At 43.9% G+C, this 104,134-nt stretch overlaps 4 protein-coding genes and 1 non-coding gene across 7 annotated transcripts; 3 read left to right on the top strand and 2 right to left on the bottom strand.

Annotated features, from left to right (window-relative positions):
- Positions 1–809: 809 nt before the first annotated feature.
- On the top strand, positions 810–55,724 carry CKAP5 (cytoskeleton associated protein 5). Its single transcript, XM_086613596.1, is given in 73 exon segments — positions 810–865; positions 13,572–13,663; positions 14,207–14,273; positions 14,276–14,306; positions 14,308–14,397; positions 15,505–15,711; positions 18,827–18,942; positions 18,945–18,962; positions 18,965–18,996; positions 20,046–20,081; positions 20,083–20,179; positions 20,476–20,580; positions 20,951–21,004; positions 21,007–21,061; positions 21,133–21,137; positions 21,321–21,424; positions 24,122–24,211; positions 24,319–24,355; positions 24,358–24,482; positions 25,066–25,077; positions 25,079–25,195; positions 26,065–26,247; positions 27,209–27,278; positions 27,281–27,321; positions 28,665–28,748; positions 28,750–28,776; positions 30,004–30,040; positions 30,043–30,095; positions 30,701–30,802; positions 30,804–30,854; positions 30,856–30,899; positions 31,373–31,456; positions 32,604–32,615; positions 32,617–32,662; positions 32,738–32,753; positions 32,756–32,782; positions 32,785–32,823; positions 32,826–32,868; positions 33,210–33,250; positions 33,253–33,294; positions 33,297–33,336; positions 33,495–33,669; positions 34,274–34,387; positions 36,879–36,923; positions 36,925–36,982; positions 36,985–37,007; positions 37,647–37,815; positions 37,818–37,840; positions 38,141–38,276; positions 38,925–39,013; positions 39,812–39,922; positions 40,203–40,328; positions 41,041–41,102; positions 41,104–41,188; positions 41,601–41,643; positions 41,646–41,692; positions 41,694–41,804; positions 43,047–43,182; positions 44,004–44,197; positions 45,947–46,049; positions 46,052–46,118; positions 46,348–46,371; positions 47,283–47,456; positions 47,883–48,003; positions 48,696–48,875; positions 49,336–49,523; positions 49,945–50,020; positions 50,824–51,012; positions 51,115–51,252; positions 51,764–51,847; positions 51,941–52,100; positions 53,659–53,813; positions 55,037–55,724. Coding segments are annotated over 72 exon segments (6,198 nt in total). The 5' UTR covers positions 810–865; positions 13,572–13,606; the 3' UTR covers positions 55,292–55,724.
- LOC147528590 (small nucleolar RNA SNORD67) lies at positions 48,053–48,162 on the top strand. The gene has a single exon (XR_015222242.1). It is a non-coding gene; the product is annotated as a small nucleolar RNA SNORD67 (small nucleolar RNA).
- Positions 55,725–58,952: 3,228 nt separating the features above from the next.
- F2 (coagulation factor II, thrombin) lies at positions 58,953–68,680 on the bottom strand. The gene is made up of 14 exons (XM_009982458.2): positions 68,602–68,680; positions 67,481–67,644; positions 66,427–66,451; positions 66,166–66,216; positions 65,545–65,650; positions 65,336–65,466; positions 63,404–63,700; positions 62,918–63,031; positions 62,505–62,631; positions 61,848–62,015; positions 61,175–61,348; positions 60,832–61,010; positions 59,522–59,592; positions 58,953–59,096 (listed from the first exon to the last, which is right to left on the bottom strand). The coding sequence occupies exons 1-14, from the start codon at positions 68,678–68,680 to the stop codon at positions 58,953–58,955; spliced, it is 1,830 nt and encodes a 609-aa protein (XP_009980760.1).
- A 6,302-nt stretch (positions 68,681–74,982) lies between these two features.
- Positions 74,983–77,987, bottom strand: ZNF408 (zinc finger protein 408). The gene is made up of 3 exons (XM_086613597.1): positions 77,770–77,987; positions 77,402–77,688; positions 74,983–76,923 (listed from the first exon to the last, which is right to left on the bottom strand). Exons 1-3 carry the CDS (start codon positions 77,985–77,987, stop codon positions 75,023–75,025), a joined length of 2,406 nt encoding a protein of 801 aa, XP_086469723.1. The 3' UTR covers positions 74,983–75,022.
- Positions 77,988–78,163: 176 nt separating this feature from the next.
- Positions 78,164–103,778, top strand: ARHGAP1 (Rho GTPase activating protein 1). Of its 3 annotated transcripts, XM_086613490.1 has the most exons (14): positions 78,164–78,206; positions 83,057–83,240; positions 84,007–84,099; positions 89,355–89,384; positions 94,665–94,752; positions 94,994–95,125; positions 95,620–95,706; positions 96,135–96,233; positions 96,953–97,060; positions 98,275–98,351; positions 98,751–98,828; positions 99,383–99,511; positions 99,688–99,791; positions 100,457–103,778. In XM_086613490.1, exons 2-14 carry the CDS (start codon positions 83,102–83,104, stop codon positions 100,634–100,636), a joined length of 1,344 nt encoding a protein of 447 aa, XP_086469616.1. In that variant the 5' UTR covers positions 78,164–78,206; positions 83,057–83,101; the 3' UTR covers positions 100,637–103,778. The 3 variants fall into 3 exon arrangements, with proteins under 3 accessions (XP_086469616.1, XP_086469615.1, XP_086469617.1); XM_086613489.1 differs by lacking the exon at positions 89,355–89,384; XM_086613491.1 differs by lacking the exons at positions 89,355–89,384; positions 96,135–96,233.
- Positions 103,779–104,134: the final 356 nt, after the last annotated feature.

The raw sequence follows: 104,134 nt of genomic DNA on the forward strand, positions 1-104,134 counted from the left end.
TTTCCTGAGGTCATGCAAAAATATAATCACCTCACTTTTTAAAAAAAATGATGATGCTTACGCAGTGTGGGGGGGAAGAGACGGCGGTGTAAGGTTAAATGCGGTTGTCCCTTGTCTTCCATCCTGATTAAGAAATTTTCGTTCGCTTACTCCTGAAGAAATGAAGGAGGGAAAACACTGTGTACTCCCAACAGCGCGCAGTTACTGCTTGCAAACTCGCTGTCCTATTAAAGATCCTGAAGAAGAGAAAGCCCGTTCCAGTATAACAGGACATTCCCGAAAGCTGAGCGCAGCCAGGAACCCGTTTCCCTTTCTTGCTCCTTTGCTGCCCTGTGATGAACTTAAGCGCAGAGCTGCTGCCCGTTGTGAAAGGTGACGGGTCCCGCGGCTCAGCAGGGCTGTCTCAGGGCGCCAACCGGCGCCGGGCGCTGCGGGACCTGCAGCTGTCCCACACCCTCAGCGGCTGCCGAGGGGTCCGCGTCTTCTCTCAGCGCCGCGGGGCGGGCGGGCGCGGCGGGCGCCTTCCCCGGCACGCCTCAGCGGTTATCGAGCGGGGGCGCGCCGGGCCGTGCGGGGGCCGGGCCGGCGCTGCCCCGTCCCGTAGCGCTCTCCCCGCCGCGCGGCCGGGCCCGCAGCGCCGGTAGTGCCCGACAGCGGCAGCGGCGGCCGCCTCGAGGGAAGGCGGAGCACGCGTCACTGCTGCCGGATTCAAACGGACCAATAAAGCGAGGGAGTGCCGGTGTGGGTGGGGCCGGCGCCGGCCAATGGGCGCTGAGGACACTGGGAGGTGCGGGCGGTGTTAGTGATTTCAAACCCGGCCGAGGAGCGCCTGGACGCTCCCTGCGCCTGTCCCGCCGGGGCCCAGGTGAGAGTTGCTGTTGTTGTCCCGTTCCCGGTCGGGGCTCGGTCCCTTCCTCCGCTCTGCCGCGGCTCCCTGGGCTCGCAGGAGGGCGGAGTAGGCCTTTCTCCGCCGCTGGGCCTCTGCCTCCTCCGCCTCACCTGGGCACTGGGCGGAGGCGCAGTCCTGAGCGGCGCTGACATCCCTCCGCGGGAACGCCCCGGGCTCGTGGGCTTCGCCTGGAGTCGCTCGCGGTGGGCCGCGGGCCGTGACCGCTAACGGTGGGAGGCTAACGCTCGCCTGGGCCGCCCGCGGAGTGCGGAGCGTCGGGGCCTGCAGGGAGCTGCGGCTCAGGCTGCTCCGCGGGGGTCGCCTCCTTTGTGCCATCACCGCGGGCCCGTGCGTGGTTGGGAGCTGCTGGGGCCTTGCCTGGGAAGCGGCCGGCAGGGTGGGCCCGGGGCCGGTGAGAGAGAGCCAGGCTCGGCCCCTTCCTAACGCCCCCTCGCCGGCATCTTAACGTGCCCCGAGCGTGCGTTTTCAGGAGGCTGCGTGCAGGATTGTTTTCCCCTCTAGAAAGGGGAAACGTTTTCTGTGAAGGAAACGTTCCCAGAGGTGCTTCCAATTTTAAAGCAAAAGGTTTGAGCTCATCTCCGTTGTTGGGCGCAGGTGTTTTCTTGGATCTCCAGGGTTCCTCATCAAGAGGTGCTTCCTGTTGAATCTTCTCTAGTGTATGTGAAGAGAGTAAGACAGGAATGCGGGTCCCATTCCCCTGCCCCTTTCTGCTTAGTTTGATTCTGTTTCTGAGTCAGAGCTTAAGTTCAGCTTCTTAAGAAAGTAGCTTTCAGGTTGATGTGTAGGGGTTTTTCCTCCTGAATTTGGACGTCTATCAGTGAGAGGCCCAAAGTGTCGTGTAGTAGAGGCAGAGGAATAAAACTCCTGTGCAGCTTAAGCTGACCTGGACTCTGTTCTAAAAATAAATTAAAAAAAAAAAATTAAAAATCACGAACTCATCTGCTACAATTCTTTAACTCAATTGTATTCAGTGTGTATCAGCTATCTAATTATGCTGCAGTTTTCCTTTTTTTTTTGCCGATTTATTATTTTGTGTTTAGTGTCATATCTTGCAGTATTATTGCTAAACTGTAGTGCTGGTGAAACTGTTGTCTGCAGATGAGAAAGGGATTGGTAGTTGTCAGGATGTTGGGCTACCAGCTGTGGGAGACCTTTCTCATTTGTTACTTGTGTATCAGAGAAAGCTTTGCTATAGACTTTCAATAAACACATCTGTTAGTTTGAAACTGCAAAGATGTATATTTCCAAATACTGAAAGTCTCCAGTATTTAAGTATTCTAAAAGGCTACTTATGAAAATTATTATTAAAACTCTTCAATAGGGTCAAGTTAGAAGGAAGAATTAATAGGTGCAAGTTGTCCTTATAGTTTTGAGTCTTTGACATCCAATATCAGATCAGTGGATTATGCAAAAATTAGAACTTGGTTTGACTTTCTTGCCTGAGCTGAGTTTGGCCTTTCTTTAACCTTTGCTGTTTTGGTAGCTTTCTCCCATCTAAACCTTCTCTCTCTGCCCTGCTCTCCTCCCCTAAGAGTTGCAGTAGGCTTAAGCTTTTTAAGCAACGTTGAGAGAGTGAGATATATCAAAGCAGAATCAACAAAAAATGGCCTTCAAATACAACAGACTGGTTCTAAACAATTTGTTGTAGATGTATTGAAGCTATTTCTCAAGAATACATAGTTGGGAACATTAACTAGGGGACGTGCTATGGAAGATATTATTTATGTGATACCTGCATAAAAATAAATGAAACGTGGATTTCAGAAGCATTGGAAATGAGAATTACACTGCTTTACTTTTGTACTGATGCAAATCTTCTTGTTAGATATTCTGAAAAAGTTTAAAAGTGGTGTTTTTTTTTTTATTCTAAAAGTGAACGCACGGTAATGGAACACGATTCCTGATTCTCATACATGTATGACTTGTATTTGGTGGGACTTAACTTCCATGCTGGCTCTTGTCCTTTTGCTGATACGGCCTAGTTATGTAATCTGGGCCTGTGCTGCTGAAAACCTGGTCTGCCACAGTGGAACTGATACTCTCATACCTCTGTCTGTTAGAACAGTAAGGTCTTCTTCCCATTTCATAGTCAGCTCAGAAAACCTGACTTGCAGTGTAATGTTAAGATTTGTTTCTCTTGTGCATCATTCTGTGTGTTAGGTGATAAATTTAGAGCTGAAATTCACTTGGTATGTTGTAAGCTTTTTCAGTCAATCCTTTTTTTTTTTTCCCTTGCTACCCTGATGAATTGTGTCATACTCAAACTGTAACACCTCTGTTCGCCCCTTTTTATAGATCACTTGTGAACATCTTGAACAGTACGTACAATTAGAAACTGCTCTGAATATCTTGTGGAGTAGAGATAACTGTCTCTTAATCTTAAGTATCTAATTTGGAAGGTTTTGTTCTGTAGAACTTAGGACTTGAAGGACCCTTGAGATGTAAATACTTGTAAACCTTCTGATTAGGGTTTTCAAAATCGTGGTCATCTGGTTCCTTTTTTTTTTTCCCTTCCTATCTCCTCTCTGTTCCATGGTACCAGTCAGATGTCCTTTTCTGCTTTTTAAAATAAACATATAAACTTGTATTGCTAATTTGTTTGTAAACTATTAACGTAAATGGTTTGTGGAGTCAGAAGTAGGATGGCATTAAAGCCATTTATATCTGTAATAGAATGGTTGGTTTCAAGACAAAATATTCTAAGACTAATATGGTGTTGCTGCTGTTGCTGATGCTTTGTTGTAGACTGTTGGCAGTGGTTCACCTTATGGGGGTGGAGTTCTAAAGTGTGACATGGGAAAGCCTTGTATCCTTGTGTTTAAGTTAAACATTGCCTTGCAGTGAGCAATGTTGCTGTGGCTTGTTTGAATAAGAATCTCTTGACCTGAGCAGTTGCATGTTGTTTGGGGTTGTCCCTATGACAGCTTGGTTGCTGTGAGTGTTAAGCATTGAAAAGCAGAAGCTGTTGTGCATGTTCGTGCCCCCTTGTTGGGGGGCAAGGGGCTGAGAAGGTAGAAGTAACTTGGACGATTATTTGGTGGGGAGCATGGCTGGTGCTGCAGTACCTAGAAGAGGCTTCTTCAGCTAGCTAAAAAGATGTCTGAAGAAACACTGCCTTGCATCATATGATAGCTTGATGCTCTTCTCAGGAGGAAGCTATTGACACCCAGTTTCCACCATAGCTGCGTCTTCGATTGCTATTGTCGCTGTAGAAAAGGCATCTCAAAATGTCAGGCAATGCGCTAGAGAGAGTGCTGGTGGGTCAGCTCCAGCAGAGTGCCATCGTTACACGTCCTGAAACACGGGGAGGGTACGCTGCCAGGCGATGCGTTCACACCCCCTTTGGAAGGGACTGCGTTTCTGGTTCTTCACGGCAGGCCTTGCTCCTCCTGTCGGGTTTCAAAACTGCTCCCTTCTTCGGTTAGGGATTGCTGGATGATGGTGGCCTGGAATAATGTCTACTCCATGCTCGCAGATGACCGCAGCTACCTGTTACAACTAGAGCCGTTCTGACGGGTATACGGCTGTTGAGGGCATGACAACAGCAGGCTTGGTGGGCCCAGCTGGTCACCGGCCACCGCGGCCCGGTGGCCCCTTCCCAGTCGCAGGGCCTGCACCGCGGCCGCCGGCAGGGCCGGGGAGCGCCCCGCTGCCGTTTGCGCACCGGTGGCGAGGGGGAACGCGTGTCCGGCCCGCGGGGAGGGAAGGGCGGGATGCGAAGTGCCCGGGGCTGCCGCGGGCGCGGCCCGGCAGCCGGCGCTGCCCTGCCCTGCCCGCCTTTGTCTGGCCCGGCGCGCCCCAGCTCCCGCCCAGGTGCGGCCGCGGCGCCCCGAGCTCCGCCCGCCGGCGGGGTGGAGCTTTGCCCGGCGCGGACCAGCCCACCCGGCGGCTCCCCGCCCGCTGTCGACGCGGAGGCGGCCCGGAGCTGTCAGGGTGAGTGTCCGGAGAGGCCAGCGGAGCCATGCGGGCGGGGCGGCGGCGCCGGCGGGGCCCAGCCCGGCCGTCGGGCGGGGGAGGCGGGCAGAAACAATGCCGGGCGGGCGGCCTGCTCCGCCGCTGCCCCGAGCCGCGGCCTGTGCCAGGTAACCCGTTGCCGGTGCCACCGCGAAACGGGAAACCTCTCCGGGCTGCGGCGTGCGGCGGAGGTGGGTCTCGCGGCGGCGGGGGGGAGGGGGACGGGGACGGGGACACGTGGGGCTGAGGCGGGGAACCGGCGGCGGAGCGTGCAGAAGTGGAGGAGTGCTCTTCTGGAAGGTGCTGGGGATGGCGGGGGAGGCGGGGGCTGTGCTGCCGTGTTGGAGGGTGCTTCCCTCGGAGGAGGAGGGAGCTAGTGGTCGGTCGTTGCGGTGTGCTGCCTCTGCCGGAGCTTTCCTTCATCAGCAGTTTCAGGCCGTCCTTTTAAAGAACATCACATAAGCCTTTCCATGCCTGAGCTTTGTAAACACCTTGAGGGATGGGGGGGTTTGCAGCTAATGAGCAGAGCCTCGCTGACATCTTTAATTCCAGCCAGCCACCCTTAGAATTGTGTCAGTGCACGCACACTTGCCTGCAGGTTGCCCTTTTCCCTCTTGCCCCTCTCTGCTCTGTGAGACTGGCTTCTCTCCAGGCTTACCCATGCAGGAAGAAATCGCTTTTGCTCTTAGCTGTAGCAGAAGGTTAGTTTATTTTGCATTGTCTCTCACTTTTAGGTGCGTGGAATAGAATGGTCTCAGTTACTTTCAGAGACTGTGTATTAAAACATGTTTTTCCAGAGAAATTAAGTATCTATGTCCCTTACCAATAACTTGCCATTTGTGCTATTAAGATGTCACTGAGCTGAGTTAGGACATGCGAGTTAGTGCAGGCAAGAGAGAATTTAGTGCTGTTTCCTCTTCGATGCCATTTCATTGCTACTGAAGGAGTAGCTTCTCTCAGCTGCCATCTACTCCACAACCTACAAAACAATTCCTTCTTAGCATGCATCTCTCCTATTTCTTTTTCATTATTCTGAGGTCCTGCTTTCCTTTCATCAAGAGTCTGTGTATCTTGCAACTTCTAAATCATCTTTAATGAAAAATGCCAATCTTTAAAGTCTTAAGAAATTTTTATTGCCTAAGCAGCAAGTAATCTTCTGTGGATTTTTTTTTAACCTCTTGTTCTTTTGTCTGTCATCAAAAGATATGTGGACTGGAGCTGGAAAGCCCGTTTACAATCTGGCTGAAAGTCCTTCTGACTCTTTGCTGCTTTTGCAGGTATCTGTGTCTCAGGATCGTTAGATGGACTTCAATTTTCCTTTTGATTATGTGGAATTTACTAAGGCAATTGCATTATTTCGCAGACTGATTAGACTATAGTTCTTAGATTTGTTTGCTTTTCAAAATACTTAGTGTGTCCAGGTGTTGTTTAAAATAAATATTTGTTATGATTACTTGAATTTTTCAACCTCTTTTCTGAGCTCCTTTATGTTGGATCTAATGAGAAGATTTAAAATACCAAAAACATGCTGGGCTAAACTTCTAAGAAAGTGAAACTTAATCTTTTCAGAGTTAAAGAGAAAATATGACCCCAAACTGCCATTAAACAAACAAAAATTATTTCAGCTAGGAAAACTGGGGGCTGCACTCTCAGAGAACTTTCTGCCGAGAAAGTATAGCTTCATCTGAAATGTGACATACCGCTATGTGCTTTCCAAGTATGTGCCCTACTGTATTGGAACGTTTCAAACATTTTTTCCTTTAAAAAGGCCTATCTTCCTTTCTCAGAACTTACTCTTTTGAGTAAAGCTTTTGAGAAGCTTTCAAAACACTAAAATACTTGCTGCCTTTCCTGTGCAAGAATGATGTTCAATAGATGGAAGAGTGTAGGGAGAAGCGGACAATCTGTATCAATAAATATCTGGTTTTGTTTAGCATAAAATGGCTTCCTAGTTTGCCATTGCACGTTTTCTGTGGAAAACGGTACGGAAGCTGGAACTTCACACTAAAATGTTGCTATAGGTGATAAATGTATGCTTCAAAATAAACCACTTACATTTCAAGATGTTTACGATAAAAGGATTTTCTTTAGCAGTACTCCTTACTCTGAAGCTGTAAGATTGATGCTATTGAGCCCTCAAAAGTTGTAACAGAGAAAGTGTTTATTTAGAAGCTGAGTAGGAGCTGTTCAGAGCAGTGCGTGGTTAATCCAAGCTTTCGTGTAATCTCTTAATGTGTTAATAAATTTGTTTCCTAAACTATGTTCAGTGGGGAGTTCTCACTTTACATTTGAGATTCTTGTATTTGTGCTGCTTTGTAAATATTTTCTGCCCTTGCTGCTGTTGCGTGGTCTCCCTTTGAAAGACGTCCCATTCTTTTCCTTGATGGTCTTAATTTTCCTCACTGCTTCATAATATAAGAACTTGTCCTGCCAAGGACAACTGTCAGGGAGGATTTGTTATTCATCTCTATTCCCGATTCTTCAGCAGACTTGCTTTTGGAAATGTTGCATTAACCCTGTTAATAACAAACCTCTCTCGCAAAAACTTATTTTGGTGGTTCAGTCACTTTGGAGGTCGTCTTGTCTGGATTCTACTGAAATGAATGTTGTTACTGAAGACTTGTATCTGTTTGTTTCTGAGCTGTGGTAACAGAAAGCTATGTAGGTCAAACACTTCATTGCTTCAGATTCACTAGTAATAACATAATTTAACTGCATTATTGTATATGAGGCTACTTGCTATTGTATGTTGAGAAGTAATGACTGGAGGTTTACATGTCTTTGCAAAGAAGATTTTGTCAAATGTGGGATGTTCTATGAACATACAGAACCCAGTGACTTACTTGAAGGGAGAAACAACAGTCTTTATTCTGGTAAATGCAGGATGTAGACAGTACAAGATCTTGGCATTATAACAGACGTGAGCAGTGATGAAGCTAGAAAGAAGGGATATTTAAGAAGGCGCTCTCCCTGTGTGACTGTGGAATACTTTCTGATAACTGTTCTAAAGGGATTTGTAAGTTTTGGGGAGGGGAAGTATAATTTTATCACTATTTTTAGATGGCAGATTGAGCACAAAAGGCAACTTAACCCATATTGTAATTGAAGTAACCATTGTAGATGTGACAGCTAAAAATATTAGGGGAAGTGACTTGACCGAAAAGGAAAAAATGGGTTAGAAAATACACACTGTTTCATGGTTGTTTATATCCCTGCTCTGTGTCTGTCCCATCACATGTGTTCCCCCCAACCCAGGTTAAGTACATTGTGGTGTTGGGAAGGGAAGCCCTATATCCTTTTCGTGTAAATTGTATAACATATACTAGGGTGTACAAGCAAGAGGTCACACTTTGTAACAATGAAGTGTTGGGTATGTGTTGAGGATAAAAATACTTGTGAATCAGTATCAGCCTTGCAACGGACAAGCCTTTTTAATAGAGTTGCTCCTGATTTTAGAGTTTGAACTGGTCTTAGGATTGTTAGTAAGGTAGTCACTGTCCTACAGTAAGATTTTCTTGGCAAACAGATTTTTGTAGAGAAATAAATGTTTCTTTTATTATTGAAGTAGGAAGTTCATGCTGCTGACAGTTTTCTAAGCAACTGGCTGTCGATAGGGGTTTGTCCTAGTATAGGTGCCAAAACTCTTTATTCTGGTGTTTCTGCTGCTGGCAGGTGTGTTAGTGCTTTATTTCTTTTTCTGTTTTCTTTGCGAATGACTATTGTCCTTCTATTGTTCCTTATGTTTTCATCAACAAAATGATATAAACAGATAATCATAGAATGATAATGGCTTTGAATTACTTCCAAGTTTCCAAACAAGATCCAGAACTACCTAATTTCCTATTAAGTTCACTCTGCTTATTCTTGGCAAAGGCATGTGAGTTTGGGGAAGAAAAAAAAAAAAAAAAGCCTTATCTAATTGTCGTCTGCATCCATGCTGAGGAAGTACCCCGTTATTTCTACACTAGTGTGTTGAGATGAAGATATTCCTAATGCAAACACAACTTACACTGGCAAAACTGCATCTTTCCTGATGATGCTTGGCTGCAGAACTAATTTGAGTGACTGAAGGAAGTCTACTGCTGTAACTGTGTTCACATTAGGACGTTAGGCACTGGGACAGGTTGCCCAGGGAAGCTGTGCATGGGATGCCCCATCCTTAGAGGTGATCAAGGCCAGGTTGGATGGGGCTTTGAGCAACCTGATCTAGAGGAAGGTGTCCCTGCTCATGGCAGGGGGATTGGAACTAGATGAACTTTAAGGTCCCTTGCACCCAAACCATTCTGTGATTCCTGAATCCTTCAGTAGGTGAATTATTTGAAAAGTCTTTAATGTGAATGTGGTCTTATTTTGCTTTTGGAGAGAAATCATCACAGTTGTAGAGCTAGGTATAGTTTTACCCCCACCTCCATGTTTGACTTGAGTGTCCTGCCTTTGGATGGTGCTTTTGGGGGGGGGGGGCGGGGGGTGAGGTGCAGTTGCTTTGAGATAACAAATTGATAACAAATGAGAGCTTTGGGCAGAGAAAAAGAAAGCAGTTGAGTTTCAGAAGAGTTTAAACAGGTGAAAGCGGACTTGGTTGCAAAAAGCTTGTGGGACTTGGATGCAAAAAGATGTAGTAACTCATTGCCCCTGTAGACCCCTTATGATTACTTGGTTTTGGTGTGGTATTTCAAAGCTTGAGTTTTATTTTCATTGTAACTTTTAAGTTAGAGTACCTTTTTCTTGTCAATTCCTGACATGGAGGAATGGTGTGACCAGTATTTAACCAAGAGCTTTTTTTTTTAGTAAGTTGTACATTTAAAAAGATAATGTACCAGAGTTAACAGTTCAGTAGAACAGGCTTTAGGTAGCCTCACAGAATCACAGAATGTTAGGGATTGGAAGGGACCTCAAAGGGTCATCTAGTCCAATCCCCCTGCTGGAGCAGGACCACCTAGATTAGATCACACAGAATGCACCCAGGCGGGTTTTGAACATCTCCAGACAAGGAGACTCCACAACCTCTCTGGGCAGCCTGTTCCAGTGTTCTGTTAACCTTACTGGGAAGAAGTTCTTCCTCGTGTTTAAGCGGAACCTCCTATGTTCCAGCTTATATCCATTTCCTCTTGTCCTATCGTTGGATGCCACTGAGAAGAGGCCTGGCTCCATCCTCATGACAGTCACCCTTTACATATTTATAAACATTAATGAGGTCCCCCCTCAGTCTCCTCTTCTCCAAGCTGGAGACCCAGCTCCCTCAGCCTTTCCTCATAAGGGAGATGCCTCGCTCCCTTAATCATCTTTGTGGCCCTGCGCTGGACTCTCTCAAGCAGTTCCTTGTCCTTCTTGAACTGAGGGGCCCAGAACTGGACGCAATATTCCAGATATAGCCTCACCAGGGCAGAGTAGAGGGGGAGGAGAACCTCTCTCGACCTACTAACCATACCCCTTCTAATACACCCCAGGATGCCATTGGCCTTCTTGGCCACAAGGGCACATTGCTGGCTCATGGTCATCCTGCTGTCCACCAGGACGCCCAGATCCCTTTCCTCTGTGCTGCTCCCCAACAGTTCAGTCCCCAACTTGTACTGGTACATGGGGTTGTTCTTACCCAAATGCAAGACTCTACACTTGCCCTTGTTGTATTTCATTAAATTTCTCCCCGCCCAACTCTCCAGCCTGTCCAGGTCTCTCTGAATGGCAGCACAGCCTTCAGGTGTGTCAGCCACTCCTCCCAGTTTAGTGTCATCAGCAAACTTGCTGACCATGCACTCTATCCCCTCATCCAAGTCATCGATGAATATGTTAAACAATACAGGTCCCAGTACTGACCCTTGAGGGACTCCACTGATACAGGCCTCCAACTGGACTCTGTCCCATTGACCACTACTCTCTGGCTTCTATCCTTCAGCCAGTTCACATCCACCTCACTATCCAATCATCCGACCACACTTCCTCAGTTTAGCTGTGAGGATGCTGTGGGAGACTGTGTCGAATGCTTTACTGAAGTCAAGATAGACCACATCCACTGCTCTACCATCATCCACCCACTGGGTGATGCCCTCAATAAAAGGCTATCAGGTTTGTCAAGCACAACTTCCTCTTAGTGAAGCCATGTTGACTGCCCCTAATGACCCTCTTATCCTTGATATGCTAGAGACAGCACCAAGGATAAGTTGTTCCATTATCTTTCCAGGGATGGAGGTGAGGCTGACCGGTCTATAGTTACCTGGGTCTTCCTTCTTGCCCTTTTTTGAAGACCAGAGTGACATTTGCTTTCCTCCAGTCCTCAGGCACCTCTCCCGTTCCCCACGGTTTTAGCAAAGATGATGACGAGTGGCCTGGCAATGACATCCGCCAGCTCCCTCAGCACCCGTGGGTGCATCCCATCAGGACCCATGGACTTATGGATGGCCAGGTTGCTTAACTGGTCCCTAACCATGTCCTCATCAAACAGGGTAGACTCCTCCTCTATCCTGACTTCCTCAGGAGCCTCAGGGTTCCGGGGCTCATCAGGATAGCCTCCAGCAGTATAGACTGAGGCAAGAAGGCATCAGTAACTCTGCCTTCTTCTTATCCTCTGTCACCAGGGCACCCTCCTCATTCACCAGTGGGCCTACTTGCCTCTAGTGTTAGTTTTATCTGCAATGTATTTAAAGAATCCCTTTCTGTTGTCCTTGACCTTTCTTGCAAGGTTTAATTCCAAGGAGGTCTTAGCTTTCCTAGTGCCTCCCTACATCCTCTGACAGCAGACCTGTATTCCTCCCAAGTGGCCTGCCCCTCCTTCCATGATCTGTACACTCTCTTTTTCCCACTTGAGTTTGCCCAACAGTTCCCCATTTAACCATGCAGGTCTCTTGGTGCCCTTTCTTGACTTCCTACCTGTTGGGATGCACCGGTCTTGAGCTCGGAAGAAGAGGTCCTTGAAGGCTAACCAACTATCTTGGGTCCCTTTACTTTCCAGTACTCTGTCCCATCACTTCTGTGTACTTAATTTCTTAAATAATAGACAGAGTAATCACTTCTTTCTCAATGAGTTGTAGTTCTAGGGATTAAAGAAGTCCTTTGGCCCTCTTAATGCTTTATTTTTTTTAAGCTTTTTTTTTTTTGACGAGTCAAACTTTTCAGTACCACTGTGAAACTGTGCTGATGTCAAGAAAAAGCATCCACATCAATGTTAGTGAGATGAAAAAGACAAACTATAACAACTCTCCAATACGTTGGTTTATATGTGTAGTCACTTCTGTCCTGACATTGACTTCATTATCTTGCCATTGGGCAAATCAGTAGTTTTCTGCAATTGTAGGGAGACCAGTATAAGCATCCATAGGAATTATAAATACTTAAGGTAAGTTTAGTGTAATTGTGTGTGTGTATGTTGGCAGCTGGTGATGTTTGGGTTTGTTTGTTTTTAATTATTGGGGGTTTGGGTTGTTCCTTTTTTGAAGTATATTCTAAGTAATCCAGGAAGGAACAAACTGTTCTATGTTACTAGACTGTTACTAGCCTAATTTTGCTGTTGAGTTAGCTGTATTTTAGTGTTCTGTGGCTGACAGAAGGCTTTGGAGAATTTGCTTATATTAACTTACACCAGTGAAATTACACTCCTAATTCTAGAGGTTAATTTTCTGCAGAGAACCTCTGTGCATTAGGAGAAATACTTTGTAGGTTAAAGCTCTACTGGCACAGGCTGGATTTGCATTAGAAATATTTTGCTAGTATGATATATTTATATGCCCGTAGCGATAAATTGTTGTATATGCTGGCTAGTTTTTAATCATCTTTGTCTATGCATTTGAACTGGTATGCTGGAATGTGTTACTCCTCTAGTTTGATTTTTGTTTCTTTGTATAAATAATGTTGGGAGCCCTCTTGTTACTGCTGCTGCTATTTTCATTTGCTAATCTTCCTGCATCAGACATATTCCCGTGTTATTCTCTGAACAGTCAGATTAGTTGTACAGTATGTCTGAGATGGGTGTCAAGCCCGAGGTCTCATCTCTCATACCCTAATGGTCAGTATTCCTATTCTAATAAGAAGGATAGGGGAAGGGAAGAAAAAAAACACTTAGGAACTTGAATGAGTAAGGATTTGAGCCCTGCATGTAGTAAGTAATCGATCTCTTGTTGATAGATGCTGACATATATTAGAATTAGGGCATTAAGTGCCCAGCTTGCTAAAATGGGTTTTGTTCCTCTCGTAGTACTATTCATTTCCATTGTGCTGTTTTAAGTTGTTAAAATGACTGTCCTTACACTAGCACCTGATTATTTTTGACACCGATTCATGGCACCTGGTGCTGAAAGCGTGTGTGTCAGTAAAAGTCAGTTTTCTAGTGTTGATGAGTACTTGTTTCATTTTAGCACCTGATTCATAGTACATTCTTCCTCAAGCTTAGATGAGATTATATTCTGCATTCCTTCTCTGCTTACTAAAACTTCACAGATTGAGACTTCTGGTGTCTGAAATACTACAAATTGCGCTGCTCTCTAATCTTTGATGGCTTCTGGTAGCCTTCCAGGGCTAACTAGAGTAGTGGTCTATTCCTAGTAGTGCATTATCTGAATATAATTACAAGCTTGGGAGAGCAGGTTGCATGTTAGCAGTAGAGTCGCTACAGAACTGTCTTTGTTTTGTGGTGGTTTTTTTTTTTAGTAGAAATATGTTGCAGGTAGCACCTCATGAATATTTTTTCCTATGTTCTAACTTGTCTCTGTCTCCACAGGAATTACTGTAATTATAGAGAGAACCTGAATTACAATGGGGGACGACAGCGAGTGGATGAAACTGCCCATTGACCAGAAATGTGAACACAAGGTAGGAAATGTTGTCTTTGGATTTGATTTGCTGTACGTCTCTGCTGTGGTGATTCTGTGGTACTCCTCTGTCCAAGTATACCACAGTTAGGTCATCTTGACAGCTGCACAGCATGTGTATAACAGGTCTGAAACTGCATCAATTCTATTTGACCTAGAGGCTGAATAACACTTATTAAGCAGAATTTAGTTGCATGATAATCCGTGTGGTGTAAACTCACGTGCTGAAAGATCAGTGCACTCACTCATGGAGAAATTACTCATCTGTAGCTGAAACTGTTGTTGGGCTCCCACCTACTCATCAGTGATTGTTACAGCTTACGAAGAGCAATGGGGAAGACTGGCATCTCTCTATCCAGATAATTCTTGGTGGGAGAAGAATGAGTATTTCATCTTGTTTTACATTATTCATACAGTCATTGGAGAGAAATCTTGCAGATGCCAGCTTACTGAGCCCACTTTCAACTGTTATTGAAGAATTTTGCAAATTGGTGAGTTAAGATTGTACTAGCACCGCATTTACATGTCTGATTTCTGCTTCCAGCTGTGGAAAGCAAGATTAAATGGTTATGAAGAAGCCCTTAAGCTCTTCCAGAAGATAGATGATGAAAGAGTCCTGAATGGTCCAAGTATCTTGGATTGATAAAAAATTGTGACAGACTCCAATGCTGTGGCTCAATTGAAAGGACTGGAAGCAGCACTTGCTTATGTTGAAAATGCTCATGTAGCTGGGAAGTAAGTATCTTTTCTTGCTTTTAGTAGGCTGCTACAACAGTTTGTGCCTCTCTGAGAAAGGCTGCAGATAAATTGTACAGTAGCCACTAATAATTCTGATCTTTACTATTGAGAGCAGAACTTGCTTTCTGATGTAGAAAATTTGCCAACGGTGGGCTTTCCTGGTAGATGGCCTTCATGTCCGTATTAACTTGTCAGAAATTGCTTACAATGTTTGAAGAAACTATTAGAAGCAGTAACAAAGATTTCAGAAATGGTAGAGAAAGTGAATCAGTAATTTGGTGATATAGATACTGTGATCAGGAATCCCTGTTTTTGTTTGACTGAAGCAGTCTGTACATAGAGGGAGCCTTTTTTCCAGGGAGATAGTAGTGTAATTCATTCATGAAATAAAAGTTATGTTTATGCAATGTTGCATCCAACTTAACCAATGTGAATCTTCATACCTGCCAGTTTCTACACAGGGTGTTTGTTAGTATCTGTTGCCTAGCCCATGAAATAACTTGTACTTCTGAGGGTGAATAAAAACACCTAAATGGGCCAGATCAGTGCTTTGGTCCAGTGACTTTGTGAGCTGATTAAATGAATAAAAGTCTTATTTAAAAATATATATATATATATAAAGAAGCCTTAAAAAAACTAACAACTTTCCAAACTCCTTGATTTAGAAGTGGTGTAAATGTAGTTGATTGGAAGCCTTGAAATAGGTATGAAATTGTGTGCTGAGATTGTCAATGCTATGTTAGTTACTGTAACATATGGAATTCCAGGAAATGGCATTTATTTGTGGACCTTAACTAATCTATATTAATGAATATGCTTTTGAGAAAACGTCTACTATTTGCTGTCTGGTGTAGTCCAGCATTAGGAGCAAGTTAACTAGCACTCAGTCTGCAGGAGTTCTTTTGCTTGGACTAGAGGCTGAAGTCAGTTCTTGTAAAAGGTTACCACCTTCAAAGTTAACTTAGAATTTAGTCCCTGTTATATGAGAACTTGCTGAGTTTTAATCCATGTTTTGGGTGTTGTGTGTGCTTTTGTCTGTGGATAATGGTGTAGAACACCGAATTCACTTAAACGTTCAGAAAGTAACACTCTCTCATCTTTCAGGACAACAGGAGAAGTAGCGTCTGGAGTTGTAAATAAAGTGTTCAATCAGCCAAAAGCTAGAGCAAAGGAGCTGGGTCTAGATATATGTCTAATGTATATAGAAATTGAGAAAGGAGAGGCAGTACAAGAAGAATTACTAAAGGGTCTGGACAATAAAAACCCCAAAATCATAGTAGCATGTACAGAGACACTGAGGAAAGCACTAAGGTAAGCTTTTAGTTTTTAGTTTGTGGGGGGGGTTTTTTTATGTTGGGTGTTTGTGTTGTGTGTTTTTTTTTCCTCCCCTCCTCCCCCTTGCAGTATGTAGAATCTAAGTTGTTGCTTAAGTCTTTTTAGCAGGCCCTTGTTGTTGAATAGGATGCATCTTTACTGAACTGTTATTTTTTGACAACAACAGTTGAGAGCATCATGGGATTTGTTAGATGTGAGGGATGTCTTTGTTGTACAAGCCTCATCTGGATCACTTTCGTTCATGGCTACTGTTTACTAGACTTCCATTTTCACAATGGACCTCTGAAAGAGGGGCAGGATTAGTGTGTCTTGTTCCAGACTGTGGAGCCTCTCTTTTGAATAGCTGAAATAAACTCACTGATGGGAAAACTAAAATGTAGTCTTTTTTAAAAAAAAAACACTGTTCTTCTCACTGATGTGAGCATCTTTAATTGGGTACACTGTGTGTGTTTTTGGAAGAAAGGAAAAAAGAGAAAAGCTCGTTGAATAGTAAGTTTCCATTGTCCATATAATAATTTCTTTATTAAAAGAAAAGTTGATAATGCTCCCTAAAATCAAATCCAGTTTAATTAAGATGGGGTAGTTGGTTTCAAGATTAGATTTGGAACATCTTTTTGTTCCCCTTCAAGTATGTTTGCTACCTTTGAGTAAAAAACACTGGGGTTTTATGAAATTCTTATACTCGGTGTGTATATAATTCAGTATCTGTTAGATATTTTTTAAAAATGAAACAGATAATTTTGGTATTAGTGGACAGAATACTTTTTTATGAAAAAGTAGTTTTTATGGTAACTGTATAATACAGATGGAGAGTGTCTTACGCTAGTTGTTTTTTTTTTAGAGAACTTGCTGAAGCATAAGTGTAGATAGTCCTTGTTAAACTAATTGTTTCAGGCTTCTGTAAAAGAAAGTCAAATAAAGCCTTGGGCTTAGCACGTTACCTGTGCTTCTACAAAGTGAAACTACTGTCCTACATTTAAGAATATATTTTAGCTATTTTAAATTGCCTTATCTAATCAAATGTCCTTTAAAAGTACAGTGTAATTAGAAACCTGCATAACCTTCCTCTGTATCTTTCAACTAACAATATCTATAAAATGTGCCACACCTGCCTTTTTTTTATATGCATTATTTTATTATCTTTGAACTGGCAAGATCAAATTCCTTCATGGAGCCCTACTGACTTAACCTTCTGTCCTAGTTTTAGCTGGGACAGAGTTAGCTCTTCTTTTTAACAGCTAGAAGAGCTCCGTGTTTTGGTTTTACCTCAGAGGCTCACTCTGAGAAGAATGCTGATAGCAAGTTGATGTTTGAGACTCCAAGGACTTTTCAGTGTGCCGAAGTGCAAAAACACGGCGGGATAAGGGGGGAGCATAGCTGGGACAAGGGGGACACGATTCCCCTTGTGATTGTGGTGGAACTTAAGATTGAGGGCCAGACTGGCCAATTAGTATTCCATATCATGCAGCGTCATGCCCAGTATAAAAGTGAGGGTCAGCCAGAAAGAAGGGCTTTTGCGCTTTGGCTCTTTCGCCGCTTTTGCTCTTTTGCGCTTGCTGCGCTCTTGCTCTATTGCTCCCCGCCCCCCCCCCCTTCTTCCAGTACTCCCACTCTCGGAGTACTATCTCTCTCTCTCTCTCTGCCCCTCTCTATTTCGGGGCCTCGCGTTCGTCCGGGATTGCAGCTTCGGGACGAGACGGGCTTCGCATACGAGGAGGTGGTGAGCATCCACACTGCGTATTAAATCATCTGTATTAAATTGTTCTTAACCCACGGGTTTCCCGTTTTCTCCTTTAATTCTCTCCCTCATCCTGGGGGTGGGGGAGGGGGAGTGACCGGCTGCTTCATCTTCTGCTTCTGAGCTGTGTTGCTACCTCAGCTTGGCTTGTGCTTTGACAGGAGTTCTGCATAGATAATAAAAATTTGTCTGTGTTGTACCTAGATGGGTAGCTTGAGTGCATAACTAATTTAGCTTCTGATATTTTTTATCTTGTGGTAAGGTTTCTGTTATTCTGTCTTGTTGTATGAATTAGATAATATTATATGAATTGGATAAGAATAACAATTTGCATAGGCACTTTTGCTAATACGCTCTTTTTTCGAGTCATGGTAAAAAAATAAAAATCTCGGGTAACTCATTGTTCGTATTCTTCATTTGAGTTGCCTTGTTTCTAAGGCTGGAGCCTTTTTTGCAGGTTTTAATACTTAGTATTTCTCAAATGGGCTTGGTGAGAAAATGTTTAGCACTAGAATTTTTAGAAGGTGAGGCGTGTAAGTTTTAGTTCCTGAGCAGCCATTTTTACTGGCTTTTTCATGTGGCCCTTGATTGGAGGGAAGCAGAAGAAAAAGTGTGATTGGAAAGGCTAATTCAGAATTCTCAAGGAAAAGGAATGCTTCTGAATCAAAAAAACTTGTGGCATCTGAGGTGATTTAGGTGTGATGCTTTAAGAACTGTAGCAGTGATTGAAAAAGGAAGTTCAGTGTGTTACGTTCAATGAGATGTGGAATCTGCTACAGGGAAGAGTGATGTCTGGGGAAACTCGTTTTATGTGTCCTTTCAGCAGCGTGTATTTCAACATGTGTATTTCTGTGAAGATGACCTAGGCTCGCTATAATTATCTGGTTCAACAACTGGAAAAGTGACTAATGCTTTTACTGCAGTTTGCCTCCAAGGATAGACAAAGGAGAGTCTATTCTGATTTAAAAAAAAAAAAAAAAAAAAAGTAGGTCATACAAATTTTGGTTGAAGGACACTTTTTTTTCTTTCTCTTTTTTCTTTTCCGTCCCCCCTGGCAAGGGGACAAATTTAAGCAGCAGATTGGATTAAGTGCTTTGAAGTAATTTCAGAGGCCTGATTTTGTAATTCCAAGATGGGCGTGGAGGATAATTATGTTAAGGCAAATATTCTTTAAATTTTACGATAGCTGTTATTTTGTGAGCTACTAGGCTATAAACATGATTTGAGTAAATGACACAATCTGTAAATATGCAATGCTTCCAGTTTAAGAAAAAATAAATTCAATTCTTATTTGTGGATCACTCTCTGGTTCCCACCTGGACTCTGATGCTATCCTATTTTTTTAACTTTCAGTGAATTTGGTTCAAAAATCATCTCACTGAAGCCAATCATAAAAGTATTGCCAAAACTTTTCGAGTCTCGGGAAAAGGCAGTTCGAGATGAAGCCAAACTCCTTGCTGTGGAGATTTACCGTGGATAAGGGATGCTCTGAACCTCCATTGCAGAACATAAATTCTGTTCAGGTAGGCAAAAAGTAGCTCTGTATCCAAACATTTGAGAACACTTCCATACTCGTCCTCCTTGATCCTGTGGTGTTGTACATTCTTAAAGTCAAAGCTGGATTTTTTTTTTTCAGTACAACAATGTTATTTTTAGCTTCCTACCAAAACATTAGTTCCTCTTTGTTATTGTAAAAAAAAAAAAAAAAAAAAAAAAAAAAAAAATTATAATAAAAAAAATTATGGTGACAATGTTTTGTTGCTCTGAATGTGTGTGAAGTTGCAGGGGGAAGCATCGTACCAAAACTGGGGAGGGAATGAGAAGCAGAATGATATTTCTTGGAGACCTAACCCCAGGGCAAACAATTACCTTATAAAGATCCCTGCACTGAAAGTCTTCCAGTCAACCATTTCCATCTCAGTTTTCTTTTTTCCTGAAGTTTTTTGTTCTACATAGCCCTTTGGTCTTGTTCTGGTGGTGCTCAGGATGTGACTGTTCCACTTCAGGAAGTGGCGTTACATTATGATCGATAACTATGCTATTGCAGATGAAACATTCCATTATTTTAAAACTTTATAAATTATTTATGCATCCTTCCCTCCTATCCACTTGAGTTAATTGTGTACAGGTTGAAAGCGGTAACTTGCTGGAAAAAGGCATGGTTTAAAAAAAACCCAACAAACTGCCTCATCAAATGTAGCTCAAATGTTTGTTTATCTTCGTTTTAGTGTGTAACAACAGAATGGCTGTAAGAAAAGGATCTTCCTTCATGCTCAGCCATTTTTATTTTAAAACTTCTACAGAGGGGACCCACCATTCTGACTGTTCTACAGTTTGCTCTTATGTGAATGCTTGGCCTTGATGTTTTGTTGATGATATTCTGTTTTGTGGATGTTTCTGGTTAAAAGCTTCTGAACAGGGAATGTGAAGGGCAAGTCACTTTTTTCGGTGCAGAAAAAAACACTTGAAAGTAGTGCTGTCTTTGCTTTGAAATGGAAAAACTCCATTGCTTTCCATGAAGGGTTGCTTGTTGTGGGATATGTGATACAATGATTCTTTTCCCTTTTGGCAGCTAAAAGAACTGGAGGAAGAGTGGGTCAAAGTGTCCATCAACTGCTCCTAAGCAGACCAGGTTCCTGCGTTCCCAACAGGAGCTGAAAGCAAAATTTGAGCAGCAGCAGGCAGTTGGAGGAGATGCAGATGGAGGTAAACTATTAATCTCTGGATTCTACTGGAAAGTATACTCACTGCTACATACTTGTGAAAGAATCAATTAAATTGTAAAGGTGCTTTTACTCAAACTAGTGCAAAACACATGGGGTGCAGCACAGAACAAGAAAATGTGGCTGAGGCAAAAACTTTATATGAAGGAGTATCTGTCCTTTGGAATAGCAAGATCACAACTGTTTGATAGTGGTTTTTTTTAAACAATGAGCATTACATGATGCTGTAGTCAATTTTGTTTATCAGTCTGCTTATATTTTTCTCTCTTCTGGTTGCAGGTGATGATGAGGAAGAGGCGGTACCACAAGTAGATGCATATGAGTTGCTTGAAGCTGTAGAAATTCTTTCCAAGCTTCCCAAAGATTTCTATGAGAAAATAGTAAGCATAAACTTAAAATGCTACCAGTTAATTCTATGACATGTGGAGCTAATGAGTCTTAAGATTTACTGGCATTCTGCAACGTATGCTTACTGCTATGTGGGTAATACAGACTAGTGTAAGTAAAATATAGACTATCATAAAGAAGTCGCAAAATTTGATTTACCAGCAAGAAGGCTGTAATTTTAAGGACCTGAGATATATCCTGGGAAAGGACTATGTTTTCATAATTCATTGTAATTATTGATGTTAAACTGTAGAGACACTTTGGCTTTCTCAGGATAGAATTACGTTTTAAACCTATTATTTGTGACAAATATGCTTCTCTAGAACCGTTTTCACTTATAAATGAATGTAAATTATTTGCTCTGCAGGAAGCAAAAAGTGGCAAGAAAGGAAAGAAGCTCTAGAAGCTGTTGAACTGCTGGTGAAAATCCCAAATTAGAATCAGGAGACTATGCAGACTTGGTGAAGTTCTCAAAAAGGTGATAAATAAAACCCAGAGTGCATGTATGGTTTCATTTTTTTAAAATTTATTTGTATTATACTTTAAAAGTTACAGTTGAGAGAGAATACTCATGAGTAGAAAATTATTAGTTGGAACAGTGGTGGAAGTAACCCAACCTGTAGCCCACTGAGTAGTCTAAGAAATTCTTCCGAGCCTCTGAAACTTGGATTTTCAGTTTTTAACATTGGGGTTTGTGGGTTTTTTTTGATTGATTGTTGGGTTTTTTTTCTCTTCAGGTTGTTGGAAAGGATACAATGTTATGTTAGTTGCTTTGGCTGCCAAATGCCTTGCTGGACTAGCTGCTGGCCCTGCGAAAGAAATTGGACAGTATGCAGGGCATGTAAGTAAGAATATGTACCTTTTTCTGTTTTATTGATGCTGGACAACAGAAAATGCCTTGCCTTTTTTTTTTTTTTGCCCTGTCAACCTTGTTGTTTATGAAAGGTATTCTTCGTACAATTACAAATGCTTACCTACTCCTTTATGGAGTAAGCAGTGAAATTGCTGAGATCTTTCTGAGGTTTAAAAGGACCTTGTTTATTCACATTTAGCAACATGAAGCTTGCTATTGCAATAAATCTTGTGTACTAAGACAACTCTGAATTACTCTGCCATGAAATTAACTTTATTACAATACTTTGTCCTGGAGATAAACCCACAGAAATGCATTGTAGGCCACAGTGGGAAAAAATAGCTTCTAAATCTGAATTCTGCTTAGCAGCTCCATGATGTCTGTTTTAGGCTGATTGGTTTTTCTGAATGGTGGGGTTTTTGGTTTTGTTGTCTGGGTCTTGTGGGAGTTTTGTTTTGTATGCTTTAAATAGCCAAGCTACTGAGACTTTTGGTACCAAAATGTTCTGGTGGTCTAGCTTAATGCTCTTCTCTGTTCTCCTTTGCCACTGTTTTCATATCAACAGCTGGTATCAAGGAATATGGGGAAGCTTAACCAGTCTCTGGAAAGAAAGGGAACTTTTAATTAGTTGCAGTTATCTCATTTGTTTCTCAAGTCTCTATTGCTGTGTTTTTCAAGCTGCTCAATCAAATTTTTTTTCTTCTGCTAAGCAAGAGGGATGCAGGTAGAACTTAAAGACAGAGAATTGATGTGTCTGGCTGCTGGTAGTGTTAGTTTTTGTGATTATTGGAAAGTTACTGAATCTCACTGCTTCAGAAACATGCAGGTCTCCTGAACTTTAAACAAAAGTTTGGTCAAAGTCTGTTTTGTTCTGAAAGCTGTCTGCAGTCGTAAGAAGCATTCTCGCATCTGTTGACACTTGATTTGTGTTGTAAAGGTTTAACTCTCATAGCTACAGAGTTAGTATTGAAAAAGCCAAGCTTCAGAAATAAGGGCGTAGCTCCATGTTGGCCAAGCAAATGGCATTGAGAAGACAACTTTTTCAGTACTGTAATGGCAACTATGAATTGCATAATCTCAGCACTTATTTTACCAGTTCAGTTGATTTGTGTCCCTGCCATGGCAGGGGGGTTGGAACTAGATGATCTTTGAGGTCCCTTCCAACCCTAACCATTCTATGATTCTATGATTTGTTTGCTGGGTTTATTTACTAGTGAGGAAGATGTAGGCTTCTCCTGAGAGCAGACATTCGAAGTGTTATAAATAGAATTGTTGCTAGAATTGTGGGATTATTACACACTCTACTAATTAAATATAGAACTGTAATGTTACAGTCTACAGGCTTTGTTAAACAAGAGAGATTAAATCAAGCATAGAACCATACTACTCACTGTAATAGAGTGCATGTGGCCCATCTTCACCTCTGTTGGCTGCCTTTGGAGCCCTAGACTAACTTTTCTTCATTTCCTTCCTCTCTCACATAAGATACGGCTTCTAACTTCTAGTTAAAAAATATTAATTCTAGTTGTCAGCATTTTCTAAAACAGACTTAGTGATTTAAATATCTCCTTCCTATGACTTCGTTCTCCGTAGGGTTTAGGGGATGTCTAGCACCTGCAGTAGCATGTATGAGGGTCTTTATGGTGCCATTCTGTATTAATAGAAGGGTTTTTTTAGTGCTAAAGTGTTTGTGAACAGAGAATTTGCAAGTCGCAGCCCAGCAAAGGATACCAGCTTGAGTCTAGGTCGCGTGTCGCAAGGGGTTTGAGAACTCATAGCTTCTGAGTAGAAAGTATTATAGTGAAAAAGATATTTTGTATTATGCAAGAGCTTACAATTTCTGTAAGGCATCGACTGCTTCCAAACTATCACTACGTTATATTTATAAAATCTTGAAAATATCATACCTTCCACGGTTAAAGCTCAGCATGTTTCTGGCTCACTGACAAAAGCTCTTACTGTTACAGAGACCATACTTAAACAGAGCTGCTCTTTTTACTGACACATGAGAGTGTCTCCCCCCCACCTCCGTCTTTAATTTTTATTTATTATTTTATTTTCAGCAGTGACTGACTGATCAGATAGATTAGGTATAAATTGTGTGTAATTCCAGTATGGCCAGTTTAGTGTCAGCTGTGCTTTTTTCAAGGTGATAGATACAAAAATACTCCTTCAGGAAGGATTCAGGTTACTTTAGAGGCAGAGTCTTGTCAACTGTGGGTCAAATGAGGGCTTCTTAATGAGCCATACTGAATGTTGTCAAGAAGCTGGGAAAGAGAGGACAGGTTGTATACCTTATGGGATTCCTGTAGTGCAAGAGCACAGCACTCTGTGCTGTGAAATTGCTTAATTCCATTCTCTTGCTCTGTGTTCCAGACCAGTAGAGCCAGAGTATTCGTCTGTAATTATGTGAACTTGTATATCTGCCTTTTGTTCAGCTTTACTATGAAATTGCTCAAAAATCTGTATTTGTTAACAGATTGACTGGAATGAATTTAATATGGAGATCAACTAGAATAAACTAGTTCGTAGGCTGTTGTGTATCCTGGAGGGGTCAGCAGTGATGTTTGCATTATTTGCTTCTTGCAAGTAAAGAAATACCAGGGAGCACAGACTATCAGGCTTTCCAATTATATTAGTGAAGAGTGGACTGACTTTTTTTGTTTATTTTTCCCTTTTCCATAGGTTGTTCCAACAATCTTGGAGAAATTTAAAGAGAAGAAGCCTCAGGTAGTGCAGGCACTGCAGGAGGCCATTGATGCAATCTTTCTTACAGTAAGTGAGAGTGACAATTTTCCCGTTGTCTGAGAATTGGACTCTAATTTTGATTTGCCTTTCTCTTACTTTACTGAAGCTAATGACTTCTTTATCCAACACTGTAGACCACATTACAGAACATAAGTGAAGATGTGTTAGCAGTGAGGACAACAAAAACCCAACAATCAAGCAACAAACATCCTTTTCATTGGCAAGAAGCTTCCGTCACTGCACACCTTCTCCTCTGCCAAAAAGCCTGTTAAAACCTTTCTGTGCTGCGCTTCTCAAGGTAAAGCAGGAGGAGTTGGTACTTCTCTGACATAGATTTGAGCACTGTTGTTTTGAAGCATTGGATTGTTTTGGGGAGAAAGACCCTTCTGGTAGTGCAAGCACTAAAGAGTTCTTGTGTGCTGTGTAGCCATCAGAGTCAGTTCTGACTGATGTCAAACTGGAAGATGACTGTCAGTCATGGGAACAATTCAGTCTCCTTTTCTTTAGCTTCTCGGAAACTGAAGACTCACTGAGCTTACAATAAATAGATTAAGACAGTGATTTGCCAACTGTTAAACTTCTGGGGCACTGTTGCCACTTGCTTCTTGCAGATATCTCTACCAAGTTTTTGTTGGAATGCTACATTCCTTTACCATGAATAAAAGAACCATCATTGATAAAAAGAAACAGTAGACTTGATCAGTGCATAGGAAAACAGAAGTGAAAAACAAGCTTTTTCGATCTGCAGTGGAATATTAAGGGTTATTCTATAGTAGAGGAAGACTTTTAAAAAGGGGAGGGGAGTTTATACAGAAGATGATTTAAGAATCTGTTTAGATATGAGCTGCAACGTAATATGATACAAGTGTCTTTCTCTGCAGCATATCAACGATTTCTGCTCCTGAAGTAAGAGATGCAGGATTTGAAGCATTAGGCACTGCCTTGAAAGTAGCTGGAGAGAAAGCTGTTAATCCTTTTCTAGCAGATGTAGACAAACTAAAGCTTGATCGGGTGAGTTTGTTATCATAAATGTTGTGTCTAAAAATTAAAAATGCTCCATTTATCTATTTAAGATGCATCTTTGGCTAGAGAAAACTAAGAGCATGCTTTAGCTAATGACCTTCAGTGTAGATTTTTGAAAACTTGAAAAAAAAGTTTTTAATTAAAAGTTACTGATGTTGCAGGGCATCTGAAAATCTCTATTTCTTGCTAGATTATCAAACATCTTTTCTTTGGCTTCCACTACCTAAAATGCATTTGTATGTTAACATTGCACCTTTTCGTTCTTATGTAAAGTATCTGTTTGGCTTCAAGGCTGTATTATCTGTGAGGTGGATTTGTGGGGTTTAGTTTGGTGCTTTTGTGTTGGTCGTGGTTGTATGTGGGGTTTTGTTTGTTTTTTGAACACTTTGTTGTCTGAAACAAAGTTTAGGGCTTCAGGTCACAACCACATAGTCTAATTCTATATTACTAGACAGGATTTGATATTAAAGACTTAACTTTCCAACACAAAGTTTTCATACTTTTGCATAAGCTGACAGGTTTGTTGGTTGAATTATGATTTCATAATTTAAGGTGCTAAAAATTAGTCTTTAGAGCATCTATGAATATCAAGGGTAGTGTCAATGCTTTCTACGTGTATAAGTGCACTTCATTTTGAACTAGGAAAATTATTCTAGCAGTACAGTGATGGCTGATGCTATTGACTGGCTAACAGGAACACAAGATAACAAAATTTTGTGAACAACTTAAACTCTTCACGTTTTTTCCAGAGTAGTGAAGTTTGAGCCACTGCCGTTGAAGGGACACTGTACATCTAATTATGGTAGCTAAATAGCTGTTTTATTTTTTCCCTTTTTTTTTTTCCAACTGCTTGTCAGATTAAAGAGTGTGCTGAGAAGGTAGAACTGGTTTATGGTAAAAAGACAGGAGGAGGTGCTGAGAAAAAAGAAGGCAAGGCTGTTACTGGAAAGACCCCTGCTCTTTCAGGGACTGGTGGAGATAAAGAAACAAAAGATGCAGCAACCAAACCAGGACCACTGAAAAAAGCACCTGCTGTGAAGGTAAGAGATTGGCAAGAGACTGGCAATTACAGTTGTCTGTGATTGCATCGAATAGTTACTTACTGAAGATCAAAGGTGGCCTATTGAATGTCACCCACTGAGGAATTGCTGTCCTTCTGCAGGAGTGGGTGAGCCAAACAACAAAAAGAATCTGGGACTTTCTGAGAGTGTACTTGATAAAAATCTCAGTTTTTAATCATACAAACTGTCTTGTCACTTACTTATTAATACCAGATTTTGATATTGAAGTAATGATAGACCACTGAAGACGTTCAGAGGAGCCTCAGATGTTGCAACATTAATGTGCTCTGTGGTGATATAGTAATATTTGGATGTAGTCAATGTCTCCTCTTAGAACTAGCAAGGTTACTACTTAAGTGTTGAGTATTCTCTTCAGTGTTGTTTTTTACTTTGTTACCATAAATATTTTGAATCATTAGCCTGTATAACTTTAAAATTATTATTTGGATTTTAAAAATTGACTTAAGTAGCACTATAGGAGGTCTTTGTAATACCCTACTTGTTTCTCCAGGTGGGAAACCTGGAAGTGAATAGTAGAATGAATCATATTTTTAAAATCTTTTGATATTCTGGTAGCCTGGAAAAGACACACCAATAACAAGTTTAATAACTGATCAGTATCCATAGGAAAAATACATGGATTAATTCCTTATTCCCTGAACCTTCACAAATACATACGTTCTTTCCCTTTTCATCTTTTATTGTCTTGTGTGTCCTCTGTTACCGTACACGCTTTATAAAAACCGGTAGTCTGAAAGCAACATATGAATTAAATAAGCTCTAGTAGAAGACTATTCTTTGCCTGTAACTGTTACAGTACTAGAGACACATATTTTTTTTGACATTAGAATGTACAAGTATGGGAGAAACAGCAGTTCTTTAATATCTGATGAGCTAGACACCTATGTGGTCTTGGCTAACTTGTCAATTTCCTTTCTAGACTGGGGGCCCACCCAAGAAAGGCAAACCAGCTGCAGCTGCAGGTATGGGAGGTGCTGGGGCAAAAGGCAAGAAGGTCCTGAGACCAAAGAAGTATTTGAATCGGAGCTCTCAGTGAGTATTCTGCTGTTCTCTGAAATATGAATTTCCTCTATATAAGTAGCTTTGATTGATCAGTTCTTTGGCTACTGCAGAATTTTTGACTGAAGTTGGGATTTTTTTGTTAGGACCAGGGAAAGCAATACATTTAAATAAATGGAATTCATAACTGGTAAAACAGATGTTTGATGTATTCGGGTAAATACGCACCCGTTCTTCAGGCTTTTGTTGGTACGAGGCCACATAAGACTGTAAACAATAAATCATGCTAATATAATAGGATATATCATGTTGTCTCTGAACTAGGAACAGAAGGAAAAAGTAACGATATCTAAAGTAGCTTATATCTGATTTAGGATGCATGGTTTGCTGAAGTGTCGGTATTAAAAGCCTGATAATATAGTGTTCTGGAGTTTACATGAAATCTGAAGTAGGATACAGTAATAATTAACCAATGCAAGCTTATTCTGTGCTGTTCATATTAAGTTACACTTCAGGAAGATGATAGAATTCTGCATGTTAATTGAGCATCTGCTTATCATATTGATAGGGAACTAGGTAAACTAAACTATCCATAGGTCAAACAGTAACAAAAGCTGTTAAGCTTTGCCAGATGTATCTGCAAGGTTTTTTGGACTGTCAGTTGATCTTTAGTGTGTCACTTAGAATGGACGCTTTCTATTACGTATCCAATTTATGTTGCTAGGTTATACACTGGAAAGTGAGTATACACTTTCCCGAAGGTGATACAGACACCAGTGAAATGAGGGAAGTTTTTATTGGTTTTCATATACTAAATACTTTAATTCTTCATTTTGCTAAAATGGATGCAGAAGTGTCTCATCCCCTCCACCTTATCAATATCATTGCTGTGAATGTTTATTTAGACTTCATGCAAAATTTTATTGCAAATTTTAGGTTACCTGTGCTTGATTCTGTAAGTAGTGGCTACTCAGGATTATTTATGACTGTTTGCACAATTTATACTTTCAAGGATTACTGTTCTGTTGCAGTACAACTTAGCGGCTTCCAAAATTCATAAGGCCCCTAAACTGTAATCCATACAAATCTTTCACCTACAGGAGAAACTTTTTATATTTTGTAAACACACCACAGTACAAGGGTCGGTCCAGTATACTATCTGTCCTTAAGACTGCTGTCCCTTTCCAAAGGGATACAGTGGGGTGTTAACTTTATCATTGCCCAGAGGAGTTGTGGACGCTCCATTCCTGGAAGTTTTCAAGGCCAGATTGGATTAGGCTTTGAGCAACCTGGTGTAGGGGAGGTGGCCCTGCCTGTGGCAAGGGGTGTGGAACTAGATGATCTTTAACCATTCCATGATTCTAATCTGTCTGCAGATAGAAGTATGTGAAGAGGAAGCTGCCGCTGTCCTTCCAGCTTCTTGTATCCAGCAGTTGGACAGTAGTAACTGCAAAGAGAGGCTTGGCCAGCATGGAGGAATTTAAGAAGGTAAGTTTGTAGCAGCTGACAAGAAGAGAGGCAGGCAGGGAAAGACAAATAAAGCAATAATTTCTTCAGTTCTTTAGGCCTGGTAACTCTTGAGAAGACATACCAGTAGTAATGATATGTCAGCACTTCAGATGAATTAAACAATACTTGGAAAAAATAAGTGACTTACATGGTTTAAGCTCTTATTCCCATAATGGTAGTGGAGTAAGTCTTTTAGTTTGAATAGATAGTCACGCTTTTGTCAAAAATATTGTATGTGGATTGAGGATGCATAGAGGTCTTTTTAAGACACTGAGTACTTCTAAAGCTTAGTCTCAAAATAGCTACGTTTAAACAAAAAATCTTGCAATCATGAGCAAAACCAGTAGGAAGTAAGTCCCTGCTGATTGCATGTTAGGCAGAAATTGATAATATACTAAAATTCAGCTGGCGAATAGTTGATGTTTGAAGCTTACACAATACCGGCACTTTTCACAGCTGGTGGTGAGTGCTTCATGTATCCGTCATAAGACCTTTGAGAGTTCACATTTAAAAAGGCATCAACTGTAGGTGTACAAATAGTTCATACTGCTACACCGCTACAGTTGTGACTGAGTTTTAATATTTTAGTGGGAAAGGAGACTAACTCAAATTACGAAATGGTGACTGGCTGTTCTGAAAGGCTGCTGCAGAAGCCAGCTTTACTCAAAGGTAAGATTTTACATTTTCAGTGGAATGGATAAACCTAAACAACTAAACCCGGTAATTTAGATGACGTCAGGCTTAATCTCTGCTGTATAGTCAGCATTCCCAATCTGAAAATGCATAGTATGGTTCATCTTAAAAAAACACACAAACAACACCCCACAAAAACAACAAAACATAAAACCCCAACAAACCACCCAAACTTGAGAGTTGTGGGTTTTATTTGTTGTTTCTAGTGAAGCGTTTAAATTCCCAGGGCTGGAGTGTCCAACAGTGCTTGTGAGGACACTTGGTTTAAAGACATACAAAGTATAGCAATGTGAATGCTGTAGCTTAGATGTTGGCTCAGTACCTGTAAAATGGACTCCTTGTAAAAGTCGGTCCTTATAGTAAGGCTCTTCAGGTGAGTTCTTATGCTGAGAATCTCTGCGATTTAGTTCAGTATTAAGAAAAATACAGATAGGACAGTTGAGGTAACTTCTGTTTGTTTTGGGTTTGTATCACTTGTAACTCACTGGCTAACTTCCGTGGTTTATCCTTTAGGCTGTTGAACTTATGGAAAGAAGTGAAATGCCTTGCCAGCTCTAGTAAGAATACTGGCCAAGAAACCTGGTTGAGAGGAAACAAATTTTCAGGTATATGCTATCCTTCAGTAACTCACAGTCCATTTTTTCTTACTTATTGTAAGCTGTGTTTCCAACTGAAAGGCTGTAGCACCGTGACCACAGTTGTATCTATAGTCAATGAGAATAAAAACTCTGAAATTAAATTTTATTTCTGCTGATGATTGAGACTTAGGCAACATTTGAAGATATCTAGATGTATATGTATGTGTGTACATGTGTGAAGATATGTGTATGTATGTATATATCAGGTAGAATGGCTGCCCAGTATTATTGATTGTGGCATATATACCTATAGATATAAAAAATATGTATTTGTGTATATACACATAATTTGTGTGTATAATCACACAAATTCATATATATAGGAAGGTGTATTAAACATGCATTTGTGTACACAAATGTTTTGTGTGAACATGTTTTATATATTAAAATGTATGTATCCATTTTGTGTGTGTATAATAAAATATGTATTTATGTGTATGCATTTGTGTTTACCCAAAAATACTATATATTTTTTAATATATCTATGAGTATATAAAAATACATAGAATAAAAACCTTGGTCTAAAATACTTAAAGACTTGAGTTACTTCCTTGCTGTTATGGACATTTCAGGTGATGCAGATGAAACTGCATATAGTTGCCTTGATTGCACAGAAGGGAAACTTCTCCAAAACTTCAGCACAGGTTGTGCTGAATGGTCTTGTAGACAAGGTTTGGTGATGTGAAATGTGGAAGTAATGCACAAGAAGCCATGACAGCAATAGCCAGAGGCATGTCAGTTGCCATGGACTGCTGAGCAGGTGAGTGAACAGCAAAGATATTCTTCCAGTAAAAAAAAGAGAAGTATTATGTGGGGTGTTATTTCAGTCTGAGGAGTAAATCCTGTATCTTTGATTTTTCTCAATTCCCTGAAAGTGATTTATTTGCTCTGAAGATACCTCCTAAGGCAGAAGTTAAATACAAGTTCCTCCAAAAGAGAAAATAACAAGTAGTAAATTAGTACTTTGCTGAAATATTGCCAAAGCAGGTACACATTCATAATAAAGGTATTTCTGACTGCCTTTAAGTACTTCAGGAACTTCTGGTTGACTTCAGTTGCAATCGTATCCTCCTACAGTGACCACGACAAATTTTTCCTTCTATGTTACCCCAGTTGTTTCTGTTTACTTGCAATGCCCTGGGGTTTTTTTTGCATGTGTCCTTGCTCCTTTATTACAGTGCTTTGTCATCTGGTTTGCCAGTGAAAATTTACACTTAACTCTCTTCTATTCCAGGTTGTGCTAGGCTTTTCTCTCAAAAGAATCCTAAAAACCAGTCAGAAACTTTGAACTGGCTTTCAAATGCAATTAAAGAGTTTGGCTTTTCTGGGTATGTCTTTTAAGTAAATTGCGAAGAGAAACCTAAGTGGGAGTGTTCTAATCTAGGACTAAGACTCTGTTCTTCGCTGTTAAATTGGACTGATGAGGTTGACTGCAAGTGCATCTGAACTTCAGTTCCTTAAACTCCGATGCTAGCTCTGTCAGGTGCTCTTCTAGCTCTAAACATGTAATGAAGTATCTGACATACTAGTAGTATAAGATACTATTAAACAACTAAGTGGTTTCTTCACTTGGCCTTTTCTGAAGAGCATTCTACTTAAAGTTTTTATACTGAAGGAGTGAGCTGGACCAGGAGCTGTGGTATCACATGTCTGTTATTCCTGTTCTATTCGGATACACCTGCACTCAAGTGAGACTATATTTTATAGTTTAAAGAAAAAAAAAAACCAACCTGGCAGTCTACAGAAGAGTGTACATACCGGCATATTATTGTCCTCCTTGGGAGAGATTTGGAGGCTGATAACAGGATGAACATTGATCGAGCCTGGAAAATAAACTCTCTTCTTCAGTAATTCTCCAAAAAGTATGCATTTCCAGCAGGATAATCTCTGCGTAGATATGATACTAGAACAGCAGTGTTTGAGGTTGCACAAGGAAGCTTCTGTGATTGCCTGTTTTCCTCTTCTGCGGAATTCAGGGCTAGTATAGAAGATTCAATAATCTAAACCTTCCTTTCTTTCGCTGGTAAATTTTTTTTGCTGGAAGATCCTGAGACATACTGGGGGGGAAAAACCCAACATACACACACTTCACCCTTATGTAGCCGTGTGTCAGATGCTTAAAATGATTCTAGACTCATCCCTCAGGATTTCAGTCCTAACAATCACGTGGATGATGTAGTTTAGGATTTCAGCTGCAATAACAGCAGTCTTTATGATACAAGTGATCTTATGTTTACTGTATTGATTGTCATAGTAGGCTATTCCCCAAGCTGATCTCTTTCAGTAGTTATTTAAACAGCTTACATCTACACTGTACCTGTGATATTTTATAAGTGCCAGTATCTTCTGCTTGTAAGTTAGTTGTATGAACCTGTCTCAGTGTGGTTTTTTCTTTAGCATATTGTGATGATTTTTTTTTCTTGTTGGTGTTTCCTGTGTTGCATTTTCCTTATGGGAGATGTCTTTTTCCCACAGACTGAATGTCAAGCTTCATCCGTAATGTGAAGACAGCTCTTGCTGCAACTAACCAGTGAGTGAATTTAGAATTTAATCCTGAATTATATCGACCCTTAATTTGAAGACTGAGTGGTCTTGTGCTCTTCTGGCAGGCTGTAAGGACTTCTGCCATACCTTACTGGGAGTCATGTATCTTTATGGGGACCTCCTTTGCGAATGTTTTTTTGAAGTGAGAAGCCAGCCTTCTCTCCCAGATAGATGCAGAAATGAAAAGTTATGAAGCGTAGCTCTCTTACTACCAAGTGTCACTAAAACTACTTGAAAACTTCGGTAGCTGAAATCTCTAGTAGTATGGTGGTCTAGCCTGTGTTTTTGTAAAGTGGACTGGGTTTTTGAAGACAGCTCACCAAAGCAGCTGCAAACTCATTATGCCTAGCTATGTCAATAGTCACTTTTTCATTACAAACTTCAAATGTCATTGATTTTGTTTGAGTAGCATAATGTTTTAGAAGTCTTCTGTCCTGAGACAGTGCATGCGTATCATGCAAGTGTGTTTTATTTTTCATGTAAAATGAAAAACTCTAAAACAGCTGTTTCTGATTTTGTGTTGCTTGCAGATGCAAGGGCAGACAGCACAGCCCCAACTCGTGGCATTTCCAGGCACAGTGGGCAGGTGGGGATGATGGTGAGGAAGAGGAACAGGAGGATGTTGGAATGATGTTGTGGATCTCTTGCCAAGAACAGATATTGGGTAGGTTTGGATTCTGCAACCTGAAGATATACTTCACTGCAATTCAAAACCTGGTGTATATAAACACTTTCTAAGCAGAAATCTGTGGTGTTAAAGCACTCTAATACTGAAAGACATAACTAAGAAAATAGGCTTTTTACTTTTTTTTTCTCTTACAGTGATAAGATCACAGCTGAACTAGTGTCTAAGATTGGGGACAAAAACTGGAAGATCAGAAAGGAAGGTCTAGATGAAGTGACAAGCATAATAATTGACGCTAAGTTCATACAGCCAAACATAGGAGAACTTCCAGCTGCTTTGAAGAGTCGTCTCAATGACTCCAATAAAATCTTGGTACGTTATTCAAAATCCCGTTTCAGCTGTTTCCAGCTTAGAACTGAAGACAAACTATTCATGATTTCTGAACCTTGCTTATTACTCATCTGTTAATGAGTCATGAAAGCAACCAGTTGAAAAAGTGAACTGCATATTTCTAGATCATATGTTTGCCTATTTTATAAATACTTGCCTTTGTCTTTGCATTTAAAAAAAAAAGCCTTCAAAAAAAAAGGAAAATCTACCTCTACTGTGAATGTAATGTAAGCAAATCTTAAAACAACAAACAAACAACAAAAAAACCTCAACAACAAGAACAAAAACCACAACAAGCCAACCAACCAAAAACCCCCTGAATTAAGTTTGAATAATTGTTTGGCTTGTGACAAAAGTGAAGTATGCCTTGTTTGAAGGTATTTTTAGTTGAACTGTAATTTACTCAAAATATAGAAGTAGTTTTTATCTGTGTGGTAAATTTGAAGTCTGGAATAGATATCATTGAGCAGGCATTCTAAAGTAAAAGCCTAGGGGTACAGCAGTGTTGCTTCCCCCCGTATGACTTGGAGTGCTGCGTATATGGTTGTAATAGTATTTTATTCAAAGCCTTTTTGTTTATGTGCAGGTGCAACAAACACTGAGCATTCTTCAGCAGCTAGCAACAGCAATGGGCCCCAGTATCAAACAGCATGTGAAAAATTTGGGCATTCCTGTCATTACAGTCCTAGGGGACAGTAAGGTAGGAGACTCATCAAGATCTCTTTCGTTTTTGCTGCTCATTATCTGAACTATGCCTAAAATAACTATTGCTGTTGGACTTGCTTTTGAGAGGTGGATGGTAGTTAAAACTTTGGAAGCTTACAAGTTTTTTTTAAAGATTATTGCCTAAAAGACAACTTGTTATCCAAATACTCGGCACTGGTGAGGCCGCACCTGGAATATTGTGTCCAGTTTTGGGGCCCCTCGCTTTAAGAGAGATATTGAGCTCCTGGAGCGAGTCAAAGAAGGGCGACCTAAACTGGTCAAGGGGCTGGAAAATAAAATTATGAGGAGCGGCTGAGGGAGTTGGGGCTGTTAGCCTGGAGAAGAGGAGGCTGAGGGGAGACCTGATTATAGCCTACAATACTTGAGAAAGGATGGTAGGTAGGGAGGTAGGGGAAGGGCTCGTTACATTAGTGTTGGGTGGATAGAACAAGAAGGAAAGGGGTATAAGCTTAGTCAGCGGCAGATTCAGGTGGATGTTAGGGAAGTATTCTTCTCTTGAAAGGGTGTCAGCCACTGGAATAGGCTGCTCAGGGACGGTGGTTGAGTCCCCATCCCTGGATGTGTTTAAGAATAGGGTGGATGACTACTTAGCGATATGGTTTAATGGGAATTAGGGACGGTTGGACTGGGATGATCTCTAAGGTCTTTTCCAACCTAGAAATCTCTGAAATCTATGATGTGTGCCTGAATAAATGTTCTGCTTGAGATGTATTCTCCTGCTTGTAAATAATCCAGTCAGTGTCATAGTTCAGCTTTTAAATGAATATGGTGACTGTATGCATACTTCTAATCCTGAAAATACGCTATGTTAGATGCTAATCAGGTTGGCTTGGTAAAGTTGCTTGTAGAACTTTTGTTCTTGTAGCACATGAATGTGGATTCCATGCATGTTGTGTCACTGTGTAGGAGACATTTGAACTGTAGGTAGAAACAGGACACTCATAACTGACACTGAAACTTGTATAATGTCAATGTCAAACTTGTCAAGATGCTACGTCAAAATCAAAGCTAGGACCATAGGAAAGAGATATTTGAAGCAATGGAGGAAAGGAGGCTTGGGAAGATGCAGTGTCTTGTGCCAGAAGTCATAGGTAGTTTATCAGAGAAAGTGGATCTACCTGTCTTAAGCAATGGAAGGACCAGAACTGGTCTAGGGCTAGATAAAAACTCTTGGTTCAAATTGCTTTCTCAAGAGTCTTAAAGTAACTGAGATTTTGCGTGATTAAATTGGATTCTTCTTTTATTCACAAATTATCTTGGGGAAACAGCAAGCTCCCTTCAGTTCCAAGTACATGGTTTAAGGATAAGACCAACTGTGATCAACTTGTACTGTTACTAAAATGCATAATACTAGTATTACTTATAAGCACTGTAATGCTGACAGAGGATTGTGTACACATTCAAACATTGTTACAGTAGTAACTTTTTTGATGTGCTGCAAGATTTGCCCATTTTAGTCAATTGCTAGAGTTTTTGAAAGTGAGGAGGATCCTTTTGGCCCCCACTTTGAAATGTTGATAGTGGACCTGCTGAAGAGTTGAGTAAAATCAACACCTTGTAGCATGAGTGAAAACAAATGAAGTTTGAGGAATAGGAACCAAGGCCTTGTCAGAGAGGCTGATCAGCAGCCTCTCTGCAGCACATGATTTATTTATTTTCCTTGATGAGGTTAAGATGGGACGAGTTATTTGCAAGGATACTCGCTTCTTTTTTAGATACGTACCTGGATGTTACCTTTGCATTTAAATTTTATTCAAACTAGAGCTAAATGACTCAATATGTATTATCAGTTTGCCTCAGAAATTCAGCCTACAGGAGAGAGCCATATCTATGTAGTCATGTCTATACTGATAACGTTTTGAAGAACCACGACTGTTAAGTATTCCATGACTTCTTGTAACTTCACATAGCTGCTTCATAAAAAGGGTGCTGTTCTAAATATTGCTTGGAAAAAAAACACTAAAGATGGAAATTGGTAGGAGCTAGAGGACTCCCCTGTTGCTGACTTGACTTTTGCTCATGTGTATCCTAAAAAGTAGTGCCCTAATAACAGGCTCCATAACCCACTTGCCTTGATTTATGCGTGTGCTAAATCTATTTTAAGTATTATATAGATCATTAACCTTATTTAGCTTGTTTGAGAGTTAGGAGACTCCCAAAATTCTCATCAATGAATGATGGCAGGTACAAAGTGCTTTTAAAGATACCCTTGTTCTTCTTTAAACTTATTTTTTTAAAATGATGGTAGATAAGGATAGTGTCCGATTTGGTTGATTTCTGCAGCTGATACCATCAGTAAAACTAAAGCCCACTGAATCTTAGACTTTTCAAGCAATGAATAAACATAGGGATTTCAAGCCTGTGAAATAGCTTTTTCCTTTCATGGGAAGGATGAATCTATTACCTCTTTATTGTAATCTTCTGACCTCTCTTTAGGATTTTCTTAAGTCTTGTTCTTGCTACAGAATAACGTTCGTGCTGCTGCACTAGCAACCGTGAATGCCTGGGCCTGAACAAACTGGCATGAAAGAGTGGTTGGAAGGAGAAGACCTGTCTGAGGAGCTCAAAAAAGAAATCCTTTTCTAAGGCAAGAGGTAAACTTCTGTTAAGTAAACTTCTCGTGTGTGTGTCTAATCAAAATAACCTTACTGCTATCGGACTAGGTTTGTCTATGCAGACTGAATGACTCGATGCTACTGTTACCTGAGTAAACAAGTAGCTGTGTCTTCATAAGGATGTAAAATTGTTAAACCTCAAAAGGCTCATAACGAGCTTTCTTCTTGCATGATAGCTGTCATTCAGATTTCAGTACCTCCAGAAAGAAACTTTTGTCTGTCTTGATCAGCATTTTAAGAGCTAGTGTGTTTTCCCCTCGATTAACCACTCGGTGATGAAGACCAGAACTGATGTGGAAGCATTAGTATGTTTGAGGTTTGATAAAGTGCAGCCGATACTCTGATGTACTTTCAAAATGAAAAAAACAGCCGTGCCAGTCTTAAGATCCCAGGCTTCAAGTTTTAAGATAGCTGTGTATTAACATGCTGTAGTTAATTTTTTACAAAATTTTGAATTGACGTGAAAGTTGATGTTGGTAAGACTATTTGTCTGAACCAAGGTTGGGGTGGGTTTTTTCTACTACATAGACGTTTGCGAAGAACTAATATTCAGGCCTTTTGTGACTGACAGAGCACTGTGAACACTTCCTCAAAAGCTTTTATTTTACCAACTTTCAGCTTCTTGGGTGGTTGGCTGAGAAGTTGCCTACCCTCCGTTCTGTTCCTTCTGACTACTCTTGTGCTGTGCCTCACCTGTACTCCTGCCTTGAAGATCGAAATGGGGATGTGCGTAAAAAGGCACAGGATGCCCTGCCATTCTTTATGATGCATCTTGGCTTTGAGAAGATGGCAAAGCCACCGGCAAGCTGAAGGTATTTCCGACACTAAAATTAGATAATGTGACCTCAAATGAGTGGATATTAACAAGTCACACTCATAATCTCTTGATAAGCTGTTTTGAGTCATGTAAGCTTGTCTGCATTGAATATTTTTAGGGGACCTGAAAATAGTATTACGAGGTTGTGAGTTAGAGCTTTCTCTCTTTCAGAAAGACTAAAACCACTACAGGTTTATCACTAAAGGAGCTCAACGTTTATTCACTCTGCTTTTTCTTGTTTGCTTGTTGCACTTTTTTCTTTTTTTTTTTTTTTTTTTTCTTTTCTGTTCTCTAGCCAACTTCCAAAGACCAAGTACTGGCCATGCTTGAGAAAGCCAAAGCCAACATGCCAGCCAAACCAGCTCCTCCTGCTAAAGGATCTTCCGGAGTGGTAGGGGGAGCAGCTCCAGCCAAATTCCAGCCTGCATCAGGTAACCTCTCTTACGTTCTGGGAAACGACTAAGGAAAGGATGCTATTTGAAGCTTTTTGACATGCCAGAGGAAGACACATACTTAGGAGGAAAGGAATTCAGTGTAGTTAAAGTTAGAAATAGCTGTGTGATCTAGTGAGTTCTGTCTGCGGTTCTGGTCTTACTTGCAGTTGCGTCAAGTTTCAGTGTAGGAGGATTTTTCCTTTCCACATGACCATTTTTCAGCTGCTCTTTGAAAATATCTACTTGGTATTGAAGCTGAAATCCATGGACTAGAGGGTGGGGTTTTTGGTAATACTAATCTGATTTTAACATAACACTTTTAAAAATATTTTCACATCTATTTTTGTTTGGACTATTTCCTCGATATAGTTCACTTTGGGGCTTCCAGAACGCTTGTGTTGACGCAAAAGAGAGGGTAACAGGATTAGGGGACAAGCGATTTGAAGACATATTGTGATCCTAATTATGAAAACTTGTATGCCAGCATGGAATTAAGGAACTCTTTATGCATCTAAAATCCTCAGATCTCTGTGTGATAAGCGTATTGTATCCATGAGCATTTTTTCTTCTGCCATAAGAATGGAAAACTGTACTGACTTAAAATAGGCTTGTTGCTAGTTTGAAATGTTTCTATTGTTTCTCCAGCACTTGCTGAAGATTCAGGATCCAATACCATGGAATCCAAGCCTGATCCCAAAAAAGCAAAAGCAGGAGGAGCTTCCTCTAAAGCTAAGGTATGTGGATTTCATTTTGTGTAAAATCAGTTCTATGACGTTACTAGCTGTTTGTTAATATATTTTAGGTAGAAGAGTGTAGCCGTTGCTAGGGATTGCTTTTACTGAGAATCTTTGTTTGTCTGGGTTCTGAAATGACAAGTGTTCCCATATCACTTACTTAATTTGTCATTGCGTGTTTAATTCTTAGTCTGTGTTGTCAAAAATGCAGTCTTGTGAGCAGCTCAGTCTATGTTATAAATCTGCTTGGCTTCCTTGATCTCATTCTGTTGAGAATTCATTCTTTCGATTGCAGTTCCAATGTTACGCTTTGAACAGTAATTTTGAACCCATGTATCAGAATAAATTCATCTCTCCTTTACAGCATGAAGGGTAAAATGTTCTCAGTCACAAATGCAAAAAAGGAAGGAAGATGCTTAAATGCATAATAATCTCAATGATTACATTTGAATTTGTGGTTAGGTTTTTCTATTGTTTTGTGTTACAGTAATTTTTTTGCTATTAACTTTGGAGTTTGTCCTGTGTGTGTAACTGAAAAAAATACCAAATTGTTCTACAGTCCCGTTACCTCCATTGCCTAAAGTAGTGCTGTAATGAGAACATTTGATGTAGGTCCAGATTCGTAGCAGGAATGAACAGAAGAAACCTTGAAGGGTGTTGTAGATTTGCCTAAGTTCATGTGTTCTTCCGTCAAAACTCTGATGCTAGAGTCAATGCCCTTCCTGTGAACGCCGTTAAAAGGTTTGAGATGGTAAATAGCTGTCTAACGACAAAACCTTTTCTGTGGCTTATTTACAGCAGTCAGATGTTAATAGCAGTATGTCCAAGGGCAATACCAGCCTGACCAAAGCTAATACAAACCTCAGCAAGGGCAGTACCAGTCTGACAAAAAGCAAATCTATCAAACAGGTACCACATTGGGTTTTAGGGATGCGTGTGGATGACTAGCGCACTGATTGAGAGTGACGTGTTGTGTTTCACAGGGTACTACTGCACACACTGCCATGGGTGTTGCTTCCACATCAGCAGAGCACATACTTTTAAAATTCTAGCCAGCGTTGTTCTTCCAGCTTTTCCTCTGGCTCTTGTATACATGGGCAGCATGAGGTTGGCTGATATCTAGTGCTTACAGTTGCTGGGACTGAGGCATATATGTCTTGTGTTGCCTGTTAATACCTTGCTTTTTCAGGGTGTACAGGGGAAGAAAGTGCTAAGCAAGCCCAATTTGAAGGAAGATGATGATAAATCAGGTCCTATTTTTATCATAGTCCCAAATGGGAAAGAACAGAGGATGAAAGATGAGAAGGGTCTGAAGGTGAGAAAAATCTGAATATATTCACAAGTTTTGAAGGAGTGTAATTTTAACGCATTCTTTCTGGGTTTTGATTTAGAAGCAAACATGCTATGGCATGAGAGTGCTAATCTCTGTCCATTGCTTGGATTGATTATCTGGTTCTTCAGTTGACTTTCACAGGCCAATATCTGGTTTACTGTGGTGTTTCTCTTCTGATTTTCCAGATATTGTGCATTCATACACTCTCATGAAAGCCCTTTGTAAGGCCCATAAAAGGCCTTTCTACAGCTTTCAAGAGATGGTCTTCAGTTGTGAAGTATCATCAAGTTTTTACCTGAAAACAGTCAACTAATTTCAGAGTTGTAGGATACATTGGGAATGCTTTAATACACTTAACATTGAACAGCCTCTCTATCAAGCTTACCTTTTGTAGGGAAATTCTGTTACTTAAAACGTTCATGTTATTTGTAACTTGCTATTAAACAGGCCTATCTATAGCTTAAAAGCAACCGCTTAAAGTGATAATAATTAAGGTAATGGCCTAAAGATAACTACTCCACATAGAGAAAATTTTTCACATAAGCCAACACCATGAATCTTTCCCATTACTTCTGATACTGAGAAGACTTGGAAAACAGATTCTAAAGTAGAATTAAAGGGGCTGCAATTTGTAAATTCTTTCAGGAAGAAAAGGTATTGCTTGCTTTGAGTTACAAATGCTGCCCTTTTACAGGTGTTAAAGTGGAATTTCACTACTCCCCGTGATGAATATATTGAACAGCTAAAACTCAGATGTCAGTTGTGTGGCCAAATGGCTACAGGATGAGATGTTTCATGCAGACTTTCAGCACCACAACAAAGCACTGGCTGTTATGATTGAGGTGAGTTGGATCTGTGGTAGTAGATGACGTTGTATAGAGTTATTCTTTGCTAAGAAAGATTCTGCTTGAATTAAAATCAAATAGGAATTCTCTGAGGAGCCAGGGGTCATTGTTCTGTGAAGTTGAAACTTTAACATATGTAGAAGTAATTTTCAGAGGAATGATGAAGTTGATATTAATACTGTTTCTTGGGAGAAGGGAACTTTTCCTCACTGTAGACTTCTCTTAGAAAGCTGTATCATTTAAAAGTGAGTACTTACAATTCTAGGAATCAACCAGTAAATGTAGACCATCTTATCAGGCATAGGTTTTCCTATTCTCTGTTCTATTCTTGATCAGTGTGTTTCATTTTACACAACTTCCACTTTTTTTCTTTTTTTTTTTTTTTTTTTTTTTTTTTTTTGTCTTTAAGCACTTGGAGAGTGAAAAAGATGGAGTGATCAGCTGCCTGGATCTGATTTAAAATGGCTTACCTTGAGATTCTTTGATACCAACACAAGTGTTTTTGATGAAAGCACTTGAGTACCTTAAATTGCTTTTCAATCTGCTGAGTCAAGAAGAGTATCACCTTACTGAAAATGAAGCATCCTCTTTCATCCCGTATCTTATTCTAAAGGTATAGTTCATTGTGCAGAAACTAACCTTATTTTTCATGAGGAATGCAGCAGGATACCATCAAGCAGTGTAGTATGTTCCTTCCAAATATATTGTGAATGGTGTTGAATCCAGTTAGTGGCCAGTCACAGGTGGTGTTCCCCAGGGCTCAGTATTGGGACTGGTTCTGTTTAGTGTTTTTGTCGGTGATCTGGATGAGAGAATCCAGTGCACCCTCGGTAAATGTGCAGACAACGCCAAATTGGGCGGGAGTGACCTGGTTAAGGGTAGGAGCACTCTGCAAAGGGATCTGGACAGGGTGGGTTGATGGGCCGAGGCCAATTATATGAGGTTCAACAAGGCTAAGTGCTGGGTCTCACATGTGGCTTGTGACAACCCCATGCAATGCTATAGGCTTGGGAAACAGTGGCTGGAAAGCTGCTTGACGGAAAGGACTTGGGGGTATTGGTCAGCAGCCAGCTGAATGATCCAGCAGTGTGGTCAAGAAGGCCAGTAGCATCCTGGCGTATATCAGCAACAGTATGGCCAGCAGGACTAGGGAAGTGATTGTCCCCCTGTACTCAGGTGAGATCACACTTCAAATACTGTGCTCACTTTTGGGCCCCTCACTACAAGACAGACACTGAGGAGCTGGATCCTGCCCAAAGAAAGGCAACAAAACTAGCGCAGCGTCTAGAGTACAAGTCTTATGAGGAGCAGCTGAGGGAACTGGGGTTATTTAGCTTGGAGAAAAGGAGGCTCAGGGGAGACTTCATCACTCTCTACAGCTACCTGAAAGGACGTTGTAGCAAGGTGAGTGTCTGCCTCTTCTCCCAAGTAACAAGTGATAGGACGAGAGGAAACGGCCTCAAGTTGCGCCAAGGGAGATTTGGGTTGGATATTAGGAAAAATTTCTTCACTGAAAATGTTGTTGAGCGTTAGAACAGGCTGCCCAGGAAAGTGGTTGAGTCACCATCCCTGGAGGTCTTTAAGATGTGTAGGCGTGGCACTTAGGGACATGGTTTAGTGGTGGATGTGGTAGCGTTAGGTTGATGGTTGGACTTAATGATCTTAAAGGTCTTTTCCAACCTAAATGATTCTATGATTCTACATTGCATATTTGCCTTTAAAAGCCATTTACCAGAAAGGACTTTTGCGTTGAGCATAATTCTGACTTTCCTAGCATTATTTAGGCTAATCAACAGTATCATGAGACTGTTTAAAATACTCTGTATTTCTTCTCTTTTTTTGACTTTTCCACTAGGTAGGAGAACCAAAAGATGTCATCCGCAAGGATGTGCGTGCCATTCTGAACAGAATGTGTCTCATCTATCCAGCCAGCAAGATGTTCACCTTCATCATGGAGGGGACAAAATCTAAAAACTCAAAACAGCGTGCAGGTGGGAAATGGCATGATGAACCAGGCAATTGCAAAGTACTTGAAATTGCTTTGTTTTGCATCTTGAAAAACCCAGCCTAAAAATTTTTGGTGGAATGTGATATTTGCCTATGTGTAGCATTTTTTGAAAGGCTTCTAAGTGTTCAAGGGATCTTATTTTAAAGTAGTATCATCTTGAGTTTTATTTTTGGTGTCTTTGTACCTTCTTAAGATGAGCAATCTGTTAAATTGCTGTCAGTGTTAAGATTGAACCTCCCTTGAACAGGCTTGTTGTCTTAGTGGAACAGTACTGGGGAGAACAGTGGCAGTACTGTTGTCCAAGTGACTAAGCAAATCAGTTAATGTGATCAAGACTTTGGAAAGAAGTGTCTCTACACTGTACATCTATGTCAACTTTGTTATAGAAATTATTTGTGGTGTGGTGTTTATAGTTCAAACAGCTCTATAGTCATCTTGAGCATACCTCATCCTGATACAACCAGAAAGTTAAATTATATACATAATATAGCATTGCAAGCTTACAGCTGTATAAAACTATCTAGATGTGAAGTTAACCATAACACTGCTCATATATGGTAATGAAAAATGTTTGAAGGGTGTAGGGATGACTGCTGGCTTTTAGATGCTATCTGTGTGAACTAGTCTGAACCTTTAGTTTGCTATTCATCCCATAAATCACCTGGAGTGTATCTATCATCTGCACTGTGATTGACACTTCTCTATAGTGAATGTTCAATTTGTGAAAGCAACACAGAAACTGGGAGTGCTCTCTTCCCAGCAGCTTTTAAACTTGAATGTACACTTGTGGTTTTCTTCCTTTAGAATGCCTGGAAGAGCTCGGATGTCTGGTTGAATCATATGGCATGAATGTATGCCAGCCAACTCCAGGGAAAGCCTTAAAAGAAATGGCAACTCATATTGGTGACAGGGACAACACTGTGCGCAATGCTGCACTGAACACCATTGTGACTGTCTATAATGTTCATGGCGATCAAGTGTTCAAGCTGATTGGAAATGTGAGTGTAACTGGAAATAAGAGTGGTTTGGTTTGGTTTTGGGTTTGTTTTTTTTTTTTCAAATCCTTACACTTTTGTAGGTGATTAGCACTGTTTTGTTTGTGATTGGTCATGGTACATCTTGCTGTTGGTGTCGAGCATTTTGTAATGTTGGAAATAACTTGCTACACCATAGATCATCTTAAAAGTTTATTGGTTAATTCCAGGTTGTGGGATATACAACCTGAGTGTTCATGAATGAAAACTAAGTTGGAAGAAATGAGCAAAACACTTACTTCCATGGGAATTAAATTGTTTATAAAGAGTAACTGGCTTTGTAGTCAACTGTACAGGTAACACTTGTGATTTATGATGATATTTGGATAATATACTTGGCCAAAAAAGACTAGTTGTTGGGGCTCACATCAAGTACTCTCAGCTTTTTTTTTTTTAATGCCTATCTCCAACTGCTTTGCAGTTGAATTCTGGTAGGTTTGGTTTGTTTGCTTTATCTTATTGCACTCCAGTGCTTAAGGTCTGTGTTAGTCCTGTGTTGCTTTGTATTGCTGCTGTTTTGTTCTCTGGAAATCATACTTAGCCATGTCATCTAAAATGCAGTAAAAGTTAAAGGTGGCAAAAATCAGTTTCCAGTCTCCAGCACTGGAGATATCTCAACGCCTGTACTAATTTTTTGTGTTGTGCTACATGTCATAGTACATAACAAGCTATTGGAGGAATATTTTTATGGAGTACAATGAGCAAGGAAGCAAGGCTGGTTGGTTTGTTTGTTTTCTTTCCAACCTCCTGCAATGTTGACATTTAATTCTCATGGAAGTGATCACCAGAGAAAGTGTCACATTAATGTTGCATTTTCTTTAGCATTTTAGATTCCAATCTTACTTTTAACTATTGTTCAGAGTGCAGTCGTCCTCCTCCTCAGTGTTGCATAGTCCACTTTCTTTTAGATTTTTTTGAGGTTAAGAAAAGAACTGTAGCACCTGAACCATTCAGCCCCTTCTAACCATGGCTTTCTGAGCTTCAGTATGGTCCATCTAGTCCAAAAATGTATGGCTTTTCAGGAAGGTTTCCAAATCATAGAGATGCTGGAGAGTACTTTGCACAAAATTGTCACGGCTACTTTTGTTCAAATGTAGTTATTGGTAACTTTTGGTCCTGTAGGTAGCAGATAAATATGATACTTTTCACTGCATGAGTTGGAGTGTTCAGTTGGACTTGCCTTGTGTTCAGGTTGAATTATGGGTACATTGAACAAGTCAACTGTTAGAAGGACCTTGGCTTCTGTGGCAGGGTCCATAGTGTTAAAGCATTGCCTGGGCTCCTAAAAGAGGGTGTAGGAAGGTGAGTGGGGATTTCTTTTTGTTGCTTGTTTTTGGTTTTGTGGTGTTTTGTTTTGTGTGTGTGTTGTGGGTTTTTGTGGTGGTTTTTTTTTTTCAGCAACACAAGCAACAATTATGAAAATATGATAGTATGTTAGTTTGAATTTGAGATGACTTGTTTCTCGGAAGTTATGTGGGCTAGAAATAGCTGTATTGAGCATTACAGCTTGTCAATACATAATTAGCTCCTGAAGTAGCATCTGGCAGTCCAGAGTGACCCCTGTTAGATTGCTGTTAGATGGTAGTGTTGACAGTTCCTACCCTTGGTATTACAGAACTTCAGTCTGCAGTAATATAGTGGTACACCTTCTGTAGGTGACCAAGATTCCTAAAACCCCTACAACTCAAATTGAGTGAAAATTTTGTGTTATAGCTTTCTGAGAAAGACATGAGCATGCTGGAGGAAAGAATAAAATGGTCAGCCAAGAGACCGTCAGCTGCTCCAGTGAGACAGGCAGAGGAGAAACCTCAGCGTACTCAAACATCAGCACTAATGCTAGTATGCTGCGGAAGGGACCAGCTGAGGACATGTCCTCCAAACTCAAGTACGTAATGATGGATTATGGTCTGTAGCCTGCATAGTGTGTGTGCTAATATCATGTCTGGCGATGTTATTTTAGTTCTTGTATCATCATCTTTGCATGTTGTGAAAATTGGCCAAATAATATAAAACAAAATGTCTGAAAGTTGTTTGTTTTTTTTTTTTTTGTCTTGTCTGTCTTGAAATCTTTCTAAATGGTCTTGTGCCTTTTTTCACTGCTTCTCCATGGACAGAATTATGTATCGCACTTATAGGATGTAAGTACTGCCCACTAACTCCTTGGTAGCAAGGCTCTTGTCTCTTTCAGTCTCTGTCATAGTCATTCCTTCTGAGGGTGACAGGTTTACCATGGCCAGTTCTAGGTATTTACAGGTCTCTGACTTAAGAAAAGAAAGAAACCAAAATATGGATTTCTGCCAAGATGACTATAGGTCAAACTGCAGGCAAACCTGACACTTATACATTAGGCAGCTGTTAGAAGTATTGAAAGAACTTCTGATGTGTTACATTGAACTTGGTGTTGATTGGACCCTGTGCTTAACTTGTTAGGGCAGACATACAGCATGGAACTGGATGAGCATGTGTAAATTGTAGAGCCTGGGGCAACAGTACCAGAAAAAAAAAGCTCAGAAACAGTATTGCTTGCGACCTGCTCATTACCTTGGAATAAAAGGCCCTGCTGAGAGCTATGTATTAGAACATTTCCTTGAAAACCTAATACGCAGCACAAGTTATGTGAGACTCTGGGAGCCCTAGGCTCAGATGAGCTTGTTGCTATGTACCTATGCATCCTATCCATCTTTTTTTTTTTTTAAATAAAGCCGCTCATGAACTTTAATGCTATATTCCATTAATGCCACTTTTAAACTGTGCAAGTATGTCTCAAAAAGAACCAGTGTGTACCTACCACAGATGCAGGGAGGGTCATGGTAGGTTATAAGGGGAACTAGGAAGGCAAGTAACTAACAGCCGCTCTTATGGCCTACAAAAGCTTGGTTTACTCATGGCTAGGGGAAAGACAAAGGGGGTTATTACAGGGGGTTTGAATAAAATCAGAACTTCAAAAATCTGTGCTATTCTATTTTGAGAGCTTTGGGGCTACCAGTGGATGCTAGTGCTCTTGCCTCTTGTGTATATATAATAAACACCTCTCTCTTGATTTCTATAGCCAAAATCGCAACATGGGCAGTCACTCTGAGACAGCGCATACAGTTCCACGGGAATTTCAGCTGGATCTAGATGAAATTGAAAATGACAACGGTACTGTCAGATGTGAGATGCCAGCACTTGTACAGCACAAACTAGATGACATCTTTGAGCCGGTCTTGATTCCTGAGCCCAAGTGAGTCTAGTTTTAACTCTAAAGTGAAACCAATAGGGCTACTTAAAAACTATTTCAAGAAGCTGAATTAACCGTGCTAGTTTGTACATTCAGACTTGTTTACATAAGAAGGTAGTGTCAGCTAATTTGGAGACATGTCAAAGTGACTGTTGTACTGTTGTACTGTTCTGGAATCTGGAAAGCAATTATTTGTAATGAAAAACCTGACTTCTACTTACGTGTCTTTATAGGAAAAGGATCTTGAGTTTGAAAATACAGAAATGCACCATCAGTGTTTTGACAAGTAGTGCAATAGATATGTTAAAAGAAGTAATTCCTTCCTTGAGTTTCCCTTGTCTCTAAAACGTCATTGAAATATAGCAGCTCAGTGTAAATTAGAGCTATCTCTCCAAAGAGTACTGAGTCCTGTTTTCTTTGACTGTTTAGAATGCGTGCTGCGTCCCCACACTTCGATGACATGCACAGTAACACAGCTTCTATTATCAACTTTGTCGTATCCCAAGTAGCCAGTGGTGATATAAATACAAGCATCCAGGCTCTGACGCAGGTAAGAGAATTAAGGTAGCAACTAATCACAATGTACTAAACTATTTGTCTGCGAGGGTGATGAGTTGCACTGTGGTGGAGCAATCATGTCGGTGACATGGACTCTGCTCAGAATCTCCCTGATGACAAAACTAAGTGCACAGGGGCCATCTGACTCGCTTTAGCAATAGAATTCCACTTGGATGATGTAAAATAGACTCTTAAACATAGAAGCACTAAGGAAAAAAAACATATCTCAGTTTTTTTTCAGTTATCTGTGCTACAAGTTTGAAAAAGTCAGTTAAGCCAGTGAGACATAACTTTTAAATGTAAACTTGTTTACAGATCCTCAGCAAGAGTTGTCTTGCCTCATAGCTTTTGCATGTTTCTACAGTGGCTTTAACTACTTAGAAGTATTTTAGCCAGAAGACTTCATAAAACAATTAATTCCAGGATCCCATAATGTAACACTTCATGTTTTCATTTGTGTACAGGATAGGATTGCAGCTCTTTAAAAGATAATAATTGGTTGTATTTAGATTATCAATAGATGTTTGCGGCTACTAATTTCAGGTCAAAGCTTAGAATACAGTGCCTTGGCAAATGGATTGGTCAGGGCAAGACCTTTCTTGTAGAAAAGCTTTTAAATTATAGTTATTTTGCACTGTTTGCATTATGTTGACTTACCTTGGGTGTTTTGTTTTTAAATCTTAGATTGATGGAGTTCTCAGACAGGAAGACAAAGCAGAAGCTATGTCTGGCCACATTGACCAATTCCTAATAGCTACCTTTATGCAGCTTCGGCTCATCTACAATACGCACATGGCAGATGAGAAGCTAGACAAAGATGAGATAGTCAAACTTTACAGCTGTATTATTGGGAGCATGATCTCGGTAAGGCTTTGACTTGAAAGTTGAGGTGAAGAGCAAATAATTTCTGTGCAGAAGTCTCAGGAGAATGGAATGTCTGTCTAGAGCTGACTTGCACCTAGGTTATCTTACTATTGAGTCTTATTTATGAAGGTTTGTTGCTACTTATGTGCTCATCAATGTACCTTTTAAGAGGTGGGGAATGAGAAATCAGGGAAGGAGAAAAGGTCTATTTGATGTTTCTACAAAATACAGCCACTCTGACACTTTTATGGAGCTCTGTTTTAATATTCCTTACCTTTTGAGTGCTTAGTTGATGGCCTAAGTATTTCAGAAGTCACTTGGTAGAAATAACTTTTAGTTGCATTTTTATTGTTGAATGTTGAGGGGAAATGTCAAATGATTTGACCGTGTAGTCTAGAGAAATCCCTATATTAAAGCATTGCGCGCAGGGGAAATTTCTAATATTGTCTACATTTTGTAGCTATTTCAGATAGAGAGTCTGGCTCGAGAGGCCTCTACTGGTGTGCTGAAGGACCTAATACACGGTCTTATTACATTAATGCTGGATCCTCGGGTTGAAGACCTTGAGGATGGTGAGCAGGTCATCCGATCAGTCAACATCTTGATACTGAAAGTTCTCGAAAAGTCTGACCAGACCAACATCTTGAGGTACGTAATGAAAATTGCACAATTACTGTTTCTCTTCACCCATTCTTGTGTGTTCATTGAATGGCCGAGTTTGTTCATTAGTCATTCTCTAAGCAAAGAACGCTGTCTGTAAAATCATTCAGCTGGCTAATGAGGAATTGTCACTGATTGTCAGTGGTGATCAGAATTTGACTGTACAATCTGCACAGCTGGAGGCAGGCTAAATGAACCAGCTTAGTATGATTCTATATGCTTGGTAGTTCCGCAGACTGCCTCTTAAACTCTTGTAGTGTACTAGAAAGAAAGAAAGAGCTGTTACGCCATGTGACATAAACTGCTGGACTAACCCCAGTCTCTGGTGTGGTATTTTGTGGAGAGTTAGCATCTTTTTTGTGTTTAGCACTTTTCCTGTGTGTAACCATTATAAATATATTCCTTCTAGTGCTCTGCTTGTTTCGCTCCAAGACAGTCTGCTAGCAACAACCAACTCTCTTAAGTTTTCAGAACTTGTCATGAAGGTGAGCCTATAGTAGAGGTTTTGAACTTACTTGGTTTATCTGAATCAACTTACCTGAAAGAACAGATACATTTAAAAAAAAATGGTGATTCTAACTGGAAATATTTCTTACAACTCTTATAATTTTAATCTTATAATTAGATGTTACATATCGTGACTTCATGTATACCAGGAGGAAGCTTAACACCTGCTAATAGTTTACAGAAGCTTGTTGGTACTGCTGCAGACTCTGTACAGAGCTGTGCAGTCACCTGCTGAGCTTATTTGCTTAGGCGCAGCACTGTACTATGGATTCAAACAGTCCTAGGCTGCAGCTGGCTTGTATCTTGCCACCTCTGAGGACAGGGAGACTGAATATGCAAACATCTGCATTTAAAGCATGGCTTGATCTTTTTTTATAATGCAACACCCTTCTGTAACTGGCATGATTTAGAAACAACTTAAGCATTTTTAATGAGGTTAAACCTAAAGAACTCGTCTTGTGTGGGGGTGTACATAGCATATATGCTTTTTCTGCTGAAACTTCTTCACACAATGGATTCAGTCTCCTGTTATTGGTAGGGAAGTCAGCACTACTTTTATGCATCAGCCCTAAAGAAGGATCTGGATACAGTACAGCTAGTTACAAAGAGAAGCTATGTGCGAGTGCAGATACAACTTGAGCAGACAGACATGGTGTATGTCTGTCTGTGGTAGCAGAGTGAAATGACTCAATGATAGTTTTGTGTAATCTCTCCTTACATAATTAAGTAAGGAGAGATTCTTCCTTGAGTTGTCTTGCTTTAAGTCAGCCTCTTGTTCTAGTGTCTGTGGAGAATGATGCGTCTTCTTCCGGAAACCATTAATAGCATCAATTTGGATCGGCTTCTACTGGATATCCACATTTTCATGAAGGTCTTTCCCAAAGAGAAGCTGAAGCAATGTGAGAGTGAGTTTCCTATAAAAACACTGAAGACTCTGCTTCACACCCTGTGCAAGCTGAAAGGGCCCAAGGTCAGAGCAGTCACTGGTCATGTACTTTTAAATTGGATGTTCGTGTAGTCTCTAAAGCTTTTCCCTCATTTGTTTGGTGTTTTTTTTTTTTCCTCCTTTTAGATCTTGGATCATTTAACAATGATAGAGAACAAAAATGAGTCTGAACTGGAGGCTTACCTATGTAGAGTAATGAAACACTCTATGGACCAGACCGGAAGCAAAGCTGATAAGGATACAGAAAAAGGGGCTTCTTGCATAGTAAGTAATGTAAATGTGTTGATGGGGCAGGGAACGTAAAACAATTTATTTAAGAAACAAGCCTTATTTTGTGATTGTGGAACATGAAGTAGTAATAGTAGCAATTGCCTTTCCGACATGCAGCTAGTGTTGGAAATACTCTTCTAGTTTCACTTTTATGGCTGTTTTGGGACTTTACAGTGTGTTTGTGTTATTACCTGAATATTCTGTGGATATCCCAGGATGAAGTGCTGTCCAGGACGTTCGAGTGTGCGGGATAGGTTTTATGCTGCCTGCTACTGCATTTAATCTACTAAAAGTTAACCATACCCACAACAGGTTTTAAACACTGGCTTCTCAGGAGGAGTCCTACAGCTTATGTCCTTGCTCTCACACTGTGTAAACAGTGACTGTGTAAAACTCTAATTGCTTCAAGGTTTTCTTCATCTTGGAAGCTCTATCCAGCTAGCAGGTCTGAGGGCATTTTTTTATTCATTTTGTTTTAGAAGTCTGCTTTTATTTATTTATTTAGGAGGAAAAGGCTTCGAAGGCCAAAGTTAATGATATTTTGGCAGACATATTTAAGAAGATTGGTTCCAAGGAGAAAACTAAGGAGGTAAGGGTTTCCTTCCTGCAAGGAAAAGGGCATGATACATTAGAATGGTGTATGCAGCAGTTGTAGTAATGCACAGAAACTCTTCCCTCCCAGGGTCTAGCAGAGCTGTATGAATACAAAAAGAAATATTCTGATGCAGACATTGAGCCTTTCCTGAAGAACTCCTCTCAGCTCTTCCAGAGCTATGTGGCAAGAGGTCTCCGACTGATAGAAACAGAACGGGAAGGGAAAGGACGCATTGCTACTTCTACAGGTACATGTTATAGCAAAACCAACTGATTTATGAGAAGCAGAGAGACAAAGAGAGCAGTTACATATCCTCTGGTAGAAACTAGTATTTGCAGACGTTGATGGATTTCCAAAGCAAGTCACGTGTTTTCTTGGCGCTTGTGTTGCTTCATGAAGCACAATTTGCAGGGGCTATGCAAGTTGGTAAACAAGTTCTAACTCATATCTTGTAGTGTGAACATTAGCCTATGCTACATGTCTCTGGTATCAAGAATTGTTTCTGTGAAGTATACAGCTGGTTTATAACAACAGCAGCAGCTGTCAGGCTTTCGTTTTACCTTTTGGTTACTAAAATGGTACAGGAGGTTTTTTGATAGATTATTGTTTACTGTGGAATCGAAATGTTTATTTTAAATAACTTGATCTGTTTCTGTAGTCGTCTTTGTGACGAGTCCTTTCCAACAAATTGGCTTTTTAATTGGATAGATTACTGTAAAACATTTAGTTTGTTAGTGAGTCTTTTCATTTGCAGATAAGCACAAACGAGTATTTAATGCAATATTAGAGATGAAATGTGACAAATAGTTAGCTGACAGTAAAAACTGATATACAGTCTGGCAAAGTACCTTTTAACTTTGATTTATTTCACAGTGTCCTTTGAGACTTTAGCCTTTTCTACTGTTGTTCCTTCTCCTAACCCTGTATTGTAAATTACTTTGGTAAGATGATGTCAGTTTCTTTCAGAACCTCCTATGTGTATCTGACTAGACAGGACAGAAAGTTCTGCCTTTCATCCTAGAAATCTGTACAACCAAGAAATGTTAGTTCAACAGTTAGAGATTTCAAAACAGAATTTACATGCCCCAATTTTGTCCTTTTTTTCTTTTCCACTCTCTAACTATAATAGTGTAGTAAATTATATTGTCCCATCTTGCAACTGTGCTTTATTTGGACCAAAGTATAAATGCTTAATTCTCCTTTTATCTATTTTAAATACCCTTGCAGCAACTTGCATTCATTTCAAAATAGGAAGTTTTTTTCATAAAGTAAAATCCTTTCCTAGTCATTTGGTAGGGGAGCTTTAAAATCTTTGCTACATGCCTTCCAGAAATCACTATTTCAAGTTGAATTGGAAGAAGCAGAAGCTTGAAGTTACTTGAAGAGGTAAAGAGGGGTTAGATCAGTGATGAGGCTTGCTGAGGAGTTCTGCTGAACTTAGAAAAGAACAGAGGACTCCAAATATTTCCCATCCTGCCAATTTCTCTCTGTTGGACATCAGCAACTTCCTCTCCCTTCACAGTTGTCTTCAGCTGTCAGCTTCAGTGCTATGTCTGGAGCTGCTCTGCTGCTGCTTCTTAAATGTCTCAATTTCTTCTCTAGGTTTCCAGTTGTCACTCTTGCAAGGAAATTAAGGGGCAGATATGCCTATACTAGCAAATGCAAATAGCTTGGTAGTTTATAGGTTGGTTGATGTTTCATCCATTGCATCTTATTTCAAGGAACTGACTAAGACACACCTTTTTGATGTTTTTAATCTTTTTCACTCTTTTTTTTTTTCCTCCCTTCTTCTTCTCATCCTCCAGGAATTTCTCCTCAAATGGAAGGAACATGTGTTTCTGCACCTACCCACACTGTATCTTCATCTATAGGAAACACAGATGAAGAGGAAGTGGAGCCTTCAGTTTACTTGGAAAGATTAAAAATCCTCAGGCAGCGTTGTGGCCTTGACAAAGCAAAGGTATTATACTTGACAACATTTGTAAATCCCCAGGGGAGGCGATTAATTTGCACTTTAAGAATTCAAAGACAGGTTCTCCAAAGGCAAATTCCAATCAGAACTGATGATCTTTCATTATACTGCATGTCCTAGTTGTTCACTGTGTGTCACCATGCCTCGTATAAATGGCTTTAAACTCATTATTTGGTCAATTAGGCTTGTGTTTCAGTCCGCTTTGTTTGCAGCGCTGGTGTACATGCAGGTTGTTTCTACGGCACTGTAGTTGGGTACCTTCCCTTGCCACATAGATGAGTCTCAGAAAGGTTCAAATAACTTAACTCCTGTTCTCTAAAGGTTAACGTATATTGGCCTCTGTTAGAATTGAATGATATGAAATTCTAGATCTTTCTGCTTTGAAACAACTGTTAGAGCTGAATGAAAGACTTTGAATGACGTTTTATGTATTTTTGGGTGTATGGATACTGAGGCACAGAAATGCTGAATGAGCTTAGTACTGGAAACCTGCGGGCCAAAATTTCTAACAGTCCAATATCTGTGTGTTAGGAATCTAATGCCGATTACCAAAGTTTGCACTCAGCCACATGAGAAGTGATGTTTGCTCTAGGAATAGTTATCCAGGCACACCACTGTTTTAACCTTTAACACATAACTTGCATATCAGCTCACAGTTCTGAGGAGGGGAAATGTTTCTGAGATGATAGTAACAAGGTATTTAACACAGATCAAAGTATCGTATTGGTAAAAGAACAGTGAATTGACACTGTAAGGGTCACTTGACAGTGTGGATCTTGCCAATCAATCCAAGTTTCCTCTTCTCATTCCTCCAGAAAACTCATTGGCTGTTGATGCTGCACATAGGCATGGACTTTCCTCTTGTGGTGTTAGATTTCAGGCTGTTCAAGACTACAGCAGGCCATCTCAGTAAAACACTGGTCTGCCGTGGATTTTTGATCTTTAAGTACTGCAGTTCCTTTGTGTCCCTACTGACATCAAGCTAAACATGAACTACTTAAATGATAGGAATTTAGCATTGTAGTTAGCTTTGCATAGTTCTGACTTTGATGGCAACTGACTTTATCACTCCAGATCTCCTGTGTTGTATTGCTCCTTCCCTTTCCTCTTTTTAATGTTTCTTGTGAAGATGAAAAGCTGTTGATTATGGTTTGTACTCCTTATGTCTTTTGCCACTACCTGGCTTAACACTCCACTTTCCTTCCCCATAGAAGGAAGACAGACCACCTCTGACGTCTCTGCTCTCTAAACCAACAGTCCCTACAGTTGCATCCTCTACAGATATGCTTCACAGTAAGCTCTCCCAGCTCCGTGAGTCACGGGAGCAGTACCAACATCTGGATCTGGACTCCAATCAGACTCATTCTTCTGGCATTGGAACTACCCTGGCTTCACCCTCTTCTGCAGCAGCTAATATTGATGACTTGAAAAAAAGATTGGAGAGAATAAAAAGCAGTCGCAAATAAAGATGCGAGAGAAACAGCATCACTGTTGCTTGGGCTGTCTTCAGCTTTAGTTTACTAAACTAGAAGTCTTCATAGTTAAATGGCCTCATTTAGGCCTAATGTATACAAACTGGTTTATGTATAATACAGTGGATTTTGGGGGGGTTGAGTCATTGTGGCACAAGTATTTGTACATACTCTGCTTCTCAGTGAGCATCTCTTTGACAATAGAAGGCTGTCTGTGTATTAGTTTTAGTGTACAGACCTGTAAACAACCATCCTCTTGCTCAGACTAGTTTCTCATAACTTGTTTTTTTTATTTGTAAAATTGTCTTTAAGATCTTTTCCTAGTTCTTAACTCTTAGAAGATCTCTAGTGATTTCACTTTTAATTTTGTGAATTCTTCTCCATGTAATCCTTGAACTGTTGATTCTGTATGGACACATGGCATGAAGTAACTAATTTAAGTGTCTTTTGTAAATAAAGTTTGCATTAACTATACCAGCCTCTGTAGGAACAGCAGTGACTGCTGGTTACAGAAGTCACTTTATGTTTCCAAACGTTAGTGACTGGGCATCTAGAAACTGAACTTAGCTATTCTTGACATGAACCTTGGGGTTTGGCTATATTATAAGAAAGATGAGTGAATATATGCTATCTGTTGGTGCAATCCTAAGACTTTGCACTCTTCCTTCTATGAGCAGTAGTGCATTTCTCATATAGTTGCCTTTCATTTTAGCATATGTTTCCGTAACTTCAGAGTAGGTTGAGAATGTTTAGTTTGCTGAAGTGCTTATTTTAAATTATCTAGTCTTTGTGATGCCTCTACTCAGGTTTAGCATAGTCCCATCTGTACCAGTGCTTTCTTTGAGGGAGTCTGCTGCTGTTGATACGGAATAGATTAGCATCATTTGATTAAGCAGTTTTCCTCGTGCAGGTAGACCCCACCACCACATTCTTTTTGCTCTTAAGCATCTGACGTCAGCAAACTCTGCTGTTTTGTGTAACTAAGACACCTGGTAGTGGTAGTCCGTGAAAGCTGTAGCCACTGCTTTTTTTATGTAAGACTGTCTTCTGATTAGCCTTTTTCAGAAGCTACAAGTATGAAGATTAAGACATACACTATGTAGCCTTTCTAACTCTTTCATATCTTTAGAGAGGTGATGTGTTTTCACCTTACTACTGCACTTCCATGTGAGAGCTGGTTGTGAAGCAAAAATTGCACGTCTGTTCCATAGCTAGAACTGTTATTGGAGAGAGTTGGACAAGCAGGCTTAAAATAGCACATTTGGGCTCTGGTTTTTAATCTCTTCCACGTAACTGCTGCTTTTGTTGTTTGCTTTGTGGACCAGCAGCCTCTGCATTAAGGCTGTTACTGAAACTATCTTGCCTGATTACAGTAAAAATGTGGCTTTAAATTAGTACCTGTACAACAGATCTATGCCAGAGCTTCTGCAAATGACTGAAATCTTCCTTTTACAGGACCCCGAGGCTGGGGTTGCAGTTGACGTAATACTGCTTGGTGCTTATGATGAGTTTGTACACTGTGACAGCAGATGACTTGTGAGCGTTCTCCATCCTGTGTTAATTGACATGATGCCACTCACTGCTCCACCACCTCAATTTCCTGGTTGCAGTCTCCTCTCTTAACCTGAAGTGGGTGTGCACTTTCTTGTAGAACAGGTCTATATGACAAGTGACGGTTTGACCCTTATTTGGTAAGTGCTGAGTTTTTGTGCATTTAAACTGAGGCTGTTTGTGAATGGTTTGTGTTGGCTGGCACTAGAGTTACTGCCACTACCTCTCAATTACCAGCTGCTTTCTGAAACTTACTGACTTTTAAATTAATCCATATGTTTCTTTACCATACCCAGCATATGTTCGGAAGGGCTATTTGTTAATTAGCTCAGGATGTTAAAACAGCAATGTCTGCAAACCTGCATACAACTATTTTAAATTTGAAGCTGAATTGGAGGTGAAGTACAGGAATAATTGAGTAGCAGAAGATAAGTTGCTTACTATGAATGAGATTTTGCCCTATGTCTCTGTAGTGTTTGGTTGGACTTGATATCCTGGGAGTTCTGAGCTACAACTTGTGTGCATAAATTAATAAAGCCTAATCTTTAGCCCAGACAATATCTAAATAACATTAAACTGAATTTTAAAAATGATTCCTCTGTATTGTTTGTACCAAGTCAGCATTAACAGTGACTTACTCCAGAAACTCTGTGCTCCTGGTGCCCCTCTTAGATAGGCAGTTTCTCACAGATATTAGGTAGCAGTGAAAGGGTAAGGCTAAAAATTTAAACATCAGAAGGGCTAAACGTTCTTGATGTTCGATGACTGTGGTTATCAATGACTTTAAACAGTTGTGGAACTTGAGCTCTTGAGGTTTTTCCCTTCAGATTTCTTTTAGAGGTTGTTCTTAATGTTTTGGGCAATCAGATGGGGCTGTCTTCAAGTTGATTCCCAGATGAGCCATCTTCAAGGAGATGGCCAAAGAGTAATTGATCAATAACTTTGTTTATATCAACTAATTTCAGATAGTTATCTCTCCTGTCACTATTTCAACGCAGTCACTCTGCTTCTTAATATTCTGTATGAAGCACAACAAGACTTTACTGTTGCCTGTTTCCGTGGCTTGATAGCACTGTGAATGAGGAGTTTGGGAATATGGTGTCATAGGGAGCAAGGACAGTTTCTAAATCCCATGATTACTTTAAGAGAAAACTGAGCTGAACAAATTGGCTAGTCAAGAATACGTGTTTACTCCTGTACTGCTGGGTCCTCAGTGGTGCACAAATTGCTGCTGAAGTTCATGAAAGAACTGAAGCTTCTTTTGGAGGTGATCCCTAAACAGACTTTAATAAAACAACCAAACAGATATAGTGCAGCACGCTTCCATTGGAGGCTCTTTTGACAATGAGTGTGCACAAACTGCTTCCTTCTGAATCTCGCTATGGAGGTAGAAAATACACTTTGAGGACCGAGCACCATCTGCCCGGTAGAAAGTTACCGCCATACAGTAATGGAAGCGCTACTAAATGCGTTCAAGCCCTTCTTCCTCTGAGGACGAATTGCATACAGCTGGCATCTGTAACTTCTGAAGATGCTAACCTTGCGAACAGTGATGCTGATATTTGCTGTCTGCTGTTGTGGCTGAGAACAATGACTGTCTTATCAAAATGGGTTATAGTGACTTTACTTTTGACACTGGTGTTGGTGTTTTGTATCGTGCGCAGTTACTGTAGGGTGGTTGTCTCCAGCCAGATTATCTTGGCTCAATTTCTTGAACAAAATGAGTTATCTTGAAGGGAGGTAATGGACAGTGCCTGAGGGCACATTGTGCTTACTGTGACTAACTTACTGTGACTAAAGCCATCATCTGTGGTCTAAAATCTAGCTGATAGAAGGGAGGAAAATTTGTCTGAAGCACAACAGGTAATTAGCAGTACAACTAGTACCATTCTGTTGGTACTCCTAGCTACAGCGATGGCTTAAAGTGCAACTAAACGTGAACAAAAGGAAGAAGATGGGTTTGAGAAGTTTTATTTTCAAGGGAGAACACTTTCCTTTGTCGAGTTGTAAGGATATAACTGTTTTACTTCAGGATCTTTTATGCTTGTGGTTTTTTAGTGGAGCATTGTAGCAAAACTGAGAGCAAGCAAGGAAAACGCTTTCTCTACCGCCCATGTTTCTCAATGACTTTTCGCATCCACTTTTTCAGGCGGAATACATGGGTATAAAATCCATATTTGCCGTCTCGGTCACAGCCTTCTCCCCATGAAACTATTCCTACTTGATACCAACGGTTGTCATCTGGGTTCTAAAGCAAAGAAAAACAGGATAAGCGCAAGGAGCAAAAGACTTTAAGATCTAAGCCTTGTATGTGGCCCAGCCTGTTTAGTGGTGGATTCTGCTTTGGAATTTATACTGGCATCTACTAGATAACATAGCTTGTTGGACTAATTTTGTCTCTACTCTTAAACCTCTAAGTGAGAATTGGCTATCACTCATGCATTCTGCAGCTGACATCTGTATTTGATAAGAGCTCAGTACAGAAATGCAGCTGGATAACTGCAGGATTCATCTCAGTTGCTTACCTCAGGCACAAGATGAGTTTTTTTCAGCCACTCCACAGTCTCCATTTCTGCTGCTGGTTGTTTTGGGTTTTTTTTAATTCCATTGCAAAGGTCGAGCATAACACAGACCTATCCATATGTTTTATGAGGCTTAACTGGTTGAACATACCTTCATTACAAAAGGTCCCCCACTGTCCCCTTCACAGGCATCTCCTCTCTTTGAGCTTTCAGGACTGTAACCTACAGGCAAGAAGAAAGTCAGACGTTTGACTGTAGGGGGAGTAGCTGGTGTTGGCCATCTTTTCCTTAAAGTATTGCTGCATAAATCTCCTGACAGCCATGAGATTGCTCACTGCTTTTGCCGACTATTGGACTTAAAAACAAAGCAGACTTCTGAATTTGATATTATATATGAAACAGCTAACTCTGCTTCTGTCTTTGTAACATTACTGATTCCACCATACTCTGCTACCCTCTGTGCTCTCTTCCTGTTTTCTTTCATCAGAATTGCTGTTAGTGTCAGCTGCCACTGTGTTCACAGCTGTAGCTTGAGCTACTGCACCTTTCTCTTACGAACTTCTGTCCTAACTCAAAACAATTGTTTGTGCTTATTAGATGCAAACAGCACAAACTCAGCCAAAAATTGTTGGATACTTGCTTGCAGAAACCGATGAAGGCTGCAGGAATGAAGAAAACAGCAGAAAGTATTATACCAGTACATTACATTAACTCCATAGTGTTTTGTATCTTCACTTCTGTTCACTCTCAGGGTATAGTGCTAAAAGAGATTTTGGAAGGTACAACAAGGATTATGAGAAGTACAGAATGCCTTCTATATTAGGACAGATTTAAATGCCCAGCTGGGAAGAGAAATGAGCTGTAACAGGTCGGTAAAATAGCATGTGATATAGCGAAAAAAAATATTTTCTTAAGTTGTGAGTATAGATGCATACCTCTTCAAATGTATCAGGAAACTTAACAAAACAGGAGGAATTAAATTTTTCACGCGTGCTGTATCTAATTTGTGGAGCCTGTTGCCACAGAAGTTGTGGGTGTAAGTATGCATAGGCTTCAAAAGGTTGAAACAAGCTAGTGGAGAAGGGGTTGTTTGGCTACTGAGTAGGATAACTGGTTTGCAGCCTTTGATTTAGGAAGTTGCTGAACTATTCCATATACTGGTGAAAAGATAATTTTATATGTGCTCAGTTTTCACACAGCTCTTGCTGATACCTAGCAGAGTGGTGCCATTAGGCTAGTAAGCCTGACATGGCATGGTGTTACAAACTTTACTCATAGCTTTATGTTCTGCAGCCTTCACGTTTTCTGAGAGCTAAAAAAGTTCTTATCATGGGAAAGTTAATCTTTATGGATGGCATTTGCAAATTTATCAGAAAGTGACCTTGCTGCGTGAGCCCCACCAGGAGCTCAGAGCCCTCATCTTATGTGGCAAGTTGGCCTTGTGTCTCCAGTGCTACTTACCTGCACAAAACATGTTGTCGGTGACTTTAACTTTGGTGGATGCCTTGCAGATATCTTGGTCTACAATTGGCACATTGAGCTGTTGCAGAACTGTGGGTAGGTTGCTTGGGCTAGTGGCCCATGTTTCTTTCAAGTTTCCCCAACCAGTTACCCGTCCTTTGTAACCTGCCAGCATCAGCCTGTGGAAGGAAGCATGAGTATCATCAAATGTATTGTAACAGCTTTCTCCTACCGGACTCTTCCTGCAAATTGCCTAAATAAGGCACCTCTTTCTGACTTTTTTGGAGGCCCAAAGGAGGTTTTTGTAAACTGTATTTTTAGGACTGTGTGACAGTCTACTCACCTCTGCACGACCTCTTTGGTAGGCAAACAGACAGGATGGATGTAATCACTGAAGATGACAGGTCTCTTTAAGTGCATGAGTGCAATGTCTCGGTCCATGTTCTCTTTCCAGTTGTACTTGGGATGGATGATGATTTTATCCAACAGAGCAATTTTCTCTTTATTCTTTTCATATCTGAAATAGTCATGAAGGAAAGAACTTAATGTACAGTAGCAATTGAGTCTTATTGGATTCATGATACTCTCAGGTACCTTGTACCCTCTGAGACAATACTCTCCTTCTCTTTACAATGGAGTGCCCCTTTAGACTTTCCGTGGTTTACTCTCCCTTTCACTTTAACCTTTAGGATCAGCAAGAACAGCAAATGACAGCTCCATGTTGCCCAGAGAAGTTGTAGATGCTCCATCTCTGGAAATGTTCAAGGCCAGGTTGGATGAGGCGTTAAGCAACCTGGTGTAGTGGAGGGTGTCCCTGCCCATGGCAGGGGGTTGAAACTAGATGATCTTTGAGGTCCCTTCCAACCCAAACCATTCTATGATTAGATGTCATTATTGAGAGACATGTGACACTGGTTATATATGATCCCTTGGGTACTGAATGACAGCCCAACCTCATTGTATCTTATTGCTCCAAGAGGAAGGCTGCTTCACTCTCACTTCATCCAGGCTCTTACTTTGCCCTTATGTGCTTGCCAATTCGCACCAAGATGTCATTTGTAGTTAAGTTCTTGTCCCAGGGTGGATAATAAAGACAATGAGCAGCAGTCAAGACCCAGCTGTCACTGATGAGGCTGGCACCGCACAGCAGCTCTTGAGGACTCTTTTTGTAGAGCATCACCTGCCTGAGAGACAAAGAGGGAGGAGGGCTTAGCAGGACTAAAGACAGAGCTGACTGAATGTGTCTTGGCGTCGTACAGAAAGAGCAGAATTTGCAGGGAGCAGGGAGAAGTGGTGTGCTATACTGACAAAGACAACTGCATAGGTGGCTCTCTAGCAAAAGTCTTTCCTGGGCGTGTATGTTCTATGTAGTAGGCCATTTACCCTATTTCCTTCACCTGGAGAGGTTTCTCATATTCTCTGCTCCAAAGCTGGGAAGAGGAAGAGAAATAGACGAAATGCATCAGCACTCTTGCTTTCCCAAATGGTTGTGGGTTTGGCTCAAGAGAAGAGTTTCTTTTAGTACGGCCCTGTCAACCATTTGGAGGAGCTTGATTAGAAGCCATAATGCTTGCATGCTGCCTGAGATAGGAGGGCCCTTTTACTTCCCCCTGCTTGAACTGAAGAGAATGGAGACAATTCACCATGAAGCACTATGCAAAGATAACACTTACCAAGGGGAACTGCCAACTTCTGCGTCATTCCCATGCACAACTCTGCCTCCTATGTAGGACTCCAGCAGCTCCTTCTCACTGTTGTCTGTTACTTTTTTCTTCTCAAACAAAGGACGAGTGCCACAGTCTGAAAAAATAGGCAATCTGGCTTTGTTACTCTTCTAGATTCACAGTGGAGAAATGTTGTTTGCCGTCAGCATGCTAAGCTGGAAGAGCCTAGGAAGGAAGTGCTTACTAGCTCTATGATCGTAACTAGAGATTGACTTCTCAGGGTCCTTCAAGGACTTTAAGAATCTCCCTGTGCCTTTGACATCATTTGGCAAGCTGGTGTTTCCGAGGAACAGTGAGTCCAGTGGGAAGAAGCTGCAGCCTTTCTACCAACTGTGGTGCTGTATCTAGAGGTTTTTGCTCACCTGCTTCACCTGAACCAAAAGTTTTGTCATCAAAGAAGGTTTTGAACTCTTGAGGAAGAGTAGTACGTCCTGATATCCCCTCCGACTGTTCATTCCCATCCTCTAGCAAGCTGTCTGAGAGAGACAGAAAGACAAACATGGTAAAAGGCCTAGCTGCAGTTTCTGTAATTGTTGGCAACGTAGATGTTCCTATCCGCACACAGTGGGTCTGATGCAGGAATGATGTTTTAAAACCACTGCTCTTTTTAATGCTCCTTGTCCACCATTGTGAGTTTTCAGGGAGAACACCTGAGAGATGTAACAGCTCTATATGTGTGTGGCAGGTTAGTACACGTGATACTTGGACGAACAGGACTTCCAAATACATGGTGCACATGCTTCCTTGCCTATGCCTCCCAGGGCAAGCACTTCACCCTAGTTGCACATGCTGGTTTTATTTGCCACTGCCTCACAAGTGTGCGTACCAAACCTATGCAGGTTTCTCACCGCAGTAGTGCAGATCACAGTATTCAAAGTTGGGTGGTTCATCTGTGACACACCAAACACCCTCATCATCTCCATCGGGATTCCGACAGTAATTCTCCAGCAGCTGCACGTCTGGGTTGATGTGTTTTCCATGGAGCACCTCTTTGGCTTTCTCAGAGTTCCATGGCAGGCACTTAGCTCCAGACGCAGTGACCGAGAGGGTCCCGGTGTAAAGCATGCCTTTCTCTTGTTCACAGGGGCCCACTGGAGCTGGTGGTGTGACCCGTGGAGTAAATTCAACTGTTGTCTTTTCTTCACCTGGAAAGACAGAAAGCTGTGATTTAAGCCATAGCTTTGCACTCAGAAGTACTGTTAGGAAATAGCACTGGAGCCCCTTTACTAAAGCCCGGAGTTCAACAGGGCATCCCATTATGTTTTAGAGCTCCCACTGTGCTCTCATGCATGTAGTGGCCCTCTACAGTCTTACGCTGTCAGAGCTGGTTCTCTCAACAGGAGGTAAGGTGAGGCTGGCACTATTGATCACACTTCTCTTTGCCACGAAGATGTGAGGGGTGGTATCGTGTTCCTTTCTGGGGTATCGTTGACAACCAACTCAAGGGATGGGTAGATGCCTCAGGCATCATACTGCTGCTGTGTTAGAGCCTCTAATGCCTTTTTCTCAAACACGTAACTAGACCGTATTTGGAGGAGCCTTTTACCATGATATGCTACTAAAATAGCAAATTTAACTTTTGCGGATGTTTCTCTATCTAACAACAAGAGAAAAAATTTTCTGCCAGACTTTCCACACTTTTTCTTGCAAGTGTCCTAATGGCTGAAAGCTTTAAGCAGCATTTCCTGAGTAAGCAGGCACCAGATAATCTGTTCTGCAGCAGTTTCTTGGCCTCAAGCTGCCTTGTCCTTGTGCGCTGGGGGAATCCCTGTGTGAAGATAGACCCTCTGTGTGACTGCTCACCCTGGGGCACAACAGCTGCTGAGCAAGTAGCATTCACCTTAATCAGTGAGGCTGCTTCTGTGTGAGATTGACTCACGTCCACAGGATTGCAAAGGAACTGTGCACAAAACTAAGGCTTTTCTAGACTTGCCATATCCATGCATGGGTAAGTGTAACAGTAAGCTACTGCAGATAGCAGTGAACAGAGATAGTACAGTTGCCTGATCACCCCAAAGCAGAACGGTATCTCTTTCCAGTTTGCCATGTTGCACACTTGGGCAATGGTAATGATTTTTAAAACTTCAGAACACCCCTTGGTCAAATTGGTTGCTGACCTCTCTAGTCTCTGGTTTTGGAAGAGAAACTTCTGCTGTGAGAAGGTTCTCTGCTTTCTACCAGTTTCGAGACAGAAGCCAAGCCACAGGGGAGACAGCTATGTATTGTGGAGAAAAAGTGGGAAGGTTAAGTGTAGGGGGATGGTTCGCCATCCTATCAAGTGCAATCTTGAGATGGGTGTCTTCTCTTTTCTTGAGATTGTGGGTATTAAACTGCACCCCTCTGTATAAGTGAACATTAAGGCAGGCAGTCAAGCACAAGCTGTAGTGGTTTTGTCCTAAAGGTGGGGAAATCAGACAAAAAAAACCATTATGACTCATTGCTGTCACAAATTAGAGGCAGCAGAGCCAAGATTTTGGGGTGCTCCTGACTGGCAAAACTGTAGTAGTTTTCTGGGGACTGCTGACGCCAGATTTGATTTAGATTTAGATCTAGATTAGTGTAGTTTAGAGGAATTTAGCCAAGGTAGATGTATGAGCAACTCGATGACTTTTCCTACTCAGCTCCTTTACCCTTTAAGACACAGCTCCTCTACTGCAACTGATGGCTGTTCACGTAAGATCCCTCCCTCCTAACCCTCTCCCCTTCCTCGACACATTTAGCATCAGTCCCAGTGCAGTGTTCCCTGCCAGTGAAGGGCTTGCAGGAGTGCTGAGGCATACCACACACGGGGATGGGACACTCCTCTCGTTCCACCGTTGGGTCTCGGGTGTAGCACCATGGGCCTTCTGAGTTGTTGTCTGGGTTCCTGCAGTAGTTCTCAATAAGGTTTGAATGAACGGTGGTGTTAAATCTGTGAGAAGAAGCTGGTTAGACCAGGAAGGAAGGACACCCTGGAGAACCCTTTAGGGTGTGCAGGAGATGAACTTACTTAGGTATATGTGGATATTTGCTTGTCCACACTTGACATTCAATCCCTGATTTGGTGTAGCTAATTGTCCCCTGATAGTTCTGGCCCAGATCAAGAGAGCAGTTACCTGTCAAAATCCCAACACGGTGTAAGCCCGGGTCAGTGGAAATAGACGTTTCGTTTTTTCAAGGTCAGAGGTACCATCCCACAAATCCCTTCAACTTTTGCTGCATGTATGAGCCTGCGCAAACACAGGCTTTCTCTTCATGGGGTGGGAAGAGCATGCAGCTTAAACTCTCTTTGCCTCATCAGAGGGAGCTCGCCCTGAGGCTCTGGGCTTTGCTTGGGCTGTAGGTGCAGGTCAGAACCTTTCTGAGAGGCTGGGTGTGGGGACACCTGAACTTGTCTCAGTTGAAGGATATCTACCTTATGCTGTTTCAATGGGGGAGTTAGGCTGTTTGTGAAATGGTTAGTGGAGAAAGAGAGGAGAAAGGAATTTCCATTTCCCCTCCTGCTGTTTTTCTTTCTAATCAGATGGCTTTGCCAACTTTAGGTTATTTTTTTTTCCTTACAAACTCTGCAGGAAGCAAGTTCTTGGTACTGACTGTATCTGGGAGATTGAGGTCAGCATGAGTTTCTTACCTTCTAGACAAGCATCCAGAACTGCCCTGGACTTTCTCAGGCCCTGACATACTAGCAAAATAAGAGGAAAGAAAAACACATTATATGAAAGGAATCCAAATAAGCATTATAGTTTGAACCAGTTTATCATCTAGGGGCAAAACACCAAGTGCTTTGTCCTGGAAAGTGAGCTCTTTTAAGAGGGTAGGGAGCCATCTCTCCATGATGAGACAGTGCATCCTAAGGGATAGCAGAGTACCTGCAGGACTTGAAGCAACTTACCTTGGTATTTTGACCAAAATGCCTCCTGTAAAAAATAAATAAATAAATACACAAATTACAAATGTAAGAGTAGAGATACAGAACATCAGACCCTGCTTAGCTTCTGCAAGTCAAACCAGCAGGAGAATGCCCATCATGACAAATGGGACAAACTAACCTAGCTCTGTTGATGTCAATTACCGTGGAGTCCAACAAAGCAAAAAATCTGATATAACGCCACATTCCCACTCATCAGACTTGGGAATCGAGAGTACTGTCGTTTCTAAAAAGACCACAGATGCTTACAACCTTCCTCAACCTGCAGAGGAAGCAGAGCCTGCACTACAGTGCAGAAGGCCAAGGAGTTGTACTTGGAACTTGTAAGGCCACAGATCACGTGTAGGTATTGCTCAGCAATTTGGATGTACATCTCTGCTGTACGGCCCGAGAGTGGTGCCTTTAGAAATACTCCGCAGAAGTTGTATCTTGCTGGCTTAGACTCCTAACTGTTCATTGGTTCACTGTTGTATTTTTTGGGTGTGGAATTCAGGATGGATACTGGCCTTGGGCCTAGGAGCAAATCCCAGGGGGATACAGAACAAATTTAGCAGAGTGAGTGAGTCTGGGAGCCAGAAAAAGGTACCGACCGTGCCAAAGCTTTGCTTCATAGGAGCTTGAGGCACCTGCACTGAGTGTTTGGTTGCTAGGCCAGCTCTTCTGCGTGTGTCTGGGATTGTGGCAGTTCAAATGTGTGTGGCACCATGCTGAACTAGAAGAAGATGCAATTCAAGACTAATGATCGCGAGAAGACTCCCTCCTTTTTGCTTCATGCTTAAAATAGAGAAGGAAAAGAACCTGGGCTTTGAGCTGCGTTCCCTGGATTGGCTCCAGGAGAGAAACTCCCTAAGGGAGCCTGAGTTCTCCCTGGGGCGCGCAGGCATCAGCCCCATCTTTCTATCACAGAATTGAGTCTTGCGACCCCAGCTTCTGACTGCGGGTGCGACCTGCCGGTCTCTCACTACAGGGGTCAGCCGAGGGGGTGTTTCTTGGGACCACCCGTGTCCCCCGTACATACCGTCTGAACAGTGGATTCAAGGGCTTCAAAAGCCTCCTCGTAACTGCATGTCTCCTCCAGGCATTCTCGCTCCAGGTTTCCCTTAAGGACCTCTTCCAGAAATCCCTTATTGGCACGTCGTGGGCGTTTGAGCAGTGAGAGTGCCTGCCCCTTTTCCAGGAAAACTACCAGATCGGAACAGTGCCAGTCAAAGGGGTGCTCACACCAGGAGGGCCCCTTTGTGTCCCCTTGCAGTTTCCAAAAAATCCCACACAGCTGATGCAATGATCCCACAGCCCAGCCTCCCCCAGGGCACCGCACAGAGAGGAGAAGCCCTGTCAGGTCCACACCTGATGATCAGAGCAGGCTCTCTGTAATTCATCCATCGGGGCTGGCATCACTTAGGCAACAGAAGTGACAGGAACCCTCTGCTATCCTCAGCAAAGCTGCTCTGCTCTTTTGCAGTTAGGTAGAGGCTTGTTTGTTTGGAGCCTGCTACTGCTCCCTGCCAGCCACTCTATTTCTGTCTTGCCAACCTCAGACCACTGCGATAGGCACAGCTTGGTCCCATCTTCATGTTCAGAAACCCTGATTTGAGACCTGTGGACAGGTCTTCCTCCACACAGCAGTGGGTCAGAGAGGACCTAACCTTGTATCAAGAGAAGACAGATGAATTAGAGGCTCTAATAAGAGAAAAGGAGCAGTGAGCAGGAAAGCTGCACACTGCGTATGACCTAAAGTTTAGGTAAGTAACAGCTGGGGAGGCAATGGAGCATTGCAGCCACCCTGGCCAACTGAGGAACTCCAGCCCAAAAAAGGCCCACAATTGTGCTACACAAGGTCCTGGACTGAGCCACTTTCCTCTTCCCCACCATCTCCTGGGTGACCCACAAAATCCACTGAGCTGTTGTCACCAGCTTTCCCTGCCAGCTGCTGGATCCTGCTGCATCCTCCTATGCAGGAGAGCTCCATTCTGACTCTGCTTCCAACACCCTTTTGCTCCCAGCTTCAAACTTTCAGAAGCTTCTCCTGCCTGACCAAGAAAACCTGCCACTGGCTTTACCCTCAGAAGAAATAACTCCATCTTTCTTCCTTCTGTCACCCACTGATAGGGCCCATCTCCCTGTGCCGTTGAGTCTTACCTCCAGCATGGCTCAGTGCGAGATGCAGAAGGCTGGCAAAGAGCAGACCCCTCAGTACACCGGTGGTGGTGTGCGCCATGCTGCACAGCCCTGGCTGCAGGGGAGATAAATGCAAAGGGAGCAGAATAAGCGGAGTCACAGGCCTGCTGGGTTAATATTGAACCAGAATGAAGAAACAGGACTCCAGAGGTCGTGGTGTGTCAGGGACAGTGGGACTGAGGCTCCTTTTATCCCTCCTCTCTTGGCATCTCTCCCTCCCTTCAGGGCATCTTTGTTTCCTTACTTAATTCGTGGAAGCCAAGCAAAATGTTTCTGGATCCCCACAGGACTAAAATTAGCATCCCAGGACACAGGGAGAACCAGAGCTGACACGAAGATGTGTCTGCCAGCTGACGGCCACCCCAGCCAGACCAGCTCATCCCTTTTCCCTTGGTGCCACTCTGCTGCCCTACAGCTCTTGGTGTCACCACAGCCTCCCCACCGTGCTGGTCCAGGTCCCTGCTGCTGACTCTTCTCGGAGGCTGTACTCTAGCAGCCTTGCACGCAGTGAGACTCCGAGAGCTCCTCAGCCATACTCGGTCCTTCTCTTTTTAGCTGCAAGCCCCACCCCACCCTGCTCTTTTCCCCTAGAGTCCACTTGTCTTTTCTCTCTGTGGTTATCAGCAAGCTCAGCCCCAGCTATTTTGGCACCAGAACATACAGTTTAGGTCTCCCCCTTCTCCCTCACCCACGCCAAGGAGCAGAAGGGGTGCCTGCGACAGCCCATGTGGAATTTAAATTTTCCTCCCAGTTAGGTCAGCAGTGCCATTGGCAGTACGTGCTTCCCACTGCATTACAATTCCCAGTGGAGCGGAGAAGGGTGAAGTGGCATGAAGTTTGGGCTCCCCTTTTTATTCCCACACCAGTGGAAGATCCAAAAGAAAACAGACAAGCAAGGAGCTAGCACACTTAAAACCAGCCAGGAAAACAAGAGCTTCCAGGAATAGGGCGGCAGGACTAATCTGGCTGCCATGACATCCGCTCATAAGTAAAGAACGGGGCTATCAGAGTTGGGAAAGCTGTAATGATTCCTATAGCAAGAGATAACTGACAGAGTGAGAAAGCAGTGGAAAGCAGGGCAGGGTAGGGGTAGCCTCAGGAACTGCCACATGGCACAAAAATGCTTTCTGTTGGCATGGAGCATGTTTTGTGCTGTGCCTCTGTGCGGCAGATACATCGGTTATGTTTATCTCCATAGAAGGAGTGCAAATATTAGCATTAGGGTGGCTGAGGAATGACTCTGTGGTCACTGGTACAAAGAGCAGTTGCAGAGGCTCCCTCGCTCGTCTAAGAGTATCCCCTGTTCTCACCCACACACACCTCCCCTGGAGTTTGGAGAGACACCTTTAGGAATGGTGGGGGTGACCTGGGTGGAGGAGCGCGTGTGCCTAGGATTAGGCACAACCCTAGAAACACCCTGTGTTACTTGGCAGGGGGAAACAGCATTTGGGAGGAGCGTGCAGGCAGGGACAGGAAGGAGGAATCAGGGCACCAACAGGTTTTGGAAGAGGGGTGAAATCAGCGCTGCTGCTGTCCCACGCAGCAGCCACCACCACCGCTCCTCGAAGCATGAGGGGGTGCAAACTGCCCCACGTTTGCAGAAGCCTGGCTGGCAAGCAGAGGGCCTTGCTCAGCTGACAGAGGAGAAGACGATAGCAGCAAGGACAGTTTCTTTACTCTCTCTGTGATAATTTGGGTTTGGTTTCACATTGCAGGTGGGACAAGTGAACTCAGGGTGGCTTTCCCCAGCCATAATTGAGCAAGCCCATATGGATGTGAGTGCAGGGAAGAAATACCACCGCAGGAAGACTGCCGCCCGCCCCCCCGGTTGTAGTGATGAGGGATAGATGCCTCTGTGTTTTATGGAGGTGTGATGCACCTGCACAAGTGTTCGCTACAGATCCCAATAAGATGAAAGGCACCCAGACTCTGTAAAGTATTGATTAAAATACTGTTTGTTGGGAATAACATGAGAAGGCAAAGTAGGATTGCATAGATAATCTTACAGCCTTCAGATGCTGGGAACACCAAGTAGTACAGCATCAGCCCATGCTACGTTGCACAGACAGTGTCTGTGCTGATGTTCACCAGTGTCATGGTCTTCAGGGTTTTTATAGGATTTTCTTGGAAGTAAACAACTCTATTTGTCACTTCTGTTGTCAATCAAAATGATGTTCGCATAAGAATATGCTGCTTCACTCTAAGACAAAGACAAGGACATGGTGGTGGCATCATCACCAGGTGCCAAGTGGAAGCAACCTGTAGGATTCCCCAGTAAGGTTTAGCCAGCTAAGTTTATCTGGCGGCCAAGTGGTATGTGCAGCATTTCTCATGTGACTTATGTGGAGCACCAGAGTATTTCACTTTGTAAAAGCTTTCAATATTCTCAGTCACATTTTTTTTTCATTCCTGCATCTCTGTGCGTCTCTTCTTTATAATAATCAGGCAACTTTTACACTGCAGCTTAAGTCCATATTGTTATATTTATGCTTATATTTTTACCATCTTCTTGTCTTTCCTTTAAAGGAAAGGAGTTAGCATCTTCCATGATAACTGTGCATTATACAGAGTTAAGTTTAAGCAACACTAGAATACAGTGGTTAAGCTTGGTTATTAAGCAGGTACGAATATCCTCTGATACTGACCTGTGCCATCTTCCTTTAACTTCTGGTTTGGTTTCTATATTCATTCTGTTGCTTAAGCACTTGCTTAAAAAAACCACCTTACTGAAACTAGCCATTTGTCACTATGTGTGGCTGCTTCTTTTCCAGTGCCATTCCTCACTCCCTCTGGGAAACAGGACAAACCCATCTACCAGGGCCATCAGGTTGTTAACTGTAACTGCTGAAACCTTTTATCTGAAGAGTACTCAAGGTTACATTCATTGCTTAAACTCAACTATTTCTTTACATTGGTTTTGCTTTATAATTGGAGATTTTCACTACATCTTGGGACATTTTCCAGCTGGTATCTTGCAAGGTTCGTAATTAAAGATGCTGGCTTTTCACATTATAGCCTTTTCTTGTTCTGTAATGTGCTTTTAGGGCTCCTCTCTGTTTCTCCCGTTGTGGTTAGCCTCTGCAGCAGGACAGCCTGCACCAGTTATCACCTCTCCCGGGGCTTTGACTTCCACCCCTCAAACATTTAATTCTTCCATCCGTTCACTGTTCTTGCAAGCAACTTTTTACCATTTCATTTTCTTTCTACACTCACCCACCCCATGAGTGATGGATGCTATTTTCTTTGTCAGGGCAAGAGAGTTACTAAGATTCACACCTTTTCCCTCCCAGCATTATGGCTTTCAACACAGCCGGGAGTTTTGATCCCTTTCCCGCTATGAGTTGACTTTTCTTTTTAAGTGAAGAAAGCCTTTGGCAGTTGCTTATTTCCTATGTAACTATTTTTCCTACTTCCAGGGAGTACAGTAGAGAGGGTTTGGCTTTGGCCCATTTTCTTGGGCCTTTGCCCTACGACAGATACAGTTTGCTGGTTCAATAGTTGGGGCATTTCTGAATATTTTCCTCAAATGAGTTATACATTTTGATCCCCATTTGATCCCTGAGAACAGGGGAGCTGCCGAGCAAGGAGGACTTCAGGACCCGGAGAATCGTCCCCTTCCCTCGCAGCCTGCTGCCACCTTTTCATTCAAACACCTTGGTCAGGTTTAAGCCAGTTTACAAGTTGGCCAAGTGTTGAACCCTGGTCATGGTGTGAGGTTTACGTGTAACAATTAAGTTACATGCAGCCTGATTCCTGGTGAGGCCCTGCCAGCATGAAGGACCCCAACCATCTGACAGACCTGTGCACTTGTTGCCCCAGAGCGTTGCAGCATATGCAATGATGGTTGGCATTATAATGCAGCATACTGTGCGACTGTTCCCCGTGCTATGGACCAAGCAGGTACCCCTCATTTTCCTCACTACCCTTCTTCCACGAAAGCGTCTCTCACCAGGATCCTACCAGCTACACGAAATGTAGTGCACTGGTGCAAGTGTTTGTTATGGATCCTAGTAAGAAAGACACTCAGAGCCCATGATGCATTAATTAAAATACCATTTATCGAATGTAACACGAGAAAGGGTATAGCATTAGATAATCCTACACCCCTTCAGATGCTGCAAACACCTAATTGTACAGCATCGGACAGATATCTAGTCAGGCCATGGCATGCTGCACAGATCCCATCCATGCTGAGGTTCACCAGCATTGTGGTCTTCAGGGCTCTCATAGGATTTTTCTTAGCAGTAAACAACGTTATTCATAATTTTGCTGCGAAGCAAAAGGTTATTCACATAAGAACATGCTGCTTCTAAGACAAAGACAAAGACACAGTGGTGGCATCATTATCAGGTGCCCAGCGGGAGCCACCTATCAGCTCCTCAGTCAGGATTAGCCAGCGAAGTTTATCCTGCAGCCAAGTGATACGTGCAGCACGGCACAGACCTGCCCCTACATACTCAGATCAACTGTTTGGTGAGTACTGTTTCTGTGAGGACCTCCTAATTCATAATTGCTCCTACTTTTTCCTCTCCTATTATCTCAGACTGAAGAAGGTAGATACAGGTCAGTAGATTGAGCATTAGAGGCCTGCATTCTCCCCTTCCCCTCCCCAGTTGCTCCCCTTCTCTCCCAGTTGTGCTGTGACAGAGGGCACACGCTTCAAACACAGCGCACGAGCTCAGCTCCAGGGAGAACACTTTGCAGCTGTGTCAATATTTGAAAACTCTGAGTTAGGATAGGCACCGAAGGGAGAGCAGTAGGAAGCACTGTGGCTTCAAATACAAGCCCCTGCTCATATGCCTCTGCTCCCACTGGTCTGTCTCCAAGCACTCAGGGCAAAGACAGGGCTCATCTGCCCTCTGAGTTCAAAGAAAATAGCTGAAAATAAGGACACCCATAGATTTATCAGCTGAATTCACTTTCCATCCTCACTTCACATGTGCCTCCAGCACCTTGTCTGCAAACCGGTCATGAAAGTTCATGGAAAAAGTTGTACATAGAAACCGCAGAGAACGGCTTTTCAGATTCTCACATTACTGCGTTCAGAGCACCCCAAAAGGGAACTGTGCTACTAGGGATTCCCCAGGAACACTACACTCTCCTCTTGTGCAGGGGGGATAAAAAGCCCAGAGAATTTAGGCCCCTGAACAAAACTTTTTGGGGAAATGCAGATGTTAGAGGGGCGGAAGAGCAAGGATAGCTAAAACTGAGGATGCAGCAAATAAAAGCAGTGTTTGTGTAACAAAGGCAGTGCAGAGCGGGCAAGTCTGAAAGACCTCCGTTAGGTCTGGTATTGTCGGTCTCTTCCTATGAGGTCAAGTTCACATGGCATCGGGAACTGTGCGCTTCCTTCCTGAAACGGGACCAATTTCCTTCAGTGTGCCTCAGTTGGCAGATAAGCATTGAAGAAGATGGAGGAGTAGGAATATTGGGGTGTAGCTGTGGTGGTACTTTTAGCTTTTTGGTGCAGGAGCAGGAAAGAAGTGGGAGAGGAAGCAAGAATGTGAGAAAAAGGAAAACTAATTAATTAACCCAACTTAAACATGGAGGGGAAAGGCAAAATCTGAGCATACTGAGATGAACTGTTGAACCCTTACGTGGTGAGGTGAGGAGCCTCTCATCTGGGGACAGTGAAAATTGCACTGTAAAATGCTATTCGCACAGTGAGACACGATGCCATCCTTTCATGTCCGCACATGGACCATCCAGTCACCATAAGGCCAGGAAGCCAACAGCAAGCAAAACAGGCAACAGTGGAGAAAGAACACTCAGCCCTAGCGCCGAGGCCGGACTCTGCTTCTGCTAATTGTGAAAAACGCTCTTCAAAAAACCCACAACAGAGACACCTTGTAAACGCTTGGGAAGCTGCTTCCTTCCCAGCAACATCTGGCATCAGCATCACCTTCAAACGATCAGAAGTGCTGCTGAGTTCCAAGAGTAAAAGCCCAGGAAAGTGCTTGATTAGAAACAATTAATTAAAGAAAAACCTGAAAGGAAGGCATTGTTCAAAGCTGCTGCTTTGAGACTTTTCCTGCCTTCCCCACGGTGCACTGTCACCTCTGACAGTGTAACAGAGGCAGAGCAGAAGCACTGCTCATTAACGCTGTAGGTGTCTTCTCTAAGAAATTATTCCCATCCACAGCCAAAGCCTTCCCTGCACCAGGCACAGCAAGTGGCATTGCGTAGGCTCAGAGCTCCAAGGGGCAGCTACCAAAAAGTCCCAGGTCTACACCGGCAGTTACCTCCGAGACTGCTAATTCTGCCTGGGGCTGAGCCCAGAGCCTTGTTGCCACAGAGAGACACGAGAGCTAGGGTTTTTTGTTGTTATTTTACCCTATTTTAATAAATACAGAAGAAGATCAGCCAGGGCAGGCTGGGTTAGTCAGGTCCCCATCTCGACCTCCACCACTTCTGCCACTGCTCCAAAACCCACCCCCTCCTGGATGATGACCACGTCACTCGGTGAGTCCTCATCCTGCACTATAATGCATTTGTCCTCATGCTCAGAGATGGTGATTTCAATGACGTCCTTTGCCGACGGCAAACGCCCAGCGGGCCTCCTGCATGCTCCAGTATCTGAGGGGCTGCCTCGAGACTGGTAAGTAGCAATGCAGTGACCGCTGGCTGTGATCAGCAGCTCAGCCTCGTTTGCTGGCCCCGGCACCTCCACCATGAGCAAGGTGGGCTCTGCTGCAACCTCCTCCTGGTGGCCCTTCCTCTGAGGCTTTTTCCTTCCTGCCTGGAGTGAGGCCGCTGCGGGGGTGAGCTCCTCAGGGTCCTTTTCTGCCTTGTGGGTGAGCACGTGGCGCGCAAGGCTCTGGGGAAGGGTGTAGCCCATGCCACAGAGCTCGCATTTGTGGGGCTTGTCAGCTAGGTGGGATTTCTGATGGCGCCGCAGCTTCGTAGCCAAGGTGTAGGACTTGCCGCACCGCTCGCAGTGGAAGGGGCGCTCGCCTGTGTGCAAGCGTTCGTGGGCACGCAGCGTGTGGGGGTCCCGCAGCGCCTTGCCGCACACAGTGCAGAGGTGGGCCTCGCCTGTGTGGGAGATGAGATGGCGCCGCAGCTCCGGCAGCTTGGGGAAGGCGTCGCCACAGAAGCGGCACTTGTAGGGCTTCTCGCCCGTGTGCAGCCGGAGGTGCTCGCGCAGGTTACTCTGCTGCCGGAAGTCCTTGCCGCAGTAGGGACAGGCATATGGGCGCTCCCCTGTGTGCAGGCGCATGTGGTTGCGCAAGGAGCCGGGGTTGGCCAGGTGGCGTCCGCATACAGCACACTGGCATCCCCTGGGACCAGCTGGGCCAGTCTCAGCAGCCAGGTGGATCTTCCTGTGAATGCGGAGAGAGGGCCGGCGTGCAAAGGCCTTGCCACACTGCTCGCAGGAGAAAGGGCGCTGGCCAGTGTGCAGGACCTGGTGCTCCTGCAAGTCTCGCTTGGTGCAGTAAGCCTTGTCGCACTGGGTGCACTGGAAAGGCCGCACACCTCGGTGGGCCAACACGTGGGCCTTGAAGCTCTCCTCTGAACTATAGCTCTTGCCACACTCTGTGCAAAGAAAAGGCTTGTGCCCAACATGGACGAAGCAGTGCTTCTTGAGGTGGCAGAGCTGCAGGAAGGCTTTGCCACACTCCCTGCAGCGGTACCTGCGCTTGACCGTCTCCTTCTGAGAAAGAGCTTTTTGTGGGCGCCCTGGGCTGCCAGAAAGACCCTCCACCAGCTCTGCATACTCCTCCTGCCTCACAGGCCCCTCCTGTGGGCCCTTTCCCCCATGCTCTGAGCATGCCAGTTTAGAGTCTTTGGAAGCTTTGCTCTCTTTCTCGCAAGACTCTACGCTCTCTCCTTGAGAAGGACTGAGCTGCTGGGATTCCTGCCCAGTTGTCCTGCCGCCACCGTCCTGCAGGCACTTCTGGAGCTGGCTGGACTGAGTGTGCACCTTGCATGACTTCCCAACGAAGTGAGCACCAAGTCGAACTCTGCTTGAGGGTGACAACAGATCCAGGTCTCCTGGACATGCTTCTTTATGCCCCATCTCCACGTTTTTTGCCGCAGATTTGGGAGCCACATCCTCATCCAATTCTTCCTTGCACCTGCTACCGGCCTTAATGGTTGAGATGGTCTCAAGGTGCTGATTCTCAGTCCTCAGCACCTTGGCTTGCCAAGGCTCATGTGTGGAAGTTGTGCTTTCCTGTTCTTGCAGCCTATGGAAATGTTTGGTGGCCGGCCTGCTAACCTCAGCAGGGACATCAAGGACTGTGGTTTCATCAGCTACCACCTTGGAGACATCGGGATCCCCTGCACAAACACAAAAACATGGCAAGTGAATTAATGCTGGCTGTTTTTATACGACACGATTGCTGCCGGATCAGAGGAACATGAACCTCAGAGAGAGATATTCTGCTATCCCAGTAATCCTGGGGCTCTGGCACGAAAACCATTACTTTATGACCTTTTTCTCTTTTAAGCTAGGGAAGATGGTTCTTTCACCACGGACAGTATCCGTGCAGCATTTCTAGTATTTCACAGGCAGTATTTCTAGGAGATGTCATCACGACTAGCGCAAACCAGAGCTGCACGCTCCTTTCTCACCCGGTAACTCTTAAAAGCGATGCAGGGTCCGCACAGCACTCTCCGAGGGGCTGCGGGGCGAACACGCCGGCGCACGGATGCCAGGCACAGCCGAAGGCGCGAGGTCACCAGCACCCGAGACCCGGGAAGGCCTGGCCGCTCGTTTCACCCTGGCTGGGACGCGCGTCCCCGGCGCGGTACCCACCTGCGAGGGGCTCCGCCGCCGTCCCGCCAGGAGAGGCCGAGGCCCCGGCCCCCCGCGCCGCCGCCTCGGCCGCCGGCCGCCCCCTCGGCCCGGCCTCCCGCGGCGCCGCTATCCCCTCGCCTCCGTCCGGCCGCCGCTCCTCCGCCGCGGCCCCCCGGGCCTCCTCGGGCCAGTAGAGCAGCTCCGCGCCCGCCGCGATGGGCCGTCGCGCCCGCAGCTGCAGCCGGCCTGCCGCCCAGCCCAGCGCCACGTTGGCCTCCGCCTCCTTCGGGCTCCGCTGCACCAGGCTGCAAAGCACGGCCACAGCGTCGGCCGCGGGCACCGCAGCCCCCTCCACCCTGCCCAGCCCTGCCGCCCCCGGTACTCACCTCCTCCAGCTCGGCCCCGCCGCCTCCTCGCGGGCCCCGCCGGGCGGCCCCAGGAGCGCCCCGGCCGGCAGGGCCCGGCCCACACACCACACGCCCGTGCCCCGCGCCCGGGACAGCGACGGCCCCAGCGCCAGCCCGGGCGGCAGGCTCCGCAGCGCCGGGCAGACAGCGCCGGGCGGCTCCTCGGGACCCGGCCCGCCGGCGCTGGGACACTCCATGCCGGCGGAACGGTGCGAGGGGGCGGCGGGCGCGGCGGGGCGATGTTCCCTCGGCGACGGGCCGCGCTTCCGGTGGGCGGCGGATGCCGGCGGGGGGTTGGAAGGCGGGCGGGCCGGGCGGCGGCGGCAGCTACGGCAGGTACAGCCGGTGGGCGCGACGTGGTGTCCGGGGAGCCCAGCCGGGCCCTTCGTGCAGGAGAGCCGGCAGTGGAGCCCGGGGTAGGCCGCGGGGGAACGGCGGGGAGGGGAGGGAAGGGGAAGGGGCCCGGCGGCGGGGCTGAGGCTGAGCGGGCGGGCCGGGGCTGGGCCCGGAGCCCTGACCCCGCTGCCCGGGTGCTGCGGAGCCTGAGGAGCGCCGGGCTTGCCCCGTGCGAGGAGGCGGTTGTTTCTGCGGGAAACAGCCCGGGTGCTCGCTGGCCGCCCCGCCGGAGGCTGCGGGGCGCGGCGGGAAGAGCCGCGGGCACTGGCAGGCGCGGCGGTCCCGGCGTCCGGGCGGGGAGAACAGAACAGGGGCTCGGGGCCGCTGAGTGTTGGTCAGTTCTTTGGTGCTGGCGGTGGGGAACGGGGCTGCAGGAGCTGCTGGAACGGGGCCGGGCCGGATCGGGCTCTGCAGCCCTTGTTGCCGACTTGCCCCGTCCCCAGCGGCGGGCGCTGGCCGGTGGCTGCAGAAGACGGTGTGAGAGAGCTGCGGTGGGGAGGGGGGTTGCTTGCTGTCCCTTTTGGTGTCTAACAGCAGGGGCTGTCAGATGTCCCTCTGGTTGTGCAGCTGGCACGTACTGTGGGAACTTGGGGTTTTCTTTCCACAGTGCGAATGGCGACTCTTTGATCCTCTTATTTGGATCTTGAAGTTGGCTCTGAGTTGTTACAAGAGCTGAGTCTGAGGGAATGGGAGCGATCAGACATACGGCGGAGAGGAGGAGGAGAGGTGCAGCGCCTGTAGGGCTGTGCGTGCCCCCGTTTCCTCCCGTGCTCGGCATGTGACCGGTGGATCCTGCGCGGCGCTGAGAGCGGCCGCTGTGCCTTGTGCGAGGACTCCGAGAGAGGAAGCTGAGCTCCACGCTTTTGCTGTCAGACCCTGCAGAGAACCACTAACAGGAGGCTGATATCTAGTGGGCATGGAGGTGGCCTTCAGCAAAGGTTTTGAGGTGACTGGGGAAGGAAGGCTGCTTATTTAAAAAGCTGTTACAATAATGAAGGGCCAAAGAGTTTCCCCAGGCAATAGCACGTCTATCCTGAGCCAGTTGTTCACGGTGCACCAAACAAAGCCAGTGTGGCTCTTGACCCTTTGGTTCTTTCAGGGCAGTACTGAGGTAGTGATGCTCTCGGTAGACTATAGCAAAAAGCAAGGACTTGATTGGTGTGTACAGAAAACCAGACATTTGTGCAAATGAAATGAGACTGGGAGGAGGTGCAGATGGCAGCAGAGTCGGAAAAATAATACATCTGCCCCAGAACTGGGATTCCTTTGGGTCTGAGCATCGCTTGTTAATCAGGCAGGGAGGAAGAGGCCGCTTGGCTTCTGTAATTCTTTATTGTGTGTAAATACAGGTTCAGGGTGTGGTAATACATGCATGGACATATTTTGATGTGTTGATTTACGTTTGAATTAATAGTACATCTGGAAGAAAGAACAGGAAAAGGAAACTGCCGAGTAGGTGCAGCTTAGAAATAAGTGATGGAAAAGTAGTGAAACTGGAATTGCGGAAAAAACCAGTCTGGATAAAAAGCGTCTACCAAGACTTCAGAGGTACAAGTGAACTGTCTTCCCTGGGTAAATTCTGCTGAGATCTTGTATAAAGAATCTCCAGCTCAGAATTTGTGTGAAAATTGTATTTTAAAGGGCCGAGGTTTCTTTCCTTCAGCAGAATGTGCTGTTCTCCAGCACATCTCTCTCTGTTATCAAGAAAGGCAGTTTTTATTAGACAGCAAGTGTTCAGGTCAACCATTGTAGGTGCAGGAAACAAATGCTTGGAAAAATGGAAGCAGTTGGCTCTTTAGAGCCTGGCAGTGAGTAAATGCTTCTGATGTCAATTGTGATCCTTTTGTTTTTAAATGTTTGACTAGGCTTTTTACTTTTTAAATCTAGGTATGTCATTTTTCTTACCTTATGATTGGCGGTACAGGGTGTATCACTTGCATCTTGTCATGACATTTATCTAAAATAAGTGGGGTTCTTACATTGTATTATTGTGAGGCACTGTATTTTGACAACCATTTAAACCTTATACTGATAGAGGATGGACTTTCTGTTCAAAGACAGGTCCTGCTTATGGGTCGTTTTTGAGTATACAGGGAAAAATCTCATGCAGCTGCACTGTCAGGAAGTGATCTTATCCTAAGATCCCCAAGTAGTTTCTTACATCCTAAGTCCAGGTCCCTTTTTCTCAGTGCTTGATAGTTCCCAGGCATTTAGAGAATTATATTTCTCAGCTGTTCTAGGGTTGCCTGATGTGAGACCGCATGCTTTTGTCTTTTGCACTGTTGGGAATTGGCTGGGGAAGATTCTGCAAAAGCCTTCTAGAACTCAGTGGGAGCTACAGTCTGGTTCACGAGAAGGACCTGAAATTGAAGAGATCTTCTGCTTAGGATCCTCCTTCCAGTAACATTTCTGCCATGGAGCACTAACCTAGAGCCAAGAAACAGAGCTGCCTGCTGGACTGTGAAAAGCACATGGAGGTATCTGAGGACTCTGGTCTGCCTCGTCAAGGAGTAAGGGAGGCTATGGCAAGAGCACTGTCCACTGGGCTCTTTTTCCAGTATGGAACCGTAAGGAACCTACTAACGACTTCCTTCTTCCACACGGTGCCACACTAGGATTAATTTTATGCCTAAGGGGAAATCCCCCAGTGTTGTCTAAGAACCAGTACTTCTGCCTCTGATCAAGTGCCACAAGTTGACTGTGAAGCCAAGTTGTGAGCCACATAGGGAGAAGTGAGGATGCTTGGTGTCTTGCTGCCCCTACGGCAGTTCCATCACTACTCTGTGGGAAGACTTGGATTTGGTCCTTAAGTGCTTCAGGACCTCACTTTGGGGACACTGTTGCTACTGGGCATCCTGAAGAACCTGACATGAAAGGCGTCTCAATGGATGGCAGCATTTGGACATAGGTCCACTGTCCCCACCAAGGCCAAGAAGTCCCTGGGAGCTGGGAATGCTTAGGGGCTGCTGAGCTGCAGTGGGGAATGCTTTAAGCACACTGAGTCATGGGAGTTGATGCCTGATGTTACCATAGAAATCGGATCAGCTGCTACGGGTGGGGAGTCCTTGTCCTTTGGCTCTGCTGCTGCGTGGTTCCAGCATGAGCTCACGGTGCAAGGGAACCTGACTTCATGCTGCTTGTCCCTCGGAGATCAGAGGAAGTCAGACAGCTCTCACAGTCCTCACTGCAGGGCAGGGAATAATTTTGCTTGGGTCTCTGCTTGGCTGCATTGGTCAGACCCTGTGTGTTTGCCCTGCTTTCTTGGCAATATGCTGCCCATAAACATCTTGCTCTCATATTTTGGGAATCTAATTTCATTTGCTTAGCGACAGCTCCCAGCCCTTTGGGAGCCCCAGAGAGGTGAAAACTGGTTGTAAACTGGTAACAGATGTGAAGTAGTAAGCATGGAGTGATCCAGAGGGAGAGGACAAACACTGAATATCCAGTTTCCTGTACTCTCAAAAATGCATCCCCAAGCTTGGTCACGAGTATTGCCCTGAGCATGGACATGATGCCTTCCCATGCTCCATCTCTTACAGTTTCTGTTCTTTGCGTTCACGTTTGAGTAACGTTTTCCTCATCTTCTCTAGATAAATATACATGTTGCAGCTTTACAGATGAAAGATGCAAAACATTGTTACTCCCCTCCATTCTGTTAAAAGAAATAGCTTTACTGGGAATATAGTCTTTCCACACAAAGGTGTTGTGCCTCCTCAGATCATCTTTGAACCCTTTGCTCTCCTCGTAATGCAAAACAAGCACAAGCCTGTCTGAGAAACAGCATTACAGAGAGTCTTGCTGATGCAAGGTGTCATTTTGTTTTGCTACAGTTCCTCTTGGCCTGCCGCCTGTTGGCCGCTGAATTACTGTCCGTGTGGTCTATGTGAGCAATCCAGATCTATGTAGCTGTCCTTTCCAGTGATTCCTTGCTTACTTCCAGGACACTGACTTTAGAGGATAACAGCTGTTTCCTAGGGGGTCATCTCTAAGAATTGGTACCCTTAGGAGATGCTGTAGCTCAATCCTGGGTTTGACATATCTCCTGCTCCAGGTGAGAGTGAGACATATTTACAAGCAGCAGCAAACACACTGAGCTGTCTGTTTCTCAGACCCTCTTAATTCCTTGGTCTCCTCAGTGTTATGGCATGCTTGGTGAAAAATACTCACTCTAGCAATATGGCTTTAAATTAGAGAGATGATTCCTTGCTGCTTGCTCTCGCGTAGGAGAAAGGATTTGCTGGGTGATGCCGAAAGGAGATGAGGGTTGTATGTATATTGTTCTCCCTGTCTTACTAGCTCAGCCCACGAAATCCTGTTTTAAGAAGCTGTTCACTTCTGTGTTCGGATCCCAGCACACTGAAGCACCCACTTCAGTGTTGTTGAGAGCTCTGGCCCTCCCTTATGAGGAGAAGGGGGGGGTGATTCCTGGGAAAGCTTCCAGCACTGGGCTAACTGTGGAAACAGCTGGGCTTTGTGCCAGCCCTTCGGAAGGAGGGGAGCTCAAAGCTGGTACAGTGAGTGTATCAGGCAGGGACTGGTGTAGCTTGTCACCTTCCTCAGCGTCTTGCAGCTGCTTCTGTTTCAGGAGAGAAACTACTCTGGACAGAGCTGTGGTCAAGCGGAGACTTGCTGAGAGGGCTGGAACAGGCTCCTGAGGGCCTTTTGATAGCAGTTGGCACGAAAGAATCTGACATATGTCGGTGCTTCTGGCTGGGAGGAGGAGGAGTTCCTGTTTGTGTTAAGGGGGAGGGGAAGTATCTCTGGATAAGTAAATATAAGGGAGGATTTGGGGAAGATCAGTGAGAAGAGGAAGAGCCTCTATGGGGAGGTAAACTTGTGATCTCTGTGTCTCACCTAGCGATCTCTGCAGTCCTCGTTCTAGACGCTGCAGAACATACTGCGATATTTGGGGACCATGGCTACAGACCCACTCACGGAGCTTCAGGACGATCTGAACTTGGATGATACCAACCAGTCCCTCAGCCAGCTGAAACTGGCCTCCATAGATGATAGGAGCTGGCCAGCAGATGAAGCCCCTGCTTTTCCCAAATCAGGTAAGTATCCTGCTTGTTTGGGGTCTGGGTTTTGCCCTGCAGTGTTGTGGTCATATCTACACGTACAGAGAGCCCCAGCTCCATTTGAAAGCTTTATAGACACATTAATCTTGCACCACACCCAAGTGAATTAACCGTGCTATTAAACAACAGTAAAAAGCTCAGAGCCAGCTGATGTAAATATATTCTTATCAGTCCTGTAGCTGGTTGCACTTTGGTACTGACAGTACAGACATGCTGTAAGTCTGTGTTCTCTGCTATGGTCTCTTGCAGGATAGTTTGGCCTTCCTGAGCAGAAGGATCTTGAACTTCCATGTGGGAGGTGGGGCTGGAGATCTGAGTTGTTGCTCTGAAATCCTATGCTATGGACTGCTGCCCAAAGAGGTCAAGGAATTTAGCTCAAGGGCATATAGGATGGCCATCCGTCAAGGGATGATGTTAAGATCCTCCTGCTCTAAAAAGCCACGATGGTGCTGTTGGCACTTGGGTTTTGGTCTTTGTAAATATTTGTGACATACCTGAACAGTCGTTTTTGAGAGGGTGTACAGTCTGAGGGACATGTATGGACCTTATAGGATTGACAGGTCTCTTCTGACTGCACTTGCCCAGTCCGAATTTCAAATGTGGGTTTCTGAGGTGGACACGTGCATACATTAGTCCCTCCCATGTTGAAGAGCCATTTTTTCTCATTCTTCTATCTCTGTTGTACCCCTCGCCAAGGTGCTCCAGATCCCTTCTAATTGCTTATTCCTTGTGTTTTGTGCAGAGGACTCCAAAGGCTCCCCTGAGCCCGTCACTCACCTGCAGTGGGATGATCCCTACTATGATATCGCCAGGCACCACATTGTGGAAGTAGCAGGTAGTGGTCTTTCTGTTTTCTCCTTTGATGTCTTTGCAGCTGGGCTGAGGAAAGGTCTTTCTAATGGGGTTGTGGAGACATCTGCTATGTGCCAGATCCAAATGGCAATGACAGCTGGCATCATAAAGAGAAGGAGCACCAAACTTCTTGAATGTCTGCAAAATGTGTAATTTTTCATTGACCTTAGTTAAACTTGCATTCCTTTTTGGCTCTTAGTGTCTAGATCGTATCATTAGTGGGACTTGGTTGCTTTTCCTGAATTGTTTTAGATGTGGCCTTAGACTATATCCTGAGCACAAGATTAGGTTTTTGCAGGATAATGCCACAGAAATTACCTAGTCATGCACTAAGGTCTTCAGCTGACTGAGTAATCCACGGTAGGTCTGGCAGCTTTCTTGTATCTGAATGACCAGAGCTTGCCATCCTGTCCAGAAACAGCGTTTACAGGAACCTGAAACAGGGGGAATTGGCCCATATCCCACTGCAAGGAAAGACCTGATCATTAAGGGTCACAAGCATTTGGGTTTTCTCTGTGTGGTTGTCTTATCCATATTATTTTGATTACACTAACCCTTGGCGATTTAATGCTGGGGCCTCCATAAGAGTTTTGGGGCTAGTTTTTAGGTTGCTGTGGTAAGTCTGAGGGAAAGGTAATCCCAGTTTGTCTTGCATTCCTTATTAAAAAAAAAAAAAAAGCGCCTCTTTAACCTGTCGTGACTTGATTCACACTTCCTCGTTGATTATCTATAGCCCCCTCTTGCCCCTCCTATTGCCATTTCTCTCTACCTTGTCCCTGCCCCACGTGTGAATTTGCTGCGAAGCAGAGGCACAAGCTGGAGTCCTACTGTTTCAGGGTTGTTCTGCAGCCGGGTTTGACCACAGAGGGAAGATTCTCAGGCACTTACCTTGGTAAGACTTGTCCTGATATTCTTTTCTGGGCTGTCTTTTAGAATGAGCTTTCTTTCTCCTGACCTCTCATGTTACTTCTTCTGGGGAACAAAAGGATAATGGCAAACTCTAAACTTGTCCTTTATCTCCTGCGTGCCTCTGACTGCTCAGGTTACAGGCCAGGTGTTTAGCATTTGGGCCATTGCCTCTTGTCGATTTGCCACAAGGGCTTTCATTTGCAAATGTATTACTAACCTTCCTTTCCTTGGGGCTGGAGTTTCCGGGCTGTGGTTTTCGAAGGTCTGCACTGGCCTCCCTACTATTGAAACTGGGAAGGGACAGATGTGTGGACTCCACCATTTCAGTGATAATAACTAGAATATTTGTAATGCAAATGGTCGAGGTAACTGGTGTTTCTGGACTCTGGGAGCTGGTGAGTTAAACGATACTGGTGTTTGCTTCAGACAAAGCTTCAGACAAAGTGCTTAGCAGCGAGTTTAGATCAGAGACATTGATAAGACTGGAATGTCAGCCCAAACCGAGGATATGCTTGGTGTGCTGCCTCCTGATGTAAGCACCAGTCTTTCTGCGGGATTTTCAAGGTAATGTGTGTTTTTTCATAAGCTGAATGGAGTATCACTCCAGTGGAGGTGTGTCTTCGTGGCTGTTGGAATGCAGCCATTTGACATATTGTCTAGGATGGCAAATGAAGAATTATCTAACTTCCTGAAAGGATTTTAGGGTGGTATGATGGCTGACTGGGAGGTATGCCTGCATTATGAAAGTGATCTCTTCCCTGTCGTGGTTTAAATTTTTGTTTCCAGTGAGCTCTTGGTCCCTGTCGTGTCTCTGTATAGTACAGAAGCAGCTCAGAGAAACTTCTGTTGTTGGCTGCTCCTGGCTAATTCTCACCAGTAGCTGGTTTATCTCAAAGCCTATGATGGTCCCACACACAGAACATGGTGCAATGCCTTTCTTGGCATTGGAAGAGCTCGTAGCACAGCTCCAGATATTGGATTTGCTGCCACATAGTTTTGAGGCTTGCTGATGTCTCATCTTCTGGAAGCAGGATTTATGAAGTTGATCAAGGGGGCCTGAGTTGTAATCTGGGCTCTGAGGTGACGCTGTTTGTTCAGTTTTCTTGGTCAATAATTGATAATGCTAACTGTTTGGAGAATCAAACAGGGTAATGTTCTCTGGGCTGTTGTTGGAGGCAAACAATCTGTGAAAGTCTGGACAAAGCCTATTAGAAGTAACCTGGAGAATCAAACTCTCACTAGAGGTTTAATATGAAACTGTTTGGATCTGGCTCTACTGACAAACTGCTTGTCAGCACCTTCAGGTGCAATGAATGCTCACCATACTGAGCCTGAAACAAAATAGCTCCACCCTGTTTCTCTTGTAAATGCTAGCAAATGGCAGCAGATCAAGGGTGGTTTTATCCATTCTGCTGATTTATGAGCTTTCTCTTCCCTGTCCCTCCCTTTTCTGCACTTCAGAGCAGAAAGCATATGGCTAACTCTGTTGCTGCCTTCCCTGAAATATATTCTGGGATGATGATGCTATTTTGAGACAAAAGCAGAAGGCTGGTTCCTATCCTCGGGCTGAACTCCATGATCCAAGGGTTATCCTGTGTGGTCAGGAACGTAACTGCTTCTTGTGGGATGGGTGCATGGTGTTAATAACTTATTACAAGCCCAGTTTTGAGGACAAAAGGTTAGCATGCTCATTTTCTAGCTGACCTTAATTTCTGATTCAGTTCAAGGCTTGCTGGATTTGAATATCCTGGCTATCTGGCCTAAAGAGGAAAAATAATATTGGAAAACATTTTGCAGAATTTGCTAGAAAAATAAGAAGTTTGGTTTTCACTTAAAAATAGTGCATCAGTTCAATGGAGGCTCTCTTTTGTGCCCTATGCTCTGTCTCTTCTGGGGACTGGGATCTTCCTGGAAGAGGCTGTCCATGGGGAAGTAGCAGGCATGTCATTGCTGTCCCATGTGGTGGTGTGTCACAGGAAGATGGCAGCAAAAGGCATCTAGGCCACAGTTCTGAGGGAGTACGATGGCGTTATTAATCAGGACATTTTAGTTTTGGGAAACCTTCTTTTGGTTCTGGGATAATGCTTTTCTGAAGGAAAGAGATGATACTCTGCCTACCCTTTCAGACCTGCCTCAAGGTGTATTTCTGGAGTGTCTTGCGCAGGCTCCGGAGAAGTTTCTGCATGGTTGTGCTCTTCTTGACTCTGAGTTCCTCTTTTTATGAGCGTTGTAGCAGAGAAATTTGTCTTTATGTGTGGCTAGAAGTTGGAGCAGAGGCATCTTGATTTCACCATGTAAACCACTTCTGCAAAGTTTAGGTTTTATTCTTGCTCACATCACATAGCGTTTGGAGGAAACACAGGCTTCTGGTTGAAGGCTGTTGAGGAACTATCCCAAATTTCTATTATGTTTAAGAGTTTCTGTCTCCTCTTGCTAATTCTTATATGAAAAAGGTGCTGATTACATCTCCTTGTGGGCTGAGGCAGGCTAGCGTGACATAATCTTGGCCTTGAATTTCAGCAGAAGCTGAATTGCAAGAATATGGTAGATAGTTAATAACAGTGTGAAGGAAGTCTTTGGACATGGCAGTGCCTACTGGAAACATGGGGCTATGTGAGAAAAGCAGGGCTCTTCACAACTCTGGCAATGTGTTCCTTCTTTGTTCTTCTGCCCATTCCGAAATATTGGTCTCACCTTTGTGATAAATATGCAAACCTATAGCTATGAGGTGCATCAGCATTTCCATTTTGCACAATAACCATCTTTCTTCCTTTTGAAATAAGAAAACTGGGGCTTAACATATGATTGGTGTATGAATTTTCCTCTGCCGTGAAGGCTAAAAGTTGGTGTAGCAGCTGTCAGGAGAGTGGACATCACTGTTTACACTTCAGCTGTATAATCCTTGCCCAGTGACTTCAGAGCTTTGCTGAAGCTCAGAGCATGTTTCTGCTATTTTTTGTGGGAAATCCACTGCCTCACACGATTAATTGACAGTCTGTAGGGCTACCCTTGCAGAGAAGGCGTAATGCTAGCGTGTGTAAGACTTGCTATTGAAGTGGGAATGCACGGTGGAGAGCTGGAGGTGTACCTTCTTGCATGTTATTAGATTGCACTGCAGTTTCAACAGTGCATCTTTTTTTAATGGTCCATCTGGTACTGAAAATACCTAAAAAGCATTGTGGCTGGCTGTTGACTGCCGGAGCCAAAGTTGTCACTAGTGCCGATGATTTCCTGTTGGTGACTGACATGGGGAGATAAAAATCAATCTTGGAGCACCAGTAGCTGCCGTTTCACTAAACAGGCAAAAGCAGAAGTTGCAGACAAAACTTGTGTTGGAAGTATGTTGCAGTGGGTCTTTGGTGGCTAATGGGCTCAGCAAAGACATCTGATAACAAGGATCCTTTGGCTCCATTAATACAGGGTGCCTGCATTTCTGCTGCTTTTGGGTGTAGTTTTTGGCTTTGACCTTTTTTTTAAAAAAAAGTATTTGTATGATACAGAATGATGTGTTGCTTCTGTAGAGCTGGGCCCATCCAAAGCAAGCCCAGCTTGTTTCACCATGTTGTGACATGCAAGATCAAGGGAATGGAGAGTTTCTAAGGGAGATCAAGGGAACAGAGAATTTCTTTCTAGAATCTTGCTCTGCTCAGCCTCCTGTCTTGATAGGCCCATGTGGGTCTGTTGAGTTACCTACCTGTGGGAGTGATGGAAAGTGACTGGGCAATAAATGGCTTCGTAGACTCCTTCCTGCCCATAGAAACCTCTTCTCTTTTTCTAATTGGCAGTTTATTTTTTTAATTCAGAATCTACTAAAAAGATATTTTTTGAAAAAGCTATGGGTTCGTTGAAGTTCTAAATTGTCTCCGTCTTCAGCTTATTAGTGAAATTTGGCTTCTTGCAGAACAGATTATTGGATATGTTATTCATGAAGTATGATGCTATCCTCTGTACACTTCTGAGGTTGTTCAAAGGACCTTATCACTCAGAATTAGTTGCATTTAACCCTTCTAAAAATGGCAGTAGCCATTTTGGTGGTAGGGGAAGCGTAACAGTAAGGGCCGGAGAATTGACTATGATTATACAGAATTAGTTGCAAATTCAAGAAAGAGATTTGGGAATCATGGGTTGCTGTTACTGCCTCTAATTGTTAGATAGGGTTGCTTTGGAGAGGAGCATGGGGAAAAGATGAAGGAGCTTGACAGCTGCAAGACAGCAACTAAATGCATCACAGTGGCTGTCTGGCTAGACTCTGAGACTTTATACTCAAGATTACTTTCTGGGAAAGGGTGCAAAGCTTGGCTTGCTATAACTTTGTTTCTGTTCCTCCAGACCAGGGTGCACATGATGGGGCCCAACCAGGTAGGTAGATTTTTTGTGGCACTAACGTTTGGTACTGTAGATCATGGTATTCCTTTAGCATGACTGTGGCCTGTAGCTGGACTGTCTCAGGGGAGCCCAAACTTTGCTCAGCCTCAGGCTGCACTGACAATTTTCAGGAGTCCAAAGGCTGCACAAAATTGTCATCTGAGGGCTGCACCTCTGCTTCAGGCACAGCAGAATCATCTGAGCCAAATTTGGCATGTGGACTTTCCTTTGGGCACATTGGGGCTCTTGGGTCTCAGTGTGAACCCCGTTCCTCTTCTGTCATGGTGGTGGCCTGCTTGGACCAGATCAGTTTGAACTCACATTCACCTTGTTGTGATGTCTGCTTTGGAAGTTCATCCTAGGATCGCTTCCTATTCCTTCATATAATCTGCTGCTGCTCTCACATGCCAAGCAGCTGGCACTTAAACTGGATTCTCCAGCTGAAAGCAACTATTATCTATTTCTTCTCCATTTGGCACCAGAGATGTTGTGTTTTGGTAACTTGTTCCACATTCTAGCCTGAAGCTGTGCTAGACTGCTCTATGCTTGCTGAGCATTTGTTAATCCTCTCTGGACTTCAGTCCCAAGCCTTAAGAATTTGGCTGCCAGTACTTTCATACTTCTCAGTGTAGATGAAACCCTCTTCTGGTGTGAAATTCTTTCTGCTATTTCTGAACAGCAGGCCAAGACCTTTGCGTAGTCCATGGAAATTCTGATCCTCGCTACATCATTATGTGGGCTGTTCTCCCTCATTTGCCATACTCTCAGGCATCCTCCCATTTGCATTCTTTAATCTGACCCTCTAATATTTTTTTTAATATCAGTTAGAGCTGTAGTCACTTGGTAAGGCTTTATGATTCTGACAGTGTTTGAATATTGGGAATATCTAGGTAGAAGATGTCATATATTAAAATACTTCTACTTTGAACTCCTTACTTTCTTTTTCTGAGGAACTAAATTCACTTTGGAATTCAACAGACAACTAAAATCTACCAGCTATACTTAAACACTGCCCAGCTGTGCCATAAGCTTGACAGGAACCTGAAATAAAATTAAAGAAGTTTTTAACTGAGAGTGGCTCTGATAAATGTCTTAAGCTTTGCAAAACTTGTGTAGTAATGTTCCAGAATTATGTAGTGGTGTCCTCTCCTTGTCCCTGAACTCTTAACTTTGCTGTTTTATCAATAACACTAGCATTTGGTGGCGAGTTTTATCCATCTGCGTTCTCTTAGTATCAAAGTACCCAGATATTCTCGTTTGAATCTTTCATCGAGGTGGAACCTCAGCCAAGGGTACCTGATGAAGGTAGGAATAAGCAAGGTCCCTGGACTGCAGTTTTGCTGCCAGCTGAGTAATAGGATAGCCTCCAATCATGGCATAAAGGCTAAGTGATGTATTTCAGAAATACATAGTGGCATTTGCAAGTCGAGCATGTATTATCCGTGTTGGCTTTATAGATTCATTTAATGTAGAGTCCTGCCTCAGGAAGTACTGCTACCTTGATATGAATTTCTGCTCTGATACATTTGCATTGCTTCAGATTGCCATCTGAAACATTAGCCTCAATGTTTACTCTTCAGCCCTTTAGAAGTATGGTCCTGCATTGAGGGCTTGGAACCACAGCAATGGTGTTCCTTGCCTTTCATCTCACAAGTGCCTTGAAACGCTGCTCTTGGAATGAGAGGAAAAACTGACTTTGGGCCTTAAAAGCAGCATAACAATGTTCAGGAGAATTAGCATGTCCCTCAGTGTTACAAGTCAATATCTCTTTAGATGAGCGACTGTCTTGACTGGATAGGCTTTGCATATTGGCTGCTGTCTTGTTCTTTGTTATTAAAAAAAACAAAATATCTGAATTATTTCCTATAGGGAGATAGTTTAATTTCAGTGTGGACTGAAAATATTTTCAATGTATGAACTTACTCACAAAGGTACGCACGTTATCAGAATGCTCTGTAAGTACTGGCAGTACGTAATTGCTTCTTTGTTGGTTTGTTGATAACTGTCGAGCCTTCCTCATTCAGGAGAGGCAGGAGACAGCCTGAGAAGCTGAGTGTCTATAGTTGTGTTCAGCGCAAACTTTAGCAATTTGCAATTGCAAACAAGGGGGGAAAACCTAGATACATAAGATTAATATTGCAAACAGGAGAGCAAACAGTACAAGGGATGGAGCATCTGCGAAAGATCAAACACAATAAGAATCTGTTCGGACTGAGGCAGAGAGGCCACCTGGAGGCAGTTTCCTCTGACACTCAAGAATGCTTGGAATGGGCTTTATGTTCTTGTTTATAATTGGAACAACTCATTGTTCAGCTTTGATGTTCAGGAGCTGAATTTTGTCATGTCTGGAGGAACCAGACTGATCTGACATATGTCAGGTGGAAACAGGATTGGCAGTTGATTGTTTCGAAAGTGTCTGTGTCCACGGGCTGAGCTCAGTGTGATGAAACTGGAGTGAAACCTGGAACTCATGGGCATGCTGGTTCCTGTGTAGGTCTCATCCATAAATTCATTCTGATTTGGAAGGCAAAATGGGCCACTCCTTTTTCAGTCATCCAAGGGACTATAGATTATTTTTCGTACTTGGCCCTGGAAATTATCCAGGGGAAACATGCCATGTCCCTTTTGGCGGAATCATGGATTGTCCGTTTTTTCTTTACCAGTGATCCCAGACCTTTTCACCAAGGCTATTGGTGAATTGAGGTTCTAGACTTTGCATAGACTCTGCTGTAGGCTTTCGTGTCATTCCAGAGGAAGATGTTTAAGTGATATGGTTCCTGAGTTGTGACTTGTCAGGTCTGGAAATCAGTGCCCAGGAGCCTGAGCCGAGTGTGTGGCCACCTGCAACATTGCATGAACATGGTTACTGTACTGCAGTTCTTCACAACCAAGGCCTGCCTTGATCAAGCTTGCAGTCTTCTTCTGGCCCTCAGATCATCCACTCTGGTGTGAAATGCAGCCTCTCAGTTAACTGAAGATAGTACCTACCTATGCTGATTTTAATGCAAAGCTGTGATCTGCAAAGATCTGTAGTCTTTTTAACCATTCTCTTTCATCACTACAAAACTCAACAGATTCTCAGATGCTGCCATCTCCTTGCAGCTCTCTGCAGGCAGGACCCTTTGTCTTCCAGAGGGAGACATATGAATGGCTCAAGACCACTGGGAAGAGTCACAATATGCCATATTCCCTGCCCAGGACTTTGTAGCCTGCACCTTTGTTTTATAGACAGCTTATGTGCATTAGACTCAGCCCTAAAGCTCATAGCAAGCGATCAAGAAACTCTGGGCTAGGCAGAGAGTGGGCTACCATGGGATATGCAATGTGATGTTGGTCTTGTGGCCTGGCTGTGACTGTATCTGGTTGTTCCAGATAAGCCTTGCATCACTCTCTCCTATTCCTGCATTCTGGGTCATGCGTCCTCCCTGATTGCCCCTTGCCTCCGCATGTGTATGTCAATGTGATGGCCTATGCCACCCATTTCCTGGTCTGTACCTGGTACTGCCTCAGTGTCCCGAACTTTTGTAGAGGATCTGGCTTGTATGCGTCAATAAGTTCTGTCTCTTCTGTTGTCTGGTGAGTGACTTGAAAATGGGACTCGCGAGGGAAAAATGTAAGTGAACAAGTAGAGAGAATCTGTTCTTCTGGCCAGGATGGGGTTAAAAGAGGGTTAAAGTGGCCTCTTAATGTCATGGGTGGTTCTCTGGCTGTTGTTTGCAGCTACAGGTGGTTATCTGTTACTAACAGTCAGTGTTCCCAGAAGCCTCAGATTTGCTGTTCTGGGTTCAGTTTGAGATCTCATTTGCTGCACCACAAGTGTAACCAAGCGATAGTTGAGGGCCAGAGCCCATACAAAGGTGAGAAAATGGCCGAATACTGTAAATCAGTGTGGGGAAAAGGATATCTTTCAAGAGGAATGATGTATTGCAGGGCTGTCCTGCGTAAGTAGCGATCCTTGCTGCTCTTCGGTGCTGTGGTCTATGTGGGATAGTTGTGCCGTAAGGGAGGAGGGAGGGTGTTGTTGAGTATAACCTCAGTAGCCCCTTCCACTGCTCCATGCACCTTCTGCTTGACAGGAAAACATAGCTCTCAGCAGGGTGAGTAGCAAGAAAGATGGGAAGATTTTAACCCTTCACACTAAAGGAACCATCTTCACTGGTGCTAAAAAGCAAGTCATCCTTATGAAAATGGATTAGGTGTTGTGTCTGAGAGAGAACCAGACTTTTCCTCAAAATCCATATGTCCAAAAGATTTGTGACCTGGTTCTTACTTATCTAAATCTCTCAATTCCTCTAGCACGTCTGCTAAGCTTGTCCATGCCCATCTACTTGGGTTTTGTTCATGGGGCTGAGATCTCTGCTGGAAGAAGTCTGCTTGCTTTGGAGAAAACTTGGCTTCTTGTCTCTGAAGCCTCTAGTGGTGTCTGGGAGTGTCCTTCTCGAGATGAGGGTGCTTTATGGGTTATTTGGCTCCAGTGTGATGGGGACTGTTTGCTGCTGCATTTGTACATAGGATGCTTTGTTGTGCTGCACTTTGCAGCTGCTTCCAGCTCAGGCTGGAAAAATATCTCAGTGGATGGAAAAATCTAGGAAACAGTGAAGAGCTTGTTCTTCAATCCCCCTGGAGAATCCAGCAGCCCTGCTTGGTCCATCTGTAGAAGCAGCTTGTGATGCTGCTCACTTATTGTCTCTGGGATGTGGCTGAGACTGCCCTGTTTCTAGGAATTTCTTGGTTTCCAGAGTATGAAATGGCTTTGTTCTGTGTGCAGGACTAAGCTTCAGGTGAAGCAAGAAACAAATGCACCAGACCACAGGCAGTTAATCTGGGACTGTGTGCAGGATGGAAGGAGTGGTTATTGTGCCTGTAAGGGGCAGTTTTCCCTGTGCCTCCCTGGGCACACATGCATCAGGAGCAGTGCTCAGGGGCAGTGTTGCAGGATTGATGCTCTGAGCACTCTGCTCTGTACTTGAGGCCCTCCATCCCTATGTGCCCCGAGGCATCCTGGCTTCCCATCTTTCCTTCTCTTTCAGGGCTGAAGCATGGACTCTCTTCTCCATTCGCATTGTTGACTTGCCAAGCCCTTGGTGTTCAGGTTTCTGCTTCTGTACTAGGCCCATGGTAACTGTGCCGAAAATCAGGTTCATCTTTGCCAGTAGCTGTGACAACCCAGACTTCTGCTTGTTATGGTGGTTTCCATTTCTCTCTTTACCCCTTGCTGCCCAGACTACAGTGTAGACCTTAAACTCACTGCAATCTCTGGCATTTCATCTGCAGGTGATGACAAATATGGAAGGAAAGTAATTTTGTTCAGTGCCTGCCGGATGCCCCCAAGTCATCAACTTGATCATGTGAAACTGCTGGGGTGAGTAGTGTCTTAGGAGGCTGCTGTTAGCTTCTTAAGCCTGACATAATTCCCAGGTGCTGGATTCCTGAGGTCAAATCTATCTGCAGTAGCTTTTTTAGCTGGACATGTCCTCCCAAAGTGCTTACCTCCATTACTGGGGATGCAAATCCTGTTACGGCACACAAAAATGAGGCCCAAAGGGAGGAAGAGCCTCTCTGTGGCAGAGCATGAAGTGAGTTCAGCAGTTGTCTCTTCTCAGGTACCTGAAATTCACATTGGACCAGTATGTGGAGAGTGATTACACACTGGTGTACCTGCACCATGGTCTGACCAGTGAGAACAAGCCATCCCTGAGCTGGCTTCGAGATGCCTACAGGGAATTTGATCGCAAGTGAGTAAGGCTGCAGCAAGCAAGGGTATAACATGCTGTTCTGTAGCCTAACATGGATCTTCTCCAGGCCCCCCATGTAGCTTGGTATCATAATTTACTATCACTTATTTCTGCCTCTTGTATGGAGGTGGGTTGTTTAATGCAGGCTGAATCCTGGGATAAACAGCTCCTTCTGTAGTTATGTCCTTTAGGCCAACAGGCAAGCAGCAAAACCAGGACCCCGTGCAAGTGTGTCAGCCTCATGGTATAATTGTTGCTTCCTGGTGAGGCTGCTTGCTACTTCTTGGTGAATCTTGGAATACGGTAGAGCATGCCCTTAGGCTGCTGAGCAGCCAGACACAGCTACATAGCATGGGAGAGCAGAGGCCGTGGATGCTGGGGAGTGGTGAGGCTCAGTGCAAAAGGAACGGAGCACCTGAGGTGCCTTAGTCTTGTGTAAAGGTTGGTTCTTCTGCTTAAAGTGCAGCTCGTTCTTACTTAGCTTCTCTTGGCAGGTACAAGAAGAACATCAAAGCCTTGTATATTGTGCACCCAACCATGTTCATCAAGACCCTGCTGATTCTCTTCAAGCCTTTGATAAGGTAGGAAGCGCTATAGGAGGCTCACTCACATCCTCACACTGCAGGAGAATAATGTGACATTCTCAGTGGAGCACAAGATGAGCCCAGGCTGCCGAGCCTACCTTGAAATCTCTCACCCTCTGCTATCTCTTCCTGTTTCTGAGCTCAGAAATACTCAGACACAAGAAGTACTGCTTTGGGAACCTCCAGAGTTTGCAGCTCTGTGCTGCTCCCTTTCTATCCATCCAAGTTAGAAATAAAGTGTTGCAGGCTGGTAAAAGAGATGGAGTTGGAGAGCTATGTGGGCGATATCTCAGCTGCTCAGCCACACCTGCCCCTTTGCCCTATTGATATCTCTTGCAGACCTGTGTTCTTCTTGCCTGTAAGAAGTCTGTTCTGATACTGGATTTCCAGATTCCTCACATACCTACTTTTCTCATGTTTTTCAGCTTTAAGTTTGGACGAAAGATTTTTTATGTGAACTTCCTTAGTGAGCTGGAAGAGTATGTGAAGCTGGAACAGTTGGGGATCCCAAGCCAAGTGCTGAAGTGAGAGCGCTGCCTGTCTCCCATTTGCTTAGGGCTCTGTGAGAGAGGACTTTTCTGGAGGAATGGCAAGGGGAGGAAGAAATTGTTCCATTCAGGCGGTGGTTTTGGAGGGAGTGGTGGCAAATTGCCTTAAAGACTGTTGTTTCTCTTCCTACTTCTGTGTGTCCTTGGCCTCAGTGCCCAGTTCTGTCGTTCAATTAAAAGGCTCCTTCAGTGGAGCACCAGTCCTGCCTCTCCCATTCACCCCTCAGGGGCTTTCTGCAAGCTGCTGACCTTAACACTGACCTGGAGGTCGTGGTGTGGATTTGCTGTGTCTGGGCACCTGCATTGCTCACTCTGCGCAGTTCAGCTTGTCTTTGGGGCTTCCCAAAGTTACCATGATCTTGGTCCTACCAGGCTGATTCCCTGTCCCTCACACACACATGCAACTGTTTCATCACAAGCAGTGCTGTCCTGGCCTCCTGCCTACACTGTCTGTCATCCTCAGCTACTCCGGTTCCTGATTCCAGATAGACATTCCTTTCTCCCTGCTTTTTTCTGGCAACCAGATGTTTGTTCTTGTTGCCTTTGTGCTTCAGAGCTGCCTTCTGCATAGGTGGAATCAACTATGCTAGGCTGGAGCTGTTACCAGTGGGTGTGCAGTGAGTAATGTGCAGTGCTGCGTTCGTGCTTTTTCTGAGAGGTGGAGCTGCTTTTTACTAGCCTGTGTTTTGCCACAGATATGATGAATACCTGAGATCCCTTCAGAAGCCTTCACAAGTGCCCCAGAAGCCAACACCCCCACGCCCACCGCTGCCAAACCAGCAGTTTGGAGTCTCGCTTCAGCAGTGAGTATCTCTGGATTGTGTTGATTTTGCCCTGACTTGCTGGACATGAGATGACTGTATTTATAACTGAACAGCAGCAAAAAGTGGCTGTAAAATTTCTTGCAGTTCAGACTTCCTACAGAGCTTTAATCATTCTTCTGAGGAACTCTGTGCTCATGTCCAGACCCTGGCTGACTCAGTTCAGTTCCACCCTCTTGATTCCCTGCTAGATTATATCTAAATTAGGATGAGATTGTTTCTGCAGCTAAGGATCGCTAAGGGAGGAAGAAAATAAGGGCCATAGGGATGGCTTTAAGCCACTAGAAACTTCCTTTAAGCAAAGGAAGTCTGTAGGAGGCTGATCGAGGTGTCTGTAGGGCTGTTTTGATTGAGCAGTGCTGCAGATCTGTTTCTTAGTTTTTTCCATATCATAAATTCTATTTTAAAAGCACTTTGTTCACCCTCGTACTGATACCCACCCCCAGTTCCTGCACGGTGACAGGCAAACACAGACATCGGCAATGGCCAGTGATACTGGCTAAGTGTTGAAGGTATTTTTAACTTCGAGTGTGCGTCTGCCTCCCTGGGGAATGAGGAGGAGCCAGTACTGTGTGGCCAGACAGATCCTCTGATGGAATCTGGGGAACACATTCCCCAGCTTCAACAAAGTATTTCCAAATGTAACCCCCGTGGTGGTGTGTGCCTGAGCTTGTTAGTAGCCTGAGATGGGTGAACAGCTCCGTGCTATCAGATGGTATACAGAATCGAATATGAGAGTGGCAGCAAACACCTCGGCATCACTAGGTATTCCCTAACAGCCGTTAGGTTGATATATCTTCCGTTACAGGAGTGGAGTGGTGAACTTACCCCATATATATTTCTCTCATGTGTCAAGTTCTTTCTGCCCTTGCTCCTGTGGGAAAGGAAAAAGGAAGCTTAACCCTTTTCGCCTGGCTCATAACTAGCAGCCTTGCCTTCTGGGAATGTCTTTGCCCTGGCATCTACAGGCTATGTTTTTTACAGAAGATAGAGAAATATTCCTGTGGTGTAGTAATGGGCTCATACTTGCTCTAGTGAATGATGTAGCATGATGGGTGAAGAGAAGGCTGGCTGAACAAGGGACTAGGATAGCAAGATCCTATGTGGTAGAGCTTCTGTGGGCAACTTCAAGACTCAGCGGCTGCATGGAGGGCAGGGAGGACTAGTCATTTGTAACCTTTTGTCTCTTCCCACAGTCTCAGGGAGAAGAGCCCTGATCAGTCTCCTGTTCCTCTGGTGGTCAGAGACACCATTGCTCATTTGCAGGAGCATGGTAAGTGTTCAGGGGAAGCTGCAGCCCCTCTTAATTCTGTGTCAGTGGCCTTTCCTCCAGCCAAGTTCCCATCCAGAGTGTGGTAAGATACAGAAGAACAGCAGTCTAGAGTAAGGTGTAAAGGCCTGAACTAGGTGAGTTAGCTTCAATAGAGGTTGTGCAAGGCTTGGGAGACCTTTTTCTTCCAGTTGTCCATACTCCCACTTGTATAAAAGTAACAAAATACTCCTTATGTCCCTTGCCTGGAAGTGGAAGCAGAAAGACTTGCCGTACTCTAAAAAAGGGACTTGCTGACATCTATCTGAACACCCCACAGCATGGATTTATGATTGTTAAGACCAGCATTTTAGAGACTCTCAGATGGCTGATCTTTCTTCTCCATCTGCTCTCACTTCACAGCTCTTGCTACAGAGGGAGTTTTCCGGAGATCAGCAAATACACAGGTGGTCAGGGAGGTCCAGCAAAAATACAACATGGGTAAGTGCCCAAACTCAGCAGAGCCCTTCTCATTCCCTAACTACTCCTATCCAACTGAAACTGTGTTGGAACTAGTCCGTCATAGCTTCACTCCTTCTCTGATGGGCCTCTAAGTGAGGCCCCATCAGAGTATGACCTGAGTTGCGTGGGAGAAGCATCTGATACTTTTGCTCTGTGGAAAGCATTTTCCTTCCCACTCACGTTCGTCTTGCTGCCCTTTTCTGTCCTGAAAATGTCTCTGTTTCTCAGGGTGGGATATACCATCTTAGTCGGGTTATACTGGAGAGCCTGAAGATGACCAGGAAGAAACTTGGTCATCTGTTTCATTTGATGACTTCTAAAGTAGTAGTGCTGGATTCAGCAGTGGTTTGCATATGCTTTTGGGGCATATTTTTCCACTCTGCTAGAAGATGTGGTGCTGCAGTACCCTTTCTGTGTTGTTCTTTAAAATACTGCTTCCCTAGTTCTGGGTTCTCACCACGATGTCCTGTTCTTTGTCTGGAGGAGGTCCTGCTTTGGCCAGTAAGCACTGAGTCTCTGCTTTACTTTCTCAGGTGTGCCTGTAGATTTCCAGCAGTATGAAGATGTCCACCTCCCTGCTGTGATTCTCAAGACCTTCTTGAGGGAACTACCTGAGCCCCTTCTCACTTTTGGCCTCTACAGCCATGTTGTGAACTTCCAGAGTGAGTTGTAAAAAGAGAATGCTTCTCTCTGAACGTTGCATTGGCCAAGGGCAAATATATCTTCAGGAGAGGGCAGTCCTGCGTGGGATACCCTGTAACTGCAAAGAGGACTTTTATCAGAGTGAGTGCTGAGGATTCCTCACAGACCTGCTTGTCCTGTCTCTCTTGATTTTTAGGTGTGGAGGAGGTGAATCGTGTGGATGTTGTTCGCAAAACACTCCAGACTCTGCCAGAAGAAAACTACCAAGTGCTCCGTGTACTGACAGCCTTTCTGGTGCAGGTGAGCTGCTCCAAAGGTGGGCAGTCGTATTCTAGTTCAGTTGCCAGTGCCTTGGATCAGCTTTTTGACTGCCTGCTTCCTCTTTGCCTTTGAGAGCACATGGGTCTTAAGCTAGGAAATTGCCTTTCTTAACTTTATGTTCTTGTTATCCAAAGATCAACAATAATCATGATGAACTAGCCTAAGCGAGTTGCTTCTCATAGCTCTGAGAGGTGCAGGCCGGCATTAAGGCTATGTGGTGTGTACCAGGGAGGCTCAAAGCTCCCCAGGGTGGAGATACAACTGCAAAATATCTGAGTAGAAGATTAGACTAGAAGAGGTGTCTTGAACCTGCCCTACAGAACTTTCTGCTGTAAAGCTATTCTAGCAAGAGGGAAGATGATTTTGTTTTGAGTGGTGATCTGGACTGTAAAGATATTGGCTGACAGTGCTCTTGGTCCTATTATGATATGGCCTGGTGGTTAAGCCATAGTGGCAAATAGCAAGATACTGCTCCTCACCTCCTGAATGCTGGATCTTGTGTGTTTCACCCAGCTGTCTTCTGGCATTGGGCCTTCAGCTTCCTCCCGTTTGCCCTTGGGAGTCTGTCAGCTCTGGCTTTGGGGAGGGTAGAGGGCAGCTGCTGGTTCTGTAAGATTCACAGTGGTCTCTTTCCTTCCACATAGGTCTCTGCTCACAGTGACAGAAACAAGATGACAAACACCAACCTGGCAGTTGTGTTTGGCCCAAATCTGCTGTGGGCCAAAGATGTAGCCATCACCCTAAAAGCCATCAACCCCATCAATACCTTTACCAAGTTCCTGCTGGACCACCAGAAGGAGCTCTTTGAGGATGTGGAGGCCTGAGTCCAGGCCAGCCCACACCAGCACACTGTGCCCACCTTCCCTACTTTCCCACCTTGTCTTGGAGCTGCGACCAAGCTGTCTCCAGTGCAAAGGGACCATTGATCCTCTGGGTGATGAGCAGGGCGAGGGCTGTGGAGATGGTGGAGAAAGTGTGTAAGTAAGTGAGCAGGAGACCTGCTGCTCCAGATGGGAAGAGGAGCTGGTCTCCCGGCTGCTGAGTGGAGTCCTAACCCACCTGCCAGTCTGTGCAGCTCCTCCAGGGCTCATCACCAGTCTGCTACCCTATCAGATGACCTGCCTTCCTTTTTTCCTTCCCTCACATGCAGTTTTTATGCCCTTCTGGTCTCTTCCTCAGCAAAGATTTTTTTTGTTTAAGCTCCCAGTAGCCCCAGCTCACCCCCCTTGCCTCAGCTGGGCTGTCTGGGCTAGGGCAGGCTTTCTGGGTTTTGTGGCAGAGATGTCCTTGCTGCAAGTGCCATCTCTCACCACTGAATGTGCATGTTGCCTTTCCCCAGAGGCACCTGAAGCAGGAAGGGAGCCAGGCAGCCCTTGTGCTTCAGGTAGCAGCATGTCCTGCACTTGCAAACACCACTCCAGGCCCCGTGCTTTTGGCAGACAAGTGAAGGACAGGCTCACGGCACATAAGCTGTATTATCTGTCAGACTCCAACACATGGAAGCTGAATTTAGCCCAAACCCCTCTGGGGTCACCCACTCAGGTACTATTCAGTGTTTGCTGGGGTGTAGTGGGTGAGGTGCCTCCCGTAATTACCCAGCTGAGGCATGTTTGTCCCTCCAGCAGCGTTTCCAGCCTGGCTGGGAAGGTTGATGCCGGACGCTGGAGCCCTTGGAGAGCTGGTGAGCCTGAATAGCAAAATAGAACTGCTGAACACTATGAAGATCACTGCCTTTCCCTGTGGCAGCAGCACAAGGCCTCTTCTCCTCTGTCAGTGCATCTGTGTACCTGTGCTGACTGGCACAGACCGCCTTAGCTAGTCGTCTTTTTGAGCAGAACTTTCTCCAGCACAGTGTAACAGAGCGTGGCCTTGAGGGAAGGTCTAGGGCCTGGGGCTAACCCTCACCCTGGAGTGCACCAGGCCTGGATCACAAATTTCCGCCCAGGTGCTGAACGCTTGTGTGCCAAAGCTGTGAGGGAACAGCTACTCCGTGCCAAGAGCCTTTGCCTTATCTCCTCCTCGGTTTGTACCTTCCTTCCGTCCTACCATGGAAGCCTGGTAGGATGCATCCTGTATGCCCTAGGCACAGCTGGAGCGATCAGGTTGTTCACAAGGCAGGCTCAGAGCGGGGTGGGTCTGGCACCTTCCCAAAGCAGCTGCAGTACTGTCAGGGCATTGCTGTTGGTTTTGAGTTGCAGCGTTCCCGTTACCTGAGCTAAAAGACATCCCTTTCCTTAGTCTGGGCCTGGCAGGGTGTTAGCAGGGAGTTTCTAGCCTTACTTCACTGGCACGTTGTATCTTTATACCTTATGCCCTGCGTGCCTGGGCTAGTCCCTGCTGCATCTGGCCACACGGACAAATCTTTTGGACCAAGTAGAACTGAGTTTTGAAAAGCTACTGGATGCTAAATAGAATTTGCTTTTTCATAATATTTTAGGCTGCCTTTAAAGAGTGACCAAAGGTTGGTGCCCTAGTTGTAATCAAAATAAGTGACATCTGCTGCAGGAAATACGGAAATTGCTCTTTCTGCTACGTTCTGGAACGGGGATGGGTGCGAACATAGGCAGCTCTGCGGGGCAGCGCAGGTCCAGCCGAATGGCTCGGAGGAGGCACACCAGCGTGTGGATGGGAACAGCGAACGGGAAACTGAGCATTAGGAAGGTTGGAGCAAGAGATGTTCTAGGATAGGGCTGGGTCTCGTCCCTTCTAGATACTGGGGGACTTTGCCCTGTGGAGGCTACAAGGCTGCTAGGTCTCCCTCTTCCAAGAGTAGGAGTTTTTCCTGTTTGGTCAGAATATGAATTGTTTCAGCCTGAACAATTCACAGCAGTAACCAAATAAATGGTTTGGAGGTAGAGATGCTCAGCTCCTAATTCACCTGTGATCTCTGCTAGAATAAGGTAGCAGGGCTGATGCACTGTGGAGGAGTAACCTCCTGGGATGGACAGTGTGGGGAAAGGTGTGCTTGCCCCAGTGTTTCAGAGGCAAGGCTTTCTGGATAGTCTGGGAGGAGCGTGGAGGCTGAGGGAGCCCAGTGCAGCCCCTCTTTCCCTGCAGGCACCCCACTCTGTGTAGGCTTCAGCATGATGGGAGATGTGGTGCTCTGACTGTATCCGCAGCTGACACTGGCCTTGCTTATATCCCCCTAGAGGAAAGGCAAACCCAGCTGACTTCCTCTGGGACAAACAGGCCCAAGGTTGGCAACTTGGAAGGGGAAGTGCCTGCGTGCCGGGGCATGAGGCTTTGGCCCTACGCGCAGCCCCAGCTCCCTGGGGAGGGTGGCACGTTCCAGCCCCACAGAACAGCAAGGACCGTTGTCTGCCCAGTAGTGAGAGGAGAAGTGCTGGGGTAGCTTATCTCTTCTCCGTGAGGAGAGCAGGGATCCCTGCAAGTGTCCATGTTGGAGTTTGTTTGATGGGTGCTCTTTTTGTGTTTTTTTGGTTTTTTTTTTTTTAACTGAATTCTTGAAATAGTGTTTCCTTTTTTAGCAAAACGGAGCCTGGTGCATCCCCTGCAGGCAGGGATAAAAGCCTGCTCCAGTTCAGTGCCTGCAGGGAGCCGATTTGGAGGGTGTTCAGGAAGCTGCTACTGCTCATAGTGGGGAAAGTGCTTGCAAATCCTGGAAGGGACCCAGTGTAAATATCCACTTTCCTCTGCTGCTCCTCATGCTGGAGCTGCCGGGGGCCCTGGAGCAGGCACAGCAACCAGGGCTGCTTTTGCTTCTGCAATCTGCTCTCCTGAATGCCTTGTATTGAAATATCCCTCCTGTGACTTGAGCAAGGAACTGGCCTGGGCCTCCCTGCAGCCTCCACTGGGTAGGTGGCCACCAGAGCCTGCATCTGCCAAGCCCAGGGGGTTAAATCCCCTCCTCACTGGGTCAGCTGCCTCACGAAGGTAATGTGCTGCCTGGGCTAGGTCTCTCTTCCCAGGTGGGGGACAGTATCTGATTAGGGTGCTGGTCTTTGTCAGTTTGTCAGTTTTCTCCTTGCTGTAGAGCTGCCCAAGGGTCTCTTCCCTGGCTCTGTCAGGTTAGCTATTAGCCATTTCTCCCTGCGGGGCTACTTGTTCCACTCGGACTCTGCTTTTTAGCATTTAGACCATTCCCCTCCGCTAAGCCTCCTGCTGTCTTAGTGGCCCCTGATCACTCCCTGCTCCCTGGCCCAAGCTGTGTACTGACACCAGAGTATTTGGGTGGTGCAGGGGGGCTGGGGTCATCCAGATGCCTTGTGGCAGTGTTTGCTAATTTGAGAGAGAGCTGAGGGCCAGTTTGGCCCGTTTCCTCTTTTTTGCACGGGGGCTCCTGTGCAAAATTTTTAGCTTTG

The sequence above is a fragment of the Tauraco erythrolophus genome, chromosome 6 (assembly GCF_009769465.1).
Source record: "Tauraco erythrolophus isolate bTauEry1 chromosome 6, bTauEry1.pri, whole genome shotgun sequence".
NCBI classification, from domain to species: Eukaryota; Metazoa; Chordata; class Aves; order Musophagiformes; family Musophagidae; genus Tauraco; species Tauraco erythrolophus.

Bases quoted from the DNA above. Each gene is read 5' to 3' on its own strand.
- ARHGAP1 (XM_086613490.1), top strand. From the start codon at position 83,102: ATGGCTACAGACCCACTCACGGAGCTTCAGGACGATCTGAACTTGGAT. The intron at 84,100-89,354 runs GTAGTGGTCTTT...CTGTTCCTCCAG, and splicing joins CCACATTGTGGAAGTAGCAG to ACCAGGGTGCACATGATGGG. The intron at 98,829-99,382 runs GTAAGTGCCCAA...TTACTTTCTCAG, and splicing joins CCAGCAAAAATACAACATGG to GTGTGCCTGTAGATTTCCAG.
- ZNF408 (XM_086613597.1), bottom strand. From the start codon at position 77,987: ATGGAGTGTCCCAGCGCCGGCGGGCCGGGTCCCGAGGAGCCGCCCGGC. The intron at 77,689-77,769 runs GTGAGTACCGGG...CGTGCTTTGCAG, and splicing joins GCGGGGCCGAGCTGGAGGAG to CCTGGTGCAGCGGAGCCCGA. The intron at 76,924-77,401 runs GTGGGTACCGCG...GTGTTTGTGCAG, and splicing joins GGCGGCGGAGCCCCTCGCAG to GGGATCCCGATGTCTCCAAG.
- F2 (XM_009982458.2), bottom strand. From the start codon at position 68,680: ATGGCGCACACCACCACCGGTGTACTGAGGGGTCTGCTCTTTGCCAGC. The intron at 63,701-65,335 runs GTATGCCTCAGC...CTGTCTTTCCAG, and splicing joins GTGTCCCATCCCCGTGTGTG to GTGAAGAAAAGACAACAGTT. The intron at 59,593-60,831 runs GTAAGTAGCACT...TCTTGCCTGTAG, and splicing joins CGACAACATGTTTTGTGCAG to GTTACAGTCCTGAAAGCTCA.